Consider the following 142,168-nt stretch of genomic DNA (forward strand, 5'->3'; position numbering starts at 1 on the left):
ACAGGCTCCATGGTTTACGAATGTCATCATTTTCTGGGTAGTAAGTATGCAAGCGTTTGTTCTGATCCATGAACACATTTGCATTATTAAAGGTTTCTTATTATTATCGTTTTTTCTTTTTAATCCAGTAAGTCTTAGTGAGCTGAAGGAAAAGAAATTGACACTTTCACGCGACAAAAAAATCTCATCTGCCATTAATCTTAGAAAGCTGTTAAAATTGGATCCTTAGTGACCCTGCTAAATTCACCCGTGCCCAGATTTTTCTAACATGCTTTTCACATTCAGTATGTCAGTCTTCAATAAATCACCTTCAGCGCCTTCAAAGCTTTGCAGCCAGACAAGTCAAAATTTATCTTCACAGCACAGGGTCGTGGTGAGTTTTCAAATCAATTTTTTTTCATTATACTTGAAATACCCAGAAAGAATTACGTCTCAAATCAGGATGACTAATGACTACACCTTTAAAAAATATGCAGCTCACCAAAATCTTTCCACTATCAAAGATTTAAATATTTGATCCTCTTTTCAACTTGTAATTTTTCTATCAAACTTTTTTTTCTTTTGCTTTTTTATAAACCGAGCAAATTATTTGTATTATTTAAAAACTGTAGCATATACATTTGTGTAAGTACCAGATGTCCACTCTTCATTTACTAGTTGTACTCGCTTTTGGCTTCTGAACTGCCTCAATTCTACAAGGCGCAGATTCTGTAAAATGCTGGAAACATTCTTAAGAGGTTTTGGTCCACATCGATATGATAACGTCACACAGTTGCAGCAGATTTGTCAGCTGCACATCCATGATGCGAATCTCCCATTCCACAACATCCAAAAGACAGTCTGTTAGACTGAGATCTGGTGACTGTGGAGGTCATTTGAGTAGAAGAATGAGAATTGCCAGCTAATTGTGACATTGGATAAATAATTAAATGAAAAATTTAAACCCCAAAAACCTTCTGATGATGAAAAACACATTTCATGTTCCTTCAGTTTGAAATGCCCAGAAAAAAATCTTGCATGGTGATTTTGTGGCTGAGGGGAACTTAACAGCAGTGCAAACATGTGAGATATATAAGCTCTCTCTTTGTCTGTACGCGGCCTCTTCTCCACGACATGTCAAAGTCGAGGTTAACGCAGTGTCGTTCAGCTCAGCCCTACGTGCCTTTTAGTTATTCTCCAGTAAATTGTAGGTTTTCCAAAAAGCCCAGTGTCTCAGCCCTCAGTTACACCCTTGGGGGGGTCGGGAGGAAAGAGACAAGAGTGCAGATAAAAGAAAAACTGCAAATGTATGTCTACTGACACAGTTCACTGGACTGCACTCAGTAAAACAAAGTTGAGGACACCTCCTGAGGCTAATCTTAAACAAACCAGAGCGCAGGGTCAGGTTTGTATCTCAGTGATTTTGCTGTAGCTCTATCAATATGCAGCAATTCCAGTAAAGAGATGGATTTATCCAGAATAGATGTAAAGTCTAAGTAAGAGACACACTGTGCTTCGTTCTTTCACTGGAAGGTCTGTCCAGATACTCTCTGTTTGGAAGATTAGCTTTCTGATGTTCTTTTTAAGCGGAGCGATACGCAGGCACCAAATGGGTGCGCTTTGACAAAACACTGCCAACATTAGACAAGGTCAGAACAGTCATCATCCCCGAGCTGCATTACATGAAAAGGACATTCCATTAATTTGGATGATGTTTAGAAATGCGAGGGAGGACGATGAGGGGGAGGAAAGCGCGAGTGAGTGAATGTGAGAGGAATGAGGGAGGGGAGGAGAGGAGAGGTGTAACAGGTTTCCAGGAAGCAAAAAGGGAGGGTTGCCATGAGTGCAAAGATAATAAGGCAAGTGAAGCTGAGAAGAACCTGAAGGAAATGATGGATGGTGCAAAGAGGAGAAAATGGACCATAATGAGAAACACAGCGAGATCAGAAACTGCTCAGCAGTAATGGGTGTTAATAAAAGTAAACTTAACATCTAAATATGGCCTCAGCTCATTACTGCCACCGACAGCCCTTTGAGCAAGGCCCTTGATCTTTTAATTACATGGCCAGCCGCAGACTGTGTGGTTGCTCTTAGAAGCGTACAGGTGAAAGAATAAAGAGCACAAGGGAGCTGATTTTTTCTGTGCATGTGAAAATACTGCAGAAATCGGCGTTAAAGCAGCTTTATTTAAATTTTTGCCCACTAGGAGGCAGCAAAACAAGCTGTGAACGTAATATGGCTCAAGAGTTGGGAGTTCGCCTTGTAATTGGAAGGTTGCCGGTTCGAGCCCCGGCTTGGACAGTCTCGGTCATCGTGTCCCTGGGCAAGACACTTCACCTGTTGCCTACTGGTGGTGGTCAGAGGGCCCAGTGGCGCCAGTGTCCGGCAGCCTCGCCTCTGTCAGTGCGCCCCAGGGTGGCTGTGGCTACAATGTAGCTTGCCATCACCAGTGTGTGAATGGGTGGATGACTGAATGTGTAAAGCGCTTTGGGGTCCTTAGGGACTAGTAAAGCGCTATACAAATACAGGCCATTTACCATTATTGGCATGTAAAGACATGATGTGGTGAATTATTTTTTTGTTCTTTCATTCTTTTTTGTTTTTTGTGTTTCACAGCTGTTCTGACATTTATTTGGAGAAAGAAATCGAGAAGTCATTAATCAATTATTAGGGGCTCAGTTATTTTTTACTAGCTAGTTTGTAAATATGCCAGTTCAATTCAATTTGAAAAAAAAAAATCATCAAATCACAACAACAGTCACCTCAATGTGCTTTATATTTAAAAGTAAAGATCCAACAATAATACAGCAAAACCCCCAAGAATCAAATGAATCACTTTAAGCAAGCATGTAGTGACAGTGGGAAGAAAAAAACTCCCGTTTAACAGGAAGAACCAGACAGAAAAAGGCTCAGGGAGGGACAGCCATCTGCTGAGTGGCCAGGAGTGATGAGAGGAAACTATGCCAACTATGTGGTGTTTGATAGATAACTTGCAGTAATGAAAGAGATAATAAGAATGATCCAAAGAGCATCAGCCAAGTGTAGTAAATGAGCTAGTTATTTTACCATTCCTGAGAATAAAGATTAGACAAATAGATCAGCTTTAGAAAAAAAAAGAAAGACTAATCCTCAAGACAAAGACGAGAATCTTCATTTCATCAGAAACTTATTTCCACCTCGCCATGGCTGCGTGCTATTTATTCTCCCTCTTTTTGTTTACCTCTCAGAATAACGTATGAATAAAAGAACTGGCTTGGAATAATGTGTTTACTTTCTGTCTGAATCACCTGGCAGCGCTGAACACTAAATACACCACAGAGTAAGAGTGATAAGATCAGAACAGACTCACTGTTAAACCCCTGTAGGACTGTTGCAGCATTTAATTGGAGAGGCTCTGTTTGAAACTAGACCACGGTTTATTGTGTCCTTTGTGAGGTTATTTCTTTGCGCTATCGTGCATTCGGTGACCCTCGGTGCTCCTCAACACCGCTCATTTGCTCTGTTTTTGAAACCTGACATTTTCCCTGCCTGCCCCTGCAGCCACCACTCCCTCTGTGTCCATCTGTTTCTCTGTTTGTCCGCGTGTCGCCCAGAATACAGAGGGAGAAGACAGTCAGTGAGGCCTTCAAAGACATCTGAGTAATTTCACCTCCAGAAAACCCACCTAAAGTGTTCTTTCCTCCCTCCCCTTTCAGTATTTCTCTCTCTCTCTCTCTGTGGCACTCTCTACTCTCTGTCTCTCTTCATCTCCCCTGCCTTTGTATTTCTGCTGTCTTTCATGGCCCCTCTTTCTTTATATATTTCTATCTCACTCCCTTTTCTCTCGTTGCTCCCTTTCCTCACTCGCCCCCTCTCTTTTCTGTACCTTAGGTATACCTGGCTGGCTGCTGAGGGCTGACACTTTAAAGACATGGGCTTCAGCTTCTGCTGCTGCTGGAATATCAATATCTGCTGCACACACACACACACACGCACGCACACACACGCACGCGAACACACACACACACACACACACCCTTCTCTCCCACACATACTGCAACATATAGCACACATGAAGGCACACGCAAATCCACCAACACCCCTGCGTTGTCCACACACCCAACCCACACAGTTTAGCTGACTCTATCAGAGCAGACAACAAAAAAACGAGGCTGTGTTTGCCTTGCTGCACAGTGGCAGCGACTGAATGACCGCCATACCAACAAGAGAGGAACCTTGGGAGAGCTACAGCAGAGGGCACAACCAGTAAACACTAAGTGCTTGCCCCTTGCGCCTTCACATTTTTTTCCCCCTTTACCAAATAACATGTCCTGCATTCGTTGGATACATCAGAAGAATTTTAAGCAGCTAACTGTAAGCCCTTTAAGACCTCATCCCTGCTTGAGCCTGTGTGTAGGTACTGAAACACAGACTTACTTTCACAGCCTCCCCCCCTCCCTCTTTGTCTCTGTAGGCTACTCCTCACACCTCCCTCTCCACCCCTGGAGCCGTTGATTTACATGTAGACGTCTCTCCATCAAAACCCAGATTACTGATCTCAGAGTTGCTTGGTATGTATCTCTTTGCGCCTGGGAATAATGCTCCATGGCAGACTGATTCGAAGGTTATCACACTCTGATTAAATGGGTGTTTTAAAGTTTGCACCATAAACGTGTGTGTACGGCTGAGAAAATAACGTTTCATGATAACCCAAAGCATTCAAGTCTCACGCCTCTATTTGGTTTCTTTTCGTAGAAAATGTTCTGTCACGCCAGCCAATTCTCATCTCAGCAGTTTATGCGTCTGTTTTGTTGACACACTGACTGTGAGCGTAGCCTTTAAAGCCCACTAACCACTCTGAAATTTGCATAACGTTGGCCTGACACCTGCTGGATACTCTGCTGGTCTGAACGTGGTATTGGAGAGAGAAAGAAAGCGATAGAGAGAGCACCATCTGTGTGCTTAAAATAAAACAGTCCAATAGTAAAGTGATGTGAATAACGGAGGTAGTCTCCACTCCGTAATATTCATAATACTCCCATCTACATTTTTCAGCCTTTAACTTGGACTCATGCTTAAATCGAGTGAGAAAAAATGTTACCACTGTAAGAACGTCTGAGGCTGGAAAAGCAACATTTTCTCACCAACAGTTTGATAGCATTCATAGTAACCTTCATCCTCGTTCTGTTGTGGCCTCTGCTTGCTGTCACAGGCAGCCCACCATTCTCAAACTAGATTACATTTAAAATGTTTAAGGGATTTACATACTGAACACACACATCTACATCAACACACCAGTCACATTTTCTCCTGTTGCACAGTAAATCTCACGGAGTCATTTCTCCCCTTATCAGTAAGTCATGAAGTCATTATCGATAACCCCTCTAACCCTGAGAATCTGAGATTTTTTTAATAATTACTATTTCTTGGCTTTTGAATACTGTTCTCTGAGTGTTTCTACCAGTGTCCTCTCAGAAAGTCCATATTTTATTCTCCAAAGCACATGGTGAGGGTGGCAGTGGTGCTTAAACCTCTCAAGGTTAAAGCATGTTCCAGGTGATCAGCAGGTGAGTGAACCCTGGCGTTATTAGAAAGTTCTTGGAAGATGTTGCGCCTCATATGACAAGTATTTTTTTTCCCACAGAGCTTTAGAAGGTGCTCTAATAATTCACGTTTTTAATGTGAGTCATGAATCATGTCACAAAATAATGAGTGGCATAAATCACAGGTATACCCAGCTATCTTTGTCTGCGCTGTGGAAGCAGAGCTCGTTTTGGGCTGAACATTTCAGTGAGCTTAGTCAAGCGCAAAAATCGCTGCTCCGGCGCCAAAGGCCAGATATCTAAACAGACATGACAGAGTGACAATCCAGTTTACTTTGGGCCCAAGTCTGAAATTCATTACAAAACAACAAGAGAATGTTTTTTTGGGAGGTCTGGGTGCAACTGAGGAACATTGATTCAAACTGAGCAGGCAGTTGGCTTTGTGTGGTGTGTGATAAACTAGCTGCGAGCACAGTAATCTCAGATAATATGATTTGTCCTGTACTGCGTTGTCTTTTTGGTACCCTTCTGCAGAATAGTGCAAATAGCACTGATGCAAATGATCTTATTCACTTTCACTCTGATTTAATAAAAAGGGCATTAAATGAGCAAACACAAATGAAGGGGACTCATTGCGTGAGTTTGTACAAGGATGAGCACTCCTTCCCACCTTTACCTTTTCTTTATAGCCAGTGGTCTGTTTTCTTTAGCCCTTGTGTCTCCCACAGAACCTGAATTTCAGCTCCTCATATTTGTGGATTAAGAATGAAAACGTGTAATAAGTAGGGGGGCTTTCTTTGTGGAAAACAAACTATTACCTGCAGCACCGAGTGCCGCAGAGTACAGCGAAATTAGGTGAAGGACAGAGCTGCACATGTCGCTTCTGTTTGACCAAGGAGAGCTGTCTGACACACACTCACACCTACACAAACACAAGAGTAATCGGTGAGATCTAAATCCCCCTGGGTGTATAAGCTCTATTAGAGTGTGTGCTTATGAGAAGATAATCATTTGGTGATATGAAGACACAGCACGGGGCAGTGGGTGGCAACAGTTAAGCTGCTGTATGAAAACGCTGCGCAATGAAAAGTGTGTGCCGAAGCTTTAACTTTTAATATAACTTGTTGCCTACAGGCAGATATTAATGAGTCCTTTTTGTCAAGGTGACGGAACAGAGATAGAAGACAATGTGCTTAACTTTTAAAAGATGCAATCGCGGCGCTGAATATGAGAGTGTGGGTGATAAAATGACACTGCGGTCTCCCGGGTAAACGAGTTAAGCGTTTGCCTTTGACAGGAGCACGTAGTGGCAGATATTAATTTTTTGACATTTTGTTTCATGATACAATTAGCAGGCAAAAAAAAAAACCCAACACTTTAGTTTATTGGAATATAAATGATGTCTTTGTTGTGTACTGTCACTGAGGACCCCGTAAGCACAAACAACAAAGGTTTAAGCGTTAATTAGAAAGGAAATTGTTTTTCTTTTTCATAATGAATTGTGTATTTACCCAACGCTCGGCCACTAGATGGCGCTGTTTAGTTGTGTCTGCTTATAATGCAAAGAAGTACTATCCTGTGGTATCACACGTGTGATTATTGTGACCTCAGTTCTTGATGTTTACAGCCTGCCTTCATTTTCACTTTATTTAGTTGTTGTTATTGTTGCTATACTGTGCAAGCAGTGATATGCTCGCATTTGCCCACAAGCAACAGGACAAGATGTCAACATAAGTTGGCCAGTAAGTGCAAGTGCTCTATGATGTGAACTGCTGGTGCTGTTGTACAATAACCTACAATCTACACTGCCATGGCAACCCAGGCAGCTATTTATCTTGAATTTGCCAAGCTCTGTACAAAATCCCACAAACACGAGAAAACATGGCACATTTGTAACTGCGATTACTGAAAATGCCTTTTCATTTTTTAAAAAAAATTATATTTAAGTGCCCACATTTAAGAAAGACCCAGCAAGCTTTGATTCTTCTCCAGCTTTAATGAATATCCTGTTGCCACTTTGAATGACGCATTCCATGAAAGCTGCTGTATAGGCTCTATCTGTTTCAGAGAGCATAAAAATGAGATGGAAATGAGCTTAAAAAACACACAAAGATAGGGAATGCAAGCAACTGTTGCTGATATACAGTTAAATTAGGATATTTCTTTATGCATGAAGGATCAACACACAAAGCACCTCTCATGTTCCTCCATTAAACCCAAGCCTCTGGCTGAGGTTACATAAATCGGAAACATTTTCACTGAACTTGTGGCGAACTGTTTGTAATGTTGTGGCCAAAGTGTTTTCCATGTTCTTTTTTCTGGAATCCTGCTGAAACCTCCTTGTATCGCTCTGTTTATGTCGCTTCTGCTGCAACATAATCCTGTTTTTATGTCTCTGTGTGTTCCACGAGCCAGCCGGCAGAATGAGCAGCCAGCAAAAATGAGTGTTATCAAGTATCAGTGCCGTTTTTACTGCTGCAATCATGTGCCAGACAGAGATAGAGCTGATGGAGTGAGTAGGAATGCGAGCTATAAAGAAGAAAAGAGAGGTCTCATGTGGGTTTGATAAACAGAGGAAGAACATAATATCAGAAGAAGAGGGAGAGAGAAAGAATAATAAATAAAGGAACAATACAGATTTGGTGGTAAATCCAGACAGACTCTGAGACAGCTCTCTAGCATGTCACATGTGTCTGCAGCAGTGCTGCCAAAGACAAGCTCTATTTTTAGGGGAGGAATGTACACACAGGCCTCGTGGAAAGAGACCATAACAACAAACAGTGCGCAACACACCTCTACAAAGAGAGAGGAGCGTACAGTCACATCGATTTAATGCTAGAAGAAAGAGGAAGACAGGGAAGGAGAATGTTCAGACATCATATTTGATGCTGAGAATTTACTTTGAACACAGTGGGACCCCCAAGAAACCCTGAAAGAACCACAACAGGTAAGAGCCGTATTCATGTAAGGCTGCAAGGAGGACTGAATCTGCTCGGTGTGATGTCTAACCTTAGCAGTACCTTACAAACTTATTTCATATGCTGAAATAAATGTTCATTTATAATGGTAAATGGACTGGTTCTTATATAGTGCTTTTCTACTCTGAGCATTCAAAGCACTTTATACAACTTGCCTCATTTCTCCTATTCCCTATGCATAAGTTCTTTCTATCTAACATTCACACGAGCAGCTATGGGTGAGTATTTTGCCCAAGGATATTTTGGCATTCAGACTGTAGCAGCCAGTGATCGAACCACCAATCTTCAGATTAGTATATGACCTGCACTACCTCTTGAGCCACAGCTGTACAGCATTTAATACTTAGTTTTGACAGTATGTGACATTTGGTATTAACCATGTGCATTAGGTTGCACAATTTGTACTAATATCTAATGCACGAACTTGGAAAGATGGAGCTACATTCACTGACTTTAAAGACCTTAAAAAAAACGTTTGAAGCTCATAAACATAAACACTGCCACACATAAACACAAAACACAAAATCGTCATCTGTCCCATGACACCTGACCAAGAAAAATAATTTCGTGGGTGTTTCATCAGAATTTTTAACTTAGTTTCCAAAATGATCAGACAGCCATGCTGCAGACCTCATTGAGTATCTGTGTGTGGTTAAAAAGGCTAAATATGGTCCAACTATTGCCTGAACAAAGATTATGTTTCTGTTATGAGTTGAAAGGGTTGCAAACTTTAAAACTAGACATTTGGAGCAGAATTTTAGGAAAAGCTAATCATGTGTATTTGCAGGAAAATAGTTTCCTTGATTGATTCATACATTCGGATATTCGTTCATCAAGTCACTGAAAAAAGCAGAAAGGACTTAGCTCATCTAAGAATCCCAATATGTTAACCGAACTACACAATAAAAAGCTGGTATTCTGACAGCATTAAGCCAATAAACATAACTTCACAGCGAGCACAGTGAGTATGTGATCACATTGCTCATAGGCTTGAATAACAAGCTGCACGTGATAATCTGAGCCTGCTTTCTTTTCTCAGCATGGATCAACCAGCACGTGAGGTCTACCATTTCAAAGACAAAGAGCAGTCCTCCAACCTGCTCCTGCAGCTCAACAGACTGAGACAGGAGAACATCCTGACTGATGTGCTGCTGTGTTCAGATAATACAGAGATCCCCTGTCACCGAAATGTCCTGGTGTCCAGCAGCCCTTACTTCAGAGCCATGTTCTGCAACAACTTTGTGGAGAGACAGCAGACCAAAATAGACCTAAAGGGAATCACGTCCACCATTCTGAGCAGCATTATCGACTATGTTTACACAGGACTCATCAGCATCAGCATGGATGACGTGCTTGCTCTGATGCAGGCAGCATCCATGTTGCAATATGGCCGCCTTTTTGAGGCCTGCTCGAGTTTTCTGCAGGAGCAGCTTAGCCCAGACAACTGCTTGAGCATGATAAGACTTTCTGATATCATGAGCTGTAAAAGTTTAAGAGACAAAGCAAAAGAGATGGCCATGAAGAGCTTCTGTGACGTGTCAATATCTGAGGACCTGTGTGAGCTGTCTTTGCCGGAGCTCATGGGATACCTGGAGGATGATTCCCTTTGTGCAGAGGAGGAGCAGGTTTTTGAGACACTTGTTGCTTGGATCCATCACGATCCTTTGTCCAGGCGAGGTGCTATCAGTGACCTTTTCAAGAAGGTTCGCCTTCGATATATCCACCCCACCTACCTCTTCCAGTTCATAGCCAATGATCCTCTGATCCAGTCCTCCACCCTCTGCACTGAACTCATAGAATCTGTTAGACGCCTCATGTTCTCTGTTAGCACAAAATGCATCGCAGCGGACTTTAAACATCCCTGGGTTGCGCCAAGGCGCTACAGCTATCATGACATGTTGGTGGTGGTAGGAGGGAGGAAGAATAACGAGCAAACCTCAAGGGAGGCCATAGTGTTCGATGAGAGGAGCCAGATGTGGCAGTGGCTTGCTAAGCTGCCTGTTCGTCTCTACAAAGCCTCCTACGTTGCCCTACACAGTATCCTCTATGTCATCGGAGGTCTGACCACAAATCCGAAGAACAGTGAAGTCAGTAGAACTGTCTACACCCTTTCCCTTAAGACCAACCACTGGCGGACAGCAGAGCCTATGTTAGAGCCACGTTTTGCCCACCAGAGCATCTCCTACCTCCACTTCATCTTTGCCCTGGGCGGCCTTGGACCTGACAGGCGATTGACAGGCAGCGTGGAGAGGTGAGATGGTCCGTCCTTAGTCAAGAAACTCTGCATACACAGAATGACACACATGAGCAAACACATCTCTCAATGCTCTCATCAGGTACAACAGTATGTTCAATCTGTGGGAGTCGATGGCACCCATGCCTGAGGCTGTACTGCACCCCGCGGTGGCCGCTACTAACCAGAGGATCTACATGTTTGGAGGAGAGGATGCCATGCACAACCCTGTCAGAATGATACAGGTATTACTACACCTGTTACCTTTGCAGTCATTTGTTTCATCCACTCACATTTATTCATTCACCCTTTTTATTTCTCCTCTCCCCTGCGTAGGTGTATCACATCGCCAGGAACATGTGGTCTAAGATGGAGAACAGAACAGTGAAGAATGTTTCTGCTCCTGCTGTGGTCATGGATGAGAAAATCTACATCATTGGAGGTAAAAGGGCTAAGAAGGATAGAATAAACATGAACTGCACATGTGATAATGATAACTGTGTCATTTCACCGGGGGCTTGGACTGAACTTTCATACACAGTCCATTAGGAAAATGGAATTTTTACAGTATTCTTCACCAAAACAAAGGGATTCTTGCAAAATTCTTGATGGATCACTTTACAATTTCATCACCACTACATACCAAACTACTGCATATGAATATATATATCATAATATCTTTTCTGTCACAGGATACACCAGGAGGATGATTGCATACGACACCAAGGCCAACCGATTCATCAAGTGTGCCAACCTAAAGGAGAGGAGGATGCACCATTCAGCCACCGTTCTCAGTAACAAGCTGTATGTAACAGGCGGACGTTACATCAATGGCCACGACGTTATTGAAGACTCGGACGCTTTTGAGTGTTACGACCCGAAAACAGACACATGGACAAGTAAAGGGAGTCTGCCTTATAAACTGTTCGATCACGGCTCCGTGACTCTCACATGTGTCTCACAGACATGGTCGAAATCATAAATTAGGCAGGCAGTAGTGTTTTGTTTTGTTTTGACTTCAATATTTTATAGAACAAATGTCATTTTCATTTTTTAATGTTTTCAATTTAAAACTAAAGTGTTTAAATGTTAAGCACTATTTATTCCACGACTTTTCCGTGTTGTTGTTTAACGCCTGACTCTGACTCGCATAAAAGAAGACGACTCTTGTTGCATAGCCTGCTCTTAACCTGTCTGGCTTCACAATGGGTGAGAGTGCTATTTTCAGCCTGCTCTAAATCCAGAGATTTCACCTGTCATGTTTAAATCAAGAGGGTTGTGTACCGATTGGTGCAACTCAAAGCTGTGTGCGCAGCTCGTAGGTTTGAGCCTGCTGATGTGAGCAGCAAAGCCTTGGATCAATTTCTGTCACTTTAATGAAAATGGTGGTGAAATTCACGTGATAAAGAGCAAGAGATTGTTAATGCAGTGCTGAAATCAAAATAAAAGCATACCAGAAGGTCCACTGTTTTGGGACTTTGGGTGCCGAGCATACTTTTGCATCAAATGCTGAAATTATTTGTTCTAAATGTTCAGGTTTAATGTTTTTGTACTGTTGTTTACTGGTTTTAGCCCCTGTTTTTGTACAGCTTGAAAATAAAATCACAGTCTATATATGTGGTCTTTCTTCATCCCCACAGTACGACTCAGCAGTTCTTGGTCTGTTGACAGTGAATCGCAATCTGAGCCGGTGCCCTGTATGTCTCATCGTATGTCTGTTTGAACCCTCTCACATGTTGAGATGTTGGATCTCAACATGTCCAGACAGGTTCCTGTTCTCCACACACATGGAGATACAGAATGTAACCACGAAACGTTACCCTTTTATAAAGAACATGCTGAACTTTTACCCAGTGAGAACATCATTGCTGGCCCTGTGACAGTGGGAATTGAGTCCACGAATCCCATCTGACTCACTGATTTGTTATGGTTCACAAATTAGATGTATGCTAAAAATCTGAAGATATGCGGGACAAACAGCTTCCTATAGAATAATTGCAGAGTGCAAGTTTAAGCAGCAGTTAAAGAGATTACATCATTTTATTCATCAGTGGCATCTGCAATGTAATGTCAGCCTTTCGTATGGCGTAAACACAATGTGACCAGAGGGGACATTTTTTTGAAACCATAAGTCACTGGGTCAGATGTTTCAGTCGTTTTGCTGCCAGCAAACGGAGCCCAGGGGACAGTGGGTGGAGTGGCCGAGACAAGGTGGTGTGGATGGGTGACTGGAAAAACTATAGGTGATCTGATGTTATTTTGAGCAACAAACAAGAAGGGCAAATGTTACACCACGTGAGGCATGTGGCCCGGCCGGTTTCCGTGCAAGCTGGCAGATGTGAGCGAAGACTCGAGAGAAACTCATGAGCGGGGGTTTCACAACAGAGAACCTGACCGAGTGATGAAACCCATCCAAGAGGAGCAGCAACAGGTGTATGTGTTTGTGTAACTGTGTGCATATATATGTGTGTGTGTGTTTGTGATTAAAGTGTTTGGCGTTTCAAGTGAGGCTGACCGGCTGCCGTGTCTGGTCACAACATCACAACAAAAACAGACAGAGGTGAGAGTGGAAAAGATCATTCACTGACGACCTTTCCTAGGTTCTAAGTTGACAAACATATCAGAGAAAGATATATTTCAGCATATTTAAACATTTATCTAGATATAAATATAGAAAATGTATAAAGTTAAAAAAATACATTTATGCATCACATACACACATGCTGGCTCTGTAGGGCTACATTATTGGTCATTCCATGAGTAAACTAAACCCAGACTCTTTAGGTCATAGCTGCCTTCTTGGTCAGTCACTAACTGACTGCACTTGCTGGGACTTTCCAGCCTGCCATTCAGCCTAGTCTACAAATAGACTTAATCAGACTTCAGGGACTCACAGCATATTACTGCATTACCCTGAAGTTCACACAGTAATACATTTGAGGTTTTTCAGTTCCACTTCTCACACACTCTCTATGGTCACCCATATGGGGAACTACTTCTGCACAAACAGCTCTGCAGCTGCTGAGATTATATGCCCCGTATGGCTCTATTGTATCTAGCAGAGAGTGTTTGCAGGCCTTCTACATATATCAAGATGTTAGATTAAAGCCACAAACATCTGTTTCAAAAGCTTGAGCCATGAAGTTGTAATACGCAGTCTGAGGTGGATTTTTTTTCTACACGGTAAAAAAAAGGCAAAGAAATAAATAGAGGAAGAAGAAGCGGAAATACATTTGTAGCACTGCAGGGTAGTTTGTGACCATCAGCAGCACAAAAACCACACGAGCCACATCTGCACGGCCTAATGTGTCAAAGCACAAGTGCTTCTTGGAGGGAAACCATGTGCCAGTGATAACATGTTTTTCCTGATCATATAACGTGTCGTGATATACGACAGCATTGTAAGCGCTCACTCACATGGATTGAGATACACACATGCGTGCACAGCTGCCATTGCAGCAGTTTACTGAGAAGTGTTTGCTATGTTGGAGCAATTTTTAGAAAGTTGACATTTATATCCGCAGCTAAAAGACAGGTTGACCAGACCAGGGTGTGTGTTGCAAGATCTTAAAGGCACTTCTTCATCAATCGCTTTTATCTTTGTTTTTTCAATGAACCGCTTGGTCATTGCACTGAAAGCTCAAGGCTGGCATGAGAAAAGCGATTAAAGCTGTAAACACACAGACATAAACTTTTAATGTGTATTCCGAAAAGCCACACACAGGTTAATGTGTAAACATGTCACATGTTTAATGAAGCTGATAAGATCCGACCCAGTGACCTGTAAACGCTATCTTTTGTAACGCGGACCAAAGTCAACAAAACACCCTCATCCTGTCTTCACGGATCAATCTGGGCCATTTTGGGAAAACTGAAACACACTGGTAAGCCCCCTGAATTACACACACACATACAGACACAAACACACTCCTTCACAATCCACAGTGTGGCCAAACACCCTGGAAAAATCTAGAGGACAAATCAGTCTATTTATAATACAGAGTGAGACCGAGAATCAGGGCACTTAGCTGTGATATTGCAGTGTAATTTTCCCCCTTATAGATTTACAGTGTCATAAAGCGAGCGCTGATAAGGCTGAGCAGACCGCTTCCTGAACAACAACTGTGTTTTCTCAACATAAATCCATCAGGCATTAAAAAAATGTATTGTTTGAACAGGCAGGTTTTCAGTGTGCCTTCCTCAAAGTCAGAGGTTTGCTGCAGGATGGCTTACAAAGCATAGTTGGAAATTATGCTTGATTTGTAAACTATTGAATAGTGATTAAGGAAGATGGGATCAAATCAGTATGAATTTAACCCAGCTCTCGTTTGAGCATGCAAATTTGTGTGGTATATCATTTTTCTGTTTACCAAGTGTTATTTTCTTTATATTTAACCCAGTCATCAAAAACAGCAGTGGTGATAGTAGATTTATGAGTGTAACAATGATTATTCCTTGTACCTGAACTCCGACCACAGCCAGGGAAGTAGCAGTGTCTCAATGTAAAAAAAAAAAACAGAAGAAAAAAATGAATCAAGCACAAAGAGTACACACAAGTCAATCAAACGACTGCAAAGAGACACAAAACATCTCTAAGTCCAAGCAGCTACTTTAAAATGAAGTTGAAATTGACTTTCTCAAAGTTACATAATAGTCTGTACGCATTAAAAAACGCCTTCCTCCAATGTGTTAAAATATTTGTTGGTGTCCCCTGTCATTATTTTCCATGACATGAGGAGTGTTGATTCCTCCGCTCGCTTCTCCGAGAGGTTGTGCAACGCTGGAGTTGATAAACAAAGCCACGTGTTGCGGGGAAGTTTCCAAAGTGGGCGGAGCTCGCGTGTTTCCGGGTTCTCACTTGGAGGATATAAAGAAGAGCTGCGCAATGTCAACAGTAGGCTAGAAACACAGGGGGCAAAACAAAGCACTTAGAAGCGGGGGTGGTTACATGATAAGCTAAATCAGAGGGCTTTCCAAAGATTTCTCACACATTTATTGACTTTGTCTAAGTTAGCGTCATCGAGTGAGGATGCCTTTTCTCGGACAGGACTGGAGGTCGCCGGGTCAGAGCTGGGTGAAAACCGAAGAGGGATGGAAAAAGACAACAACCGACGACAAAAACAACAATGTCTCCGTGCAGAGGTTGGTCATTAACCGAGAGCTAAGAAATGGCGCTGTCTCTGAGGAGCTTTGGAAATTGAAATGCGCCATCACTTTTGTTTGGTTAGAGAGAGATGGAGGAAGGAGGGACTTTCTTCAAAAGTCCAAACAGCATTATGAACAGAAGCAGGCTGACACACATACAAAACCAAAACCAAAAACAACTATAGGCCTCCACCTCGGTGTCGTTTCCTTCTCACTCACCTCAGTGTCTTTGTGTGTTTCTGGTTGCTATGTTACTTTCCTAGGCTAATCACCGAGCTATTAATAACCCCCCTAAACAAGTGAGTGGATTAACAAAGATCTGTAAACTTTCCAGATGAGCTACAGTCATTTCAACAAGGCCCAAGTTACACTTTTTTCTTTGGTATTGATGCTGGAGTTGCTCTTTGTGTAGAAGGAAAAAGGTTAAAGTGGTTTGCAGTTCAAAATAAATTAATAAATAAATGTGTCCTTGTGTTTTTGCAGCTTCTGCAAAGAGGCCGAGGAGGAGGAGAGTTTTAACAAGGAGAACCTGCTGCTTTCTTTCAGCTATGACATGGCTGCCAAGAAGAGGAAAAAAGACTTAATGAACAACAACACAAAAGTCCCATGTGAGTCCTTATTAAAAACAAAAAAGGAAGCAAAATATTTAGTTTTAATGCGTGGGAGTCATAAATCACATAGCAATGCATCAAACTTAAGTTCGAGTAGGTAATACAAGCAGGAGAAAGCTGGAAGGGAAGGCATTGGTGGAGCACCTCCTTATGACACTGATGTTCAGTCATTTTCCTGCATTTCATAAACTCCCTTTCCAAAGGCAGCTCTGAAAACTTATTTGTGCTGAATACATTTGTCACAGTGCTTATAAGCCGCTTAATGAGGGCAGGCCACTAACGTAAACACTTTGCTTTCTCATAGATTTCCACAGGGAAAAATGGATTTATGTTCATAAAGGAAGCACCAAGGAGGTAACAAACCGACTCATTCCGCTTCACATCAACTTTTCATATCGTCATTGCTAATGTAAACATGCTGAGAAAACTATACTCCTGCTGAGGAATGCAATCTAATACCCTGATAATTAAATTCTCCCAGCGCCACGGATATTGTACACTGGGAGAGGCCTTCAACCGCTTAGATTTCTGCAGCGCCATCAAGGACACGAGGAGATTTAATTACGTTGTCAGAGTGAGTTCTCGTTTCTTTCCTTTCTTCTTAGTTTGTGCTGTCTCTTTCTGTTTGTCTTTCTCCGTGGTTGTTAATGGGAGATCTGTTTGTCAGTGGCACAGAAAGGCTTAAGGTTAAGAGGGTGTGTAGGCCTCTGCCAGCTTCTTATCAATGCTCTGCAGACAAGAGTCTCTCAGTGCTGATGATAGGGACCCAGGGAGTGTGTGTTTGAAGTAGGGACACAGTGTGGCTCTTTTTGTTTTGGAATATGATTGCCAAAGCATGTTGGTATCCCATAGGATTAAGCGAGGAACAGATGGATCATGTAGTGAGCTTAAATGACCAATTGGGAGATATTAGTGTCAGTAGCATTGTGGGATACGAACAGAAAACCTGGAAGGCCATGCACGGGAAACTCTTTAATGAAAGTCATCCACACGTGCACGGAGTTTAAACAGATTCAGCTTGGTGGGTATTCCTGACAGAGACGAACGAAAAAGTGATGCTCGCTTGCCATCGTCTAGTTGAATTTGGAGCTTCTTCCTCACTGAACTGAACACCAGCTCTCCCACATGTGCTCACATGTGAGGCGAAGGTGGGGGAGTGTGTATGCACGAGGAGGGTGACAGCTGTGCAGTGAGGTGCGACCACCTGACAGTTGCTTTACGAAACCAAACCCGGTGGTAGTCAGATGATTCAGACCCCTCTGCAAACACAAACACAGATACGTTGGCCTCTGCCAGGTTAAACACCCTCCTTATGTGTTCTCCTCACTCATCCAGTGGTCCAGTGTCACATTTCTGTCTTTCTTTTTCCCTCTCTATGTTGAGTATCTGTGTGTCGTTCTTATATAAGGAAGCATTTAAATGAGTTGTAGCCTTCTTCAGGAGGACACAAGAAAACTTTCTCTTGGCAGAACAGTGAGGTTTCAGGGGATCGTATTTTATACAGTGTCAAACCCATAAATGGAGATTGGGCTCTAATCTTATCGGAATACAAAATAATCTGGTAGTCCAGATAAGTGTTAGGAGTTAGCCAAATATCTGCAGTAAATCTATTTGTTAACATCTCTGTTGGAGTTTGGGATTGACCTTTTAGTTCAGGTTCCAGTTAACGAGTTCAGTGTAGTGTGGTAAGCCCAAAGAACAATATGGCTGTGAAACACTAGCGCCTGGTCTGGACACAGTGTCCTAGGTCACTGCTCTTCACTGGTTGTGTCTGATGGCATTTGCGGGTTCATTTAACTCTCAGTTACACAGATCAGATTCTTCCATGACAAGGCAAGTGGTCCTCCATTTGTTTTTGTTTTTTTCTTTGTTCTTTTTTTTCATCTCACAGCCAGTGAACGTAGGTTATTTCAAGGACGAGCCATGTGTAACTTTAAAATGACCATTAATGCAGAGATGGCACATAATAACAAAAGGATGCGGCGTGTCTAATTCTGTCGGTGTGTTTGTGGAAAAAGTGTGAGCCGCACGCCAAAGTATAAAGCGCAGTTTAGTGAACTGCAGGAGCTAAAAGTAGATACGGAAACGCACATTGTTCTGCCCGGCTGCTCTACAAAGAGAGGAGCACTTGATGAGCTGCTAAAAGAAGAAGGGCACGGGATTAGGTTTTAGGAATGGAGCTGGGAAGAGGGGGGGGGGAAAGACAGTGAGGAAGGAGTGAAGAAGCTTAAAAATGGCAAAGCTGACAGGGAGCGTGAGGATGAAAAGGGTCAAAAAAGGTCATTTTGGTTAAAAATGACGCATTATTAAGATGGCTGATTGGCTGGTTCTTATTTTTCAGTATCCCAGTACCCCAGAAAGTACCCCGCAGTTTACCAGTATGCTCATATACAAACAAAGGTCATGACGTGGTCAAAATGAGCCAGAGTTTCTCCATGATGTCACAGCATCTGCTGCATGCCAGACATGCCACCCTGTTGGAACCCGCTGTTTGTCCGCTAGCCAACGGCAACAGACAGACATACATACACACACACGCTTACACAGTCACGCACACTCTGTCAAATGATTCGGCTAATTCACATGACAGGAAAACCAGGACTCAAACGATTAAAAGCTTGTTTGTGCCGGCATGGGGTGGCTGACCTTGTTGACAGCCTGGGCTCTTATCCAACACCTTTCCGAGTAGCTTCTTCCCCTAATAAAAGCCCTAGAATGCTGTTAGACGTCCACAGCTTCACTTGAGAGAAATGACCACATGGAACGTCTCCAAAGTTGTTCTAGGCAGCAATTATTGTTAGAACCAAGTGCTTCGTAAGAATGCAGCATAACAATCTTTAAGAAACACGGCAGTGGAACAGAGCGTCTCACTTGCAGACAGGATGAAATTTATGTTTCTTTTTTTCCCCCCCACCTCCCCATTCCTCCAGCTCCTGGAGCTTATTGCCAAGTCCCAGCTCCCCTCACTCAGTGGAGTGGCGCAGAAGAACTACATGAACATTCTGGAAAGAGTGGTACAGAAAGGTGAGCTCTGATCTCCTGCCTCTTCATTTCAGTCTTTTTGTGTGTCAGATGATTTTCTTTTCATGTCGTTTTGTTTCCCTGTGCTGTTCTTAAATATTTGCCCCTCACTCTACTTAGTTTTTGCTAAGCTCGTGTATACAGCGTAGTGGACTCTTCTCATCTTACTTTCTCAAAAGTGTAAACAGAAATAATGCAGGTATAGCAAAGCTGAAGCTTTCGATATATGATGAAATGAACCTTTGTGATGTCTGAAGAAGGCTGGGGATGGAGTTCAGTGCTTTAGTGGCACGCTGAAAAACACTGACAGTCACCAGACCCGAGTGCAAGTCACAGTGTAAACTAAATGTTCCTTCTGCTAAACAGATTCAGGTTGTTTAGGTAGCGTTATGAAACTGTTTTGCCAAATATTTGAAGTTCTGCGGGGCCGTTCCATCACACCCAAATATTTAGTTTAATAGAGATTTTTTTTTAAAATAATTTTTATTTAACTTATTTTTTTGTTTTGAGGAGTCGCTGTCTACTTGGCTTGAAACTTGATTGTATCATTGTGGTCATTAATCTTGGCTATTGACCAACTCTCCACAGTCCTCGATGACCAGCAGAACGTCCGCCCCATCAAAGAGCTGCTGCAGACCCTATATGTCTCGCTGTGTGGGCTCGTTCAGGACATGGGCAAGTCTGTGCTGGTGGGGAACATCAACATCTGGGTACACCGAATGGAGAACATCCTGCAGTGGCAGCAACAGCTGGACAACATCCAGATCAATAGGGTAAGCATCTGCCTACAATGCAGAACTCCAGAGGGGCTCTGAAGTGCAAATCTTTATTATATCATAGATTTTTTTTTTTCTTTTCTCTCATCTCTTTTTTTTTTTTTTTTTTTTTTTTTTTTTTTTAGCCAACAAATACAGGCATGACTCTGACTGACCTGCCTGCCAGTCTGCAGCTGAACATCATGCACAGTCTCTCTGACGGCAGAGACCTGGTCAGCCTGGGCCAAGTGTGTCCGGAGCTGGGGACCCTCACAGAGGACCGGCTGTTGTGGAAGAAACTCTGCCAGTACCACTTCACAGACAGACAGGCATGTAGAAATTTAAGGGAATGCAAACACTTGCGTACGTGGAATGTTCAGATGGCCTTTATGGCATCTGTGATAAAGCTAGCCTGGAAAATGGGAGGCAGTAACCCAGCGCCATGCTCAAAAGGCATGCATTTGATAAGTGAGTGAGGGATTCTCACCTATAGGCTAAAGTGGGTTACAGAGAAGCTTTACAGGATAGACACCCCCCGCCCCCAAATGACAAAACTATCTATTAAAATTTCTAAAATCTCACTCTGTGTGACTAGTAGTATATGAATAAAATAAAAGCCTGAAGTATTTTTTTTTTCTTTCTTTTTTGAGTAACATTTTTTAAAAGCCTGTCTTATATTTTAGATCCGGAAGCGGCTGATGGTGTCAGATAAAGGTCACCTGGAGTGGAAAAAAATGTACTTTAAGCTGAGCCGCTGCTATCCTCACAGAGAGCAATACAGCGACACCCTGCACTTCTGCACACACTGCCACATCCTTTTCTGGAAGGTACTCTTCTTCATTCTCTTTCATTTTGCACTTGATCAATGTAGATGTGAAACTAAATGTTCTTGTTTTTAAAGCAGAGGGGGGAAAAGGCATTATAAATTCATGCAATGTTTCTTTTTCTTGTTTTATTTCAGGATATAAACCACCCCTGCACAGCCAACAACCCAGAAAGCTGCACCATGTCCCTCTCCCCTCAAGACTTTATCAATCTTTTCAAATTCTGATCCCTTCCACACACAGACGCCCCGAATCCCGATGATCGGACTGTAAATACTGCTGTACATATTGTTTTCTTTAATATCACGATTCTTGGATGTATTTTAGAAGAGACTGGAGAGTGCTGAGGCAGCGGGACAGTTATGCAATCAGGTTTCTTTTGAGCGAGCACCGAGGACCCATCAGAGTGGGTTAACTGTGGAAAGCTAGTGGACGTGACGAAGAGCAGCAGTGATGTCGAGGAAATCGGGCTACATGCGAAGGAAATGAAGGGAATACTTAACTGCTGGAGTTCAATCTTAGTTTAATGTGTTTTCTGAAATTACACTTGCAAAGTAAAAGCACCTTTTCAACTTTAGATTTGAGCACCTTTTTTTTTGGATTTTGTTTTTTATTTTAATCTTGTATTTCAGTGGTTCCAGTAATTGTTCTATTCAAAGGAAGAAGAGCGATTTCTTTAAAGTTGTATTTGTTATTGCTCATATGGGGAGGTGCAGTGTGCTTGGTGTTTAGATGGAGTCTGTACTAATATTCATTTTTGTAACTGGGATGAAGAAAAGTAAATGTTAGGTTGCAGCGGTACCTAAGAGAAAATGAATGTAAGCACGAGTTGTAAATAACCGTTTAGACTGGGTGATGATTGCTTTGACACGTTGACTCACTGTCATAGTCTTTTCTATTTTGATTTCTTTTTTCACTTTTATATGGATTTGATTTTCTTTTTTCCTGTTGCAGGCGATACAGCCGCAGCACATGAGTGCAGTATTACCAAAGATTGTTATCAAAGTCAGTGTAACAGTGGTGTGTGCCTTTATCATGAAACTTGAAGCCGTATAGGTACAGCTTGTGCCTTGTTTGCAATGCTTTCAGATCCTAATGCTGTTATTTTTTTTATTTTTATTTTTTTATTATCATTTTAAACATCAAGTGTCTCATTTACAGAAGGGTTAAGCTCTGAGGCTCTCACACCAAAGTTAACTGTTTGAGATATCCCGCATGACATCGAGCTGATTGTGTTTACTTAATGAGATTTTTGGCAAGCGGCTCAGCTTGTGCACTTGGGTTTGAAGGAAAAGTGCAGTCTGACCCAGACTCACTTTTTTTTTTTTTTTTTCACTGATCAGACAGTGAAAAATGATGTACATGCTATGCAATGCATTCTCTTTATGTTCTGTTCAATTAATAAAAGGGGGGCAAAAAAGCCCTTAAAGCTGGTGTCATTTCTGAGTAGTCGCTACACCTTTCTATGGGGGGAAAAAAAATGCATAGAGCACTTGATCATCATGGTATAACACACAGTTAAACTTCAAGGAATCAATCTGTCCAGTTAGGAAGCAGAATCCATTGTATACCAGTTCACTTTCCTTGGTGCAAATGAAAGTGACAAGTGCTCTGGAGTGGAAACAACTGCAAAATAAGGGAGCTTCTTGCTAGTTTCCCCATCACTTCTGGTAGCAGGAGGTTAGACAGGTAGTCCAGCTCCTCCAGGGTGGTACTGTGTGTGTGTGTGTCTGAGAACAGTTTCCAGTGTGTGAAGATCTGAGGAGAGCTAGGCAGGACTTATTTTGTGCAAGCATGAGTGCTGCTAGAGTCCTCCAAAAATACCTCCAGCTGGCTCCTTGTCTGCATGTTTCTGACCAAAATGGGAAGTAACAGACTTGGCATGATGTCCTGACATCATTTAGTGGGACTGGAGTTCTCAGACCAGTACCATGCAGCTTAGTGTGCATTCTCTTAGTAACACCAGAATTGCCAGGCCCAACACTGGCACCCCATTCTCTTGCACAAAGGAGCAGATACTGGTGCTGCTGGGTTATCTCCCTCTCTTCCTGTGTAATGGCCCCTCTCGTGGGATCTCTGCAACACTTTTGAGACAGTAAACATTCCTGCAACAGCATACATCGATGTGCCATTTTGGAGGACCTGGTCTACCTGTGCAGCCTGAATGGGCTGCAGGTACTGTCTCATGTTACCAGTAGTGATAAGGATGCAAGAAAAAAGCAGGCTTAGAGAGAAATCAGGCAGCAGGGAAAAGGAGAGAGCAATGGTTCTGTGGGCACCACCTGTAAAACCATTCCCTCTTAGGGGGGTTGTCTTGTAATTTTTCCCCTAATCGGTGAACCTCATAACTTTCATGTTTACCAAAGCAAGCATAATGAATTCACAAAACTCCATAGACTGATATCCCTTAAGTTTAACTGACTTTGTGTAATACCGTGATCATTAAGTGCGCCGTTAATTTAAAAAAAAAAAGTTTCCTTTACTTATTGAACGGCGTATACAATGAGCTTACATGAGGACAATTTTTAAACATTTTCTAGGTTTCTTGCTGGAGGTGAACAGAGGCCGCACCATAGGTATCTGTGTGCCCCCAATTGGACAAATGATGAACTACACTGCAGTTTAAAAAACTCTTGGTATGTTCACTGTGGTCATGGTGCAACAGTTACTGAGAAGTTTGCCTCAGATTTATGCTTCTTTTCAAATGTGAGTGTTAAAGACACAAACCAAAGAATTCAGGCAGTGTCAGCCTTGTATAGAGAGATTCATGCTATAAAATGACACTGCGGCTGTGAAGTGAAAATCTAAATGACTTCAGCAATTTTTCAAACACTTTTTTAATCATTGCAGAAAGACAACTGTTTCAAGTTACAAATAAAAAAAAGAAAAAGAAAATGTAACGTTTTTCTCCCATGAAATGAACACACACACACATGAAATAATTTACGTTTTATCACACATTGTTAAATAAATAATATTTATACAAATATGTAATTTTTGAAATTTTACTCAGAAAGCTGATTCAGCACGCTGTGCTTCTCCCAATGCAGAATTGCACATACAGTACTGCCCTGCTCCTCAGGGTATACAGGTTATGGAGTAGTTCAGCATGTGGAAGCATGACAGGTGTGACTGGCAAAGGCATTGCACTGCCCTCAAAGCAACAATACACAGGCATCATCTTAAGGCCATTATAAATGGTTTAGCCTGTGTGTGTTTGTATAACCTGCACGATCCTCCTCTTCCTCAGTAACCTGCTTGCAAACCTGCTGCCCATGCTACATCAAAAAGAAGCCGATGTATTGATGCTTTGAGAGTACAGAAAGAAGGCGATGTTAATGATACATTCCCATCTTGTTTTTGTGATAGTAAGTCAAAGAACTGATATTGTCTATCTAAATATTTTTCTTCCCACTCCCACATTCTTGCTGTTTTTTTTTTTTACTACTATCATGCGGACATGATCTACAGTCTGTGCCCCGTTGTAACAAGTAATAAGCACCAATAAAAACTTTCCAATTTAAACTCCTACTATAGTCTCTGTTGTGTGACACTACACAAAATCTACATTAGTTCAAATAAAATCATGAAGTTGGTTGCATATTAGTAACATTGTACCACGTCATCGCCTTTTGCATCCTTCCTCCCTAGAGTTTTAAAAATAATATGGCATGGTGTGAAAGTCATCTGTAATATAATATTTCAAACAGTGTTTTCAGGTGGTCCTTCAGTGAAGCTGATGCAGCTCTCTGTTTAGCTAACACTTCTTTAAACAGCTAATGAGTTAATGAGTAGTCAGTGAGCAATGAGTTATGCCTACCACAGTTGGCCCCTTATCTCTTAAAATCTACTCTAATATTTTTTAATAATCATTCAGCTTTGGCAAAAATGTTACTTTTTGTTTGTTCTTCCAGTGCTGTTTCAGACAGAAATCCAGAAAAAAAACCTCTCAGACCACCACCGGCCAGAGAAATGCTGGAAATGCTGAGGATCGCCAGTTGTTTATGAGGTGTAGCTGGGGAAAATAGTTGCCACTGTACACTTCAACATCTGTAAATTCAAACAAAGAAGCTCTAAGAATTTTATGGCTTCTGTGCACTTACAACTTTGGGGATTTTCAGAGGAAAGAATGAAGAAGAAAGTTGCGAAGAAAGGCAAAAAGAAGAGTTACCAGCGTTAGTAAATGTCACAGAGAGGAACATTTTCTCTTTCAGAGTTCTGAATAATCCACTCAATAGCATCCCAACCCTACAGATTCACAGAGAGAAAGAAAGAAAGGTTAAAAACAAGACCAAGGCCCAGAGACTGGCCAGTGAACATCATGGTGGGGTTGTAAACCACTAGGGATGGGTATCGTTTAGGTTTTATCCGATACCGGTGCCAAACCGGTACTTTTGAAACGGTGCCGGTGCTTAAACGGTGCTCAAACCGGTGCTTAAAGAATGGAGAACACAAAATTGGTCCAAAAACCTCTCATGTTCAGCTGTTTTTTTTGTAAAAAGATAACAATGTTAGCCTTTTCTGCAGCTATGGGGCATATATGGTAACATTCTTGGCTGGAAGCAGTGCTTAAACAATGGAAAAAACACAAACTTTGTCCAAAAACCTCTCATGTTTAACTGTTTTCCACTTTTTCTTTGGTCATTTTAGCCTTTTTGGCCAGGGAGGGAGTATCTGCCATCAAACAAGAAGACAGCCGCATGTAACTACGATGGTGTTTGCTAGTTCACCTTACATGCATTAATTTAATAACGTGGTTAGCCTACTCAACGTAAATTACACACGAACAACATTAAGCTACTCACGCAGAGAAGAACGGCTGCTGCTGCCATCATCATCCGTCATCATTTCTGCTACACTGGCAGGGCTAGGGGCCAGGACTCTCCTCTTCGTGTTTTTGGGGGATGTTGCTAACTCCGGGTCCGATAACAGGCAACCCACCCGCAGTAGATGTGCTCGGTGTGAGGTCTCGCAGCAAGCTATCAAATACGGCGCATTTCTCGGCTTTTAAAAAAAAACCCGCTATGCGTCGCCAGGTGTTTCATCAGATTTGAGGTGTTACCTCCTTTGACAGTATCACAGTATCACCTTAAAGCACTTGTTGCAGGCTGCTGAGTTTGCATATTTTGCTGTGAAGTACAGCCAGACTTTGACCGCTTCGCCTTGGGCATTTTTAATCTGTAGCTCTGCTCTAAAAGAACGTACGTACCTGGCCCCGCCTACTATCCTCGGAAACATAAAATGATTGGCTAGAATCTAAAGTGTATCACAGCTCAGGAAAAAAAGCACCGAAACAAAGCACCGAAATGTGCGCTGCTTTTCGGTCTGGTTACTACTGTTTATGTCAGAACCGGTGCCATGATGGCACCGGATACCGGTACCCATCCCTATAAACCACTGACTGTGTTTCTGCCAGAGTGGTAAAGAAACTAGCAGAGAAAGCAGAGGCCCACTTAGAAGACATGCAAAGACTGTATTATTTGAATCAGCATTCATCATCAAATCAGGGTGCAAAAGACAAATAAAAAGACAAACATATTATGTGTTACCTTCCTGGCGTTAGCTGACATACTCCTGGCCATCATGGCTTCCAGGTAGCTGCCCAGACTGACTCCCTTCACTGTAATGATGGCTTCCTGGGTCAGGACAGTCCTGAGCAGAGAGAGCACAGGCGATGGCAGAGACATCATTAAACAGAAAAACATTACCGTAACATCTTGTTTCTGCAAAAAAAAAAATAGTGTCACATTGATTCTGGCTCCTATCTCTTAGCCCTTTAAAAATGGACTGATGGTATTCATTCTAAACACACGCAAACAAAATAAAAGTTAGACTACTTACACCTCAGGATTTTCTGGGTGTGGTCTGTAAAGAAGCCTCTCATCCACAGATATGAGGTTAGTTAGAGTGATCTGGAAAATAAAAGGGTAGATGGTGACAAAGTCTGTGCCACACTTTGTTTAAAAGCATTTATCAAGCTGCAAGCCTCCGTATTAACTTACATTTGTTGAGCACAACTCCATCTTTTTCTCCTCTGGATCAACTATGGAATGTTCCTTCACATAGGTCTGTGTCTGGTTGGTTCCCAGTATCTACAGACAGAAATATACAGCACAGACACACTAAATCACACCAGCAATCAAACCTGTACTGGCAACAGCCTAATTACTGTTTGTAGTCACTTCAGGTGAATGAATTGTTGTGCTGTCATTCCTTTGAAACACTTCAACAGAACCCCTGCAAGACATTGAGAACCATTTCATATATCTGTATCTGCTGATGACTGACCGCTCTGACGATAGCCGGTAGGCCCCACTCTGTGCTGAGGAGTCTGTGGCTGTGAAGCCGGCCCTCTGTGTCCAGACTGCGGTCCAACACGTCCACCCCGATCACATTAGGGTTCATGGGGTTGGGGTACTTCCTCATAGCAGCCTTGATCACCGTCTCCCAAGGGTAACTGCACACAGACCAGTACAAGATAACGTTTAAATGTGGTTACAACAGCAGCCATCAAAAATCTTCCATTGTTGGTTTCTGAAAGACACACTCTGGCTTGGACAGGTGTGGTTAGTGATCATCCTTGAAACATCATCAGTGGCATGCCTCCTGGTGTCAAACCCATTTAAGACTTACCATCATGACTTAACATAGAGCAGACTGACTGGAGATATGGAGCCATGAGCTTCACCGTTTAAAGCACCGGGTTACATTCAGTTAAAGACAAGGACATGCCGGCTCAGTGTGCTGACCAACCTGAAAACATGCTCCGTGCTCCAAATCTTCATTTTATATGCCAGTCTGTTGACCTTATCGTGGAACAAAACGCCCTTTTCACCGCACCATTATAATGAGGAACTAGCTCCAGTAATGGGAGAATGAGGCCTGTGATGACAGAAGCTCGCGAACATCAATGCAGTGAGTCCAGGGAACACATCCCAGCTTTTCTCCGCATATCAGCTTCGCGTAATGACTGCGCAAAACACCCTGCGATCCCCGCGTCACGGCGACGACAGGCAGATGGCCTATAATGGATGAATTCAAGTAAATCGTCCCGCTAGGACACAAAAGAAGCCGGTGCAGCTGCGGAGGCAAGTAGCGTCAAGTCACATAGTGAGATACAGGAGTCAGGTCGCACATTTCAGAATAAAATCCAAGCGCGAGTGTCCCGATGAGTCGACGACACTGGTTTTAAAGACATCACGTAGAGTATGTGGACGATCTCATGGAGATATACAGTTCATAAACGTTAATTAGCATTAATCTTTTTATTAGTGTCAGAATCTTTCTATATGAATGTACTCGTAATGAACAGCGCCCTAAACTGCAATCGTATCTCTTAATTTGTATCATTAATGGCGTTTATACAACTCTTTAATGCACTATGATGCAACACTTTCAATGAGTGTATTCCAATGAGATTTATGCGAAGGGTACCGCTCTTCCTGTCTGACTCTGCTTGTGTCCGGCTGACTTGACTAAAGCTGGTGAAGCGCTTGTTGCTGCATCCGTCTCAATTTGTGCGCATGTGCAAAGCATCCTTCCCTCATCCACCGACAAGTGGCAGCAAAGGAGCGGGGTTGAGTCAAGCTGCACGAAGGAGACCGTAAACCTAACCGGAAATAAAGGGAAAGTCCTTTCCAATAAAAGCCCAAAGTGTGCTATTAAAAAGGAGAAAAAAAAGAAAAGAAAAAGAGAAAAACAACAAACCAAATCATATAGATGATAATAATAATAATAATAATAATAATAATAATAATAATAATTATTATTATTATTATTATTATTCTCCAAAAGTTGATTCTGTTCATCTGGACGTAGCGTTTTCAGTGGGAGAAAGGTTTCGTCACTCATCCAAGTTACTTCTTCAGTCCCAGCTGACTGTAGGTTTTCCCAATCTTATAAACAGTACACTTGCATAATGACTGAAACCAGCCCACCGTAGGAACAGTGGGCTGGGGGGGTCAGTTCCTTAATCTTAATGGGAACTTAATGGGAACGCTACGTCGAGATGAACAGAATCAACTTTTGGAGATTTACTTACCTGAATGATTGAGAATGCATCAAGACGAAACTATTATTACTATTATTATTATTATTAGTAGTAGTAGTAGTAGTAGTAGTATCATTATTATCATATAATATTATTATAATAATATAAGATCATTGGGGGTGGGGGTGGGGGGGCAATCAGTTGGGAACAAAATCTTATTATTTTTGAAATATAACCGGAAGTACAACATAATAACTGTTTGGATTTACGCTCGTGTTGTTGGTATTCATAGAAGCAGACGCGCAGTGGAGGCTAGTATGGTCCCTTAACGAGAATTTCGTGCCATTGCCGTTCATTCAGCGGCCCGTCTGTTTCACTCCAAATAACGAAACAATTCATCAGGCCACATAAAAGTCTATCAGGAGATTGGAGGTCGGATTAACGCGCATCGCGTGACCTTGCACTGAATGTAAAAATAGAGGGATTTTCTTTTAAAGCACCGACACGGTAAGGAAACGAGCATCCTCATCCGCGCGGAGGTGAAGGCGAGACAAATGTCGCTATTGTGGCCTACTGTGCGATGCATGCAGACGTTGAGTGTCAGATCATGTGTTTTGTGGAAAGCGTTATTTTAATGGCGCATAGATACAATCAGCTGTGAGTTTTTGAGAGATCAGGCTGACAATAAGACTGCTCGTGCAGCCCGTGGTTGAAGGCCGGGATTGCATGCCGCAGAAAGCAAACCCGTGACACAGAGTGGGCTTTTTAAAACGCATGCAATAAAGCTTTTATCGCAATAAAAGCTTTTAGAGATATGCGTATTAAATACGAATCTTAATTTCCACATAAATTGCAATTATTGTCTTATTCTCTGATCGGTTTTTGTGTAGAGCGCGTGCAGGAATATGGCAGATGCTGCAGCATCGCTTGATCCGCTCCGGGCCGGAGAGAGAAAGGGGAGGAGAGGGAGGTGGGGGGTGGTGCACCTTTTTAGGAGCGTTAAATCACACCCTGCGTCTGAATGTGCAATCCATAGTCAGAGTAATTCATCCTGGCTCTCTTTACAGGAGGCATTTCATTGTAAAAGTATGTAAGGCATCTTCTCGTTCGAAGAGTCACCAGGTTGGCTGTTGGTCGTGTTCAAACCAAAAATCTGCTGACACATGCGCTCTACCAGCCTGTGTTCCCAGCTTTTGTGCGCAATGAAGCCTATTGCCCAACTATCAAGGCCTCATGGAGCACCAAACTCCTATCATATAACTGACCTCCCGTTGGCCTATTGATCTATTTATTTGATTACTTTTCTGAGGAGTGGTGTTAAAATAATATTATTGCCATTATTAAGATGTATTTTCCCTGTTATTGCTCTTCTACACAATGACACCACTCAACCTCAGTGAATTTAGCTCTGTTTATTAAATGGTTGTCTGTTTTATTTCAGGTTAACTACCCCAGCCATGGAGATCGTCACACATTTAATCAACGACACCATAGAGTTCTACAAATGGACCCTCACTATTGCAGGTAATACCTTCAAAACATCCGGCATGCCTGAGAGCATCTGTGTGAGATATTTTAAGATCAGAGAAGTTGTATTTATCAGTGAGTAAATGCACATTCACTTGCCCGTGTGTCCAGCCTTAGATATTATGTATCACTCTGCAGGGTTCTTGCTGCTGTGAGTCATTATAGAGGGAGTTAGTATAAGAATAGTGCATCACTGGCAATTTGTTAACAAATTACTCAATACTTTAGGACATATAGTAGCTATATATGAACTGCAATATACCGCAGTATGTATTTATGTTGCTACACCCAGTAGCAGGCCCTGTACCCTTTATCAACCCAGGATATACTTGGATGCTCTCTCAAAGTATCACCATCAAGCTGACCACTGGGCATCCACCTGCAGGATATTATCTGTTATCTGCACTACTACTCAGCATGTGCACTCCTCTTAAAATAAACTGAACCCACGCTGCGTCAGTGCAATGCAAATATTACGAATATTTATGTAACTCTATGAAAACATCTTTCTGTCAGACAAGCGTGTGGAGAAATGGCCCCTGATGGACAACCCCCTACCCACGCTCGCCATCAGCACCTCCTACCTCCTCTTTCTCTGGCTTGGGCCCAAATACATGAAGAACAGAGAGCCCTTCCAGCTCCGCAAAACCCTTATTGTCTACAACTTCAGCATGGTCTTCCTCAACTTCTTCATCTTTAAAGAGGTAGATTGTCACATTGTTTTGATGGTTACTTGCACGCGTCCAATAACTGCAGTCAGTGAATTAAATCTGATGTCCTCTTATTCCAGCGTTAACTGTGCTCCCGAGTTGATACGTTACAACAGCCGTTTTGTCCTCTGGGTTTAGACTAACCTAATTACAGTGTACTCATGCTCTTGTCTGCACTCCATCTCTTCTTTTCTCTGCCATTATCACTGTATGCTTGATAGCAGTGACTCAATGGACACTCTTGTTTTTTCAGCTGTTTATGGCAACACGAGCAGCCAGATACAGTTACATTTGTCAATCGGTGGATTATTCAGATGATCCCAATGAAGTCAGGGTGAGTGTTCAGAGCGTGCACACACACACACTTGCATAGATAAACTCTGAATATAGTAGTGGGACTTCAGCTGTTTATGTAACTTACTATCTTAAGACTCTTGTGTCTACAATAATTAGTTTCCTTGGAACCAGATCCCTACCTGTTAATAATTCTCCACTGTACCCATGGTTCAGAAAATTACAGTCAGCCTGCCAGGGACACGTCACTCAGAGAGCTTTTAGAAACATGAGCAGCGTCCATACATTTAGAGCATGGGCCTGTTATCAGAAAAAAGTACAAGCCGGAGTTGAATGGTGTTCAGTTTCACCTTCCTTCCTGTTGCTCCATGACGTAGTTTGAAACAGAAACCACAAGTGAGTCAGTCTCGGGTCGAGGTTAAGATTTCCAAAATCAGAGTTCACGCACATGTAGCTCTTGATCATATATGTTCATATGTTAACAGTCTTTTTCTTCTCCTTCTTTATTTCTGTGGGAGTCAGGTGGCAGGAGCTCTGTGGTGGTATTTCATCTCCAAGGGCATTGAGTATCTGGACACTGTGTTTTTCATCCTGAGGAAAAAGTTCAACCAGGTCACCTTCCTGCACGTCTACCATCATTGCTCCATGTTCACGCTCTGGTGGATTGGCATCAAGTGGGTGGCAGGAGGACAGTGTGAGTAGCTCATAACACAGCAGACATCAGCTATATGCTGAATTTATCAGCATTGCTGTTGATAAAGCCTTCACCGGCTCTGTATTTTTGTGGTTTATACTGGGTGAGGGCTGGGAAGAGACACAAATCCATTGGTCGATGCTTCAGGAAGCTAAACCAAACATGTGGAGCTACTTGTCTATAAACCTTTTATTCACTACTGGTAAATGTTCACAGTATGTATTTAGCATGATAACACGCTATCACTTGCTAATTAGTAAACACAGGTGCAGCTGTATGCATATTTGCAAGTAGATGATTGTGACTGAGAGTAAACTGAGTCTGAACACTGATGAGGAAGCTAGATGACAAATTTCACTGAAACCCACAAGCATAGTGTCGTCATATGTAGCTTGGATAGTTTAATCTGGATTCATGGGGCCCCTGGACCTACACTTGTTTGTATCTCCCACCCCCTCAACTATTGTCTTTTTATTGGATACAGACAGCAGGAGTTCAGAGCAACTCAGTTTGAGATTTTTTTTAACTATAGTAAGCAGAACAAAATTAAAAACTTATTGTTTCTTCTACTGCAGCATTCTTTGGTGCACATATGAATGCGATGATCCATGTCCTGATGTACCTGTATTACGGTCTTGCCTCCTGTGGACCTAAGATCCAAAAGTACCTGTGGTGGAAGAAGTATCTGACAATTATCCAGATGGTAGGTTGATTTCCAGGGTGGTTGATTTCCAATGAAATATATTGACTGTAGGGATCATTTGACTGAAAATCATTCTTCTTGCTATGAAAGAACAGTGAAAACATAATATGGTGCAAAAGCATAACTCTTATTCTCTCTTTGGGGCTCAGATTCAGTTCCATGTCACCATCGGTCACACGGCCTTGTCTCTCTATGTCAACTGCGATTTCCCCCACTGGATGCACTACTCCCTCATCTGCTACGCCATCACCTTCATCGTCCTGTTTGGCAACTTCTACTATCAAACCTACCGCCGCCAGCAACCTGCACGTCGCGACGTGTCCTCTTCCTCCAAAGCCGGCAAGGCTGTTTCTAATGGCACCCTCAACGGCCTCAGCAAAGCTGCCAACGGAGCAATGCTGATGGGGAGCAAAGAGGAGAAACCCCAGGAGAACTCTGGGAGGAGAAAGAGGAAAGGACGAGCTAAAAGAGATTAAAGGAGGGTGAGTCAAAGAGGTTCAGGTGAGGTAGGGCCTTGCTTGATTTCTAGGCTGATCGTGCTAAAACATGAAAGACTTACTTTGAGGAAGATTTAGATAAGTGGATGATCAGGTGGGATGAGTTTATTTAAGCCATGATCTGAGTTGTATATAAAATATGAGGCAGGCATTTTTTGTTAAGAGAGGACCATTCTGTTACTAAAAGGTGATCACTGGTCATACACCGGATGACCATTATCACAACACCAAATACAACAGTTTCTGGTGTCAGACAGAGCTTTGTATTCCTTCTCTTTATTGTGGAGCTGAGTAGACCTGCTTCCATGAGTGACTTTTAGCTAGTTAAAATCGAATCCTGAAAAGTGAGAAAGTTGCATTTAATGCATCTGAGCTGGTAAAAAGCAATTAGAAACTGCTATACTGAGACAGGAATACACATGATAACAGAAATGTCTATTTATATTTGAGTGTATTCTTATTTTTTGTTGCTTACCTGTACAGATACAAAGCTGACGATAACGTACACTATCATGTCAGTTTTGTCCTCATATTATTTACACGTTGTTGACGTTGCACAGGTGAGACTTTGAGTTTACAGCACCTGTGTGCTGCAAACTGACACTCCTACAGTTAGCCACTTAGTTGTGCAGATGAAACTGTCTTATTTACACTAATTTATTTATGGAATATAAATGCTCACTTTTGAGCTGTCATCCATTAACGCACAAGTATATATATATATATATATATATATATATATATATATATATATATATATATATATATATATATATATGTGTGTGTGTGTGTGTGTGTGTGTGTGTGTGTGTGTAAAGGAGAAGAAGAAATCCATATGCAGAGATACAAAGGGGTACATAGAAATAGGAATAAATGAATTGTCAACCCTGGTTGGATGATGCTGTTCCACTGCTGCTTTTAAGATGAAAAGATTAGCTTCAGCTCACATGGGGGTGACAAATTATTATTTCTATTTACAACCATAACCAATTTTGCATATCCTTACCTGTATGTAATGTGATGAAATGTAATAAATGTTATTCAGATAAATGATGAATCTGATGACTATCTCAGTGTTCCCCCACCACCACCCCTCCCCCGTCAGCGAAGCTGGCTGCGTTGTGTCTTTGCAGATGTTTACTTGTCTTTTTATATTCTGTCCTCTCAGAAGTTGTCGTTCGTCTTAGACCCTGGTGAAGATGTAATGTGCTGACGACATGGTGGCATTCTGGCTTCCCTTTTGTACTTATAGAGAATTCAGAGCTAGCTTACAGCTGCTACCTTTTTTTAAAAAAACAAAACATCACGTTAACTAAACCTTTTCTTTGAGAAAAACTCCTTTACGTATTCAGTCAACTTTTCAGATTGAATTCATGCCTGGAGCAGGCTTGAATGTAAATTTATCAGAAACAAGATTTGGATTAGAAAAGATAAAAGATTATGATTTCTACATAAAAAGACTTGGTGTGCATCTATTAGAACTATGTATGCATTACCACTGTCTGTAGTATATGGAGCATAAATGATCAGCCTGATATATATGAACAACTCCTGGCTTATTTCATCTATCAGCTAATGTGTTTCAATGTCATTTTATTTATTGGTTATTTATTGTTATGTAAATACTGTTTTCCACCTTGCTAAGAGTAATTGTCTATGTATTTGTCTTCTTTTTGTGTTGTACATATTATATTGTGATATTTTGGACACTGCTCATTTGGGAATGTTCCTGCCTTTTCTGCTTGGGCGTTTTATAAGTCAACATTGCTTCTGTTTTTAATTTCTTCCTTTTTTCTTTTTAATATCTTATCTTTGAACTCTCTTCAGATTAAACTAAACTGAATGCCTGTACAAATGCTGACTTGGTTTAATTGTCTCCTTCATGGTGCAGTTTGTCTTTAACAAAGATATTTTCATTCAGCACTCACCAGAATCTTCATTAGGTACACCTGTACAACTGCTTGTTAATGCAAATATCTAATCAACCAATCACGTGGCAGCAAATCAATGCATATAGGCATGTATACATGGGAAAGGTCAAATTAAGCATCATAATGTGGAAAAAAGGTGATTTAAATGACCTTGAATGTGGTGTGGTTGCTGGGGCCAGACATATTAGTATTTAATATTTGCTGATCTGCTGGGATTTTCCTCACACAACCATGTGGTTTCCAAAGAATGGTCTTAAAAAGAAAAGATATTTTGTGAGCTGCATTTCTTTGGGTGAAAATGCCTTGTTGACAGTAATTTATGAGATACAGAAGTGCATTTACCCAGCAGATCGAACCTTAAATTCCTTAATTTTAAATTCTTCTTAACATTTTTAACACTTTCTATGTGTTCATGTAAAGTTGGGTAACACGAGTCTAAGACTTTCATTAAGGGTAAATGTTGCTACAATGTTTTCTGAATATGACAATAAACTTGAACTGAACCTTGACGCAGATGGGCTTCAACAGCAGTAGACTATACTGGATGCCACTCCTTTCAGCTAAAAAGCAGGAAATTGAAGCTACAATTCACACTGGCGCCAAAATTAGTCAACAGAATTCTGGAGAAAGGTTGCCTCGTATGATGAGTCTTGATTTCTGCTGCATTCAGATTGTAGGGTCAGAATTTGGCATGAACAACATAAAAGTATGGATCCATCCTAACTTGTATCAGCGGTCTAGGCTGGTGGGGGTGATGTAAAGGTGTGGGTTGTTTTGCACCCTGTATTGCCAACTGAGTGCCCATTGAATTCCACAGCTTAATTACATATTGGTGCTGACTGTGTCCATCTCTTTGTGACTGCAGATTATCGATCTAATAATGGCTGTTTCCAGCAGGATAACGCACCATGTCACAAAGCTCATGTCATCTCAGACTGGTTTCCTGATCATGAAGGTGTGTTTGCGGCTTCCACAGTCACCATATAACAGGGCACCTCTGGGAAATAGTGAAACAGGAAACAGAGATCATGGATCTGCAGCAAAATCTCAGATGAATGTTTCTCTGTTGAATCTGTACCATGGAGATTAAAGCAGTTCTGAAGGCAAAGGCTGGTCGAACCTAATACTGACAAGGCCTGAAAAATGTGTTTGAATCAAGTTTGTGTTTTTAACCTTAATGTGGATTTCCAGGTTTAAAAAACAATGGGGGAGATTGGTCACATTAAAATGAGCATCAAATATTAAATTGTGTGCTCACTACGCTGACCACATTTTAAATGGAAATAACTTGTCATAAAGATAATGTACTGCCTGGTTTCATGATATGAAGAATAGACCTAAGTTTTCAATAGATATGTGAATCAAATGATCCCAGTTCTCAGCATACTGTTTAGGTTCTTCATCAAAAACCATCAGGTGGTGGGAGCATGGAAGGAGGGCATAATGGACTGGAGGGAACAGGTTTGATTTGTGATCCATGGCAGACATTGTGACCCTCGGAGTATTTGCTCGTGCTAGTCCGAGGGTTCAGCTCACAGTGTTAGTCTGCTGAGTCCATTTCTTGGCTGGATTATTCTGTCAAGGCCAATAGACTGGTAGACTCAGGTGCAGACTTGGAAGATCTCAGATCAGTGCGGGTTGTTTTGTTGTTGTTGTTTTTTTAACAGTGAAGAAACTATCTACAACAATCACAAATATGCAAACAGCAAATTATGTTTTTTTTTTTTTTGGGGGGGGGGGGGGGGGGGGGGGGTGTCGCTAAACATCCACCATGCACAATTTTCTCACGCTCAATTCAGGCTCACCACACCAGGGGAGGAAATCCAGGAACCTGTGCAAGAGGAACAGAGGAACAAAATTTAGTGATGGCTGTCTGATACCGATGCGCTGATATTTCACCACTAGATGTCGCTGAAACGAAGCTTTGAATGAACGATCCTATTTTCAATACAGTTGATGAAGTGGTTCGGTACTGGTTCATTGCTTTGAGGGACCAAATGACAATTTGGAAAGTGAAGTTTATTTTTATTACCTTAATCTGTAAAACAGCCTTTAGCTCAGAGTTGGAAAGTAAGTATATTTACAAAAGTGCTGAACTTAAGTATTTTTCTGTCTCCATTCTGCTTTATATTTTCATTCCACCACAATGAGATAGAAAGGTTGCACCTTACTAACAATGATTTGAACCAAACATGTCAAATTTGGATTTGTCACTTGATAAGACTGATTGACACTGATTTTTAGTCCATTTCTTGTATAATTTGCCATGCATTAGCCTTTTATCCCTGTTCCCCTTACTTTAAAAAAAAAAACAAAAAACGTTTTTTTATTATTAGTTTTTCTGTTTTCACAAATAGTACATAACTACATAACATAATAAAGTGTACAATTCAGAACCAAAAAAACCCAAAAAAAACAAAACAAAAACAAACAAAAAACAAATAAACAAAACAAAAACAAACAAACAAACAGACTGATAACTAAGCACAAAACATCAGCTCAGGTCCATCTAAAAAAATAAATAAAGAGAGAATGCAATACAGTACAATACCTGTGGTCCCAGTAGTACGTTGCAGTTTGAACACTCAAGAGAATCCTTGTAACATAATATTAGAGGTTCCACATAATTTAAGTATGGTTCCCACACCTTAAAGAATAGGTCTGTTTTTGAGTGCAGTACACATGTAAGATATTCCAATGGCACTAGATCCAACACTACTCTTTGCCAACCTTTGTTAGGATGCCTGGGTCGTTGACACAGAGGTTTGAGTTTTTTATATTTATCATTTCTAGTCTTTGGTTTCTTTGTCTGTGTTCTGTCTTATGGTTTACGTCTCGGTTCCCTCTGTTGCAGTGCCTGCATGTGAGTCTGTGTCTTTAGTTCAGTCTGTGTTGTTTCCTGTTTTATTTTGAAGGTCCATGTCTGATGTTAATGTATCTGGTTTTGCTTCCCCTGTTTCGTTAGGCCTGATTTGCCCCAACTGTGTTTCCCTCCTGTTACCCATTCCCTGATTGCTCCCTCTGTGTATTTAAGCCCTGTGTTTCTCTGTGTCCGTGTCGTGACTCGTGATCTACCCTTATCTTGCTGTGTGTTCTGTCTACGTAAGGTTATTTTGTATTCTCAGTTTTGTTACCCTTTTGAGTTCAGCGTTAAAGCTGTATTTGAGTTCACGTTTCGTTTCCGTGAGTCTGCATTTTGGGTCCTTCGTATCACCACTCCTGCCCGCACACAGCCGTTCCATAACAACCTTTAATAGTTGGTGCTTTTTTATTAATCCATTGGAGTAGTATATTCTTCCTTGCCGCATAGGTGAGAACACAATACAATCTCCTATTATTCTTGGATATTAACCGCTGGCTGGGGAGGCCCAGTATGAGAGACAGAGGGTCCATCTCCAATTCACAACCGAAAATCTTCTCCATTTCAGATAACACATTAGACCAATATTTTTGCAATTTCAAACATGACCAGAAGCTGTGAGTTAGGGTACCAATTTCTGTCTTGCATTTGAGGCACATGGGTGAAAGGGTAGGATTATACTGATGTCTGCAAAATATGGATATATGCACTCTGTGTATGATTTTTAACTGTTTTGCTTTGGTAAGATTACAAACTGAGATTAATTTGGCATAACTCCAGACATCTTTCCACTCTTCATCATCAATTGCTATACCTAACTTCCTTTCCCATGTGCCTTTAAGCCTCTGTGACATCACTGAAGGTACAGAATATAAAGCCTTATAAAATATCTTCACAGGTACCTCTTTTTCGGTTAAAAATAATAATATTTCAACAGGAGAGACTTCATGACTCTCACTAAAGTTAGTACTATGCAAGATATAATGCCTTATCTGTAAGTAACAGAAATAGTCATGTTTGGGGAGAGAATATTTCTCAAGCATTTGGTCAAACGGCATAACTACATTGTCGGAGAATAAGTCCCTCAGTTTGTGAATTCCTTTGTTCTTCCATTCCTTAAAACCTATATCGAACATCCCCGGTTGAAAGTCAAGATTATTCACAATAGGTGTAAACACAGATGTTAACTTCAACCTTCCCTCAATTCGACATACTGACCGCCAGGCCTTAAGTGTATTAAGTGTGACAGCTCAATCTAATATCTTTAAAGTTCTTAAAGAACAGTAAGTCCCTTAATGGATACTTTGAAAGAGAGGTTTCAATCCCCAACCAGATAGAGTGTAAATTATTTGTGACCCAGTCATGAATATAGCACATGTGAGTACTCAATTGATATGTTCTAATATTTGGTAAATCTAAACCCCCTACTGAACCTGGGAGCTGCAGTGTAGCCATTTTAAGTTTTGGTCTGCAGAGAGCTTAGCCATCCTTCATCACCCTATTTGAAAATATAACTGGAATCGTTTGAACAGGATATAACAGTCGAGGCAAAATATTCATCTTAATCAAAGCTATACGTCCTAGCCAGGAAACGGGTAGGGAATTCCATCTCTCCAAATCCCGCTTTACCTTCTCGAACAGAGGAACAAAATTTGCTTTATACATTTGTTTAAATTTTGGAGTTATAAATATCCCTAAGTATACAAAACCTGTGGGGGACCATTTGAAGGGGAAAGAAAACAGTCCAGTTGGCACTGAATTAAGGCTCCCAATTGGCATAGCCTCTGACTTAGTCAAATTTACTTTATAACCAGAAAATTGGCTAAATGTATCAATAATGTTAAGTAAAGCCGGTATTGATGTCTCTGGATCAGAAATAAATATTAAAACATCATCTGCATATAAACTGATCTTATGCTCATAATCGATTTGCAAGCCCCGTACATCAGGTGCCGTCCTTATAGCCTCGGCTAACGGTTCGATGGCAATAGCAAACAAAAGAGGTGACAGTGGGCAGCCTTGCCTCGTTCCTCTATACAATGGGAAACTATCTGATTTCAGTCCATTAGACAAGATGGATGCCTGAGGATTATCATACAAAATTTTTACCCACTTAATGAAATTATCACCAAGACTGAATTTATTTAAAGTGTAAAATAAGTAAGTCCATTCTATCCGGTCAAAAGCTTTTTCAGCATCCAGAGAAAGCACCAAACTGCCCATGTTCCTTTGCTGAGCAGCCTGAATTAGATTGAGAAGGCGCCTGACATTATTATGAGAATTACGGCCTTTTATAAAGCCTGTTTGATCTTCTTTAATAATTACAGGCAGGAGAATTTCGAGTCGAGTAGCTAATATTTTAGAAAGAATCTTCCGGTCCACATTTAGAAGAGCTATCGGTCTATAAGAGGAACAAGACTCTGCACACTTCCCCTTCTTCAAAATAAGAGAAATATTAGCTTCCCTTGGAGTCTGAGGTAATCTATTATGCAAGAACGAATAATTAAACATATTAAGTAATGGGTCTATTAACAGCTCACTAAATTCTTTATAAAATTCACTACAAAAACCATCAGGTCCTGGGGCTTTTCCGTTCTTTAAAGTTTTTATAGCGTTTAGTAAGTTCCCCTTCCTTAAGAATTGCTTCTGGACAACCATCCTTCCACTGATACCATTTCAGATGAGGCTTCAGCGGACAAAGTCAGATTCATCGCTCATGTCCTGCATCAGGTCTACTGACATGACTTTCGGATATCATTCACTTGCTCTAAATATTTTATTTTTTAATTAATTTTTAGGTCTGCAACTTATTTGCTCTCCATTTGCTTCTTCTGGTTTATTACACTACACACGCTTTCAGATAATAGCTTTTTGGGAATCACTTTAGTACTGAAAAAGCACAATTTTATGTCTATCATCTGGCATTTTTTTTGTAGTTTCAACTACAGAGTTGTGACCAAATTACATGGTCTTGTGACAGCCTGCTAGTAAAAAAAGTACCTCAAAATACAAATTAAAACTGGTTGAATGAACCTGAATAATTAGGTCAGCGTTAAATGGCTTCAGAAACAAACAAAAACTATTCCTCTGAAAATGGTCAGGTACAAAGACTGCAGTCAAAACCTATGGGCTCAAAATGTGGTCATAAATATTTTGTACTTGTAAAAAAGATTTGTACTTGTAAAAAAGATTTGTATGTGTAAAAAAGATTTGTGTGTGCGTAAAAAAGATTTGTATGTGTAAAAAGAATTTGTGTGTGCGTAAAAAAGATTTGTATGTATAAAAAAGATTTGTGTGTGCGTAAAAAAGATTTGTATGTGTAAAAAAGATTTGTGTGTGCGTAAAAAAGATTTGTATGTGTAAAAAGAATTTATGTGTGTGTAAAAAAGATTTGTATGTGTAAAAAGAATTTGTGTGTGTGTAAAAAAGATTTGTATGTGTAAAAAGAATTTGTGTGTGTGTAAAAAAGATTTGTATGTGTAAAAAAGATTTGTGTGTGCGTAAAAAAGATTTGTGTGTGGACTTAGCCCAAAAACCCCCCTGCAAGTTACAAGTACGAATTTTGACCCTATTTTTCTTCCTTTCATCTGATTGGTCAATGTCATGTCAATCACAAATGTAACAATCCAATCAGAGAACAGATGGGTTTGGCTGTCGGAGGGGCGCTTTTTTTGAACTGCAGGTCTTTGAAGGGAATAAATGCCCTTTTACATGCCAACCCAGCGTTTTCCTTCATCACCACGAAGGAAAACAGTCTGTGGTCGTCCGAGTTTGGTGATTTTTGTGTCACAGGTTTACGTGTTTAATATAGGGACTTCCACAGCCTTTTCAACAGCGCTGCGGACCGCGGGGTGGGGGCGGTCAGTGTTTTGGAAATGACAGTCTTCATTACAAAGCTTTCTTCGTTATGAATTAGCATACATGTTTTTATTGAACATTTGAAGAACCAGCAAAAAAAACAAACTCTTGTAGAGGACATAAAGTCAGAGATAGAAAAGACAAGGAGCAGGTGCATCTAGTACAGGTAGAGCTGCTGCAAAAACCCACAGAGCCCAGCAGCCAGCGTAACAAATTCTGGATCCTTTGCTTTTAGTTAGCAGTTAGCAATTAGCAGCACATCCTGCGTCTGATGTGAAAGGACTTTTATGCTGCCCACTGTGACTCACAGCAATGGTCCTGGGTCAGCCCTGACTTTGTGTTAAACTAATCCTAAAGTAATAATGGTATTTCTAACCACTGATATAGCACAACTTTATCCTTTCAACAGCTGCTGAAAGTTAGGGGACCTAGCTGCTATCGGATATTTATATAGAGATCCTCCAGCTTCAAACTGTATTACCCTTCAAGGACCTGCAGTTCAAAAAAGCGCCCCTCCGACAGCCAAACCCATCTGTTCTCTGATTGGATTGTTACATTTGTGATTGACATGACATTGACCAATCAGATGAAAGGAAGAAAAATAGGGTCAAAATTCGTACTTGTAACTTGCAGGGGGTTTTTTGGGCTAAGTCCACACACAAATCTTTTTTACGCACTCACAAATCTTTTTTACACATACAAATCTTTTTTACACACACACAAATTCTTTTTACACATACAAATCTTTTTTACGCACACACAAATCTTTTTTACACACACACAAATTCTTTTTACACATACAAATCTTTTTTACGCACACACAAATCTTTTTTACACATACAAATCTTTTTTACGCACACACAAATCTTTTTTACACATACAAATCTTTTTTACGCACACACAAATCTTTTTTACACATACAAATCTTTTTTACGCACACACAAATTCTTTTTACACATACAAATCTTTTTTACGCACACACAAATCTTTTTTACAAGTACAAAATATTTATGACCACATTTTGAGCCCATACAAAACGAGTGAAAAAGCAACCAATGTCCAAAGAAAAATTCCTTCAAAAAGCCTGGAGAACTATTGCTCAAGACCACTTCTTGGAAGCAAAATGTAAAGAAATGAGAGGTGGCTCAAGACTTTTGCACAGTGCTTAGCATGGTCTAATTAATACCATATTAAATAGTGTATACTGTCATAGTGTTAGCTTCCCACCACATATCATTTAAATAAACTATTTCCAGACATAAATCTCAGCTTTCAGTATTAATCAAGCAGTATTGATATTACCTTCACCAACAGGACATTGTGTATATGCAGCTAAGCAGTAGCCTATAGCTGGGCGGTTTCATTAGATGAAATCACATCTGCTATGTTTTAGATATTGCAAATCTAAAATGCATCAAACTAAGTATAATTCAGACAACTATTAAGATAATAAAAGAAAAAAAAGAAAACCTTTAACTCATGCCAAATTTTCCTTCCATTTAATGAGTTCAGACAATGGTTTCCATAACAACTGTATACAGCAGCTGTCAGACACCCCCTACCCATTCATCTTCTCAAAGCCCTCCCAGCCCCTTCCCCATTAATCCCCCATTCCCCTCCTCTTGCTTTAATTTCTCCATGAATCAGCTGGGGTCTATGTGAGAAAGAGCACTGATGCAATAAACAGTTAAAGTGGGTTTTCATGCTTATATGTGTATGTGGGTGGTTGGCTTAGTGAGTGAAAGTTTTGTGTGTATGTGCATGTTGTTGTGTAAGAGGCTTAGAAACGTGTTTCTATGAGTATGCAATCCCCCTGCAGAGTTTATGAGTGGGAGGCCTCCACTAGCAGAGGGGTAGGCCTATCACATGGACTACGTTTGTATTATTCCTCAACCCAGCACAATAATTTCACAACTCAGTAACATAACACCATAACCTCATCAGCAGCCTTTTCCTTGGATGATGACAGAATGTCGTTATAACACTTTCAGTTCTGTCTTAACAATCTGTTCTGGTGGACAAATGCATCTCCATAGCATAAAGCACTAAGAAATCTCTGAGTTCAACTTTTCAATAATAGGCTGTGAAATTTAATTACAAGTAGATAAATACTGTTTATTTATTCAGAAATATTCATTATTATCTGAATATTTATTATAATTAAATTATAAGGAGCATTATACTGAGGCTTTTTAATGGATTCTTAAACGTCTTATATGCCAGATTTCTAGACTATTCATGTCGGTTAAGATTTTATGTCTTTATTTTAACTTTAATCAGTGTAATTTTATTCATGTGCAATTTTTTTAGGATGTCAATCCTGAAACGTTGCACAAGTAACGGCCCGATATACATTACAGCAACTTTAGCATGTGACTGGATTTACACAGAGGTGCCTACTTCACTAAATTCCCCTGTGGATTTCACAGCAAAGTAACAATTTTCCTCGCTGTCACAAGCTCAGCTGATATCTGGAGCACAACAACTGAGGCTGGAGACAGGCATTTTTGTTCCTCACAGGGGAAACTCATTACACACACTGACTTCAATAAGCACTCAACTGCTTACCTTTCAGGAAAAAAAAGGAGTTTTCTTTTTGTCTAAAAAAAATTTTTTTCGTGTGACATGTGACTATTTTAAGAATGGCTATTAATAAATAATAAAGCAATTCAACAATCAATTTAAGGCAAAATAAAATCCAGCAAGTTTAAAGCTTGTGTGCATGCCAATACTTTCATATGCTATCAGCATTTTACTATGGTGTTTAGGCTAATGTAGCAATACTACAGTATAATACTTGGAAAGGATGATTAGAAATGACAACTTCATGCTGCAGATAATTTCTGATAATATCGAACAGTGACATTGGCCCGGTTTTCTGTCTATGCTGATGTTACTGTGATGATTCGGGATAAAGGGTTTTGGTATTAATAGAGGAAGTGAGAATTAAAGAGAGGCTTGAGTGTGTGAGTTCAATGAGGGTGTTATTTTTAGATGGATGCTCATTGGGCCCACTCTCTCTCCTCTTACCACCTGTGCATATAGTTCCTCTGCTGGTGCTCATACCAGTGAATGTGATGGGAATGAGATTTGGTACCCAAGAATATAGACTTGTAAGTTGGCATTTCTTCTGACAGGACTTTGAGACTTTCAGCTCACAAAGCATTTCTTTCCCATCCACAGCTGCATTTCAGTGTAGTTTAGTCTTCCTTTGGGAGTTAATCTGTGAGTCAATGAGTAAGCATTGTGTAACTATTGTAGAGATCATATTGTATTGTATAATGTTTGTACTGTACAGTACTGTGCAAAAGTCTTGAGAGGCCCATCTCTCTTTATATTTTGCTTCCAAACAGCCAGACTGTCTTGTAATCTTTTAAGCTGATCGTGAGCAGTAGTTTTACAGGCTTTCTGAAAGTCTTTCAAAGTTTTTCTTTGGATTCAGTGTAGTTCTTGTTTGTGGTCGTTTTCAGAGGAATGTTTTTTGTTCGTTGTTAAGCCACTTAGCAATTATTTACTTGGATGAAAATAAATAATTGTTATATATACACAGTATGCTGAATATAAACTACTTAAACAGAGATATGCTACCAAACTGCAAATCTGCATGTAACCAGGAGACAGGACACACTTTTACGCCAGTTATCACCTTCCTTTGTTTCACAAGGCACAGTTAGAAACCTTGACTGTCACATAAGTGCCTTGATGATGCAGACATCTGCCACTTTAATTCAAGTAAATAATTGAATATACCAGAGGAAAGAAAGAGGGTAGAAGTGGGGGAAGGGTGTGACTGTGTGACAATGCAAAAGGGACTGCAAGCCCCCAAACATCTGTCATCCTATCCTGTCCCAAAGTGGTGGATTTGCCCTGCTAGACAGCATTTTGTCTGGTGATTAAACTGTGATTACAACACAGAACCTTCTCTGTCTGTCTTTTTAAACAGATATACTGTTGCAAAAGCCTGAAGTGACAGAGGCAAATGGATTGTTCAGACGTAGGAGGCCAAGATCTGTGGTTTATGAAGCCTAGAAAACCCATGCCATAAAACCTTCAGAGCATAGCAAATCCCCACTTTTCAATCCAAGTCAATCCCTGGCTCTTCCTGCATACTTGTTATTTCACTCACTGTGGGGTGATGCAAACAACTATTCACCACTTTAGCTGTGTATCTTGGCACCATCATGCAACACTTCAGATATATATGTGCTTTCTCTTATCATCTATAAGAGAACTACTGATGCGTGGCCAAGAAGGAAAACTTCAAATAACTGGTCAGATGAGTCTGGCCTTCATGGTCTGAGCCACTAATAACATAATCAAATTGAAGTTGCCTTGAGTTCAGCCTGTTCCCAAACAGAATAAATTACCCTCAGTATATATTTTCCCTGGGACTAACACACTAACCTGCTTTCAACCCATTTCCATTTTCTCACAACAAACATCCAGAGAAATTTGCTGGGAGAAATGGACAGCACACAGATTTCACTGTGCAATTTCTCATTTACTCCCCCGAAAGCAGTACATGAAGGCTGCCTCTATTCTCTCCAAGCACTAACTAGTCTGACTCCTGGGAGTGGAAGAATTTTGTGCATCAACTTCGGTTTGGGAAAAAGAATGCAGCTGCCAAGAAGACGTCATATGGGAACTACCAGTGTAATTAATGTTTTAAACACCACAGAGCTAAGAGCTCATATGTATTCCGCTTAAAAGCCACAGAGGGAAGTGTGACTTCTAATGTATAACCAAAAGTCTAATAAGCAAACAATGTTACACATTTGAATTAGAATATTTGCTTATTTTATGGAATGTTACTTTTAAGTATCTGTACAGTATCTTACTGTATATGCAAATATACATCATGCTGCATAACAAAATATATATATAAATGATGGGTAAATGATGCTTATATGCTTTTAAAATAGAAGACAATCATACGCCCTGCATGTGCAGACAGTCTAAAAAAAATTAATGATTCAATACCAGGTTAATATAATGCTGCGAGAACCTGTGTCCAATCACAATTCAGAGCGAGGCATCGAAAGCAGGACAGACTGAGGCTCCTGCCTTCTTCCAATGAGAGGAGCCCAGCTTCGTTTCCGTGCAGTTCGGCCCCTCCCTGCGATGATGTAATGTGATGAATATTGAAACAGGTTGCTCGGTGGTCGGGAGGCGCTCGAGTCAGCATCTCTTCTGCCTCCCCATCATCACTACCCTTTAGCATCCGACAAAAAGAAGAAGAAGAAGAAAAAAATTCCCAGAAAAGGTAAGAGATGGATTTGAAAGTGCATAATTTCCACGTGGCGATACCTTTTTTCTTTGAGTACTCAGGCGTGTTTTAGATGAATGTGGGCAACAATAACCTGTATGAAGGGCAAATGTCTGACTGTATTCCACATTATGTTCTCAGGCAGGCCTCCAAGGTGGGATGATTTACACTTGCTGCTGCTGTTTGTTTGTAGAAGACACATCAGGCAATACATGAGTCCGTATGAGCTGTTTTTTCCCTCAGTTTGGACTGATTTAGTATTCTTTAGTTTTTCGGCACTAAATAGGAGACTGTGAGGCAGCCAGTCGATTCCTGGTCCATTTAAAACTGAAGCAACAAAGAGAGAAAAAAGCATGAACAATGCCAGCTGTGTAATAGCTTAAAAAGGGCGTTTTTCTTTTATTGCCTCTGACACTTTTGTCGCTCATCTTCCATTCAAGTAATGAGTCAGCGGGCATGTTGGAAACGAAGAGTAAGATGATGGCTGACAGGAAACAGCTATCTCCGGATGAGTGTGAGAGTGGTTCTTAGTGATCCATCACGAGGCTGGATCGCCCTTTGTTTCTTTCAGGGCGCCCGGGGATCAGATCAGGGGCCACTCTGAACCGGCTGTCTGTCAACTGAGCAAGTAGCGCTGCTTAATTGGCTGGCTGCTGTCTAAGGTTTAATAGCCAATGACATTAGGTTACATTAACCTCGCAATCTCTCTCTTTTTCTCTCTCGCCCACTTCCCACCCGTTGGGTGCGTGTGATGTAAATGTGGATTGTCTAATTACCCGGCCGAGCTGCAGCTGATCTCAAACACATCTCATCTAACAGGGTCTGTATGACTGACTGCTTAATCAGTGGTGCTCACAACACAACTACTGGCAGCTTTCCTCTGGCAATGGTGTAACCTAATTAGCCTTGCCTATATACGGTGATCCGTGGTGCCTCCCGGTGAATCTCTGCCAGTTTTTTGTTTTCTCCAAATTTTATATATTTTTTTCCCGCAGGCTTTACTCCAAGAGGCAAATTATTTGATCGACCTGTAGAGCATCGTTCTTCAGCCTACATCCTCTCTATTTTTTATGTCTAAAAAGTCAATTGTCCCCCAGGTACAAGGATACTGGTAAAGGGGATGGATGTTGTTGATGATGAGCTGATCCTCTGACACCATGATGAACCCATCATCTGCCGAGTCGCCGCGGCAGCCAGACAATAGCAGCCGGAAGCAGCAGCAGCAGCGATCGTCGTCTCCGGCTGGGCTAAAAGACGCTGCTTCTAAAACTACGCAGAAGGGCAGCAACCCATCAAAGCCCATCACATCAAAACAGGGTGGAGGAGGAGGAGGGGGAGGAAGAAGTAGCCGAGGTCATTCTCCAGTCTCCACGGGCAGGGAGCGGCAGGCCGGAAGCGCTCCTGCCACCAGAGGCGCGGCTGCTGTCCAGCCTGCTGGTGCTGAAAATCCGACGCAGAGCAGGCCCGCGGCGGCGGCAGACAGAGGAGCCGTCCAACCAGCAGAAGACGCTTCCTTGCCCTCCAGAGCTGATCAGAACCGCGTTGTCTCCGACCAACCCTGCGCATCCAAATCCCCCAAACTGAGGAGCAAAAATCCGAGGGGAGGGGAGGCAACTAGCAGCAAAAAGAGCTCGAAAGGCACAGTGGGCTGCGGACCCGGCTTCTGGAAGGAGGGATGCTTGCAGTCCGAGCTAATACAGTTTCACTTGAATAAGAGTTTAGGAAAGAAAGGGACAAAGATGCAGGCGAAATCAGCATCTCCGCCGGGCTCTGAGCCCGAGCTGTCCCCCGAGCGCGACAGTTCGCAGGTGGCTGCACAGCCAGACCAGAAACTACACGAAGAGCTGGAGAGACTGGAGGATGAAAACGAGGATTTGAAGGTAATGCAATTCTATGCCAGGGTTTAAATTTTCTTAAATAATAGGCCATGTTTTTCTATTCTTCTTCTTCTTTTTTCTTTTGGCGTGTTCAACAGTCGCACTTGTTGTATTTGCACGCTTACTGCATGATCACTGATGCTGTAGTGCTGCTGAAAACTACATATTTATGGAAGTGTCAAATTTACCGAACAGATGCTGGATTCGATTATTTCATCACGCATTTCATTTCCACGTTTTATTAGAATGAAATCGAGGAGATGCGGGCAGAGATGGATGAGATGCGGGACACCTTCTATGAAGAAGACGCATGCCAGCTGCAGGACATGCGCAGAGAGCTGGAGAGAGCCAACAAGAACTGTCGGATTCTCCAGTACAGACTAAAGAAGGCTGAGAGAAAGAGGCTCAGGATCACAGAAAGTGGCCAAGTGGATGGAGAGCTGCTTAGAAGTCTGGAGCAAGACCTGAAAGTGAGTCTTTGGATGTCCCATCATCATCATCATCATCTAAATTAATGATCAAAACAATGACTGAACCTCCCTCCTCTTTTTATTTTCCTATATGCTTTTTTTCTTTATTCTGTCTTCATTCTCCCAGGTGGCAAAGGATGTGTCTGTGCGCTTGCACCATGAGCTGGAAAATGTGGAGGAGAAGAGGACAAAGACAGAGGAGGAGAATGAGAAGCTTAGGCAGCAGCTGATAGAGGTGGAGGTCACCAAACAGGCCCTGCAAAATGAAATGGAGAAGGCCAAAGAGGTGAGAGGCTGAAGCCAGTGTGTCTTCATTTGTTTGACTATCTGTGACAGTTACACAATGCAAATTGTTACCTGAACCAAAAGTTAGACTATAAGATGCCATTTGAATATCACTGGAGAAAATGTGAAGGTGAGGTTGAAGAACAGGGTTCAAGAGCAGATCAGGCAGTAATTCTTAATATACTTTCAGAGTTTTTCCACAGTTTTCCAATGAATGTATGAGCTCCAGATTAAAATGAGCTAAAATGTAAGTAAAATAATCCAAAACAAAAACAGAAAAACCTGCTTTGGGTACTCTGGGTTTATAGCAATATAACAGCCAGGTTCGTTGTCAGTGCAGCAGCTCTACTACCCTGCAGTAATATTACATATTTAGGATAAAATGTCTTTCTTATGATGTGATGTGTAAGAAATATTTATAATCACAAACCAGTTGTTTTTGGGTGTTTTTCTTCAAGACTCTAAAATAACAACTGCACAGAGAGCAGCGTGCTTTGAATTTGAATATCTTACCAGAAACATTCTGGAGGGCGAGTTTAAGCAGTCCTCTTTTTCCATTAGTGAGTGTTCAGTGTTCCATAAATCTGGATGATATCACTGCCCTCAGTAAGAAAATGCCAAGCTGCCGCTGACGGTGATGTAACCACTGTTTCCCCGCAGCTCTCACTCAAAAGAAAAGGCAGTAAGGACGGGCAGAAAGCAGACAGAAAGACTCCACAGACCCCAACAGAGGTGAGTCAGCAATTTATAAGATTATAAAGGTATAACCTTTGGCTGATATGTTTAATAAAGAGGTTATTTTTCCTGTGTAAATCTCCAAATGAAAAATAAATGTAATAGACTGGCTGGATACTCATATTTCATAGTGAGTAAAAGTAACATGGAGTAACATCAAACCTGGATCTTGGGTGTAAATTTTTAAGCAGGCTACCAAAGTCATTAGAACACCAGAGAAGCTATATTGCTACTGTATTGTCTCTGGTATGTCTATGAGACTTAAAGAATGGGCAAAAGACTTAAGACGTACTTTATTTATCTCAAAAGTTGGGAAGTTACTGAATGAAATAAATGTTCCATCTGTTCACAGGAAGAAAATGAAGATCTGAAATGCCAGCTAGCTTTCATCAAAGAGGAAGCCATCTTGATGAGGAAAAAGATGGCAAAGATCGACAAAGAGAAGGACCGACTTGAGCAGGAGCTCCAGAAGTACCGGTCCTTTTATGGGGATGTGGACAGCCCTCTGCCTAAAGGTGAGGCTGGAGGGCCTCCCACCACTCGTGAATCTGAGCTGAAGCTCCGCTTACGCCTTGTGGAGGAGGAAGCAAACATCTTGGGGCGAAAGATTGTGGAGCTCGAGGTGGAGAACAGAGGGCTGAAGGCTGAGCTCGATGACATGAGGGAGGACAGGTACTTGGCACTCATTCATCAGAATCCTGATGAGTCAACCGGCAGCTTAGTGGAATGAGATGATAGCTGTTATGAAAAGGAAAACTGGGGACCGGGGAACATTAAATATCTAAATTCTGACAAAGATAGTTATTGAAATTATTTCAAGCTTGAATATGCAGAAGCTGGAAGAGTAAAAGCACCCGATGTCCTCATTAACACTGCTCGTCTGCTCTTTACCTCCTAGTCTGGCAGCAGCTGGAGTGGATGGCTCTAGCAGTGGAGGTCAACAGAGCAGAGAGCAGGGTGAGGCTCTCTCAGAACTCAGGCAGCAGCTTCAGCTGGTGGAAGATGAGGCCGAACTTCTCCGCAGGAATCTAGCAGATGTGGAAGAAGAGAACAAAAAGGTAATATATATATATATATATATATATTGTAAAAAAAAATCTACCAAAAAATTGAAACATTTCTGCAACATCAAAAACAAACAAACATTTTTTTGCAGTAACTGCGAAAAATGTAGATATTAAAAAAATAAAAATGCTGACAGCTTTCTACCAATTTTCATGAAAGTTGCAACAGACTAGGTCTAGTACTTGACATTTTTAATTTTAGCAACATAAGATGGCAAGTGTTTCCTTGTTTTTCTTTTGGGTAAATGACTCTGATTGATGCTAAACACACATCAGGATAACACTGAGTTTCCTCTTCAGGTGACAAGTGAGCTCAATAAACTTAAATACAAGGCTGGGTCCCACGAACCTGGATCAAGACACGGAGGAGGTTTGTATGTTTTTTAATATTCTAAATGCCTGTCATTGATGTTGTAGCAGGAGTCAAGCAACTGCACTGCAAGTAAAGAGGCATCTCTTCTTTTTAAGCTTATTAAATCTGAAGCAGGTGAAAAAAAATGTGAAAAAAACCCTCCAGGAGCTGCACTTTCAACCCTAATTTGAACTAATGCTCCATTTTCCATTGTTGCATTATTTCAACCCCAGGAGGAGCTGACCCTGCTAAAGTGGAGGCTCTCCAGGAGGAGCTGAAAGCAGCACGTCTGCAGATCAACGAACTGAGTGGCAAAGTTATGCAGCTCCAGTACGAGAACCGCGTGTTGCTCTCCAACATGCAGCGCTACGACCTGGCCTCTCACCTGGGCATCCGTGGCAGCCCTCGCGACAGCGATGCAGAGAGTGACGGAGGGCGGGACGATGACACACCTTCAGCCTCGGCTTCCTCCCCTCGCCTCCTCCCGCCACATCGCAAACGCGAGGGCCCAATTGGAGGAGAGAGTGACTCAGACGAGGTGAGAAACATCCGCTGCCTCACCCCGACGCGCTCTCTTTACTCACCTGTAGATAGTCGTTTTTTATCCAGAAGCCTGAAGGACCGGCAGCAGATGATAGACATCCGCATCGAGGCGGAGAGGCTGGGTCGGACCATTGACAGGCTCATCACTGACACCAGCACTATCATTTCTGAGGCCCGAGTATATGTCACCAATGGGGAGCTGTTTGCTAGGTTGGATGAGGATGAGGAAGGTGGCAGGTAATTGTTACATGAAAAAAACTATCACAGTTTTGTGTGATCACTACACTGTCGTAGTCTCCTCCAAATTTACCTGATTTTGAAAGTCCAAACTTATTCTTCCTCAGGATCAGAGAGCACGAGCTGCTGTATCGTATCAACGCACAGATGAAAGCCTTCAGGAAAGAGCTGCAGAGCTTCATAGACCGCCTGGATGTCCCCAAGCAGGACGACAAACAGGCAGAGGAGCCACTTTCTGTAAGCTGATAAAAACAAGAGTGACTGTCACATTTCCCCCCCACACTTTTCTTCTTCTAATGCTCATCATTCTTCTCTTCACTCCCATTTTTCCTTCAACTGCCATCGCTCCAGATGTTTCAGCCCATCATTTTGCTGATCCTCATTCTTGTTCTGTTTTCCTCACTGTCTTATGCCACCATTTTTAAACTGGTATTTCTTTTCACCCTGTTCTTTGTACTGTAGAGCACACTTTCTGCATCACATTATGTTTATTTTTTATTGCTTCTTTTTTTTAACATATTCATTTATTTCACTTTTTGTTATGTTGAACACATTACATAAGGTCACACAAGGTACAGTTTTTTTCATTTTCCAAGTATGACCCACTCATCTGTTCAGCTGCTTTCAACATTCCCTGGAGACCACACACCTAGAAGCAACAGTGGAGTTTTAGGTGAGTATGTCATTCAATTTTCCTACTGTGAAAACCTGTGATAGAATTCCCTTCACAGGTCAATCTAGGTTTAAGATGAGCATATCTGATTCTTTGAATCAGAAAGAAAAGCTGTCTGAAAATACCTGTGAGGGGAAAAGTTTACCCCGAGCTGTGCACGTGCCTTATTTATGTGACTACAGGAATAAACACACATCTTTTATGAATACACTGTCAGGTCTGTGAAAATGCACATAGGCCTACACACACTCAAGCACCCTCCCACAATATCACTGACACTCATACTGTAGGACTACATCTCCTGCAAGTTCTTCTTCTTAGGCAGCTGTGCTGAGTCACCACCAAATGTCAGCCTAATGTACAACAGATCATCCACACAGTCACGGGAAGCATAACAGGAGCACTGTCATTTTACCTGCATTAGTGTTGCACTGAGAATCTTACAAAATGCCTCTGGGTGAGTCTGCAAAAGCATACCGTTGGTGGATCTGTTTATCCAGCGGACCTGACCACCAGGACGGGGGCGGAACCGGTCTACTGCTTTCATCCCACCGGTGGGATGTTTTACGTCACATATTAGGGCCAGCTGTGGAGGGAGAGAGGAGGAGAGACGTTGAGGGAAAGGGAGAGAGAGAAAAGGGGGATTTTATTCCAGTTAATGAAAGCATAAATTCAGTGGTAGCCTCTCGCTCTCCGATCTTTTTTTAACTGAACCGCCGCATTCCAGTTACTTCAGCCAATTTTGCTGGCTGAAATGAAATGTGTATGTGTGGGGGGATGAGGACGTTCACTGCAACACTCGGGATTATCAGAGGAAAAACAGGTAAGAGCGCAGTGTTTGGTTAAGGTGCACGTGCTTCGTATTTGTGCGCGTGAACATAGCATACTAACACAAACGCTATGTAGTGCATGTAAATGTAAGCCGTTACTGTTATTTCGCCTGCTAATTACAACGTTAATAATAAAAGCAGCACGAGTTAGCCCACGTTTTACAGGCCTGAAGTTACAGACAAGGCTAGAGTCACAGTGGTAGCTCTGAGGATGAATACAAACACACCCTCCGTCGCTTTCCTCGTGATAGTCACCCCCTCTCATGCTAAGACAGCGGATGAGAAATGGCTAAGAGAGAAGAGATGGGCAGGCTTTGTTTACTGGGGAGGTAAGTTTCTTTTGCAGGAGTTTAAGATATCGTGTGTTAGTATTACGCTAACAAAAAAAAGTTTCAAAAAAAAGAAAGAAAGAAAGAAAGAAAAAATGTGCGCCGTTTCTAAAGAGTGAAGATTAGCTGTTTTTAGCTAACAGTGAGGTGATTTGTTGCCATGGGTACAACACAAGGTGGCACCTCTTGCGACGTAATTAGAGGAGCCCGGTGTAGATTAGAGCATCTCTTTTACTCCTTAATACCCCTGCAGGCGCCGTTCAGCTATTTGGCTTTAAGGGTATAAACTCATGGTTACAGGGGGTAAAAATACTCCGCAGCTCTTACATCAGTGCACTCCACGATATATTTTTGGGAGCTTCTCCCATTCGCCTCAGAGTGGTTACTGGGTGTCTTGTCATTGCTTGCTCTGGATTGTCGCCTACAACGTCTCTGTGTGTGGGGCAGAGACGCGGCACGGAGCTGAGCGTCCCGGGATGTATTTTTTTATTTTTATTTTTTTAAACATGTGAAATTAAAAACAGCGCAGGTTTAGGACACAGCAGAAAACCTGCAATTTATTTAAAAGAGAGAGCGAGAGAAAATACCGTAGGGATTTGCTGCAGAATGAGGGCTTAACTTCACCCCAGTGAAGATATGGAAGGGACTCGAACGTCCTGCGTGAGCGCTGCTGTGACTGCTCACCCGAGCGCTGCTGTTTGGCCGACGTGGGATTTGATCGGGTTTGGATAACTTTTTCTGCCACTGGTCACCACTTGAAAAGCAGCTGGAGTTTACGAGAAAGCATGCCGAACTATTTGAAAAATGTTTCCTACTTATCCCATACGGAGAATCGATGGATCTACTTAAAGATTTGCTTTGTGATCGTACTCTAACAATCGATCCAGTCAGGTTATTGTTTTAATGTGTTCTTTTAATGCACTTGAGAAATGTGGAGCGCTTTTGTGAACGGCGCGGGGCTGCACAGTGGGGGCGGTGCTGGCGGGGGATACGTCCCTTCTCAGGGATGGGAGTTTGTCCCGTGCTCCAGGATGGAGAAGACAGACAGAGGCAAGGGAAAAAATCGCAACCCGCTGAGGAGGATCTCTTCCCCACCCACGGTCTTCAGTCAGATCTACGACACGCAGCTCGGTGCTTCCCCCGCAGGTGCAGAGGGTGAAGCGGGGTCCCAGCTTGAGATTCACAGGGGGCAAATGTGGCCAGGCCCAGAACCCCAGCAGCAGCAGCGGGAAGCCCAGCATACACGGCTAAAAAAGAAATTTGAGGATCTAAAAAAGCGACACGTACATGACAAAGAAGAATGGATGCGCCAGAAGGAGTCATTGTTGAGAGAAGTGGCTGACATACAAGTAATTGAGAACATTACCACTGGTCTGTCAGCTATACTAAAATACGAATATTTTGTCAGTAGCACACAACTATAAATTGGTGTATTTAATGTTTAATGTTCTTAGATTATTCTTTGGAGTGAAATTGAATGTTCAATCTTTTGTTTGTGTAACCAGCTGTCTATTATCAAACATCCGTTCTCTTCTGAGTTCTTCTGTGATTGTAAAGAAAAAAAATTGGTTTCCTGCAGGGAGGAGAGAACAGGAGGATTCTGTTGGACCTGAAGACGGTTTTAGAAGAAGTGCAGGTGGAGGTGAAGAGAGAAGAAGAGAAGAGAACAGAGCTCCAGTTGCAGTATACCAGAGACAGATGTGCATGGGAGCTGGAGAAAGCTGAACTTAAATGCAGGATTGCACAGGTAAGTGAGGGATGATGGTGACTTTATTTTTAGTATATATGTACACACACAGACACATCTTATTTTAATAATTGCATATTTTCTTGTGTTTGCGCATGGCTGGCATTCATTGTGGTGTAAATTGGACTTGCTGCCAATATGGCAGGGTGATAAGTCACAGTGGCTTCTATCCAACTCAAGCCTCAGCTCAGACAAAAGATTTGCACGGAGGAGACAAACTTAGTTTTCCCACCGAGCCAGAAACCAACACCAAACTTGGCTTTCAACTGCTGGCTCTGGGAAAATGAAACATTAGCCTGTTTTGGCAATGGATAGCTATTGTTAAACGTGGTGAAAAAGGACAGAAACTACTTGAGGTTAAGTTTGCATACCAGTGCCATGCTGTGTTGGGCACTGTATGGATCACTTGAATGACCATTCACGGCTATTCTTCAAAGCAGTGTGGCTTTAGGGATTTAGCATTTTTTCCTAGTTATATCAGAAGATGGATTTATTTGGCTGCTTTAATGCCTAAATCTTATGAGACTTGTTCTTCCTTTGTAGATCAAAAGAAAGGATGAAAACTTTTCATGCTGTGAACTCTGTTAATATTAAGACTTAACTGCACGCTGACTGCTTTGCATGTCTCTTTGCTCGTTGGAGCTGTAGTTTCTCTGTGATGTTGTGATGGCAGCAGCTTTATCTGCTAGATGAGCCCCATATCATTCCTATCACAGACTTTAAACTGATTGATCTCCTTCTGAGTGAAGTCATGAATCTCCTAAATTCTATAACATGGTGATAGAAATTAAGGGGTTGCTGCAATGATACTGCTGAGAAGTAATAACACTAGAATTAAACTAAGTTCCAGGGATTTGTCAGATCACACACATTGGTTTAACTATCATAATGTAGCTTCTCTGTATGTGAGTAGAGAGCAGACTGTGACTTCTCAGCTCTTCTCTTTGTCCCCCAGGGCCTTTTCACAGTGTGGTTGAAAAATAGCCAAATAAAAACGGACATTTACTGTTCTGCTTTGTGTCGGTAAAGCTCAGTGAACCAGTGTGAGAAAGACAATTCAGTTTCTGCAGAGCATACCATGATACCAGAGAAACACACACACACACACACTGATGTTTTCACCAAGATGCTGTAAATGTACTTATCTGTATTAGAGACAGTTACCTGCCACCTGAGAGCTTTTTTTTGGCACAGGTGTCTGTCAGTGTCTGTCCTTGCTTTATGTTTGCAAAGGCCTCATAGTAGTTTGTGTCATAGTGTTTTGTGTTTGTGTCAAATGAGAGTATTTAGAATGTTGCCTCTCATGCACACTCACAGTTTTCTGTATGGATTGCACAAACAGACAAAAGTGAAATGTGACATGCTGAGTAAGATTTACTCCATTGTAGCTGTTTGTCTTGATGCCACATCCTGCCACAGTTTATGCTTTTGGGCACGTGTTTACCAAGAGTAAAAATAAGGCCGCTCTTAAAGATCCAAATCCAAACTATTTACAGCAGAGAACTCTACTAACTGACTTGCAGACTTCTAATTACCTTGCATATCAAATAGGGGTGGGGGTCTATTGTTTGTTTCACTCTTTTCACTTCTGTGTGAACTACTGAACTAAACAAATCTTAGTTGTCTGTGAAACACCTCACAAAGGTTGACAAGAATGAATGCAAATCAATGAGTGGAAGTCAGTCGCGCAAACTCGGTGTAGCTTCATTTCACTTTGAAGTGATATGTGAACAATTTCAGCATGGGTGACAAACTCCTCTGTCATTTTCAACATGTTGGTTTCACTGTGCCAGAAGCAGAAGTATCAGTTTTTTAGTGAGACAAAGCAAACACATGGTGTACTAACGGGCAATAAATCGCTAGGGCGCTTTGAATGTGACCTTTGATCACGTTGATGACAAACTATAATAGTAATGAAATGAAGAATATTTATACATGTCACTCTGTGCATGTATGTTTTAAAAACGGCCGTTAAATGCATTCGACTGAGTCATAAAGTTAAAGTGGTATCAACTGAGCTCTTTAGTACAGTATCCTGCTAGCTGAACAGCTAGATGCTGTTTATTTATTAGTGCAGTTTAAGGAGACATTTTGAAAGCAGTATCAGACTTTAATTTATTCTCTTTTGGTCGTTTTGTAGGTGGTGAATCATAAAGAAGCTGCGAGATTTAGCCATATGAGTAGTTTTTTTAAAGTTTGGCTTCACTGATATGTTTTGTAGATTAATTGCTGTACCAGAGATTATGGGCTCCAAGCCAAAGTGAGTCAAATAAAGGGCTGCAGTATTTTATCAGCAGTTGTATGTTTGTGCTCATATATTCATATATTAAAGGCACATAATTTACTTTGGTGGGCTTTTGTATTTTGTAACTGCTATATGTTGTTTCCAGATACCAAAGAAGCATCCAGGGTCCCAGGCAGAGGTCTTAGACCCGATATTTCCAGGCATATTTCCCTGCATGCCACTGATTTATGAATGCTGCTGGCAGCTAGGAGACATCTCATTCTGCTTTAGCAGCCAACGCTCCCTTCTCCCTTTACCCCAGCTCCCCGCCTCCCCTTGGAATGTAACATTGTACAAGCTGTGTGTTCGCTATTTATAGTGGGTCACCCTGGTGACACAGTTACCTTTATATACCCTGTGTGCCATACAGTGACTATCAGGGTGGCCAAGAGTAGTTGGAGGTTGTGTATCAAAACTGAATTTAAGGATGTGAATGAGTATGTTTCCTTGTGCTGGAAGAAATGCTGGTAATCTGCGTCTCTGTTTACATGTTTCTACAGTATTTCCTTTATAAGACAGTTTGACTTCCTTTGTCAATCATTGAAAACTTTGCTTGGCTCTTTATTGTGACTCCAAGCATGTTATTTCTGTATTTTCACAACTTGTTTACATGTAGATGTTTAAATAGAGTGTGGACAGTACCCATCATCATCCATCTCTAATTGTGGAGAATTTTGAAAAGAGCTACAGGCACATTGTGTTGACTTGTTTTCCTACTCCATAATTTGTTGATCCCAGGCCACAGGCAAAAATAACACCATGACTGAGGTTTTTGGTTTGTGTCTGCGGATGGACACTGAAATAACGCATTTGTGCAAGCTTATGCATTATCTCCCTCTTTCTAACAAACACTACATACAAACTCACACACGCACATGCACACACACCCAGGCACACTAATATACTGTATGCACAGGCGTTGTCCTGGGCTCTTTCCAGCACCAAAGCCATTTTTTTTTTTTTACTAGCAACAAAAATGCACATTTGCCACGGAATGCACAGATCTGTGTACTGAAACACCCCCCTGTCCTTAGTTCTGTAAAAAAGCACATTCTCTACATCAGATGGGTTTTCCCCAACACTGCTATATTAAACTGAGGCCACCAGTGCTCTAGTGTTTGTTATTTTCAGGCTAAGTCAGTTTTCTCTTTCTATCCTTTTCTCTTACAGTTCATAGTTTTGCGAGATTTCTTTTCATACTCAGTAATTCGATAACATACTTTCAGTGTCCACATTTGGCTTTTCAACAGGGAAAATCCCAGGGGAAATGCCCATCCTATCTTATTTAAAAAGAACCTTTATTTAATTAAAACAGAAAATTCAAATTGAATCCAATAAGATTGGCATATTAGTAATGTTTTCAATGCTATTTGCATTGAAAGGAATCATGGTTGTATCCTTATTTGTGTTAAAAAACCATCTTAACACAAATAACTGGATTACCAGACTGTCATTTGACTGAGGTCACATCTGCAGACATATTTTCCTGTGTGTGAAAATGCCATATCCTGCACTGTATCCTGTGTTCGTTAAGTACCATAGAAAAGAAAGTTGAACCCTGAGCCTATGAACCTGTGTGTGGGTTCTTACAGGATATTTTCAGTATTCAGTTTTTTGTCTTTCTCTCTCTTCCTACTTGTGAACCCACTCACACTTATCCCCATGGTGTATTATTCCCCCACTTCCTCCACCTTCTCTTCCTGCCCCTCCTTCATTCTCTTAATTCCACATTTAACATTTTCTCCTACTCCTGCCTTCATGTCTTGTCATCTGGCTTTCATCCTCTGGTTCTCCAATTGCAATTTATCCTTTATCACGACTGTTTTCTACAATGTCTCTCCCACTCTTTTTCTTTCTATCTCCCTGCTAACTTTTTTTCTCCTCCTCTGCAAACTGTGCACTCCCTGTCTGGTTCTTTCAGTTGGAGGGTAGAGAGGCTGCTGGATTGGTACGTGGAGGGGTCCAGTCAGCAGCAGGACCTTGCTCTTCAGCTTCACGGTGCACTCGAGAACAGCACGGTGAGACATTGACGACCTGCAGGGAGAGGGAAGAGCAGCAGAGGATCCTGGCAGATACATATTCTACGGCCATGGACCTGCGCAGCCGCATGGAGCACAGCGAGAAGGACTGGTTGAGAGAGAAAGCTGAGCTGCTGGAAAGGTTTGACGTGGAGAGAAGGGAATGGGAGAGCCAGCTGAAGGATATGCAGAAGAAAATAGAAGAGGTAAGATGCTCTGAGTGTGAAGGTATGTCTACATTTCATTGGATTCATGGTTAAAGGTGAAAGTTGTTTTTACAGTCACAGTCAGGGCAATTTTGTTTTGCAGCAAGTTTATATAACAGTAAACACAACAACAACAAAAGCTTATCACAGAAAAAGTGAAACATCACACCAAGTATGCAAAAATTACAAACGTTGTACAGTAGTTGTTGAGTAGTAGTTAACTTAGCCACTTTTAATTGTCCATCCATAACAGGAAATTATATGATGTATGGCTTCATATAGCTGCTACAGTGTGTAACACTTCCCTCCTTCACATCCTGTTCACCATCAACTGTGTGAAAACATCCTCCCCGATCATTACAACGGAGTTTGAGGAAAGAAAGGCATTGGAAGAATTAGAGCGCTCTGTTAGTCCTCTGGACTCTGAGACAGGCGAGAGGCAGTGATTAGGACTGTCAGTGACCTGGAGTGCTGCAGTAATGAACTCCTCCATATGTAAACATCTATGTTAGACAAGTCTGCAGCAGTCAGATAAATTACTGGTTTCTTATTTCTATTTGGATAATAGAATGTGCTGATATGGTGCAACTGGTCCCACCTTGGTGTGAAGTTATTCACACTTTTTTAAAGTGCAAATTGACTAATTGAACACAAGTTTAGGAAATCCTTGATCTTTAATGTTTAGAAGTATACCTGTTTATGTGAGAACAGCAGAAAAGGTCATTGGTGCCTCACTTCTAACACTATTGGACATCTACAACAAGCACTGCATCTGCAGAAGTCTGGGCATTGCAAATGATCCCACTCATCTTTTGTGCAGTCTGTTTTCACTTATGCAGTCAGGGAAAAAGGTACAGGACCATTCACTCAAGGGTCACGCTCCTGTTAAACAGTTTTTGCCCCTACATCAATCAGGCTGCTGAATTAGAACAATAGACTAGACATTACTAGCTGTTTACCATCCTGCTATTTTGCACTATACACATTTTTATTTTTGTTTAAATGTTGTTTTGTTTTTATGTAGTTTCATAAAGTTGAGAAATTAAACAAGTGGATTGAAATCTGACATGCCGAGAAAAGCAGATTAGTGTTTTTATACCCAAGTAGTTGGACAGAGAGCAAAAGCACTGGAACAATTTGCTATGAAAAGAACATGTGGCTCTAATTTGCCCCCTTGAGACCAGAAAATTAGAGAGGAAAACAACAGAGGAATAAAGAAGGCTAAAGCGCAGTAGTCCCATCTAGACATTGCATGATGGGAAGGGAGCCTAGTCGGCATGAATTGCTTACTATTTTAAGATTTCCATGGTAGGAGGCCAAAGGTTATCCAATGTTATTTAAGAGAAGTCTTTGAATGTTATTTTCTTTAGTCTGCTGTGGTCTAAAAATGTTCATTAGCCCTCTTGCCTGACTTCTCATCATTTAACGTGAAGTTATCATTATGCATAAGCAGTGGATCCAGAATTTTACTGTATAATCATATGGTGCCATTTATAGTCTTCGCACTGCTTGAGCCTTTCATGAACTGTTTTATCTGTTATATTTAATCTCATCCAAAGGTTGAGGTTGGAGTATGCTGTAGCACACTAGTCTGTTAAAAGATGCATTCTTGTCACTAAATTAATAATATCACTGGATAAAAAAAAAAAAAAAAAATCTTATTACAGATATTGTTTTTCAAAAATATTTTCATTCCAAATGAAATATTTGCCTAGATTAATAACAATATTGCATTTCCTTCACTATTAGAAACCTGAAAGTCTGTCAACATAGCTGTGTAAATTCTGACCTCTATTTCCTCTTCTCATCTCTAGCTGTACTGTGAGGTGAGAACCAAGCGAGCAGGGCCTGGACTGGACAGTGGCAGACCGGATGTTCACAGTGATGCTGTGCATAGACTCAGCATCCGCTCCACCAGCACAGGGTCGAGTCTTCTCAGCGATAACTCCCACTCGGAGCCACTCAGCAGCAGCAGTCAGTCAGAACCAAACAGACATCCATCTTTACCTGGACTTTATCACAACAGAAGCATCAGTGTTGATGGTGGTTGCGGTAACAAAAACAGTCACCACTCCACCTGCTTCCAGAAAGACAGTCTGTGTGATTTTATTGTTGGTAATGAGTTCGCTCGGAGCCAGTATTCACAACCTAAGCTTGTGGATGTATTGAAATCTGCAGGGACTTGGCAGCAAAGCTCAGTCACTGATAATAAGGAAGATGTGGATACAGCAGAGCTTGATGCTGATTATCACGGAGCCCCAGAATGTGGAGTTAAAAAGGAAAATGTTTGTAAAGGCAATGAGGAAAGAGGCCTGAGCGACGGCAGTGACAAGAAGACAAATACGATTGCTCTTAATGCTGTGAGGGTTTTATCTATTTTTTAATTTGCTATTAACTCTAACACTAGATATATTACATTATATTTGTCACTGGTGATGTTAAACAGTATACCCTTACTCTGCCCTGTACCTGTATTTTAGTCATCACTTGGTGACCTTTTGCAGATAATCCTCTTTATGTGACATACCACCAGCTCTAGGTTTTAGTGATAAAATACTCTGGCATTACACAATATTCATCTTGTCTCATTGTCTTTCTGCAATGTTTGTCTGTTTCAGGCTCTCAAAGAGATTGCCCGTGTAAGTGAGGAGCTTTGTAGTTACCAGGATGAGATCAGAAAGAAGAACGGAGATAAGAGGTAAATCCCTGTTTTTATGTTAACCCTCTGGCACCAGCATAGGAGTAGGATAATCTTTGTCTGCTGAAGCTCACCATGTACATAGTGTCAATGCCATGTTTGTTTTATTGCAAAGTGTAAATACATGACATTTCTCTTCAAACTTCAGATGTAAATTGTCTAGATTGATTTTGTAGAAAGATACTGGACTCAGTTTACACTTTATTTGCTTTCAGGAATCGATCTGAATCTCTGTGCCTATCTCAGGAAAGTGACATACTCTTTGGCCATAACGAAACGCGCCTAGATGTGGATGAAGCTCCTTGTGACCTCAGCCAGATCTACGATGATCTCCTGGCCTTGGAGAGGGAAAATTGGATCACTTTGTCTCCAGGTAACACCTGGCAAGTAAAAAAAGGGCTGAGTGAATCCTGGACAACAAATAACACTGATCCAGATGGCTACACAAACACACAGACAAGCCATGGAGTGCACTCTGAAATGGATACAGCAGCCCCACCCATCCCTCCTCGGACCTCCTCCTGGAATCTGAGCACTCCCACCCATCCGGACACAGAACTGCACATCCCAGAATCTCCAATATCAACTGTGAAGAAGTGCCATAGTCCCTGCGCTTTAGTGGACAGAAAGTGTAGCAGCCCATCCATTGTCAGGAAGTTTGGGGCTATGCTACAAGAAAATGAAGGAAAAGTTTTTGTAGATGGTGTGGTAGCATCGTGCTCGGTGCCTGCTAACTCTAACTGTAATATGGCCTGTTGCCATAACCGCTGGTCCTGTGATACAAGCAAGTTCACTAACAGTAAGTTGTCCACATATGGATCTGTGCAGAAAAGCTTCTCTGAAGTCAACATACGGACTGCCAGGAAAGATCTGTGTTCAGATTACTGTCCAGGTGTTGGAAATTTAAAAGGTGCTGAGGCACAAACACCTCCAACTGTCAGAGAATTACCTGTAGAGTTGCTCCTGTCCTCACCTGTCAGCCCCAACCTTCAGGGATCCAGAAGAAACATAATGCTGGAACAAAAAACAGCTGAGTTCAACCGAACTTTATTCCAGGCAGAGATGGGCCATGGGGTAGATGGAGAAGACAGTCTTAATGCAACGAATACCAGCTCAGTGGATTTCCAACCGGTCCATACAGAATCTGAGGTTTTACCTTTCAAAGAGACTACGTTTGAGCCACATTTTACTGATGCAACCACTAGCATCATGGGTGTGCATCCTGAAGCAACTGTCTCAGAGTCTGCAATACAGAACCCTGAGGTCCAACCAAGGTCAGTAAGATGCACCACTAAACCAGAGGAGGCTATTATAAAGCAAGAACGTCTTTCTGTATTTTCAACTGTTCCACCACAGGCTGTTCTTAGGGAAGCATCAGTACCCTCTCATAATCCTGCACACCATTGTGAGGTCAAGCACAAAGTTCGAACAGCAAGCAGTCCTTCGAAGAAAACACAACACAAAGGAGCAACAGAGGGTCTTTTCTCTGAACCGGTCTTGCCTGCAAGTACTCAGCCAGCTCAGCCTGTGGATGATTCCAGCTCTAAGAAAGAGAATCCCCATGGAGCAAAGGCTCAGCCAGTCAGAGCTGCTGTTTCACTCCAGCAGCTGTCTGCTGAGAACAAACAAAGACAGATGGCACAGCCAAGACATGTTTCAGGGTCTTCCTGCCAGTCTGACTCCTCCAGACCTGGGCCTCGAATAATGAATGACCATCCGTGGAAACCCCTCACTCTTGCTGCATACCCGAGGCCTGAGGGATCCAGGTCCAACTATGGAGCAGTTGAAAGAATTCTAAAAAATTATGAAAGTGCAGCTCGGGCACAACAGAACCAACAGAACGAGATGCATTCTAACTCTAACCCATTCTTCAGTGCTGCACATGAGAAGAACGCCACAGAACTGGACATGCTGAATGTGAACCCTCTGCCTTTACCTCTTACATTGAGACACACACAGAGTGCCCCAGTCATGCACCCCAGTCATGCACAGCTAAGCAGCCACAGTGCCAGTGGTGTGAAAGAGATACAGCTTGTAGTGCAGGTGGGTGGAGCTTGACAGACTTATGCTTGTATTAATGGAAATGCTTTTTTCATTCAGCAGATCTTCACAATGAAGATGTTAATATAAAGAAAGTTCACTTGAAGAAAGTCTGCAACTGTGTATTTAAGTTTGAACAAAATCTATTTAAGTAACACTATATTTTTGGGGCCAGTTATACCAATGGACCAGGAAGTTGTACATTTTGTTCTGTTCCATTATGAAACACTAGGCAATTACCCTTGACTGAGGACAGCTCCAGTGGGAATGTTGTTTATTTCTGGTATGTGCTAAGAGACAGAGGCAGGCCAAAGCCTCCATTATAATCTGGGCATCTGGGCCATTCCATTGCTTAAAGGCTCTTAACAAAAGGAACTGGCGGTGTGGTATATAAAGTTTAAAAAAGGGAGGTCTGCTCACCCTCACTGGCTTGTCTTTCATCTTTCAATGGTTCTATAGTGGAAGTGTTTTTCTGGCCTTTGTGTTGAAATTACAGAAGTATCTGCAAGAAACCAGCTGACTAAATGCCCTTGGCAGATTGCAGAGTGGAGTGAGCTGAAGTGATTATACTTCTTTCAAGTCATGCAAATGTTTAAGAAATTGTGCAAGTAATTATCAGCCAGTTTTATTTGACCTCGTGAAAAGAACGTAATTGGAGGCACAACTGAGGAGCACTACCCAAAATGATTCTGAAGTGCTTTTAAATCGGTTCAACTGCAGCATATGTAAGATATTCAGTTTCACTTTCCCCTCGACCACCATGTGTGACTTTTTCACATAAGAATGCTTTATTTTAGTGTTCCTGTTTGAAATGTGCCTGTTGTTTTCCCTAGGGTCAAGAAGACAACTAATGGAACACATGACAGAATGTAAAGTATCTAAGTGTGTGAATTTGATTGAAGACAGGACGGTGTGATGATCCTAAATGTTAATTCATTTTTTTCCTCTCAGGAAAATGAAGAGCCTTCCTCCACCCACAAGAGCTTTTCAAGACCTGCCCGCCCAGCCAACCGTCGTCTCCCCTCGCGATGGGCCAGCCGCTCCCCCACTTCGTCCTCCTCCACCTCGTCCTCTCCCTCTACCACTCCTGTTGTGCCTCCATCCATTCCCCTTCAGAAGCTCTCCTCTTCTTTTACATACTCGCATGCCTTTCACATTGAGACTATCATCATTTGATCTTCACTGTGTGACCGAACCAACCAGAAGCCTTGAATAATAACCTCTGAATTTTGAACCTTTGCTTTTTACTGTTGTATATAAAAATACAGACTGCCTCTTAGCTACTACAGACTAAGAAGTGCTTTAGTTGTGAGTTCATCAGCGAACTCTTAGAATGTATGGTATCCAGTGGAGCCTAATTGACCAAGAAAGGTAAGAAAGTGTCTGAAGCAGCTTCAGTAATTCAGCAGTACGCTCTGATTAATCTGCTAGGAATCATACCTTACATCCGACGTTGAATACATCACCTTCCAAGGAATAACACAGCCGGCGTGTTATTTATTTATATTAACCATCTGAAAGGATAATCTCTGCTCAGGTCTGGATTCTAGCTTTGACTAGTGTAGCCTTGCTAATCCATCAACAACAGACACTTCACTTCTCACTCTGATATATAAACTGTATTTACACATTGAAAGTGATGTTGATTCAAGATAAAGTGGTTAAACCAAGTAAAATCCAAAAGAATGTGTTTACAATGTACTTTATTTTGTATTTTGCGTGCATCGTGTTTATGTGCTTTTTTAGCACAAAGTGTGATATTACATATACAACATGTAGCATCATGTTGACTTCAGAGATAAAGATAGTGGATTTTCTTTTAGCATTACTTTCTCCCAAACAAAGCAGTGTCAGTTTTCTGCCTTCTTGATCACTATCTTCAGTACATGCCTGGATTGTACCTTGCCTGTGACTAAAACACATTGCTTTACACTTACTTGTGGTTTTAATTTTTCTTTACTAAGCAAAAATAACATTTACTTGATATCAACAGGTTAAATGTGAGTTTTTTTTATAACTTGGTACCAAAGGCTGATTTATTCAACATTTCCTTCTTTTTTTTTTTTTTTCAATTAAATGCATTGTTTGTAATTACATTTCTTTTCTACATCCACTTCTGATGTTTTCTAGAGTTTCTGTCAAAACTAATTCTTGAGCTCCTGCTTAATTGCATAACATGGCAAACAATGCATATGAAAGACGTAGAACAGCCTTTTTCTCTACTTTTCCTAATTCTGAATGGTCACATATCAGGACATTACTCAGCTGGGTAGTACAGTATTTTTGAGTCATAGTGGTAAATCATGAAAGTGATGCCTTTGCTGTTCATTTTGTGTAATAAACATAAGGATTTTGCTTCTCTTTTCACATGACATGTCAGAGTGTCTTTGTAATATACCTGTAATATATCTAGGATATGCTATATGTGCTTTTGTCATGCTCTGTTTGTTAGCGACGTTTCTCAAAATTGTTGACAGCTTAAATCGTGTTGTGAAAGCAACAGACCAACATAACACAATATGAGAGGCGTGTTATTATACAGTAGAATAGAAAAAATAATAAATTGACTAGTCCCATAAACAAACCCTTTCATTTGACCTATTTAATATGTTAAATATGTATAAGCACGGCGGCACGGTGGTTAGCACTGTTGCCGCACAGCAAGAAGGTCCTGAGTTCAGTTCCACCATCAGGCCGGGGTCTTTCTGTGTGGAGTTTGCATGTTCTCCCCGTGTTTGCGTGGGTTCTCCCCGGGTACTCCGGCTTCCTCCCACAGTCCAAAGACATGCAGCTTGTGGGGATAGGTTAATTGGTTAATCCAAATTGCCCATAGGTGTGAATGTGTGAGTGAATGTGAGTGCCAATGGTTGTCTGTCCCTGTGTGTTAGCCCTGTGACAGACTGGCGACCTGTCCAGGGTGTACCCTGCCTCTCGCCCTATGACAGCTGGGATAGGCTCCAGCGCCCCCCGCGACCCTGAAAAGGATAAGCGGAAGCGAATGGATGGAAATATGTATAAGCAATAACTTATAACAACAGTTGCCTTGTGGCACTATATGTTGCAAATTAAAGACTCCACAATATTAAAGAGCAAAACCCAAGAATCACAAAATCCCCTGTGAGTAAACTCATGACGATGGCGGGGAGGAACAACCCCCTTTTAACAGAGGGTTCTTCTTCATCCTCCCCTGAGTCTGACACAACCAGAGGCAGTAAAGGTTGGGCATTTGTGACTGGCAGGTGGTGAGGGTAAGAAGAAGAGAAAAAAGAAGATCATAGGTAGATAAGGTCAAAACACAAACTACAGGAGAGGGCAGACATTGAGTAATTTATTTCTCAGCAATCAACCCATGCCTGATTCCCAGGCTGCATGTGTCTTCAAACCTTATCCTTTCACTATGAACAATAATTTAGTACATTTTGGACATTGGTCAGACTTTGCGCATAAATATTTATGTGAGAGAAATCAAGTCACAGTGCATGACGTTTCAGCTCACAGAAATGAAGCACCAGAATCAAACAACTGTCTGGCTCCAGTTGCTTCAATCTTGCCGGCCAAGATCTTTGGTAACACTGTGATCTCTTCCTGTGAGTGCAGAGCAACGTGACATCAGGAACTGTCTGTCTGACACTAGACACTATAGTGTCAATGTGTAAGCACTTCTGTTCCCACCTTTTCTTTTTGCAGTTTTTTCCCCACATTCCTTTCTGTAAATATGTTTCCATCACATGGAGTAAATATGCATTTTTGTGTTTATTTTTTACTTGCCTAAACACAAAAACATGAAAAGTACCATGCTATTTATGAATGTCAAGGCTCTGTTTGGTAAATGCATTAGTTATGCAACTTCACACACACTCACACACCCTGAAACCTTGCACTCTAGGCTGACTGAAATAACAGGTGCAACAATGTTGTGGTGCCAGAAATCCTACCAGGGGCTGATATAAATATAAATATTGTCATTCTCTTCTGACCTGCCCAGTCTAGGACCATATTGGCTGTCCGACCTGTTTTACTATGTCAAGGTTGGGCAAGAGCGCACACTTGTGCTATCCTGTAGTCAGATCTGGAGGTTTCCAGATGCTAAAACCATTATATAACCAGTGCTCTTTATCCTGTTGCTGATTAAAATAACACTGAGGGAAAGAATTTAGAGAACAATCTGTATTTCATCAAAGAGGCAAAGAATGGTAACACTTAAAATTACCGTCACCAAGTGTTGACACATGAGCTATAAGAGACTACTGGTTATTCTTGTAATAGTTAATGGAAAATTGTCTTTAGCAAGCCTTTATTTATAATGTCATTAGTGAAAGATCAGAAAGATAAATATCAGAATTTTAATACTGACCAGCAGTTTCACGGCCAGGTGAGGCCTGCTTCCTTGTTTGTTTGTTTTTTACTGACAAATGAAGTAGACATAATATCTGAGGTTAAGTCACATGAGTGTAGTTTATACCTTTTAACTTAATTTTAAATATGAGACCTAAAGAGATCTACCTGCGAGTGAGAGGTTTATAATTAGGCTGAAAACGCCAAATAAACCTATGAGAGAGATAGCAGAAACTCAACAATTTGGTGCATCGTTAAAAAGAAGGAATGCAATGACCAGCTCAGCAAGAGGCCTGGAAGACCAAAGAAGAATACTAAAGTGCATAAAGAAAGTGTTATTTCAGTGGATAAGAAAAACAACTTTACAGCATCTAACCAAGTCTTGAGGAGGCAGGTGCATCACTGCCAAAGTCTACAAGAAAGAGACATCCTCTTGTAAATTGTTGACAACAAGGTGCAAACCAGTGATTTCACTCAATTAGACTTAGCCTGCTGGAGGCAACATTATTCTGTATGGGTATAGCAGCCAGTGGAACCAGGTCACAAGCGTTTATTGATGATTGATGAAAGTCAGAATTCTGAGAGTAAAGTCAGAATTCCAACTTTTTTCTCAGAATTCTGACTTTAATCACAGAATTCTGATTTTTTTCCTCACAATTCTTTTTCTCAGAATTCTGACTTTAATATCAGAATTCCGACTTTGATCACAGAATTCAGATTTTTTTTCTCAGAATTCTTTTTTTCCCTCAGAATTCTGACTTTTCTTTTCTCAGAATTCTGTGATTAAAGTCAGAATTCTGAGATTACGGTTCTGACCTTAAAGTCAGAATTCTGAGAAAAAAGAATTCTGACTTTTTTTCCTCAGAATTCTGACTTTAATCTCAGAATTCTGAGATTACGGTTCTGAGAGTAAAGTCAGCTCTTTTTTTTTGGTGGTCCTAATCCTCTTCCGTACCATTCTCATTGAACCCCCTTCTCTGGTAAAAGAGAAAATATACACACAAATAAACAAGGCACATGATCATTCAATACACATCATCAAAAGAAGAAACCAAATAAGTATCTATCAGCAAATGACCCACTTAACTTAAACCATAATAGACTTCTTTCCACTAAATCCAAAGGTTGCTTTTATCTATTTAAAAGCAAAATACAGTTGTTTCTTATAGTACAAATATAAATCAATTACATCGTGTAAAACGATTAATTGTAGAGTAATCCACCCTAAAACCAGCGTGCTTATCTCCCAGAAAACCCACTGCAGTTAAATAAGACAGCAAGGTTAAACTACTTCTGACTGCTGATAGAAGTAGCAAGATGAATTGTGAAGTGTACATGGTAATACGCTGTGCTCAGATTCAGCCCAATGCTGCAAAAATCAGATAGAGCTTCAGTTAGTAAATGGAAAATCAAAGCATACTTTAAAGCAACCCAAGGTTTTCTCAAGGCAAAGAAATTGGATATTCTTCAGTGGCCAAGTCAATCTGATATCAACCCAACAGCACATGCTTTTCCATTATTAATTACAAAACTGAATGCAGACAGATGCACCACAAACAAGCAGAAACTGAAGGTGGCTGCAGTAAAGAGCTAGCAGAGCAACTCGAGAGAGAAAATGCAGCATTTGTTCTAGACGTCAGGCACACCTTGCCTGCAAAGTTTTTTCATCCAAGTAGTAAAAAGGTTGTTTGTCCAAAATTTTACAAGATTTTTGTAAAACTCATTGAAATAAAGATGAAAGCCTACACTTCAGCCACATATTGAACACTGTGAACATTAAGCATGTCCGAAAAAAATAACTTAGGATTTCTTAATTGAGAAATTTGTGAGTTGTAAAGAATGTAGTCTGCATAAAAATTGGTTCATAATGTGTTGTTTCAAATGCATGGTACACATTACAATAGGTGTCTTTTTGTCTGCCAGTGTTTCAGTTGCATCTTGAATGGTCACGTCCCTGTTGCTGCCTCCACTGAAATGTATCCACAGCCTTACCAGAGTCTCCTGGCGCTCTGCCGTCCACCCCCACAGACCTCTAAGCACTCCTCACAGGAAACCTCTGGGCCCCAGAGAACCTCTGGCACCTGCAAACCTGCCATTCTTTGTGCTCTGAAATAGACCCTTACAGGCTCTTATCTCATCTCTGAGTGTAGCTGAGATGTTGCTCAGCCTATTGGACCCCCTATTAAAGGGGATTGTGCTCTATATGTGGACAAAAAACAAACACATATTTTAAGGATATTGTCGGTCAGATTTCCAGGAATTGTACTTAAATCAAGGTAATGTCCTCTGAGTGTGTATGTGTGTGTGAATGTGTGCCTGTGTGTGTGTTTCCTTATCTTGATGTGTTGGTATAGAGCCATGCTGACTGCGGCACATTCCCCGACTTCCTGTGGAGCCCCAGACAGCTGCATATTGATCAGTACACTGATGCATCAGTTTGAAGGCCACATACAGTAAACACACGGCCACACACTGAAACACACACAGACATACAGGGCATGCAACAGCATTTGTGCATGCATATAGGCAGATGTGAGAAATGTATCCCTGCCTTTCTCCCATTAGCGAGGCTGTAATTTCAGACAGCCTTCCATTATCAGTCCGTGGCTGCATCACTGATATCCAGATGGATAATAAAACAGGCTAAAAGGGCTGAGCAGACAGTGACTGAAAGAAGATGAGCACAATTTGAAAGATGGAAGATACCACACCAGGCTGCTTGTTTATCACACACTACAGAGAGACCAATGCATATGCAAACTGCACAAAGCCACGATGTCCTTTAGGTTCTGCACTTCACACAGTGATATTTATGGACAGGTTGCAGGTTAGCTGACCAAGCTTAATGCACTATGCAGAGCAAGAAAGGGAGTCAACGTGTCTGGAATGCCTTCCTGGGAAGAGTCCCACCAACATTTGAATTCCTTCCCCACTTTTAAATAGACTGGAGAGGGGTGGACTTTTAAACAGAGTTGACTCTATTGCTGCCTTGGTTACAGTGCAGTGTATCCTTGTTGATGACCTTTTTACGTTTGCACTATGACTGTGTCTGGCTACAATAAACCATTTAGGGAAAATTACACTTTGATCCAGACAGCTGGCGCTTGTATGTGCAAAATATTTTCCTTTGAACGGTCCTGTAAAACAGTATGCGATGACAGTTTTAAATAAGGCCACTGCTATCTGATCAGCTGTGGTTCTAGGCATGTGAACGCAACAATATTTTGACAAGTTCTTCTCAGATAACCGTTTTGTGTCAAGTGAAAAGGAATCCTCAGTAATCCGAACGAAATGAGGGGGGTATTTTTGGTTCCTCTGCTCTTTCCACAGAGATGCTATGGGCTGTGAATAGCGGTAGAGGATGTGTGGATTGAAGGGAAGGATTTATGTGTCCACTAACCACATGCCAGACCACAGGGCAGGAAGTGTCTCAGCCTCCTTCTGTTATTGGCACATATTTTCCACCTTTTCCTTCACCAACTCTTGCTATTTACAATAAATTATCCTCTCATTCTTATTTATTTATGATTATTCACTCTCTGCAAGCCCATGATTTCTAACTCTTACTCAACCTTCTCTCCTTTCTCCTTCAAATGATGATAAGACTGTGCAAATCTTTACAAACCTCAGTTTTTTCATTGTTGCTGTGACTGTTGCTGTGAAAATAAATGTAATGAATTGTCTTAAAGATGTATTTAAAGGTAATCCTTGGACAGTACTGTGATCTCAGACACATTTTTGTCTATCACTCACAAAGGTTTTATGTTTTTTGTGAAGCAAATAGTTCCTTAGACAAAGCACATATCATAAATTCACTGGGAACCAAAATACATTCAAAACCAAATAAATATGTAAATATATGCGAATAAATCGACCCCTTTGCCATTATAGTATTGCTGCTCAGGAGAAACTGAGCGGAATCTTAACCCTCATCTTGATCTTATTCCAGCCACCTATTTCATATGTTTTGCAATGCCTACTTTGTGTATACAGTTTTGGTTGTTTGACAAAATGTTGACATAGTGCTAGATTAGAAAGAATCCACTGCCATGACCTGCTCACTGGTGTCAAGTAAAGATGTTTTATACTATAAATCATCACAGGTTATAATAGGGTTTTACCATGAAAACCCACTGTACAATAGTGACAACTTTACAATAGGTCATGTTATTATGAATGCCAAATGCCTGTGCCGACATGGAAATATGAGTCCTGGGTGCTTTTTGAAGGGCTGGTGTCAGTGCTACTGAATAAGGGCATGTCTGCAAAAGCCAGAGTCTCAGTGTGCAGTGTTTACAGACATGTGATAAAGAGCAGGTCTCTCTGTGCAGTCCATAGGCCTATGATGGATAACATTATAGTTCAACAATAAATTATAATTTTTTTAAATATTGTTCAGTCTATGCACCAGCATTATATATATATTGTTTCTTTAAAAAAATATAAAATCTGTTTATATATTTATTTTATTTAAAAATGAACAAAAGTGCAGGAAAGGAACATGAGTATTACTCCGCCCCCTGGTGGAGGACTTAAACACCTACAGTCACACGTTGGCTATCATACTTGTTTCCTGAGTTCTAGTTTCTAGGGGGGCAGATTTCAAAGTGACACCACCGGACTGTCATAAAGCAAGGTTGGTTTCGCGTTAAGTGTTTTATAATGGAAATAGCGACATGTTAAAATTTTATAAACGAATTTTACGAAACATATTTCATTCGTTATTAAAGCTAGAAAAGGACTCCTAACCCAGTGTATTTCATTTGCCAGCTGTGAAATGCTTCACCTCTAAACAGAACCGTATAAAATGATTTCAAAGTTTGATTCTTCGTCTGGGAATTTTATTGATAAGTTGTTTACTAACTCTTTGTGTTGATACTCTTGTATCGTACTGCAGTAGTTTCAGAGGTGTTTTCCTAAATGTAATGTATGCCGGGCTGGGTAATACTACAGACATATGTTACAGATGTCAAAAGCTCCGGTTGTTTTTGCCCATTTCATCTTAATGCTAAAAAAATAATAATGCTACAATACATTTTAATGTTCCTGTTTTATTCACAATATGTTGTGGAAAGACAGTTTATGTGGGTTTGTCTCTGTACACAAACACAGTGGGTTTTAAATCAAGCAATCAACATGTTATTAAAAAGCAGATTTTTAGCTTTAATTCAAAGACTTTTGCAAATATTTTGAATAAACTCTTTAAGAATGACAGCAATTTATACACATACACATTTACCTATTTTCAGTTTATGAAAAATATTTGTGAAATGCATTAACTGAAAGCTCAAAGTCTGAATTTCAGTCACAGTGATTGTTTACATTAAACCTGACAGAGGCAAAACTGCAAAAACTGTGTCCTTGTCCAACAAGTTGAGGACTTGTGAAAGAATACATCAAAGCCCTTGTCTTCTATCATTTTTGACACAGTCCTGCTTTGAAGAGCCAGAAAGTCAATTTGTGTGAAGGGAATGAACATGCACAGTATGGTTAAAAAGATTGCTATTGTTTTAATCAGTCAGCAGATTATCTTAGCAAAGGTTACCTCAAAGTGTCCATTACATATTCCCACTATGATTCTATATAAAGTGATCTGTCTAAGTTAGGGGAGAGGCAAGGTATTGATAATAAAATATGGCACTCTATCCAGTTTAATTAACAGAGGTCTCTACTTCATGATCCTTCATGGTGGCATTAAAGTGAACTACAGTTAACCAGCCGCAAGTGAAGAAGACACATTATTAAAGCATATCATTAAATCAAGCATATTATCATATTAAATACTGATAATATGCATTGATGCCATAATAAGGTGAATAAATATATAACTCCTATTATGTGAATCCTTAGGGCTCTTTTTAGTCACTTTCACTCACACAGATAATGTGATGTGTTGCTTATTATCATCTTGCAAAGTATCCTAGTATCATTTTATCATGATACCATCAGTATTGTACCTAACGGTGTGTCGTATTGTTTGGCCACAAGTCTGAGGCAATTTCACTGAATCTAGCTAAATGCAAATATTTTCTCTCTGTGTTTCTCTGCCATCACGCAGCAGCAGGATGGTCCTCTGTGCACTGAGGCAACAGGTCCTGAGGTGCAGCAGTCACTGCAGAACCTGGGCCAGGTGATGGAGACTAGACATCATTGCTCATCGCCATAATGGCAACAGCAAATAAAGAATGTCAACCATGCCAAGTTAAATCCATTTTACGTGTTCACGTATTAAAAATGATGAATTTCATGTTGATCCTAACATCACAATTTCAGCTAAACTGGATTATATATTTACCATTTATTTGCATCACTTAGTAACATAGATCCTCCATGCTGATTTAAACAGAGGTTGTAGTTGTTGTTGTTGTTTTTTTAAACCATTCCTTCTTCCTCTGTTTGTGAGTGTAAGCATGCAGCTTACACTAGCCTTGCACCTTACACTTACTAGGATGTGATTTAAAAAAGCACTGATAGTATGCAGACATTCTGTAACTGTGTTTAAAATTATTAGAAAGTCTGAGATCTTTCATGTGTAGACACTTGAATGACTCTGATGCCATTGGTTTGTACATTTAACATGACTAACATGTCATTTAACTTTAACGCACATATAAATAAGAATGGAGTTTAAAGACAAAAAGGCATTTATTCATCCATGAGTGTTTCTCCAAGGCTGCCGCAGAGACAGAGGAGTGGCTGTGTTTACTCCAGCATCCACGGCTTCAACCAGGATGAGATCAAAGAGAAGCTTCAGGCCTTTCATGGAGGCTCCATTGATCTGCTGAAACAGGACTCTGGCATTGCGGTGCTGACCATCAACAACCCATCTCGCATGAATGCTTTCTCTGGTAAGGTTACTTTACATTTGACGCAGACTGACAGATAAAAATTAGCCTCCCATAAATATTTGTAAGTGAAATTGCACTTTGGTTTATTGCTTTGATTATTTTTTGCCCTGCTGGCAGGCAGTATGATGATAGATCTGGAGGAAAGGGTGAGCCAGCTGGAGAACTGGCCAGAGGGCAAAGGCCTCATAGTTCAGGGTGCGGCTGAAACGTTCTGCTCTGGGTCTGACCTTAACGCTGTCCGAGCAATATCTAACCAACAGGTAACAAAGGGGACAAATTCTTTACTGCATTCATGTCTATCTTGGTGTGACTGCCTGCATCCCTCTTACTGAAGATTCCTAAATGATGCTTTTCTTGTCTCATAGGATGGGATGAAGATGTGTATGTTCATGCAGAATGCTCTTACGAGGCTGCTCAGGTAAGGACTCTAGTTTTCCTCTCTAGTGCTTTTTTGCAAACTACAACCGTAACCTTTATGCGCTTAAAGGGGTCTTCGTTTAGTTTTTATATAATGTGCACCACAGTATGCTTACAGGAGCATTTTCTTAGTGTAGGCTCCCCCTGATCTCTGTTGCTCTGGTGGAAGGGAGAGCATTGGGAGGCGGCGCAGAACTCACGACTGCCTGCGATTTCAGGTAACGCTCCTGAGAAGTTTCTGTTACATAACAGCATTTTATCCAAAAGCTAATAATCTAGCATGCGTATGTTATTCCTTTCTTGCAGATTAATGGCAGCAGGCAGCGTGATCCAGTTTGTCCATAAACACATGGGTCTGGTCCCAGGCTGGGGCGGTGCTGCCCGACTTGTCCACTTGGTTGGAAGCCAGAACGCACTGAAGTTGCTTGGCGGGTCTGTAAAAGTGGATCCCGAGCTTGGCGTAAACATTGGACTGGTGGATGGAGTCCTGGAAGGCCATCAGAAAGCAGAAGGTGCTGCCCCTCTCCTGCAGCAGGCTGAAAACTGGCTCAGTCGCTACACAAAGGGACCTGCCCCAGTGATCCAAGCTGTGAAGAAGGTGGTGCTGTCAGGCAGAGAGCTTCCTTTGTCTGAAGCTCTGAGGACTGAGAAGGACATATTTGGGACGGTGTGGGGCGCTCCGGCTAACCTGGAGGCCCTGGCGAGCAAGTCCAAACACAAATGACTTTTGTGGAAACTAATTTTAGGGGACTGAAGTTATATATTTGTTTTGATTGAGGACTTTTACTAGGTGCATCTGTTCAAATGCAGTGATAGTGAGAGATGAGTCATTGCACAGTGCTGTGGTTGATTCTTGTTGCATCTCTGTGACTTTATGCCTACAAGTTTAGATGTTAAGAAGCAAAAACACCCACTGAAGCTTCCTTTTTTAATGTTGTATACAGAACTTCCAGGTAAAGTAAAGAAATACAAATATGGATTATGCATCTGCCCCTTTGCTAAAAATACAGCATCTGTTGTGCACTGTCAAGTCATAAGAAATGTAGTATCATTCCCACTGTGGAGACTGAAATTATTGTGATTTGTTTACACTGATGTCCTTGATAGTAACAGCGAACATGCTGTATGATCCTGTTGTGTTAGGGATTTAGTTTTCTAAACCCTTTCAGTGCCAATTCAGCAGATAAACAGTCTGTATCCTCCAGCTCCTCTGACTATGCAATTATGGAAATGATTAGATCACTCCAGGCTGATTAACACTGAAGCAGACAAGACATTGAGGCATAATCAGCATGAGAAAGACTCATCTTTCTGTAGGACAGAGAAACACTGCAGTCATCTACCCTCTTGTGTAGTTTATATCAGCTGATCCTTTAGATTTCCTCAGTGTCCATGTTGCTGTGGCCTATTAGGAAAACCTTGGCTGTAGGAATGTTTTCCGAGTGGGTATCGCTGCTTTGCTCAGTAGCTCTCATCTTCTGCATTAGGAACATTCAAAATTCTGAAACGCTGGGCCAATTAAGCATTTCAGCCATACATAGTAAATATCATAAGTTATAGCTGCCCCCCTCCCCTCCCCCTCAGTGTGTTGTTCATTTTTCAGTAACCTGCAGAGCAAATAAGGTTCTGTAAAATGTACAAATGTTCAAGGACTGCAATGGAAAAGGACAGGTCCCTGGAGCTTGCTGAGCTTGTATCCCCTGTTCCCCTTCCAAAGGTCATGTTTCCTGGCAAGACAACCAGCTGGAGTGTTACTGTCTGCTGTGGTCAGAATACCAAACACCACGGATGCGAGTGAAGGGAAGCCAAATACTTGGTGTAGAGAAAAGGTGGATGAAATGTTACTTAAAGTGTCCCAATTGATTGCGCTACTTTTAAAATTAGGATGGAAATATTTTCCCAGACTATGCACTGTCACAGAGATGCCAAAACAACAAAATACAGTCTCCAAACAGAGAGAAATAACTTCTGGATGTTGAAATGACACTTTATTCTTAAATTACGAACCATAAAACAAACAAAAAGGTTACTAAGCAAAAAAAAAAAAGGTTACACAATGATTTATTCTTCCAAATGGAAAGTTTAAAACTGAGCCGATGACCGAGGCATGTAAGAAATAGAAAACCAATGCAACTTGAAACTTCTGCAGGATGACCAATAGCAATGGTATAGATTTGTTCTCTTACTCCCCCAGACATAATATATAAGAGGGTTTACAACCATAAGAAATGCACAAACACAAAATTAAAACATTTACTCAAACTGAAAACATCAATTCTCCACATCCTGCCAACCAGTAGTGTTTAAGTAACTCTCTCTTCAAACACGCACAGATTAGAATACACTTTATTGAGAATACTTTAATCTGGGACACTAACATGGAAGCTTCAGAGGCATCAGCAGCTTTAAAGGCACAATGCTGCTACTCCACAGTAAAATGCCAATTCTTCAAAGCTGGGAAAAGTTCTACACATTCATTAAAACATCTTAGTTGTCATAAAACTGCAGGCGAAATCAAACACGAAATCTTGGCATATAGCCAGATAACCTCAGGTTTCCAGATATTCTAGGTTGCTAATCATTAAGTGTCAAATTTACAATCCCATACAGCTTAAGAGCATCGTGTTGAAAATGTTTCCGTTCTTCATCATGAACAAACTAAATTCTTTCTTTTCAAACCACAATTAGCTCTGAAATGAAACACACTTTGAAAAAGTTCAGTTGAATTTAAAACTTTAAGAAAATGCTTCATAATTAGTTAAATGTGAAGGAGACTGTTGAAGTAAGGTGGAGGCTAGGAATAAGGTATTAAGGGTTAAATTCTCTGCACGAGTAGGCAGATGACTTGAGCTCTAATGAGCTCATTTCTGCGTGCTATGTTAGCTGAGAGAGTTAAGTGCAGATGACCAGAATGCAGCCGTTCATAATGGCTGCGTTCCAAAATCCCATTATGCCTTCTTTCACTGGAAGTCACAAATCTGACTGGGGCTAACACTCTGTCCCCCCTCTGGGTGTTAGCTAATAAATGTAAACAATAGGTAGGTTTGGCCGAAGTCACTTTTAACTTCCACTTGCCTGCAATTTGAAAAAAGCAAACTTTATACACCTGCAGCCAGTAGTGCACAGACTGATTACAGCCAAGTCTGTTGCACCTCCCTCAAATGATGTGCTGAACAGAAAACGCTGTGTATTCATCTGACTGTTTACCAAGCTGTACCTTCTCTCTCTCAGAATGAGAACACTCAGTTCCAGAACATGAAAACAAACTTCTGCTGACTCTGTATTTTTGTGATGAGACTGTTAGAATCACGCAGATACCTCCAGATCATTGTGATCCCAGAATGGGGCACACAAATAGAGGAAAACGTGGTTCTGTTTATTACTGGATGTGTAGTGCATCATTTCTCCTGCAGAAAGTATTCCACCCCCATTTGATCTGTGACCAAGTGAACGACAGCATAAAGCGAGGAACAAATTAATGAGGAACACAGCCATTTGGTGATAATATATTAATGATCGCTTCACACTTCAGTCACTGTACACTGGCCATCAGGCATTCTGGACCTTCCACTGCTACTGGATGAGGGAGACGGGGAGGCAGACTCTGAACGAGGAGGGGCTCTGTTCTCTGGATTCAGTCTTTGTCTCCTTGGCCTACCCTCCCACGGCTCCACACGCTCTCCATCTCCCCCGTTCTCTTCTTCATCCTCCTCATCCTCATCATCACTCCAATCTCCAGAGCCAGACTCATCTACAGAGGTGTGAGGGTCAGAGGACCTGGAAGGTGAGGCCTCCTCCTCCTCATCTTCCTCTCCTTCCCCAGCCTCAGACCGCTCATGAGAAGGTGTGGGCCTGGGGCTGATTTGCAGCTGGGAGAGAGCATCCTCCAGAGGGGGGCTAGTACTGGGGCCTGGCTGACCACCGAGGGAAGTGGGAGGTCTGGCAGGAGCTGAAGGGGCTGATACAGTAGAAGAGATACCTGTAACCTGTTGCTGTATATTTGTTAGTGTGGTATCAGCCCCATCAGCAGAGTTCTCTCTACTTGTAGCCCCCACGGCCCCACTAACACCCTCAGTGTCCAATCGCAGTCCTGCCACCCCCTTCTTGGGAATGTCTAAAACGTCTCTTTTCATCTTACGTCTGCGACCGTGCTCATTGCGCCTATACTGCACCATGTTCTCCAGGTCAGCTACATACAAAAAACCAGCAATGAGCATTTCGGCTGTCTTCTTACCCTTGGAGAAAGCGTCCTCCAGCTCACGGCTGGTTCGCTCATCATACTGCCACCAACCATTACGCCCCTCATAATACCAAGCGTGATCACTCGCTGCCCCACCTCGACCTCCTGCTGATGCTTTCAGCTCCTCTGGAGAGAGAAGTGTAGGCCTTTCCAGGAAGTCATCAGGTACTTCTTGTCTACAGAGAGCGCATCGTTTGCTCTGCCAAGATGCTCCCTTTACACACAGGAAACAGAAGACGTGATGGCATGGCAGTTGGACTGGGTGGACGCAGCTCTGCAGACAGATGGCACACTCAGGAACTGATAGGGCTGGGGATGAGTTGCTGGAGCCAGAGCATGATGATTCTGCACTGTTCCCACTTCCACCACCACTGTTGCTGCCTTTCTTGCTGGATGGGAGTGAGCTAACAGAGTGGTCTACCTCTCCACAACTAGCCATCATGAGGAAGTACTGAAAAAAAAGACAAGAAATATCATAAAGGAAAATGTTACAATGAATGTGTTCTACCCATTTGTTTATCAGTAGTGTTAATTTCAAAACAGATGTATATTGTGTGAAATTATTAATATTACTGGAGATATTATTCTGTGGCTATCATGTCTAGGTAAACTAATATATCTTTCAATGAAATGGACACTATGCAGCTGATTACTATCATTTTTTTTATTGCTGTCATGACTACACTTAACACAACGTTACTGTCACAAATTAACAAAGAAATAAAAGGCTAAATAAAACCAGCTTTTTATGTTGTCTAAAGGTACACTGGTACCATCACAAAATTCAAATACACTATCCAGTTTTGGACTTACTGGAATGAGCTTAGTGCTGATGTATCATCAGGAGAGCTGTTCGACCTTGAAACTTGCCACTGTCAAAACGAAAAGAGAAGTGAGCGAAAATGTGTTTCATCTTAAAATACATACAACTGTTCGGTACAATAACAAGCCATTTCTTATATGCACACATTTCCTCCCAATCAAACCCTTCAGCTCTGGCGTTAAAACCGATTACTTACAGCTTGGGATTAATTCACTAGTTATAAGTGAAACCTAAGAGGTTACTGTGTGTGATACAAAAGGCTGCTTAGTTACCTCACAACAATCAGTGAACTGTGCTTTGTGACTTAAACCTTCTATCGTTAAAGCAGGGCTAGTTACAAGCACATTATTTAATTAAATTTAACAGCTAACGATGTGATGGCAATAATACTCACAATAACTATTAATAGTATATAGAAAAACTTGTCTGGCTGATTACCCAGCAGCTGGTCAAACAGTACCGTTTTACTTGTAAAACGAGTCGAACAATAACGACACAGAGGCTTTTCTCGACTGACAAAGCTTCCATAACAATGAAACCTGTTGTAGTTAGCTAGCCCTGGCTAATCTGACGGCAGCATTGTGACTCCAGCAAATAGACGGCGTTCATTTGATGGCGCTAGCTTATTTTAGCAGGGGCGACATAAAGAGTCAGAAGACGTGTTTTTCTCACGACACAAACACCGCAACGACCGTACACGTACCGTACCGCTGTGTTGAGCTGGTTTTCGTTACAATTCTTTTGATGGTACTAATGTCCAATTCTAATTTGCCCACTTCTGCTGTTCATTGGCTTTGTTTTCCTACGAAAAAGAAGCTGAGACAAAGACGACGACGCAGCCGTACGAACTGACGCAAATCAGACGTAAAACCGCGCGACCATTATCTTCGACGCATGACAACTCAGTAGTCTTCCGGTTTGCTCGTGGCTAGAGGACGTTGGTGTCACGGGAGAGAGGGGCTCCGAAGGCATTTCAATTTTCACTCATTTCAGTAGCCGAATCAACATTCAAGAAGATGTTTTCCCGTGCTGTGAGACCTACCGTTAGCCTCGTGCGGGGCTTGGCCACCTCGTCACAGAACAACGCCAAGGTGGCGGTGCTCGGGGCTTCGGGCGGCATAGGCCAGCCACTATCGCTGCTACTCAAGAATAGCCCCCTGGTGAGCCACCTCTCCCTGTATGATATCGCTCATACACCCGGAGTGGCTGCAGACCTCAGCCACATCGAGACGAGGGCCAAGGTGACCGGCCACATAGGCCCCGACCAGCTCGGCGCTGCGCTGCAGGGTTGCGACGTTGTGGTAATTCCAGCCGGCGTGCCCAGAAAACCAGGCATGACCCGCGATGACCTTTTCAACACCAACGCCAGCATTGTGGCCACCTTGGCCGATGCCTGCGCCCGCACTTGCCCTGAGGCTCTGATCTGCATTATCGCCAATCCTGTCAACTCCACCATCCCGATTACATCAGAGATCATGAAGAAGCATGGAGTGTACAACCCAAACAAAGTGTTTGGTGTCACAACCTTGGACATTGTAAGAGCTAACACCTTTGTTGCAGAGCTCAAGGGCCTGGATCCTGCTCGTGTTAATGTGCCGGTGATTGGAGGCCATGCTGGGAAGACCATCATTCCCCTCATTTCCCAGTGCACACCTAAAGTGGAGTTCCCTGCTGACCAGCTCTCCGCCCTGACTGAAAGGATCCAGGAGGCTGGCACAGAGGTGGTCAAGGCCAAGGCTGGAGCTGGATCTGCAACCCTCTCGATGGCCTATGCTGGCGCCCGCTTCACCTTCTCCGTCCTGGACGCCATGAATGGAAAAGAGGGAGTGGTGGAGTGTTCCTTTGTCAGGTCTGAGGAGACAGAGTGCAAGTACTTCTCCACACCTATCCTTCTGGGGAAGAACGGCATCGAGAAGAACCTTGGCCTCGGCAAGTTGTCCGCCTTTGAGGAGAAGCTGGTTGCTGACGCCATCGGTGAGCTGAAGGCCTCTATCAAGAAGGGCGAGGATTTTGTCGCCAACCTGAAGTGAACAGTTGACCCCCTTAAAAAACAGCTGTGATTGAGAATTTGTTCAGTCTATTTAAAGGCATCTGGCTAAATTTCCATCTGTCAGTGTCTCCTCTGTCGTTTTTGATTTAGACTCATCTTGATTCAGATACCATCCTTTTGAACTTGGTTGTATTTGTCATGTATAATTAATGTTCTCTTCTCAAACATTGCTTTATCTTGCACTTAAGATTTGTGTACATACTGTAATGTTGTCTATATTTTGCAAAAGTACATTTAAATCAGAATTTCATATATTTTCATGTGCAACCCCACATTAGTGGAGACTTCTCTGCTAAATGAATGAGGAGGAAATACTGTCATGCCTGATGCAAAATGCAGTAGATGCTGCTGTTGAGTAAAAAATAATCACTCCACCAATAAACAGTTTAGCTTTAAAATGTTTCTTTATTTATTTTTGCACAAAATGGCTTGAATGGGTACACCCAGATGTGACTATCCTACATTTCATATCTCATATTCGCTTACTTGTTTAAACTGACCAAATTGGGTTATGGATTATTCAAAAATGCACACAAATTTAATAACGCACTTTAATAAATTCAAGTATATTTTGCCAGAGTAGCTTCAGCTACAGAAAGATGGGCTCCCAGTATCTTTTTTTTTTTTTTTTTTTTTTAAGTAAGTTTTTAAGGCCATAGCTTCTTACTACTGCAATCAGATCTAAGCCAAATGGAGAGCGTGGCATCTGTGTACTGAGTTTCACTTCCTATTTGAGATCAGCTAATACTTGTTTGGATTGCACAAGATGAAGGTGAAGGGGCAAAAAAGAGAGATTAAAGCAGTCACAGGTACAAACCCATTATAGTTTTATTTGACATACAAGTGTTTTGGTTTCTAGTCGGAGCTGTATTGAGAGCTTCTATTTACACAAGAAAAACCAGTGGTAGATTAGATTTATCACTTATCTGGATAAAATTAACATTTCCACCAGACATGCATACACTTGAAACTTTATGACCATAATCCTTTTATTCATACCAAGCGGGTTCCCCTTTAGCTGGACACACCAGATAGTTTGCTTACAGTGAATATTCTAATGATCTTGCAAAGATGCAGTTGCCTACAAGGTAGGTCGCCCTCAGCTGTAGTGATTATGAAGATGTCATGAGATGGAAAGAGCAAAAAAAAAAAAAAAAACCCTCACTTTTTATTTTTATTTTTTTCTTTACAAAATCTGCACCAAATAAAGAGATCTAAAGAACAAGAACAACAATAATGAGAATTCTTCTACATAATGCTGGAAAATCTACATTCAAAATCCAAGATGCACAATGTTGTACCAGAGCCCTATTAAATAACCATTTCAACAAACGTGTAATGTCTTTGTCTCTCATTACATTTCTCTGACAGTCCTCCACACTGTCACAGACAATTCTCAGTGTTCTGCAGTCCCAACAGCAGTCTCAGCAGTGTCTCCTGGACCTTTCATAAGAGACGCTCTCAGCGGTTGAAGAAGAGCTGAAAACAATAGTGGCTCCAGCCTTTTGGCTGAATGTGCCCCGTCCTGCTTGTGCATAAACAGTATATTCAAATCATACAGGTAGCAGCAACACCCCTGCAGAGAGAGGTTGTGAGTGGGGCAAACAGAGGTGAGGGCGGGGAAGTTTTGGAGCACGAAGGATGGGAAGATGACAGAAGTAAGGTGGTGAGGCATTGGATGTTATCTCCCCCGAGCACTACTGGATAGGGCCGTCTACAGGTGAGACTAGCTCTGTCTCGTGGCCTCTGCGGTGCCTGTGCTCTGTTTTGTTCCTGTTAACAGAATCTTCACGTTCACCCGTGTCTCTCTCCTTCTCTCGTTCCCTTTCTCTCTTCCTCTCCCGCCTCCCCTCCTGATTCTCCTTATCTTTCCGGTTGTTGCGATTCCTTCCTTCTCTCCGCTCATTCTTCTTCCGTCCTGAAAATTAAGAAGGTCAAAAAAATTAAGATTTGCAACGTCAGTGGATTGTGGGAGGTGTCAGTAGAAATGACTGCACAAGTATTTTCACAAAGGAATTTGGAATAAAAATATTGTTAAAAACTGCAGTAAATATAGTAAGATGTCAATAATATTTCAAAAGATTGTCCAGCTGGGAAACCTCTGTGAAGTAAGAAATGCCAATTCCAGAAAGTATGCACTTGAAAGTAAAGCATTGTGCACAACTTTCATTTACAGTGCAACATGCTAAGGTTCTCACTAGATGTCAGTGTTTAATCAGCGGAAGCAGCTACACTGTCGGGTCTATCAGCTGTTGCAGCCCTCTCCGTGTGTGATGAGTAGACCTTTGTCCAAAATAGAAAGCCTTTAAATAAACCCCCAATTTATCTGTTCTTGCAACACCATCTCATAAACAAAACAGAGAATTTTGGAATGTTGAAGGTTTATCTCTGCTCGAGCCATAGTTAATAATGATAATAACAAGATCCAGCCGCAGGGAGTTTTGGAGACAGGACCTGCAAGTGAAAGCAGAGGAGGCCCTTTCCTGTTGTTGTACTGCTGCCACTCATGTGTGAGTGGAACGGAGCAGCACGGCCTGCTCGGCTGTTGGCTGGCCGGTCGGGGATTGTGAAACTGCTGAAGTCGGCAGTAGGCAGAGACACAGGGAGAGGGGAAAGAGAGATAAAGTGGGAGAGAAAACGAGATCCCTGTCTCTCTCCTGTCCGCTTCACGTTCACCCCCCAGCCTTCCTATGCTCATCATCTCCCACTCCGTTCATTAATCAAGGCAGGTGTCTGCTTGGACCAGGGATCAAGTCTGACCCACACATTTTGAGCTTGTGATATGAAGCTCTCTCTGCCAGCTGTGTTTAACCTTCTAGAAATAATGAAAGAACAAGAGGACAGGAGACAGACACCACAGTGAGCGAAAAGTAAGTTAAAAAAAAAGAATAAATTATTGCGAAGACAGGTGATTTTAGTGATGGATGGTTGGATAGATGGACGGATGTAGTAATCTGACTCACTGACTCATTCGGGGTATGCCCCCTGTCCTCTGTAAACACAGGAAGTCCCCTTTGCTCTCATTGTTTTCTCTGCCCTGACACCATAACTATTTACAAGTTCAGTGGATTAGTCATACTGTAGCCCCTGCGCTTTTGTTGAGCCAGAAGAGAAACCTAATCCATGCCAGTGTTGAGATGATTACGAAAGTGTTTATCAAACCAACCTGCGTTTGGTTAGTTGGAACAGTTTCTGATGGGCCTTTTGTAAACTGTGTGTTGACATGTGTATAATTGTCCACAAATGGGACACCTTAAGAGGTTTTGGAACATTTTCAACCGACATTTAGCACATTCCCAAAAGTCAAGTTTTGATGAAAAATATCGCAGAGTCTTAAAAGACTTTCAGTGAAGGATTTTTTGGCTGTGGGGAAAACACATGAAACACTTCCAGTAGCGTCATAATGTGGAACTTGAGCACATGGACCATCAGCTTTCTAAACCACCGTGAATTTAGCTTTTCTTTGCACAAAGACTGGAAGCGATTGGAAACGGTAATTTCTGAACAATGCAAAGGTTGCTACTTTTTTGGAAATAAACGGAACGTAATATGTAATTATTTTTTTTCTGTTTGTTTCAGGATTTAAATTGGTTGCATGCATTATTTGGTGAGGTTCAGAGGCACTGACCGGCAGATTTTTAAACCTTATGTCAAGTCCTAGGGGCCAGAATTGGTCCAGCAAAGACTCCAATCTGCCCCACTGAAAGGCTCTAAGGAGTACATAGGTTTTGAACTTTTAGCTGTATTTTAATACATTTTACAGCTTTTCCTGTTAATAAAGACCTCCCCCATTACCAGTCAAACTGTGCCAAGGTAGATAAGAAAAGATTTTCTGTAAATTAACCACAAAAAAAGAAAATAAAAATAGGTCTTTTATAAATATAGACAGTCTGGATGATTAGTTAAGTATCTTTATGCTGACAGAAATGAGTTTCCTTTGATCCAGCCTACTAAAGATCAAAGTGGTGATAAAAAATGAGTCTGACATCCCTGCGCTAGATGATCAAATTAGCAAGTTTTTGCACCAAGCGAGCAGTGTCCTGGCATCTCAGCACATAGCTGGCATGCTTGACAGTCATATACATTTTGATATAGTGTTAAACCATTAGTAGTATCTACTCTTTAAGGCTGAGCCAGTTGTGGTAACTGCCACACCTGGGAAGCAATGGAAACATTTATGATTATATGACATATGACATTTCTGGCAAATCTGGATCCAGTAAAAATCTTGCCTGTAACTACTCTCAAATTCAACATAAGACGCCACAGATGACAAACATTTGTCTTTTGTTGTAAGTTTCCTGTAATCTATCATTAAGGATCATCTGGAATATATGCAAAAAATATGTGAGTTGGCATTTACAGGAGCTTTCTAAGATTAATGCTGCTCTAGTCCAGTAACATGGGATATATAGGTTATAGCTTAGGGAAAGCTGGGCACTGAGGCAATCATATTTTAGGGGAGGGCTGTGCAATCCTATGTGCCCCTCTGGAGACACCTCTGTTATCAGGCCATGTTATTCCCTTTGAAATGCCTGCCTGTACATTATAAGTTAGTGTAGATCTGCTGAACTGGCTATGATATAACTGCAAGAAATCTGTTACAACATTGTCACAAAGGACAGGATTCAAGAGGGCTTTACTGACTGCATACACAATACTCTGTGTGTGTGTGTGTGTGTGTGTGCGTGTGTGTGTGTGTGTGTGTGTGTGTATGCTGGAGCAATAAGTGAGCAAGCATGCTACACTAAAAATATCAAAATAAAAAAAACAAACAGAAGTATAGAGTGGTGAAGGAGGAATAAAAATCACAGACCGTATTAGATGACTCTATAACTGTGGTGAGAACAGCAGACAGACAGAGATCAAATGAGAAAGTTAAGGGGCAGTGAGGGTAAGGGGAGGTTTGTGTCTATGTATGTGAATGTTTAGTGGGGGCACTGTAGGTTTTATGGTGGCACATCCCCTGTGGCAGGCGTTCTGTCGTCCGGGGAGATTTTGGCGAGAGCCAGGCGGGGATTATAGGCTATGGGCTGTCCCACAAGTGGAATGTTGGCTGCATGGTTGGCAGAATGTCATGGGGGGCTGTGGGTGTGTAAACCTCCGCCCTCGCTGACTGCTTGCTGTTAGTTAGCTCAACTGTCTCTAATATGCATGAGTGTCACTGAGGGTGTATATGCTGGAGTAAAAGGGGGGCTAAGGTCCATCCAGCTACAGCGATAGTGAGGTGAACTGCAGGCTAATTGAAGGACAAATCAGACATTACAACTATTGAGAGAGAAGGCAGCAAATGAGGTTGTGTATGTCAACATCAATAATTTAGCTCTGAGACTTAACATGTCTGCTTCCCCACAGTTTTACACCTCTTCCGATTTTATATCACTAATTTAAAAACAGTGCTTAATCAGACCCAGGTGGCATTTTGGATTTTGAAATCGTTCTGCAGCTTTGCGAATGTAGGCGCTACAATAGCTGACACCTTTGGAGATCAAAAGCTTTTTTCCCCTAATATCAGTCATTTTGAAACAATGCATATGAACTGTGCTGTGATTGGACACATACAATCTATCATGCATACACATATTTTGTATATATTTAAATTTATTTGATTATTTATATTGAAACAGGTTTTAAACAAGTTGCTAAAGTTGTCGTTGGGTTAGTTCTTTGTTGCACTGCAGCATGTGACAATTCAAAGATATACTTAGGCTAAAAAAGTCGCTCGTGGTCAAGGTAGCCATTCGTGTTACCTGAATCCTTGTTGCTTGCACGAGTGGCAAAAGTACAGACATTCTATACTTAAGTAGAAGTGTAGATACTTGTGTTAAAAAGTACTCCAGTTGAAGTACTGATTCAACTTCTTTACTCAAGTAAAAGTGAAAAAGTAAAGTCTCTGAAATGTACTCAAAGAAAGAAAGTAAAAAGTAGCTGCTTAAAGGACAATTTTGCCATCCATTTATATGCACAGGTAATAGGACCACAGGTAAATGCCTGGAATGCCACATTACCAGTCCATTCCTGGGGGCACGTGAGAATGCAAATGTTAGCACGGTTAGATGGGACAGTAAGCAGTCTTTAACCTGCCCAATCTTGATCTAGTACACCTGAGTGTTTACATACTACCTCCTGCCATGTGCTACATGTGAGAAAGGGTTATTTTTGACAGATTCCTGGGATGAGTCGCGCAACGTCATCTGAAGATTACATGCAAAATTATGAACACTTACCCTGCAAAGTACAGCACAGCCCCTACCTTCTAACTGGTTTAAACAAAAAAAAAGAAGAAGGAGAATTATCTTGCCAACATGTCACAACATTTACTGATTATGCATGCCCGTAGCCTTTTATGAACTGATTAAAGGTTCTGTCGCATATTTCCTAGATTTAATACACAGACATTTGGACACAAAGTATCACAAGAGTTTAGGTTTGCGGTACAGATGAGTGAAAATAAAAGCAAGAAGAATAAGGAGAAAGAAGAGCAATGGTAAAGAAAAAAACACAACAGGGTCAGGCCAGATTGGATGAAATGAGTGAAGGACTTAGTGTTCTAATGTGGAAGAGTAAAACAATGTACTGAGAGAAGCAGGAACAGAAGATGATAGAAGGGGGCGGAGGGGCAAAAGGAGAAAGTGCAAAAGAGGAGAAAAGGATGAGGACAAGAGGAAGGATGTATCAGTGTCAGAGAGCTGTTGGAGGATTACTGGAGGCTCTCTGAAGTCAGACCACTGACCCTCTAGCGTGTGCAGAACGTAAACAGCGGGTAGAGGATACACCGAGGCAGATAATTAGCTCCCAAGCACCAGGGTTTCTCTTGGAGCTGGGGCAACCGGGTTATCCCACAAAGGAGCAAAGTCGATAAGAAGGGTCTGTACTGTGTCTGTGATCAGATCTTTCTTTCTTTTTCGTTCTCTCTGTCTCTCTGTGTCTCTGTACCCCTTTCGTCAGTCTCTGGCTACATCAACAGATCCGTCGACTCTGCGCTAGACTCTCGGCACCGACCCCAAATGACTGGGTGCGCTAGCTGGGAGCTTATATGGGGGTCTATGTTTTCTTTGGTTTGTTGGGGAGTGTGTGTGTGTTGGGGATGATGATGAGGGGATAGATCAGTGAAAAGATACAGATAGGAAATGTGTGAGAGAGAGACAGAGGGCATATTTCACAGTCTGCCTTACAAATCACGGCAACTCAGTATACTGTCTTCACAAATTACCACTCTGAGTAATGGCTGTGTAGTTATTTCAGTGAGACAATGCTGGTATGTGTGTGTGTGCCTGCATGGAAATGTGAGTATGTGCATCTATCGCTCTTGCTTGAAATGGAGAATGGCATATCTATATCTGGAATTGTTTGTGCCTGTGTTGGTTTGCATATGTGTGTGTGGGAGAGAGTTATTGCATGTGTGTGTGTGTGTGTGTGTATTGGCAGCTGTGGGGATAAACCAATACTGATCCCCTGGTCGCCGCGTGCCTCCCAGGGGGAGGATGTTGATGTTGAGCTGGCTGTTTCTGCTCCAGAGTCAACTGCTTTTTTGCTGCATCACACACACACACACACACACACACACACACACACACACACACACACACACACACACACACACACACACACACACACACACACACACACACACACAGTGTTTGTTCTGTAAGTGTGAGGCCCCAGGGGGCTGGATCTCAGCCTCCTACCCTGTCTGCAATCTGTCATTTAACACTACAGAGCCCAGGCGAAAAAACAACCAGCCGTAGCCACCAACCACCTCAGCAACCACACACGCTCAGTACGCACAACACAAGATGATTGTAAATTCACTACAGCTTCGGGTTTAAAAGGGGACGAGCCCGTCTGAAAGCAGTTTGCACTCTATTCATTAGAAATAATCACGCTATCCCCTGTTTACTAGGAGCACAGAAAGCAGTTTTACTGTTTAAAATCCAAAGAGCTCTCGTGGGAAAACACGCAGCATAGCCATTGCAACATCACACATGTGTTCTCCCCACTGTCCTCACTCTAGCCACAATGACAGTCCTCTGAGTAAACAGTCGTAGTCCTGAGCGGAAGAACGGCTAGCTCTGGTTGTTCAAGCTTAAGCAGTGTGGTCTGGAATTCATAGAGAATTGAAACCGTGCCATGTAGCTCAAATACAATGTTGGCAGTAAGTGTGATGGGTCAGCAGCAATTACCAAAGACAGTGTAATATATAGTAAGCATCTTCTTTGATAATTCCTTCTGGGGGGGAGGGTTGTGTGTTTTTATGTCGCATCACGTGGGATTTAAGTTGGGCACATAAGCAGTGCTACTCTGTCACAGCATCTTCTCAGAAATTATGTTTTTGTTTTTTTTTCTTTACCTGGACATTTCCTCCTCCTGACCATGCACTCTCTGATCTCAGAGACCTCAGGGCAGGGTTTGCCAAAGGACGATGGGTACTGCATGACCTGCCTTGTGCGGGTCTCCTGGCCCCGCTTGAAGCCACAGGTTCTACCAGATTTAGAGCAGGGGCTCCACTCGCTCCATTCACCCACCTCACAGTGCACTGACAGGAGGAAATTGGCAGGAGGGGAAATATAAGGATAATAAATATTTTGCAAAATTTTGACATGGGGTTACTCGCTTTTTCAAAATGGGTATTTACTAGACATTTTTCTTTAACATATCCACACTCACACTGGACTGACCTTGCGGTATGCACTCCATGAGTTTGTCATTGGGCTCATAGTCCTCTGGACAGACATGGTGACACATACCACTGAGCTGGTATAGGCCCGGCCGGCACTGCTTACACATGTCGCTGCTCACACATGACTCACAGTCTGCAGGACACTCTGCACAGACAAAATGTAATCTGGCATGTAATATGTTTAATGTAGTTCTATATAAACTAGTTCTGCAACCCAAATAAATGAAATAAAAGGCAAACTTAAAAAAAAATCCCCATGCCTGATTAATGTAAACTCTGAGTACTCACTGAGAATACACTCCCTCTGTGCGTCGCTGCGGACCATGCCCTCGGGGCAGTTCTCCTGGCACTTGCCCAGGTGAAGGTAGAATCCTGCTCGGCAGTGCGTGCAGAAGTTCTTGTTGAAGCAGGAGTCGCACTCCGACCTGCACTCTGACAGAGAAACACAGACCCACCGCCAGCGTTTATTTAAACCATACAAGTTATCGTGTGTGTCTTGCGCGTTAAATATACAGGGTGTCACTGTGTCTCTCTCTCTCTCTCTCTCTCTCTCTCTCTCTCTGTGTGTGTGTGTGTGTCAGGCTGGAAAAACAATATAGGACACTGCGGGGAAATTAATGTTTTACAGGCTGGATCATGATAAATGATTTTAAACAAAGCAACTCTTGATTTCATATAATGTCACCAAAAGGAAACATGCTAACAGGGTCAGTCTCATGTTTTTCACTTGTTCAAGAACATGTAGGCCTCTACTTAATGCCATACTACACTTCACTAGGCAGGGCATATGATTTAATGATACACACAAAGTCAAGTTACGCTTTTAAAGACACCATATTTAGCCTGAATATTTGAGTGCTTGTGCTCGTTTAAATTTGGATGTTATTTTTTTCATTGGAATCATGCAGTCAGTTAATATATCCATAAAAATTCTTTTTAAATTTTTATATTTGCAGTTTATTTGACTCACTTGTACAGGTGTTTCTTTCAGGAGAGCGTGTGCCATAAAAGCCTGGCGGACAGGAAGTCATGCACACCCCGATCTGCTTCATCCCAATCCTCTCCAAATGCATGAAGAAGCGCGGCTTGCAGGAGAGACAGCCATTGTAGTCAGAGCAGGTCAGACAGCCACCCTGCTGGCACCCTGAGCTCACACCAGAGATCGCTGTCGAGAGGAGCGGGTGGATGGGTTTCACATTAGATATAGATCTCACACACAAAAATATTAGGATTCTTATAAAAAAGGAATATTTATGAATATGACATATTTTTCCAGATATTTTAGGGCAACCTTTTGTTTCATCACTCGCAGCTCAAAGTTCTGAGTGCATGTATAACTCATTCCTTCAATGTTCCACCTTATTGTACTGTATAAAAAGGCAAAAAGAGAGAGAATACCAGTGCTTTTCAAAACTACAAGAGTGGTGCTTTTCTTACAGAACCTTTTATATCTTTTTATAATTGAGGCAAAACTCACAACAAGCACTTGATATCTGAGTTTTGCATTCTCAAGTTCCTGTCTACGATAGCTTTAAAATCTTGCAGTGATGGTAATAAAACAGGGAATGAAATGAAAATGGAGAAAAGGTTAAAATCCACATCTTTAAGTGTGAGGCCAAAGGTAAATTTAGCTCCACCAGGAATGAAATATATTTACAAGGGTTGCATTACAGAAGACAAACCACTTAATGTCACATTAACTTAAAGCCCAGTGCCAATGACAGCAATTTATTCCATATTTGCAACTCTGTTTATGTGCATAAGTACTGAAGTGTTTAGTTTATGTTGATATATATTTAAGAGTAGAGTTGTCCTCCCCGACTATATACCAGTTTGAGATGATTCACCACACTTTGTCTGCCATGGATGAAAGTACAGGTTGTAGATTTTAATCATTTTAACTGTATGTTGCAACTTTGTCACCGGCATGTTTAATGTCTCTCAAATTCCAACATGTTTGCATCAGTGTGATAGTATTTTAAGTAAACGAATCATAACAAAGGCTAATAGTGACAAATTGTAGAAATATGACTTCTTTGAAAAAACATAACAGTCTTGTATAATATTTGCTCTTTGGTGTCTGATTTAAATTGGAGCACAATGAACAGCGATAAAGTGGACAACCACAGAGGTGATTTACTGAATACAACCTGACATGCACGCCAGGTCCCAGGCACCTACAGTGTTGCTGTCTCCATGAAGACATTGGTTAACACACTTCTTTAAATAATAGCATGTGTAAGTTAATGGCGGGTTTTGAGAAACCCTCTCATGGACAGCTATGTGACAGAAACATATTCATCCATACAAAGAGTGACTCCTGTGTGAGTATATAGGCAATAAGAGTCTTTGAGAGATTTCCCATGTTTTATATACTATTATATTCACCTATGCTGCGCTGCTGCTCCTGTTTGAGAGGTGTTGCCATAAACACATATGTCAGGTAAATTAAAAGCAACCCCTGCAAGAACGTCAGGAATTGGTTTTCCTCCCCAGTCTTGGCATTGCATGCCACTGGCTTTCATTGGCCAGCATTTTCAACTCAGGGTTTAGCTGTCAGTTTACCATAGATCATGGATACTTTGTTTGAAATATCCTGACTATCTTTACAACTGCTGTCCATTTGCCCACATGTGTTCCTGCCAAGTTGCCCTGATTCACAGAAGCCTTAAAACACAGGAATTTGGCCTTCCCCTTGCTTTTGCACCAACGAAACCTCAGTTGGACAGTGGTAACTTGCATAACAGCAAGTGTTACACATATAATAAACACATTTGCACACATACACGTTTGTTTTTCTTTTTTTCTTTGCAACCCCCCCCCCCCATTTCATTTCATCCAGTGTGTTGCATGCTTACCTTCATGCCTCTCAATTCACCCAGGCTTTACTGTGCACAAACTCTGTTGTTAGCCATAAATCAAAGCATCCTCCATGAAGCTGAAACGTATTCATTAACTATAACTAATATTAATGTAATTCCCACTATTAACCCGCCCCCTTTGTTTCTGGGTGAATCATCACAGACAGGAAGCTCACAGCTTGGGTTCTGTCTCTGTGTGGTGATTTGGACCTGCTAACTGAATGGTCATTGACCCACCCCCACTCACTCTTACCCCCTGCTTTCCCTCTAATGTCTGTACTCATTCACCCTTTCACCAACTAATCCCTCCATCCTCCCTAATATCTGCTTTCTTAGAGGAAGTTGGGATTCATAGAAGGGCCTATCAATTGATGGTTACTGAGTCAGTCTGTAAGAAAGAAGATTAACCTACTCCTTAACACAAAAACCAATTAACATTGGGTCAGTATGTCAATATATGCTGAGGTTACAATTTTTTTAATCTTTTTGAGTAAAACAACATATTTTAGTGTATCGTCCTGCACAGAAGTTGTTGACGTTCTCATTTCATCTCTTTCACACTCTGCTGAGAGGCTCTTTAATATTGTTTAGAGGGAAATAAACACAGAAAGTGAAAATATGCGGGGGGTCTAAAGCAAACACTGATGTCTACATTTGTGTGGTACAAACACACGTTTAAGGGAAAATAATCAACTCATTACATGCCCTATAGATTTGACATCTATCTGGTCCTGTGTGCAGGTCTGAGCTCTGCAATCTAATGTAAAGAGAAACAGGTGTAGTGAGATCTTTTAGCCCCAGGTGGCAGGGATAAAAACATCACTCCGAAGGTCCATTGTTGTAGATCACAAACAGTTTTGACCATACTGGCAAGCGATACATGGAATATTCCAGTTATCACCGCTCATCTCAAACGGAGTTAGTCACAGAGCACATCTGGAGACCCTCAATGATAAAGTGTGCGTAGGAAGAACAGAAAAAATACTTTATTGATAATTATTTCATAGTGTCATGGAAAAAAGCTGCTCATTGCCCAAGAGAGGAGACATATTGTTGGACCCCAGAGAGATATATGAGAGACGAAATACCTTCACAGTCAGTGTGGAACTTCTCTGCTGTTTGCTGGAGTCAGTTTTGCATTGACTAACATTTTGCACAATTACAAGAGTTACATTTTGGATTCATATTCACCAGAACACGAATCCATCGGAATGTACCCTGCGTGATGTGCACCAACAGATTAAAAAAAATCTCCAAAAAATGTTTTTTAATGCTTTATAGTATAAGGCAGCAAATTCACGTAAATCTCACTAAGTATATGAGCTAAAGCTTTATTATTCACCAACCCTGAAACCAAACAAACAACAAACTCCGCGCATGAAGTCTGCTCCGCTGACCGCTAGAGAGCGACGGGAACCATGAGACCGAGCGCACAGGGAGGCTGCTGCAGCCTTCAGGTGAATGAATCCAATTAAGGAAAAGGGGTTTTAATAGAGAGCTTGAGCCGCTCACCCAGTCTAGGCATGGGCAAAATATATACATTTAATTAAAAAAAACAAAAACGGAAATACCAGTTTTCCAAATTAAGCAAACATACATAACATTAAACTCCATTGCAGAAATTAGAGTTGGGAGTATGGATGATGGTAATGTGTTGTTGTTGTTTTAAGTATTTTGTTTTTATCTATTTATTTATTTGTTAATTATTGCTTTTAATCCTGTTTCATATGCAGAAAAATTAAATGTCACCTGAACTTTTATTTGATGATGTTTTGATTTGGTGATCACTTTAAAAGCGCATCAGGAGGATTGTTTGATAACTTTCATATCTGCCAATTTATTACACGGCGCAAAATTAATGTCACCGATTAAGAAATCTGACCAAAGACTAAATATTGGAAGATTTGTTTTAATGGCAACAGAATGTACGATGCAGATCTTGGTAACTTCTACTGAAATCGGTCAATAAATATTGTTGAGCATAAACTGAAATTAAGTGAATATCAATTGAAAACAAGAAGAAACAATATACAAGCCTAATAATAGGACTTTGTGGCGCGGAACAGCAAACAGGACTTTACTCACGTTTATGTTGCCGGTGCCTGGAGCTGCTGTGCTGCTGACAACCAATGTAATCCATGCAGTGCAAGATGATCAAAACAAAGGAGAGTTGTAATTGCATAGTAGCCCAGAGGTGAGACTCGTAAAGCCAATGTCAATGTTCGCCAAAACACTTATTAATAAGATTCCGTTTTCTGTCCTCAGACGAAGACAGAGGCGGGATTGCAGGTAATTCCTAGACACAGCGGGACCCCCAGCAATGTGGTGATATGTGGTGATGGTAATGTACAGTGGCCCAATGATGCCTGGGCCGCTTAGACTGTAACATCCTGGATAAGGTCCACATATGTGCCAAGAAAGCCAGACTGAGTTAGGGATCCGTTATCCTTGTACTAATAAAGAACATCCCCCCCAACAAAAAAACCCCAAACAAAAACCAAACAACCACGCCAAAAAGATGGATTTTCATCCGTTGCGAGGAGGAGAAAAGTAGAATCAAACATCAGTGAAGGTCGCAAAGAAAAAATAGAATGATTAATGAAGCATTATCGTGACTCTCGAGAAGTTTGAGGGATTAAATCCATTTGTAGAACTCCAAATGAACCTTTCCCTCCCTCTCCAAGTCTTTCTCAGAAGAGATGCGCCGTGCGTCCCGGTGTACAGACTGCGCTAATATGCCGAGGGTCTCGGCTTCATCTGACCATCAGCTGACGTAAAAGCCACTACAGGACCAACAACAGAAAAGACAAATTAAGTTTTTACGTTAAACAGCTCGCGTTGCTCTAGCCACCAAGCGCACACCTCCTCCTTCTCGCTGAGCTACAACTGAACCAAAGTAAATCTCCACAGTTTCAGCGCTTTTCTGCTTTGCGTGCAGGACCCATTCACTTCCCTCAGCCCGCTGATGACTTCAGCTCTCTCTCTCTCTCTCTCTCTCCGAAGCTTGGGGTATGCCCTCTAAATAAACTTTGGAGTTCACAGAGAGAGAGAGAGAGAGAGAGAGAGAGAGAGAGAGACTTGTTTTTCAGCGAGGGTTTAGTAATGTGAGCTGTTGCTTCTCTGTGATTCCTATTTGGTTTTGCTGTGAAGCTTTGGATGATCATTACTCAATTGTTAAAAGATCTAATCAGATGTATACTTGAGTTTTGCTAAATCTTTAGTGCAAATTAATTTCTGTTTGATAAGCAGAAGAAAATGATAGATGGATGAATGAATCGATGGGTAATTTCTACATCTCATAAAGGAGGTATTTCCCATCCTAAATAATATAATAAAACATTAGTGCCGATGTTTTTGAAGATGTTTTGCTTTGGCTGACATTCTTTGGACAAATTCATATCAAAACAGTTTTTCTTCCACTGAAGTGACATTTTAAAGTCCCTCCAGTCGTACTGAAGTCTGCTGAGTACGTATCTGTGAGATTGTTTAAATGAGGCAAGTGGTGCAAAATGGTCTCATAACGTTCTTGATAAATGCAACCTTTTTCTTTTCTTTTCCTTTTTTTTTTGCGACAGGGAGGGATAGTTCAGCAGGGAGGTAGAAAATCCCAAAAGCAGTAGCATCTCACTGTATTGCCTCTAGAGGGAGTTCCATAAAAGCTTGTGGCACAGATTCTGCACAGAAAAGCACGGGGATCAGTAGGTTATGGGGAACTTTACACTTGACCTTTGTTTGATGAGTCACCGTGTTTTTTCTATTTATACAATGTAGAAGATCATTCAAGAGAATAACAACAAAGTTTAAAATAGACATGTAACCCAAGAATAATATTCAAATCTTGTTTTGGCCTCAAATTATTTAACATCAAGGAAATATAAATACACTATCAGCCAGTGATACATATGTCGGGACGACCTAAGCACGCAGACGCAAACAATGCAGGTTTAGACATTTTGGTGATAAATTCTGTTAAATGGATGGACTTTGTGTTTTACCTCTACGTTTAGTGAACTACAGCCTCTGGAGACCAGAGCAGAGCAGTGGAAAGGGCAGCTGAAGCTTCATTTGTCTAACTAGTGTGTTGATGTTTAGGGGAACAGTATCCATGAGTCCAGTGCTTTTCCTCCCTGTGGCTTCTGGTCTTTCATCAGTCACTGTGCTGAGGAAAGCAATACAAACACAGTGTGGACTAGTTCTTTATAGCAATACTTCCCTGTTTGCCTGTCTGTACTAACTCAGAACCAGGACGGTGAGACATAACAGAGATTGATGCATTGTTTTAAACCCTTTCACCTCCACCGAGGCGGACTCCTGGATCCAAACTTTGCCACAGATGCGTTAATGTGGAACATGTGACTCTAATACACACATTTGGGTCTTCTTGCCTTCTTTTTTGTAAACTGGTGTGTCTTTGAGCAGCGGCATAGTAACGCCTTTGTTAAACTTTGTCAGACTATGAAATGTAATCTCATGTGTCTGTCTTCCATGATTTTGCAAAAAAAAAAAAAAAAAGGGGGGGGGGAGTGTTGCAAAAACATTCAGATACAATGTTATGAAAAATTATGAAATTTGCCACCTTGCTTCCTTTAGTCCCATCAGTTTGGTATAGGGGATATAGAAGAATAATGCTGGTCTTTGTGTGCCAGTCTGAGCAAGCCCATGGGAAAAGGCACGTGTGTGTATGTGTGTGTGTGCGGGTGTCTATGTGGCACTGGGGTGTGGAAGGTTAAGGTCACTTGGTCAGTCCCTGAGACCGTCCAGTGAGAGAATCACTCGACACCTGTAAATGAAGTCGGGCAGGTGCACAAACCCTCTCGACCAGCGATGGATGTACGCGACAAGTTTTTTTTTTCTTTTTAATACCACATCCAGTCCTATTTTAGCCTTAATCCATTTTAGGCATTGTACGAGACTTTGTACCATTATACATGATGACACAAAGTCTGGCACAAATTAATGTTAACATAAAGAACATTTAAATTCCCAGCTGTTGCTTCTGGTGTTTTGTTTAATAATATGGGCCTAATCCTGACTAGAATATATTGAGACTGGGTTGATCTGTGGAGCATTCAATTCTGATCTTATAGTCTCTTAAAATATTTGCTTCCAGTATATGTTTACTGCAAAAAATGCATTTGCTACATAATGGATGGGATCAGTTGTTGAACCTGCTGCCTGTCATCCAGCCTTCCCTAAACAGTTAAGCCACAGCCATCAAACGTTCTTTTTGTTGATCTTATTTCTTTCAAAATGAAAAGACATTTTGAAAGAAACACACACAGACACTTATAAACTTAAAATTAGCATCAATTTGGATTTATGTAACCACCAAAAATGAAACAATAAAACTTGCTCTCCTTTTAGCTCTGTTTTGGTTTCTATTACCACCTGAGTGAGATATCTGGTTCTTCTCTGCATTCAATGGCTAGTTGTTAATTTTATCTGTTTTCATGTTGGGCAACCCACAAGTTTTGAATATAATCTGCCTGTTATCGGCCATGCACGGCCTACCAGCAAGCTGTATCACATCATTCAATGCTGAAAAAGTGTAAAAGGGTAAAAGTCTTCAGTCTTGGCGACTAGGATAGTGGTGTAGTGATTAGCTCTGTCGTCTTACAGCAAGAAGGTGCAGGATTTGTGTCCGCTTGCCAAGATTGCCTGTCTTTTTCTAATAACATATAATGCGTGTTGCTCTCTATTTGTTAGATATTACAACAGATGATAACCCAAGCAAGATTGGGATACCTACTGGTAATGTGTGTGGGGCTATAACAACTAATCATGGCAATTTGATGGGCTTATAACACATCAATCAGCTGAGGTGATGTGTGCCATATATAGCTGATTTATCATTTTTTTAAGCACTCTTCTGTTGTTCGGTTGTTCCTAACAATGTTCACATCAATATTCAGGTGATTTTCAGAACATGAGAGACTGAACTTTAATGCATGTGTGGGAATGTCAAGAGCTAATTACTTTTGCCATTTTCGAGTTTAGGCTATAAATAAGCCAATCTTTAATATAAACAGATATGTGCTTTGTTGTAACCAATGACATTGCACAGCCCTCATTAAGAAGCCATACTCCTAATCTTTAACTGCATCAAAGGATTGAACATACCACAACATCACAAAGCCATTACCCATGATCTCCAAAATGTTCATTCCCAGGCCTATGACTCATAAAATTCCCATTTGACAGTGACAATACTGATCAAGTGTCCTGTCATCAGCTTAGGAATTAGGCCAGTGTGGACTTTTCTGACATTGCATCTAATAAAGCTGCAGATATCCCAGCAGCTATCCCGCACATTCTCCCTGCATGAAGCAAGCAGAGAGGGAGACAGTGACATGGGGCAGCAGAGGGTGTACAATGTTATGAAAATAGACATGCAGGAGCGCACGCACACACACACACACACACACACACACACACACACACACACACACACACACACACACACACACACACACACACACACACACACATAAATAAAGGCTCTAGAAGTTCCAATAAATACATAGTGATTCTTGAAATTCTGTTAGACACAAAGACAAAGAGGATTAGATTCGTATAAACAAGGTTAAGACAGGTGTGTGTGTGACTGTGTGTGTGTGTCTGTGTGTGTGTGCTGGGGTGATTGAGAGGATCATTTCATACTAAGAGGGATTGAGAAGGTAGTCAAGGACAGATAATCACTGCGAGCAAGAGCTGTCAGCTGTACACACAGAGGGAAAGCAAGTTAGAGTTTTGCATAGAGAAGGTCAAAAGAGAAGGGCACCATAGCTGTGTGTGTGGGTGTTCATGTGGGTATGTTTGTGTTTGTGAAAAGGAGACAAATTACCACTGATTCTCAATATTTAAGCGTGTTTCCCTCAGATAAGCAAAAAATGCAAAAAAATACACACAGATCCGTGTTGAGGATTGTGACTTTTTGGTAAATGTGCTTTGCTTTCATGCCAAGAGTTTGATGAGAAGTGTGATACCATTTGCATATCTGCCAGGAGATGATTAGCTTAACTTAGCATAATGAATGGAAACTGGAGGAAATGGCTATCCTGCATCTGTCAAAGCAGCAAAGCCTACCTACCACGTTGCATTTTGCGCAAACCCCCCCCAAACGATGTACTATAAAATATCCGAAGTGCGGAAACAATCTAAGACTTAAAAACTGGAGTTAAAGGGGATAATGTACTGGAATATTTCTTGGCTGGTAAATGTGAATTCCCAGCAAGTCATGTAAAACACCAAATTGCTGTTTTTAGACCTGTGTTTTGTTACCTTTCTGACACAGCCAGGCCTGTTGTTTTTTCATGTTTTCCACTTGTGCAAAACTAAGCCAACGCTATGCTTAAAGTTTCTCGTAGACATATGAGGGGTATGTTAATCATCTCATGTTTTAATCAGACTATTTAACACAATCCTGGAGACTGGTGACCCCTAAAGAGACCAGCTGACAGAAGAAGAAGAAGAAGATCAGTCATTTCATTCACCTCTGTAGGACAGTCTCATTTCTCAAAATGTTGAAGTTTTTTCCTTAAGTTTGCTTAGTAAAACATATTTTTCTTAGTTTTTAATATGTGCATGTTTAAGTTCAAAATGTGCCTGTTTAGCACGAGGGTAATCAGGAGTGGCTTTTTAGGTGTTTTCTTTTTTTTTTTAGCCTCTAGAAATTAGAGGAAAGAAAGCAACCCCTTTTTGACAAGAGTGAGAAAGTTTCAATATTCTCCCCGTTCTTGCTGCCTCGGTTTTGGGTTTGTTATGAAGCCATGCGAGACAATGACAGCGTACAGGGGATCAAACACTGCTTCCTAGGAAATTTTAATCACTGGAGCACCACCAGCTTTTTTTCCCCCCATCACTTGTTGCCAGGCAACAGGTGTGGCAAACCCAAGGTATTCTGTATGTGTGTGCGTGTGGTATATCTGTTGAGAGGAATAGGAGGGTACGCAGATCAGGGTGTGTATAGAAAAACCTTGGGGCTATTTTATTAATCTGCATGGGGAGCCCTTTCTTTCACTGCTCATGCTTTCTAGCAGGCGGCCTGTCTGCCCTCGACTTTTGTCCTGTGATCTTTCAGCTCTGCAGGGACCCATGTCGCCCTCAAAGACAGCCTGTGTGAGAGTAGCTGTGTGTGTGTGTTTGTGTGTGTGTGAGTGTGTGTGTGTGAGAGAGAGAGAGACTTTCAAAACCCTCCAATCGTTATGGAAAGTTTGTAAAGCCACATCTCTCTGGAAAAATCTAGTTTAACGTGCAAATACTGTTAATCACTTTTGTTGACTTTTTACAGAACACATGGTTCAAGAACAGCCCTCGAGAAATGTCAAGATTACTCACTATAGAAAGTTGAAAGAAGGCAGATGGCCTGAGCTTTATTTTTCTAGTGAACAATTTCCTCTCAATATAAGGGGCTCTAATGGAAAGAGCTTGAATTAAAACATGTGTGAAAGTACAATTTCCCCCTTCGCTTCTCACCCAGGCAGAACAACCCTGGCGAACCGCACTGCAAAAAGAATTTGTCTTTTTATTAAGTAAATTAATTCAGACATTTCTCTGTCCAAAGAAAAAAAAAATTAGGACTCTTTCCCCTTTTCCAGCATTGCTCAGTGTTGGCCACATCTGTTCGGCCCCAATTACCAGTGGCTAATGTTGGGTTGTTGATTTCAGGAACTGTTGAGACAGTGCGGTTTTAACGGTCAACAAATAACTCCTCAGATGTTCCAAACATTAGGTCAGTGGAGTGATGCTTCTCTGAAATGCACTGGGCAAAACATAAATCCTGTTGCCCTTTTGCCAGTGTTTTTTGACTTGGTTCAGTTGGTTGTTTTTGCAAGGGAAGTATAATTCTATATAACTGGATGCACAAAAACTATAGTCAGCCAAGCGCAGTTTTCCAAAGAGCTTGTTTGGGTGCTACAAACAAGAACACTGAAGACTTATGAGCAAAACTAACTGCAGACGTGCAATTGGTCCTGTTATTTTGTGCTTACTAGTGCCAAACAAAACATGCTAACAATGAAAATTGTATCATGCTAATAAAATTTTGAGCGCATGTAAGGCTGAACTTGTTCAACTTCTTAGTTCATAGAGTTTGCCCTGGCAACATTTATGAGCACTAAACAAAGAAAAAGGTTAGAAGTCAGGGGAATGTCGTTAACTTTGGAGGGATTTGGCCTCCAGATTATTGGAAAAGATCAGAGGTTCTTCTTGTAGTTGGCAAGAATCTATATAATCTCCCAGTTTCAATTACAGTTAGTCACTGTAAAACTTTAAAAGTTGATCCTCGTAGAAAAGTTAAGGAGTCACCAAGCCCTTTTCCTGGTAACCATGACTGCTTGTAGAACATTGCATGGAAATCCATGGCTGGGATATTTTGTCTGGGTAAGAGCCACAAGATTAATGTGGGAAAAAAATCCATATAGTGTTTTTCTTGTTTTGCTATGTCCCCAAATAAATGAAGAGATGAAAGTTTGTTTTTCATTTTGCCCAAGAAGTGGCCCGCCTTTTATTATATAATATCTTTGCAATAGTCAGAAACCCAAATACAAGGAGACAGCAATGTTTACAAAAAAGAACAGGAAAAAAAAGCTTCACTTATCTGTCAAAGCTCTTTTCTGGTTGAAGTTGGTCACACATTATTATAGCAACCAACAAAAAAGAAAGAATCTCTCCACCCAGAGGCCAGAGGCTCTAAAAAATTAACAAGTGTTGATTATTTGCACACAAGAAATCCATCTCATGTTTGAAAACCAGTCATATAAAAATACCCAGGACCCATAAAACAGCTGGATTCATGGGCTGGTGTTTTTATAATTAAAGCCAAAGCTTATTTCTACTAATGACCAGAGTGGGAGTGTTTAGCGGGGACAGTACATGTGTGCCGCACACAGGGAAAATCCAAATGATCTGCAGCAGTTATAGGAAATGAAGTAAAATAAGGAAAAGAACAGCAAAAATGATTTAGGGGTTGAAATGTGAGCATGAGGGAGGTCTTTAAATGTTCCTGCAGTGCTAAACTGATCACAATTTGATGATGACTTGACTTCACTAACAAACTAAGGCAGAGGTTATTAGTGCCAATGCAGTAATCAAACAAAATCTGATTTATATTGAAAATATTACTGTTGTTAATAATAATTATTTTCAGTTCTGAAACAGAATATAAAACCTGTAATCACAAGAAATTTGAAAAGGAAAGCACAAAGTTTTCAACACTGGAACTATGAACCACTACAATTATAATAAGGTCAGATAAAAACTGTGACTGTTCCCAGAATTTTGTTTAAAGTCATCATTACTGTGGAGTCTAATTAGGGATGTTTCTAAATGTGCTCTCAATGTACATGTGAAGCATGCCTACAGTATTTACCCAGAGTGAACCTAAATGCAGCTGGACAGCACACATGTGAAGCACATGAAGCCAGTAAAACAAGACTGATTCTGCATCCAACCAAAAGAGCTGGGCAATTGAATACAGTGGCTGTTTATAGCCAGTGATAATGGCCTACATATAAAAGCAACAGTAGGCTAATTATGCTTGTGAGCTTGTGACATACGGTAATTCTGTCCTTTAAGAAGTCACATGACGCAAAATGTCAAGTACACCCTTTATCTGATATTTTGTGTTAAAATATGAATTTTTGCTTGATGATAAGTGCAGTTTAAGCAAATAAATTCCAGTGTGGTTAGCCAATAGAAAGTTAGGTAGATAAAAGATCTGGAACTGATTACAAGTGCTCCAGTTGCATTTGGTAGCTACTCACTGCAACACCCAATGAAGTCCAGTGACATGTGAATGCAAGTGAAGGAGGCCATCATTAATCTGAAAAAATAAATAGGGCTATTAAGATTCTAAGACCTTTAGAATTGGCTTAATCAACAATGTGGTTCAATGTTAAAAAGAAAGAATTCACTGACCAGCTCAGTAAAATCAAAAGTTCTGAAAGACCACAGAAGGCAACTAAAGTGCATTTAGAAAAACAACTTTACAACATCTAACCAAGTCAAGAACACTATTGAATAGGCACGAGTATTATTGTTAAGGATGTCTATGATTAAGAGAAACATTTATGAATGGAATCACAAAGGGGTTACACCAAGGTGCAAACCACTGCTTACTCTCAATACCTAACCAGATTGCACATTGTCAGAAAATATCTAAAAAAAGCTCGGTTCTGCAGAGTACTGAAAAAAATCTTTGGACAACAAAATCTCAGAAACCAAGACTAACTCGTAGCAGAAACAAATGTGGACAGAGACAAACAGTTCATGATCCAAAGCATACCACATTATCTGTCAAACATGATGGAGGCAATGTTATGGCATGGGCATGTATGGCTGCCAGTGGAATTGGGTCATTAGTGTTTACTGATGAAGTGACTGTTCATAGAAGCAGCAGGATGAATTGTAAAGTGTAAAGGGACGTACTCTCTGCTCAAATTCAAACAAATGCTGTATAAATCGGACAGAACTTCACAGTGTGAATGGATAATGACCCAAAGCATGCTGCAAAAAGCAAACAAAGAGTTTTCTCAAGGGAAAGAAATGCAGTATTCTTCAAAAAACAGAAATCAAACGGCATCTGAGGGTGGCAGCAGTCGGTGCGTGGCAGAGCATCTCAAGGGAGCAAACATTCCAGGGATCTCACCAAACAAGCATTTTGTGAGATCCCTGGAATCTACACGTCAGGCAAATATTGGCTACAAAGATGTTTCATTTAATTATTAAACAAAGTGAGAAAAAATGGTGGCAAGGTGATTAGCACTTCTGTCTCACAGCAAGAAGGTCATGAGTTCAATTACACCATCAGGCCGGGGTCTTTCTGTGTGGAGTTTGCATGTTCTCCCCGTGTTTGCGTGCGTTCTCCCCGGTTACTCCGGCTTCCTCCCACAGTCCAAAGACACGCTGTTATTGGGAAATGGATAATTGGAAACACTAAATTGCCCATAGGTGTGAATGGGGGAGCAAATATGAGAGTGAATGTTTGTCTTTGTCTATGTGTTAGCCCTGCGATAGACTGGTGAGCTGTCCAGGGTGTACCCTGCCTCTCGCCCTAAGACAGCTGGGATAGGCTCCAGCGCCCCCTGCGACCCTGAAAAGGATCAGCGGAAGCAAATGGATGGACAAAAAACAAAAATAAAATAAAATAAAAGCCAAAAGTCTGACCTCCAATCAGATCTTGCTTGATTTAAAATCCACTCTGATGGTATATGAAGAAAAAAAACTTCAAAAGTTACTTAACTGACTAAAAACCTTTGGACCTTACTATAAGATGATGTTTTATTTATTCTTTCCTTAAAAAAGTGAAGATTACAATAATGATTTCTGCACCGATCAGCAATCCCGCTACAACGCCAGGTCGTTTTGGAAGTGTGGACAGCAGGCTGGATTCCAAAATGGGTTTTGGATAATCCCCAAATGACATGAGTTCTAGTGTGTCAACCTGAGAGCCAGGGCAATTATTTCTTTGACTGAATCTTGAGCATTTACTGTTTATTATATGAAGTTTTGGCATATACCATTTTTTTTAATCAGTGGACCTTTATGTTCTCAGAAGAACTCTTATCCAGGTCGAGGGGCAATCTTCCCTAGACATACACTGACATGCAATGAGGGACTGGCTGTTGAGAGGGGCTAATGCAGCACAGATCTGGGGGCTCGGAGGGACTATGGTTGGATGTGAGTGATATGGGCAGGTTTGTTGTACTTGGACGATTTGTTTGGCAGAAGATATTCCCATCCTTTATCGTTACTGAAACGAGCTGGCTCTGATGGTTCACACCAGGAAATACCACTTACCTTACTTTACAATAATAAGTGTTTTATAATCAGGCATGCTTTAGTTTACCTTGGGCTATGCAACTGAACAAAAAGAGAAAGGGATCTGGCTGCAAGTGCAGACACACAAAAACACACAGAGAGAGAGAGAGAGAGCGAGAGAATTTGATGGATATCATCGATCTAAGAGATGACTCATTGTCACTTCAACTTGAACTTACTGGAATATCCAAATTATCAACAGGTGGTAAACATGCTGTGGAAGTGTTTGCCTGTGTGTGTGTCTGCTGTGTGACCTTGTGAACCAAATGTGGGGATTCAGGGAACAGATGGAAACACACGGCTAGGCCTCGAGCACTTTTGAAAACATTTTAGCATGAACATTTTACAGTGCACAGATATATATTATGTCATCAAAAAGAACTAGTGCAGTAGCAGTGGTTAACAGCAGCTTCTTCAGTCTCAGAGTGATTATAAGCAGTGACCTCAAACAGAACTTTTTGCTTGCCTTATCGACAGCCTTGCCCCTTTATTTTCCAGCCGTTAATTTGTCTTGGACTTGTAGTGATTAGTGTCTTCGACAAGTGAAGAAAAACAAAAAGCTCAACAAATTGTTGCCAGCAGCTGTGGCCTAGACTGAATTAGTTGATTCATGTGTTTGTTATAAGGTGTTAAATCAAAGTTATTAGGCTATAATCATATTTTACAAGACAAGACTAGCAGCTCAGTTCCTGGCCGCTGTCGTGTCGTGCATGCTTGGTTGTGGGAGATAAAAACATTTTTTTCTTCTATGCTTTTTTCTTCTTCTTCTATGCTCTGTGCCAAAAGGAATTTATGATTTCCTTGATTGTTTTTCTTTCTTTCACTCTGGTTTCACAACATCTTCACAGCCAGTGGTTGTTGAATTATTTACATCACGTACCACGTTTCATTTAATGCATTTTTTTTTACTATAGCACAAAATTAAGACAACAGTCACCTTAAAGCTGGGTAGGGTAAAGCATGAGAGTAAAAACACCAACAATCAGATAACCCCTTATGACTAAGCACTTGGTGACAGCGGGAAGGGAAAACCAGGCTCAGGTAGAGGTAACCATGACCAGCTAGGGAGTGGAGGGAAAGAGAAGAGAGCAGAGCGAGACAGAACAAGAGATAAACTTAATTAAAAAACTATTATTTAATTGCAGTAGTAGTATATAAAGACATGGGCAGTTAAAAAAGGTGAGTGAAGTGGTACTCATATAGTTCTTTTCTACTTTAACTGAGCACTCAAAGTGCTTTACACAACTTGCCTCATTCGCACAAGCACTTTTTTCTATGCTCTTTCTGCATTACACTCTGATGGATGCATCAGAGAGCATTTTGGGGTTAATATCTTGTCCAAGGATATTTGGCATGCAAACTGGAGCAGATGGGGCTCAAACCACCAGCCTTCTGATTAGTAATTGACCTTCTCTACCACCTGAGCTACAGCCACCCCAGCGAGAGAAAGAGGGAAACCCAAGCAGTCTAAGCCTATTGTATAACTAAGAGATGATTCAGAATCATCAGTGTCAGCCTTAACCATAAGCATTATCTTAAAGAAAAGGTTAAGTCTAATCTTAAAAACAGTAATTGCATCTGTCTCCCAAATCCAAACAGGGAGCTGGTTCCACAGAAGAAGTTGAAGAGTCTGACTTTTAGAAACACTGGGAACAACAGGTAGTCAGTGAAGAGAAGTTAATATATCAGTACTCTCACTGCCATGCTTTGGATTAACTGATGCTTTTTCAAGGAGCATTTGACTCCTCCTTGAAACAGCTGACAACTGACAATAATAAATTGCAGGTGTCTGACCTAGAAGACATGAATGCATGAACTAGTTTTCAGGATCATTCTGAAACAGGATGTTTCTATTTTTAAATAGAATAAAACAGTCTTACATATTTGTTTAATATACACATTGAAGGACATATCTTGGGTATAAATGTCTCCAAGATTCCTCACGGTGTTGCGATCAGTGGTATCGACTGCTCCTCTAAGGTCTGGCAGGACATGCACACAAATGAGTCCAGTGTCAGAGGCCATGATCATCATTCAGAACCGTCAATAGCGCTCTTTCTTGTTTTATTATGCACTGAAATGCTTCAGATACATCACTTCTCTGCAGATGATCACCCAGCTGCTTAGAACTAGACTTTTAAGAAATTAGAAAATGCCCTGTACTTAAGATAGACTCATCATGTTCATAACTGTAGTATCAATTAATGGTAAGACTTTGTTGAGAAGTCTTGTAGAAAATGAACTGTAATGGTTTAGTTTAAGTAATTGCTGATGTTGGAGCGAAAGGGTCTAAATAAATACCAGCAATTTTAAAAGTTGCTGTACTTGATGATACATCAGCAGGACAGCTGTGAATCATTATTTCTAGAATGGTTACATTTTTTGTGTTAAGAATTTCACAAAGTCATGACTAGTTAAAGCTAGAGGAACGCTTTAACTTTACTTCTGGACTTCAAATATTTACAAGCAGACATTGCAACCAAGTTACTTGGATGTTTTTAGGAAAAGTGGAACATTTTAAAATTGCTGGATTTTTTATGTCAGCTGTGAAATACCTGCATTAGATTGTTGTAACTTTAAACACTAAATCACGTGGAACACATAAATGTCATAAGTCTTTTCGTGGTGTTAATATCCATGTTGTTTGCATTACTCGACTATTTCTTTTGAATTCAGCTATGATAGCTTAACAACTCTTAATCAAAGACATAACCAGAAAGCGGAAGACAAAGCAGAAAGCTGAGAAAGAGAGGAAGAATGCAAGAAGAGACACAGAGGGTGGGGGAAAGATGAAAAAGCCTCTGTCTGCAAATAAATCACACACCAATAGCATCCTTGTGTGCCAAAGTGAGTGATGACAATGTAATGTAAGACACAGAGAAACTGAATTAAGCAGAGTAACCGTGAGCCAGACATTTTTGACGTTTTACTGTAGATTAAAAGCCATGAGGTGCATCTCCCCTGGATTAAAATCCACAGTGTGACACTCTCCCAGGCTGCAGTATGAAGTAGTTGGCGTTCAGGTAATCAATGAGTAATTTTTTAGTGTCAGTACTTAATTACTAAAGATTTATGGGTGTGCACAGGGGTGTTGCATGAGAACAGAAAAACAGGAACATGAAAAACAGTCTTGCTTGCCCAATCATAAAGCAGAGCAGTGTGAAGAAGATTGACAGGTTTGGGTGGAACTTTACCTTTATGTCCAACTGGTCTCACCAAATCATATCTGCATGTTTACGTGTTTATCATCTTACCCCTCATTTACAACTGCATTATAATGAGCTTAACAGGAATAGCCTATAAATTTAATCTTGAACAGCTAACAGCTACGCTGACAAGTCTGTGTGCGCGCATGAGAACACACACTGAGAATGTACGCAGTCTTGGAAGAACACCCGTTGTCGTAAATATGTCTGCAGTTCGTAATGCAGGGACACATTCCAGTGTTTTCATCAGCAACTGAGTAAACAAATACACTGAACCAAGTGGAGCTGGTGGAGAACAGGTGGAGGGTTCACTGGCAAAACAATGTAAGGTATTTATTTAGCATGAATACTTCCATCATCATTTCATGCATAGCATTTCTATCACAGTTGGACAGCTGCGATAAAGAGAGAACACCCGCTTTCAATTCTGAAGTTTTACATACCAATACAAAACAATGTGGTCCTCAGTAGGTTTTAATACATTCTTGTTTAAATAAATCCTCAAATACAATACAACTTTATTTATAAAGCACATTTAAAACCAAAGGATACACCAAAGTGCTTCACAATAATACAATAGATCAAAATAAATTAATATAAAAGGCATTAACAAAATACAAAACAAGCACTAGCATTAACACTAACAGATGGGAAGCACTAATCAGGTCAGAAGTGTGGGCTAAATAAACTAGGTATCATACCTCAATTCGGAGATAGGGTCAATTCATACATACAAATGATCAATAATACACAATATATTACAATGTCATTATTAACATAATGCTGAACCATGTTTATTGACAAATTTAAAAAAAGGAAATTCAATATTAATTTGCATATATTCATTTTAATTAGTATCAGTTGCTACATTCAGCATTTTTGTGCAATTTATTGCTTAAACATTTATTGTGCTTTTTCAAGAAAAAGAAATCAGACTGATGATGATGAAGTCTCAACACCTCACAAATATGATATAATGCTGATATACTTGGCGATACAGGGTAAAGCCTCCATGTAGAAGTAGTTTCTGAATAAATTAGTAAGTATGCCCGCATTCCTTCCATAGGAATTGGGAGGGTAAGTGGCAGCCAGGTGCTGCAAATCAAATAGACGTGTTTAACCGATCACTCTATAAAACCAGAGGTTTTGGCAGTTTGCTGGTCTGGAATGTTCAGGTGTGTTAATTCACCCCAAGGTCAGCATAATCCTCAACTACAAAACACACCCAGGAGCTACAACTTAGACTCTAAAGGCCTTAGTTTGCTCAGTTCATAATATCACAATTAGAAAAAGACTGAACAAGTATGGCTTGTTTGTAAGGATAGCCAGGAGAAAGCCTCCTCTCTCTAAAACAAACATGGCAGCACAGCTTAGGTTTGTAAAGTGGCATCTGAACAAACCACAAGATTTCTGGAGGAATGTCCTTTGGACAAATAAAACCAAAGTGGAGATGTTTGGTCATAATGCACAGTGCCATATTTGGCAAAAACCAAACACAGCATATCAGTACAAAGACTTCATGCCAGCTGCCAATCATGGTGGTGGAAGAGCACACTGTAGTCACTGTAGTCAGTGACTTGGCCACGATCACCTTTTTATGCCAAAGTATTCTAAAGTTACATGTGAGGCTAACAGCTAACACTGATTCCAAGCTCGGCAGCAAATCTACAACAGAATGACTGAAAAAGAAAAGATTAAATTGCAATGACCCAGTCAAAATCCAGACCTCAATAACATTGAAATGCTGTGGTCAAACATTACAAGGGCTGTGCAGAAATAAATGCCTGCAAACATCAATGAACTGCAGGAAAGAAGGAAAGAAGAGTCGGTCACAATTCTTGATGAAGTCAAACTCAAAATGATTCCTTCAAGCTGCAAAACGTGGTTCTACAAGCTACAGAATTGTGGGCTATATGTAGTTTTTCAGGTACTGCTTTTGCGTTTTAGCTTAGTTTTGGTTAAATAAACAATTTAGAGAAACATTTCATGTGTGGTTATTTATCTGCAGTTGTATTTAAATCATTTTAGAACTTGTTAGGGACCAGATTATGTTTTATGATACATAAAACCTCAGCAATGAAAGAGTTTGGACTCTTTGCATCTATGTGCTTAAATATGAATACACACACAAACATTCACACAAACAAGAAACAGTTTTATGAGACAACTGCAACTCATATTACTCTCTTACTATTACTCAATAAAATGCACAATGCGAATCAGTGACATGAAACAACATTGTACATGTTCAAAATTCAGATAAATAGTTAACCACACTTTACAGTTTATTACAGGGAACAACTGTCACATAAAAGTGGGACAAAAGTCACTTTATTCCCATAAAGTGTGCAGCATATTTCGGCTTCCCTGGTGCTTTGTTGCATTTGTTTTGTTCTTGTTGTTATAGTAAAGCTCCTGCATAAACTTAGTGCAGCAATCATTTTCACAACATTTGATTTAACATAGAAACGCAGCACTGATGCGCCAGATTTTACCCCTTTAACTAAAAACGAATACTTATATTTAATTATAAGTATATATAAGCATATGTGTTCTGGGTAGGTAGCTCAGTAGGTAAAGTGGTGGCCCCATGATTGGAAGGTCGGAGGTTCGTTTCTTCTTAACAGCTACCCTGAGGTACCCCTACCTCAGTACCACCCCTACACACTGCTCCCTGGGCACCCAATAGCTGGGTTATTGGGTTAAATGCAGAGATGAATTTCCCCACGGCGATCAATGAAGTATATATAAGTAAATATTTTAGTGAAAAGTACACCTTATTCACACAAAATGTTATAGTGAATCATATCATATTTAAATCTTTTGTACAACTAAAAATAATGTTCACAAATGTAGTATGACAGGTGCTCTCAGCAAGCACCTGCACAACTCAGACAATGAAAGCAGGAGTCTTGGGTTGTCCCACAGACTGTGGTCCTTGCCAAGATAAACTGTCTCCTGGAATGTGAAACATAACCTCTGGCGGGAGGATGAGGGCAAAGATTTGTTGTAATTGGTTGTACAATAAATTTGCTGTTTTCAGTAACACAGCTCTGAGCAGGTAAGGGAACTGCATCGCTTTCAGCTGGCAAATTGGCAGACAGTTTGAGAACAGCAACACATGTGTCAGAGGTTAGGGTGTCATGACAACAGCCTAACCGAGGGCTGCGCTTCGTTTTTAAAAAGAAGTGAAGCCCACCCAGTACTTGTCTCCCTTGTACAACATCCCACTGCTGTAGGGTGTCATGGACTTACAGTTCCCACAATTTGATTCATTTTCTTCAGTGAATTTCAGTAGGATTTATTTTGTCACTGGGTTCCTGTGCATTATGTGTGCTGTTTTCACACATGTGCACTTTTGTAAGCGTGTGTGTTTGCAGGGTTTTAGCAATATGTATTCAGTATCAGCTTTCAAGTTCAGCTTTAATTGCTGGGATTGATGCAAAGCAGCAAACATAATTTATTTGAGTTATTTTTCAGACTTTGGTATTCTTTACTATGAATTTTTCTTTGCTGTGGGAAGGATCACGCAATGATTCAGAAGGGTGGTCTTCTGCACATGTTTAAATCTTTTTTTACTAGTGCATTGTCCTTTTCTTGGATGGCTGGAGATGCCCAATTACATTGCACAATAAGGAACAACATATACACATTTCTTTCATTTCTTAAAGATTGCTGCTCCATTTTTGGTCAAATCTCAGAGATCTGAGGCCTAATATTCACTGTAGCCCTGTCACTTGCATATGAGTTGGTTCACAGCTAAAATAACAAAATTATGGATCTAAATGTAAGTTTGATTAGTTTGGGATGAAATTGTCCTCAGGGTGTAAAAGGGGATCTCCAGTCTCAGATGGTAACACATCAGCTGTGTGTCTGTGTGTCTCCATGCTTTGCGGTGTTTACACACTTATACCCCCCTCCCCATCGACCACCACCGCCCACATACACACATGCACACATTTTATGAGCTATCTACAAAAACAAATAAACAAATTCCACAATCCCACCAAGCAATAGCACACAATCAAGCATGTTCTCACTGCTGATTTGTCTCTCTGTCTCTCTTTCTCGCAGATTCTCTCTCTTTATTTTACAGGCATGCAAACTTTGCAGAAATGATGAGAAGGATGAATATAATTAGGTATTCATTTCATTATTTATTCAGGAATAATTCCAATTAATATAATACTTGCCAGTAACCCCCATCCCTTATCTCTTCTCACCCTGCACTCCTCTCTCAGCCCACTCTCTGCTCCTCTTTCTCTCAGAGTCATGGCTCATTGGAAGACAAACATCCTGACCCTCTGCAAACCGCCCCCCCCCCCCACCCCCCCACCCCTCCCCCACCGCCCACCGCCACCACTACCACCACTCCCCCAGGCCCATCTATAAACTATTCCTTCCCTCCCTCCTCCCAGCTTAGTTTGTAACCATATACTACCTGCAGCGTATCCTTTACACGCATTCATCAATGTCAGCTTTTTAGCCAAGCTCTTAGAGAGCAGGAAAAAGACAACACAACATTAAATTAGTTTGGGAGAGAGTAAGTTGTGCGATCGGAACAGGAGGTGTCCTGGAGAGAAGGCATGCATGGAATCAGTAGTATGGACCCCTTGCTGAGCTTCTAAGTTACTGATTCAAGGCATGTCAATATCTTGTCTCATATATATATATATGTATATATATCTGTGAAATTTCACAGAATTTCACTTCTAAAGCACAAACCACAGCTGATGACCAGTTGCACTTGAAATAACAACTTCATCACAGTCTGCCCATTTTATTTCTTTACTAGAGCTGCTTGTGCTAACTCTAAAATATCCTCAAACAAACAGTTAAATTAGTCTACCTTCTGATAAAAATCAAGTAAACATTTCAGAAGAAACAAACATGTGGGTTTCCACTTCTATGGACCACTTCACTCTGCTGTAGAGTAAAGTACACTCGATGGTTGACCAGGAGATCAGAGTTGTAGTCTCGTCTGGGAAGACTTTAAGTCCGATTTTTCACCAGCGTTTTCATTTTTCAGCTTCTTTTTTACTCAGATTGATTTAACTCTTTTGTATGTGCACGTGTGTGTCTGTTTCAGACTGTGTAGTGTTTTTTGGACCGCTCAACCACAACAGATAATTTGTGAACCTGACATTAACTGCAACATTCTGCCTCTCTTAGTGATTATAAAAGTAGGGGGGAATCCATTCAAAAATACATTTTCTAAAGTTATGATTCTGTGCAGGACTCCAAATCTCTAAATTGCCTGCTAAATGCAGTTCAACTATTTAACTTTTAAACAAAACCCTGACTCCAGTCTTTGAAGGTAAGGCAGCATACTTTAGAGAAATCACAGTTAATGTGAAATAAAATAAATAAATATATAAATAATATAAAATAATAATTTAAAAAATATTTTCAGCACTAGTTTTGGTTTAAAAATGTTGTGCTTGATTTGGGTTACTGTTGGCAGACATAAGACCCCTGGGCTATAGAGCCACCACAAGCCAGCCACCATGCCCTTCTCCTTCCTGAATCAATTCCACATTTAGGAAGCAGACCACACCACCTGAGGTAATCCTCCATGCTGGCTGATGGCTTCATTCTCGCCTTGTGGAGAAATGACAATCAAACTATGGGAGATAAAACAGAGGAAATGCTTACTCGAACTCTGTGTTTGGGTGCAATCTAAATCGGCTTTTAAGTATTATTTTCCAGTCCTGTAGGTTTTCTTGGTGCATATGTTGGTTGTTGAAATTATAGCTGAAAATATGGGCACAGCTAAGGGGATGGTAGGAATCAGAAGGATATTACATGGACTTTAGTAAAGAAGTAGGGAGTCTGCATGCTCTTGTCTGGAGGGAAGTTTGTCTAAGCGAAAGTAATCCTGTCTGAATTGTTTTCTCCTCTGTGGCTCAAAGCAGCTATTTCCTTACAAATAGCATAATTGCTTAGGAATTAAATCAAACAATATCTCCATTCATTCATGCTGGATTCTGGTTAAAGAGCGCTTAACGCTGTTTCCACTGGAGAAAAGAGGTAAGACCTGGCTGTCGCAACAGATAAAAATATAAAGAATGATGCCTCTCTTGCTGAAACAGTTTTTTAACCTGTTGCTTTTGCTGTCTGGACCCCCCTCACCACACTAAAAAAGTGTTATTTAACTCATTAGCGAGAACAGACACTGTTGTTTTTGTGCTCATATAGTATTGTGCATGATGGCAAATGTTTGGCACTGTTGCCTTCAGACAAAACTAAATGTCCTGATTGTTGAAAGAAAGCTCTTTTAAGTTGTTGCTGGATGAATTGGACACTGTGATGGGATCAAAAGTCCCTCAGTGGTGCAATATTGTCCTGTATGTCTTTCTCTGGCTTTAATGGGAGCGTTTGAAGTCAAACCCCTTCACTGGTGAGAAGAGTGCATCCAGAGGGTGATGTGTCACACTTTCATCTTTTACCATCTTTCTATTGTACATACGTAGGTTTGTCATGACGGGAGTACTTGAGATTGACTGAGTTGTGCGAACGACTTTGAGGTCACAGGGAACAAAGAGAGGCTGAGAGCAGGAATAACTGCTGTGAGAAGAGAGTGCATTACAGGCTCTTTAAAACTGCACCGCATCAATGCCGCAATAAGGCCTGGTCACACTCCATATGTGTATAGATTACATTACATTGAATATTTTGTTAATCTTCTATGCTGAACTGGAAATGTACACAGAAATTTGGACACTAGATTTTAATACCCTCTTGTCTTTTAATTATAATGTCCAGTTCATTATATAATAATCGTTTGATAAGTGGGTTGGGTTTCTACCGCCCACAGTTTGTTGCCTTTTTCCCTATAATGTGCGTTTTACTGTTGCAGCTGTGAACTTGGGGAAATTAACAGGCAAATAAAATGCCCTTCCAATTAGGATTCAGTTTCACTGCATTTATCTCAGTAATGAAATAAATATAATGGTGTAGTTCTCTCATTAGTCAGAAACAAAAAACATCAACTGTGCATCGTAGAGTTTTTGGCTGGAAAGTCTTTTTTTGGGATCATGACCTGCAACAGTGACTGGGGGGTTACTGCACCAGTAGGTTGGAGTGATTATATAAAGAAGTGGTGGGATTTCCATAAAAAATATGTCGAACCTCATGCCAGTGAAGCCTTTTTGAGGAGGTTTATGGCTTTATGTACTCACAGAGATGCATGAATATGCTTACCTTCAGGACCAAAGGAAAAAAAACAAAACAGAACTTAATCACATAAACTGACATCACTCCAAACTAACCGTAACCCAGAAAATCTTCCATGCATAATAAAGTGTTTCTTTAACCAAACTGGCCATTATTTTTTTCCATCTTGATGAGTAAGTCGAGTGAGTAAACACATGAGCATCTACTCTTGGCTTTAGTCTGCGTCCACTACTGTTGACAGCTAAAATTTCTGGAAAATTTTGATATTATCTGTATCTGTTTGTTCCAGTCCTGTCCCAGGAAAGTCCCAGAAATACTCGTTGTTTTTTTTTTAGGTCCTCCTATGATAAGTTTGTGTCACTATAGATGATTTTTCTCTGCTAATAGTGATATTTATATACAAGGAATGTCTTTGTAATTCTAAAACTTAAATGTGTACTAGCCACTGTTCCTGGGCATATCCATGCTTGTAAAAATCCAGATTTATTGTATTAATTGTAGAAACTTCATTTTAATTTTGTGATTTCTCAAAAGCCACACAAACAACACAAATTTGAAAACTTATCTTGAGCACCCACTAAAGTAACAACTGCAGCAACCCAGCACATGCTCGAAAGAGGATTTGAAAGACTCCCCTATGACTGATGGAAAGAGCACGTAGGAGAAGAGGGAGAGGTGGAGAGATGAGTATATGGAGGAGGGGATAAGAGGTACGCTTGGGCTCTGTGACCTGTTTGTTTCCGTTGAGTGTTGAAAGACTATCCTTTCATCTCTGCTCATATACTGGTGTCTGTCGTCACACAAAGGGAAGCCGCCTCGATTTTATGTTGTTGAGGTTTACAAAGAATTATGAGGTGTTCTTTGAGTGGTTTGACTGATAACACCTTCAGAGATCCTTGTCTGTAGCAAAGTGTGGTGATCTGAGTCAGTAATGTTAGAGGTGAAATTGTAGCAAGAATTCCACAATATGCAGAAGAGATTGCAGATATCACTGTGATTCATAACATTTTTAGGAATGGATAAATATGTTTTTAGATTCTGATTAACCATATTGTGACCTTTAAATACCAATGATAGAATTTAAATTAGTTATTAAATGAGAGAACCATTTTTTTAGTGTTATTGCACTGCAATAGCCCCTTTAAGTGTTGCCTTAATTCAAATTGAGTACTTTGAAACAAAAGCAAAAGCATATGAAGATTGTAATTGAAGGCTGGTCTTCTACAGATCTCCTAATAAGCGTTAAAGTTAAATTATAACGTCAATATTGAGACGGACGCTAGATGATCGGTATACATTTCTAGTGGATCAAGTTTTTTAACGTCTGAGATTTGTCAAAATGGTTTAACATACACGTTGGTGTAACAATTATTAATGCACGCCAAGTAAGTTTTCTGATTCTGTCGTGTGTTAATTACACATTCGCTGTCCAGGGTGCTGAATTATGTGCTGATAGCTCATACTGTATGTTTAACAAATGTTAAAGAGATGCAAAGGCCAACATTAAATGCCAGTGACGCTGTAACAGATGGAATCGTGTTCTAACAGCATGCAGTGTTTTTGGACACTTTGTGTTCCTTACAGATGCTCCGTGCAATTTGTGTGATGTTGGACTAAGAAAACAAACTTTTTCTAGGCTCAAACAAAACACTACTTCTTCCTTAACTTCAATCTGCAATATTTGGGTTAGGTGTGTTGTTATATACTGATAATTATCTTTATATTGAAAAAATAAAAAAAATGATATAATGTCAAGAACACACATAATGCATTGGGTCACTGTAATGTGGTGCACTTTAGTTTCAATATATTAACTAAGTGTCACTAACTAGTGTATGTATTGATGACCGTTGTTGTTGATGTATAAGCCTTGTCTTTCTTTTTCTTCTTATCTGTATTATTAATGGTGTTTATTCTCATTACATATGTCAGGTGTGACCATCAGCCTTCACCCAGCTCACTTTGCCCCCATGCCAAATTTCTTCATCCATTAAGCACTGCAATAAATAAAGCAAAGATAAATTCAAGCGATGGTATTTACGTTTTAAATTTTTCATATATTTTATAATTTTTTTGGCTACAATATTATGTCAGGTAAATGTGATGTTGTAACTGCCCTGGCTCGGATTATATCAGATAAAATATTTGAATGAATGTGTAGCTGTTTAGATAAACATATGCACATAGCTACAGGTTCCTAGAGAGGTTTGATTTGAGAAACACTTATACCAAACAAGAATGTGAACAAAAAAAAAGTTGCTTGTTTTCATAGCTTCTTACAGCTGGATATGTGCAGATCTGCACGGCTCCTTACTCACCCTGTAGACCCTTTTCCTTCACAATCAGATGCATTGTTCTGGAAGATTCTTCTTATCAGTTAAAGGTTAGGTTGCTCTGTTCAGCTGTGGCAGGCTGCAGCCCTGCTGCAGGTCGTGGTCTAGCTCCAGAGAAATGTACACTAAGTGCACTCACCATGAAAGCTTTGCAGATAGTTCACAGGTGGAGATGAGATCTCTGTGCATTTGTATCTGACAGCTGCTTAAGTGTTTGTCTGTTTGTGAACTGGGTAACAGTGGTGGCTGAGGAGCAGGGTTATTGGGTTGGATGACTTGGATAAACATGGTTACAAATAAACATGATCATCACTGTGTGTGAAAATTGTACTGATGCAGTGCCTGCATCAGTACAATTTTCAGACTCACTCATGCTTTGTAGTGATGCTAAATGCAGCAAGTATAGGAAAGTCTGGGATTTAGGGAAACACTGTATGCCTTGGTTCCTTCGGTCTTTCCCAGGAAGCAAGTACCCTCCAAATAAATAAATACTCTTTTTTCATTAGTCTTAAGGGCTGGCATCACTTGGGCAGCTAAGGCAGTCAGCTAACCGCGAGAGAAAAGAAAATATTCCGTTCTTCTTCCCTCTGCTCTTCTTCCCTTTTCTAGGAGGCAGTGGGGAGGTAGAGCGTACAGCCCGATTCGGCGGGGAAGTGTGGGAAGCCAGAGCCCCTTCCGGCTCTCCTCTCTGCTCTCTCCTATCTTGTCCCTTTTGTATTACTTTGAAGAAATGAGGCTCCATAAATGCTGAAGAGGTAAGTATTATTTCTCAGGTTGCAGTGAATAGAAGGAGAAAATAAAATGTAGAAAACTAAACAGAGGAAAGAAGAAGAGAAATAACAATTTAACATAAACCAGTGACACCCTCCGGGGCCTGATCAACCCTGGCAGGGCCTCCTTGGATGAGGGTGTCTAGTGATAATGGCCGAAACACCCGATGAATCCAAGGTCCACTACTGACGATGTGGCCCAAATCTTAATATGATAATCTAGATCAGATCTCTAATCCCTAAACCTAACCAAGGAAGAAAAAAATTGCAGATTAGCTTGGGTAAAAGACCGAAAGTTGAGTCACAACGATGTGTGCTGCTGGTAAAGTTTCTGGGCTGGCCTTTCTCATAACAGCATTCCCTCAAGATTCTCTCCATTTAAAGCAATGCATTATCAGGGACTATGACATCTAGTCTTTTTACTGAATCTTGCATTTGGCTAGGGTCACTGTCATTATTGGTAGCATGAGGACCCTACCGAGGTTGCATTGGTAAACCAACTCCCACTGCAGTTCCAGGAGCATGGAGGAGATTCCAGGGGAGGGCCAGGTGCTCTAGGAGAGCTGGGCAGGAGTAGAAAGTTCATAATCCCTCAGTCGGACTGGTGTCTGCTCCTTTGTGCAATGAGAAGCAGTTTTATACACACATACATACAGTTATAGAAGTTACAGAGCAGGATTGCTGAGGGACATTGTGAGTCACAAAAATTTCTAAAGAGAGTGAGAAACAGCATTTTATAGAACAAAGATTAAAGGACTTTTAATAGACCCAAATGTGTGAATACAGCCAGAGACAGGGAAACAGTACAGACACAAGCCTGCATCACTGTGGTTTGATGAAGGTGTTATCGCTCTAGTTCTTCTAATGAACTGCATGCTTTGAATGCTTGAATAAACAGATGCATGCACTCGGACCGGACAGTACATACACACATACATGCATAGGCAAGAAATCCACACGCAAACAGACTCATCCAAACCTTCACCACGTGCAGACAAAAAAAAGCCTTAGTTCAGAGGAAGAGCTAGTGAAATCAAAACTGGTTCTCAGATCATATCAAAAGGAAATGGGAGGTAACTGGCTAACTGGCTTCATTCTTTTAAACACCCCAACTGACCGCTGTTTTGACATAGTATACACAATCAGTAAATCTAATCACTGTTGCAAAGGATTATCTTTTTAAGACCTGTCCTTTTGAAAAATATAAAACAAAAAACAGTTGCATGATTACATAAATTGTCAATATGGTTCATGCAGAAAAGTGGTATATCCTTTAATATCTCAGTCAGGACAATTAATTAAACAACTCCCTTATTTTGAGAAGAAGAAAAGACACCTAACCTATTTTAAAGCAGATGAAAGAACTGAGTAGTGGGAGAGATTGATGTTTTATGACATAGGGCTTTAGCTGGAATGCACAAGGACAAGTGAAATTTCTGACAGCGCAGGCCTTGTAACAGACATTTATGTAGGCTTAATATCAGATTGATCTGAAAAACAACTTCGTGCTGCTTTGCCGGCCGGCCAGCCAGCCGTCCAACCCACGATTAAAGAATTTTTTCCTCTTTTCTTCAAAATTGCAAGCAGGTGTTCGTCCCCGATTTTCTCTCCTAGTGCATACCCCCATAACCTCCCTCCTCAGCCTCCGCACTTCATGCGTGTAAAAGTGTAACATTAGTTCCCAATCTACCAGAACCTGCCTGGTTTGAACAAATTTTCAAAACCAAAGTTATCGTTAAGATGTTGACCTGAGGCATGGACAATCAGGAAATAAGATTAGCATCACTCTCTCTCATTTCTTCACCGCATAAAAAAAAATCCCATTCATATCATAAGAGTTATATTATTTATTAGCTGTGCAAAAGCAGAAGAGGTGAGCTATGAGCAGAGAAATGTTGTTTGACGGTCAGCCAGACTGGGATGCAGTTCACTTTTGCTGAAAGTAAGGCAGTGTTTACTTTGAAAAATGAAGTGAGAAAGAAGGATAATGATGTTTTAGTTGTCCTGGATACAGGATTGCGTGACTGTGTTCCTTTATGATTAATATTTTTTATGAGTAAATGAGACACACCATTTGTTCTCTGAGTAAATATGCTGATCAGGAAAGGAAACAGACACTTGGTTTTTGGGTTAATTTTTAGAGCAATCCTAGATAACTTACAAGAACAACTGAGCCCATAAATGTGGCAAATTATTTTCTAATTAATGATAAATGCCAGTCTAACAGCAAGTGAAGAAGAGAAGCACAATAAAGATTACTTAAGTAATGTAGTGTTACGACAACTTAAGTAATGCCACCTATCTGCGGTGATTATTTCTAAAACATACTTAAAATGCAAAAAGATTTTGCATATGTGAAAAAATGTCTCTCACTTGAGTTCTACGTGCAGTGCAATACCTCTTACAGTATTTTAGACACGACCACAGATGAGAAAGAAACGCAGGAGGTTTTTAGCAAACATGTTCACTCTTTCTCTGAAACTTTTTTTCTCCTTCTTGTTCGTGCCTGTCCACAGTTTTTCCCTTTCCCTGTGACTGCACTGTGAACTGAGATAGCACAGCGAGGAAATGGATGAAATGTTTCATTTCAAAACTGCTGGACTCCATGCCTCTGCCCTGAAGGAACTCTCACTTTCCTAAATTCAAATCTTCACTCTCCACTTGACATTGCTCCCGCCCTCTCCAGTCCTTTTTCTCTTGTTCTCATTCGTTGTCCTTTGTGCCTTGGAATTTTGTTCCTGTTAAAAAAATTGTTAAGTTATCATGATGTATCTCAGCAATGCCCCCTAAAAAAAAGGTGCAGCCAGATCCTTCTGATATGAAGAAGATTCTTGTCTTGTTCTCCACCAATAGCAGGTTTAGATTTATGGGTCACATAAGTGGTCTTGCTCTCTCCAACTATTAAACACATCCATCGAGCATATTCTCAGTTAATAAGATGAGAAAAACAACTGGTGGTAGATTGCATAGTTACTGCCACTCCTTCAAGTGATTAAATAGCATTTAAGAGGCTTTGTGGTCTTTGCTCATCTCTTTGTTTTTAAATGTACTGATGGGGGATTTCACAGTAGAAGCCTTCGGGATATTTGTGTGTCTTAGCATCAAGGCTGAAAGTCATCCTTTGTATAAAAACTTTTACCGAGTTGAGCTGCAAACTTTAAACTCTTGATGAATTGCTGAGCAGACTGAGCTTTCAGGAGAAATAATGCTCTGCTCTGTCCGGCTCGTTTCCTTTGAATTAAATCATGGTGAGGTATTCCCCATGCTCCTTTGAGACGGTACGTTCTGCTTTAACAAGATGCTTGTTAAGTTAAGAGCTTTCCTTCAAAACGAGCATGTGAATTAATAGCACAAGTTTTAAAGTGGTATTAACATTCAGAAAATATTGAATTTACACTACAAATCAGGATATCAGCTGAAAAAATCTTTATATTTGGAGTATTACTCAATAACTACATCATGTCTTTAATAGTGCTTTGTTGTACATGCAAGAGATCAAACAGCAATGATATAAGGAAGAGGACATTTAGTTGCATTTGCGTTAATTGTTTGTTGTCATCACTCCTTGGGCCTGTACCCTTTAGCATCTCAATGACGCCTGATCTGATTTCCTTGTTGGGTTTTGAGCTACAGCCCAATGGCCAGTCGTTGTTTGTGTGGAAGACTCTGCAGTGCACCAGCCCGAGGGTGCAACATCAGGTCAGGAGCTTGGGAGTAAAATTTTTTATGCAACATTTATAATGTAATTAATAATGTAATGTTGTGAGGAAATGGCCTGAGTTGTGGTGTGTGCCATCACATACTGGCACACAGGAAGGTGAAGCAAAGTGGACACAAGTCTACAAGGTGAAGTTTTGGGCACATCAACTCCAAGACACCAAGACTGATCCAGAAATATCAGCAGTGCTGAGAGCAGGGAAATGCTGCCAAAGAATATTTGTAAGAGCCATGTATAAATCTAGTAGGGTTTTAGATTATTACGGGCAACACTGTGAAGATTCTTTTTGTTGTTGCCGCACTCATGTTTTCCCAGATTTCAAATATTTTGATTAATTTTATTATTGTTTGGTCTTATTTATTTATTTTATTTTATTAGCATTTGTTAAAGTAATCACAGGTCCTGAATTACAAAAATAAACTTTAAAAAATCTGCATAGAAAAAAAGTTATGCCATGTAAACTTTCTTGCATCCACAACACGCTTTCATTGCCACGCTTATAACCCAAATAAACACAGTTATAGTGTTGCTTTCACCTACAGATTTCATTTGGTACTAATTAGCTTCTTAAGTGGGCATGGTCTCATATATAGTGTATCCAGACAAACAACTACACACAAACACATGCACACACACACTTTACTAGGTGGTTTTCATTTGCTTCCTGTAGCATGCTCACCATATATTGCACCGCAGCATTCCACCAGAACAATTTATGGATTTTATTAGATTTCTACGGATGTACGCTTGTAGCATTGTTGGAAAAGTATGGCAATGTCCAGGCTGAGATTTCTTTGAGGCACACACACACTCACACAGACACACACACACATGCATATGCTTATATATGAGTCCCATCTGCTCTTGAGAGCTATCAAGGCCAGCAACAGCTCAGTCTAATTGGAGTGTAGTCCCTTTGACTTTCTGGAGTGTAACCATATCTACAGCTTCCAAAGTCTCAGCAGGAAATTCAGAAGGACAGGTCCCTTCCAAGCTCTGCCAACAGGAATATGTGCTTTTTAGCAATTTGCTTAAAAAAAAAAGAATGAAACACACAAACACACATATATTTTATTATTCCGATTTTGAAAATATGTGCTTCTAGGCACATGTGGACACTCAGCGCATGATTTGCCAGTGACAAAAGCAGCTGGAATCCCAGAAACTCCCCACGAAGACAGAGGGAGACAGGCACGTGTTGCTGTTTACCGTTTGGACAGCGGTAAGTAATTCATTTTTTTTTTTAAATCGTTTTTAAAAAGTCACAATAAAAGATGAAAGTTTGGCGGTTTGACAAAGGCCTAATTTTATACTCTAAATGTCCAGTGGACACAAACTGAAGACATGGAGTTAACCTGAGCATGACTGATACACCCAGAAATGCTCATATAGCATTAGTGCCGTCTCCCTGGCATGCTAAGAATCCCAACGTCATATCAATTAAGAGGGTGAGGCATGGCAACATTGTCGAGTGCTTGTTCAGAGCCAACTGGGCTGTCACCCTGTTAAACCACAATTGCTGGCACATGTAGAGATTTAAAAGCATTAAAGTCAGTATGTAGGCCTGAAAACCACTTCCTCTGCCAGAGTTATGCCCCTCAGCTGTGGACGTCCAAGATAGGTACATTCAGGACTGTATATGTCTGAAGTTTTGCAACACTGATAATCTGGAACTTGTTACAGTAAATGCTCTCAGTAATTCATCTGTTTCTTTCAAAGACTAAGTCCAAACGCTGCTTACAGAGAGATAAGATGCAGCTATTGCCCAGCAACATCAGTTTGCTGGTGACTGTAACAGAGCGTGCGAGAAAAGTAAGGTTTCTGATTGGAGGGTCTGCAGTATGCAGTCCTGACTATGCAGAACATATTGTAGTCAGACTACAACACTTCCTCAAAGAATAAACTTCTTCTCTTAGACATATCAGTTTGCGTTTGTTTGACATAGCAATCGCGGCTCACTGTATAGCTAACCTCAATGATTTATATACAATAGACTTGTATATGTAGAAACGAGGTGGGTTGGGTTTGCTTTTTAGAATATGAACCTTTTTGTGCACATCTTGCAGGGATCAGCTTCTACGAGAGCCAACAGTCACACTATGTCCTTCTTCTCCCTGTCTCGGTGCTCCAGTTGGTCACAAGATAATCACAGAAAGTCGCACTACCACAAAGCAGATTATGAAGAACAATGGATTCCAGCAAAGGACAAAAAACAACTAGACAACACAGAAAAGATGAGAAAAAGCCAAGGAGCATGGGAAGAACCACAAGTAACTAAATAAATAAAGTAACATCAGTTTGTTTTTACAGAACCATAGTGGAACATTTTTCCTGACTACAGTTTAAAATAAATCTCTGATGATCTATTATTATCATTTTTATTATTATCCGTGTATGGCATCAATAAAGACAACCTTTAAGTGTGAAATAAATGTTAGCAGGTTTCTTCTTAAATGGCTATATCAGCTCTGGAATCTGTTAAATTCCACATTATGGTGTTAGCGTCTCTAATCATTGTATCACATTCAATCATGATATGTATATAAAACCTTCTTCTCACGTGGGAGGGTACATCTGTGTCTCTCAATCAACGAGCCTGGGAGTTTGAGGGTCCTGTGCAGTATCTAAGCTCATGCGAGGACTTCACTCGTGCCGACAGAGACCTCAGACGTCCTGTTCTGACCACCTGCACTCATGTATAACACTTGTATATACTCCTCGCAAGTGCTTTTACTCAGCCAGTTCAAGTCTGAGCAGTCATAACCGTGCAATTGTGGTTTTCACTGCAATGTTCAAACCGTCTGCGCAATACTTCATTTTATGTACATACAATAGTGTCAAACTAAATCAATCAATCAAAAAAAATTAAAGCAGCACCATCAGTACTGCTGCCATTGAGTGAAAGTTTAGTTTAGGTCATTAGTGAAACATTTGGACAGACAGCACTGGCATGAATGATTACACTGAACTAACTGAGCCCCGGACGAAGAATGTGAGTGGTGGTTGGTGAGACAGTCTAATTGATGTTAAATGGAAAAGAAGAAAAAAAGTTCAAATATGTTGTAGACAGAGCTTCCATACATCACACCGGATTCCCTTACATCCCCTTCTTTGTTTAACTTTGGGGGAAATAAATCCCATTGCTTTCTCTGGCTTTCATAACTCAAGCAAAGCTGACTGATTTATTTATTTATGTAATTTTTTTTGTAATTTATGTAAGTTTCTTTCCCTAATCATCAGTCTTGTTACTGAGTATTCTTCATACACGCATGTATCAACTGTATGAAATGTCAACGTGGTATCTGATCTTACACATGTTCTAAAAACAAAGTTGCCTTTCACACACAAACACGTATTTTAATTTTACATGAAGAGATGCCTGGCAGACACATATACTCTAGGCCATCTCTTTTAATTCAATAAAAGCCTATTTTTGTCTATCAGCTTGGCCACTTAAAGGAAAACATCACAGTGATAAAAGCATTTGCAAATGATTTAATGAGCTTTGTTCTTTGTTTGCTTTGACAGGTATATTAAATTCAATTCAATTCAATTCAATTTTATTTATATAGCGCCAAATCACAACAAAAGTCGCCTCAAGGCGCTTCATAGATACAGAGAAAAACCCAACAATCATATGACCCCCTATGAGCAAGCACTTTGGCGACAGTGGGAAGGAAAAACTCCCTTTTAACAGGAAGAAACCTCCGGCAGAACCAGGCTCAGGGAGGGGCGGCCATCTGCTGCGACCGGTTGGGGTGAGAGAAGGAAGACAGGATAAAAGACATGCTGTGGAAGAGAGACAGAGGTTAATAACAGATATGATTCAATGCAGAGAGGTCTATTAATACATAGTGAGTGAGAAAGGTGACTGGAAAGGAAAAACTCAATGCATCATGGGAATCCCCCGGCAGCCTACGTCTATTGCAGCATAACTAAGGGAGGATTCAGGGTCACCTGGTCCAGCCCTAACTATATGCTTTAGCAAAAAGGAAAGTTTTAAGCCTAATCTTAAAAGTAGAGATAGTTTCTGTCTCCCGAATCCAAACTGGAAGCTGGTTCCACAGAAGAGGGGCCTGAAAACTGAAGGCTCTGCCTCCCATTCTACTTTTAAATACTCTAGGAACAACAAGTAGGCCTGCAGAGCGAGAGCGAAGTGCTCTAATAGGGTGATATGGTACTACAAGGTCATTAAGATAAGATGGGGCCTGATTATTTAAGACCTTGTATGTGAGGAGCAGGATTTTGAATTCAATTCTGGATTTAACAGGAAGCCAATGAAGGGAAGCCAAAACAGGAGAAATATGCTCTCTCTTTCTAGTCCCTGTCAGTACTCTTGCTGCAGCATTTTGGATTAGCTGAAGGCTTTTCAGTGAGTTTTTTGGACATCCTGATAATAATGAATTACAGTAGTCCAGCCTGGAAGTAATAAATGCATGAACTAGTTTTTCAGCGTCACTCTGAGACAGGATATTTCTAATTTTAGAGATGTTGCGCAAATGGAAGAAAGCAGTCTTACATATTTGTTTAATATGTGCGTTGAAGGACATGTCCTGGTCAAAAATGACTCCAAGGTTCCTCACAGCGTTACTGGAGGCCAAGGTAATGCCATCCAGAGTATGAATCTGGTTAGATACCATATTTCTAAGATTTTCAGGGCCGAGTACAATAACCTCAGTTTTATCTGAATTAAGAAGCAGAAAGTTAGCGGCCATCCAGGTCTTTATGTCTTTAAGACATTCCTGCAGTTTAACTAATTGGTGTGTGTTATCTGGCTTCATGGACAGATAGAGCTGGGTGTCATCTGCATAGCAGTGAAAATGTATGCTATGTCTTCTAATGATGCTGCCTAAGGGAAGCATGTATAATGTAAACAGAATTGGTCCTAGCACTGAACCCTGTGGAACTCCATAATTAACCTCAGTGTGTGAAGAGGACTCTCCATTTACATGCACAAATTGGAGTCTATTAGATAGATATGATACAAACCACTGCAGTGCAGTACCTGTAATACCTACAGCATGTTCTAATCGCTCTAATAGGATATTATGGTCAACAGTATCGAACGCTGCACTGAGGTCTAGCAGGACAAGCACAGAGATGAGTCCACTGTCAGAGGCCATAAGAAGATCATTTGTAACCTTCACTAAAGCTGTTTCTGTGCTGTGATGAGCTCTGAAACCTGACTGAAACTCTTCAAATAAACCATTCCTCTGCAGATGATCTGTTAGCTGTTTGACAACTACTCTTTCAAGGATTTTTGATATGAAAGGAAGGTTGGAGATTGGCCTATAATTAGCTAAGACTGCTGGGTCTAGAGATGGCTTTTTGAGTAAAGGTTTAACTACAGCCAGCTTGAAGGCCTGTGGTACATAGCCGATTATTAGAGATAGGTTGATCATATTTAAGATCGAAGAATTAATTAATGGCAGGACTTCTTTGAGCAGTTTTGTAGGAATGGGGTCTAAAAGACACGTTGATGGTTTGGAGGAAGTAATTATTGAAGTTAACTCAGAAAGATCAATTGGAGAAAAAGAGTCTAACTTAACATCAATGGTACTAAGAGTAGCTGTAGATAATATTACATCTGTGGGATGATTACTGGTAATTTTTTCTCTAATGATAAAAATTTTATTTGTGAAGAAGTTCATGAAGTCATTACTAGTTAACGTTAAAGGGATGGTTGGCTCAACAGAGCTCTGACTGTTTGTCAGCCTGGCTACAGTGCTGAAGAGAAACCTGGGGTTGTTCTTATTTTCTTCAATCAGTGATGAATAGTAAGATGTTCTGGCTTTGCGGAGGGCTTTCTTATAAAGCAGCAAACTATTTCTCCAGGCTAAATGATGATCCTCTAAATTTGTGACACGCCATTTCCTCTCCAGATTACGAGTCATCTGCTTTAGGGTACGTGTTTGAGAATTATACCACGGAGTCAGGTACTTCTGATTAGAGACCTTAGTTTTCACTGGAGCTACAGTATCCAGAGTCGTACGTAGTGAGGAGGTGAAATTATTAACAAGATAATCGACCTCTGTTGGGGTAGCGTTCAGATAGCTGCTCTGCTCTATGAGCATTGAAGATGATAACAGTGGGTGGATTATATTCTTAAACTTAGTTACAGCGCTTTCAGAAAGACATCTACTTTGATAAAATCTACTCTCCACTGCTGTGTAATCAATTATTGTAAATGTAAATGTTATCAGGAAATGATCAGACAGGAGAGGGTTTTCAGGAAACACTGTTAAATGTTCAGTTTCTATGCCATATGTTAAAACAAGATCTAGAGTGTGATTAAAGTGGTGGGTGGGTTCTTTTACATTTTGAGAGAAGCCGATTGAGTCTAATAACAGACTAAATGCCATGTTGAGGCTGTCATTTTTAGCATCTACATGGATGTTAAAATCACCCAAAATAATTATTTTATTTGAGCTCAGAACTAAATTAGATATAAAGTCTGAGAAATCAGACAGAAACTCTGTGTAAGGCCCAGGTGGACGATAGATGATAACAAGTAAGACTGGTTTCTGAGTTTCACAGCTGGGGTGGACAATGTTAAGCATCAGGCTTTCAAATGAATTAAAAGTCTGTCTTGGTCTTTCATTAATTAATAGGCTGGTGTGAAAAATTGCTGCCACACCGCCCCCTCGGCCTGTGCTTCGAGGTTTCTGGTAGTTAGAATGACTCGGGGGTGTTGATTCATTTAAACTAACATAATCATCCTGCTGCAACCAGGTTTCTGTAAGGCAGAGTAAATCAATTTGTTGATCAATTATTAAGTCATGTACTAACAGAGACTTGGAGGAGAGAGACCTAATATTTAATAATCCACATTTCACTGTTTTACTCTTTGGTTCAGATGTGGATACTGTACTGTTCTTTCTTTGTAATTGTTTATGTTTAAGTTGTTTGTTGCTGGTTTTAAGTTTGTTTTTTGTCTTTTTGGAAGCTGACACAGTCTCTATGGAGATGGGTTTTTGGGGGGGTAGCAGGAGGAGAGAAGCTGCAGAGAGGCGTGTAAGACTGCAACTCTGCTTCCTGGTCCCAACTCTGGATAGTCATATTTTGGGGGGTTTAATAAATTTGTCCATATTTCTAGAAATGAGAGCTGCTCCATCCAAAGTGGGATGGATGCCGTCTCTCCTAACAAGACCAGGTTTCCTCCAGAAGGTTTGCCAATTATCTCTTAAATAGCTCTTAGAGACTGTTATCTATAAACACAGAGGTAGGCAGGGAAAACAAAAGAACTTTATCTAATATGTTGTTTCATCTTGAATGAGAAACATTTTTCTAGCATCTAATTTGGTATATCTGGCTCCAATCAGGGATAATTCAGGCAAACGCAAATGGTTTCGTTTCCTAACATTTAAGATAAACAGCTCTTTGGCCTGTAGGGTCAGCCAAAATCTTTGAAAAAGAGGGGGAAAAAAATAAAAACAAGAAAAATTCCGTAAGTTTTTTTCTTCCGTTGCTCTGGTTGAAACCTTTATTGTTATTGTGTGACTTCCTTTTGAGTTTGAGCACTTGCTTTCCCATCAAAATCAATTAAGGCTCCGAGAAAACAGAGCTGGGCAGCTAAACACCATCCAGAGCTGATCTGTCAGAGTCTATGTCACTGGAGGCTTCTTTGGATTTATTTTAAATGATGCACATTTCTTTATTTTGCTTCCAAGAAGCCAGACTTTTGTGAAATCTTTAGAAGGCGTCTTGAACAATAGTTGGACTTTTGACCAATAAAGCAGTCCAGTGACCCATGACTCATCCAAATATAAAAAAGGCATCTAACTCAAGTGGTGAACCAGTGTTGGCACTACACATAATAGACAAATTAACAAAGGACCAATATTAAATTGCATCTTTAGGCACTTTGTTACTAGCACAAAAACACATCATTAGTTCCCATTTCTTTGGTTGAATCCATAAAAAAATGCCAAAGATACCACAGTTTGACAGGCATAAAATAGTACTTTGTAGCAACAAGTTCATTTCCAAAGAGCTATAAGCCAAAAACTTAGCACACCACGAAAAAAACAAGAGGGAAATTGGGAAGTGGAGGACAAAGGAAGAAATAGCAGGCTTAAAAAAGTATGTCTACAGCAGATGAACAGACTCTGAAAGTCGTGCCATTAAGAAACAGAAAAAAAGAACCAGCAAGGACCTGACAGATGCACCTAAGCCTTCAACTGCTTCATCTACTTTTCAATGAAATGGAAAAGTAGATTTCATCAGAAATGGTCTCAATAGAAGGGAAAGGAAAAGAAAGAAGAGCTTTGAATGTCCTTCAGGAGGCCTGGAGAACTATTCCTGAAGGCTGCTTAAAGAAATTATAGGAAAGCTGCCTAAGAGAACTTAGACTGTGTTGAAAAATAAAGGTGATCATACTAAATATTGACTTTCATGCTCATTGAAATGGTACGGCCTGTTTGTTTTTGTTTGGGTTTTTTTTTTTGCCTGTAAAGCAATTTAAAACATAACAGGAAGAGTAATTTGCCTGATTACAAAGAGCTTTATAAACAGGGGCTATTGAATAACTCATCCACTGCCATCCACATCTACTACAGCTCATAAATATATCCAGGAAAAGCAGTGACCGAGAATGCTGCAATGTAGACGGGCTGTGAGCTATGGAGATGAAATGTTTAAACCACAAATGATGTGTGTATGCCAGTTATACATTTGAATCACTTTTCATAACCTTTTCTTTTGCCCCAAAAGTTAGAGGGCTCATTTCTGTTACTGTAGCAGTCCACAAGCCAGGAGCTTAAAGCCAAGATGTTTTCATAACCCTACGTCCCCATCTTCCCTTAGTCAAGGTTATACAAGTTTATGACCCTTGGATGAGCTGTGGAGCATAGGTTGATGATGCCAGGCTGAGCTGTTGCTGTTATTCCTTCCACCAGACAGCACGGCTGTGCAAACACAGAGGCAAATGTTATTTCCTCAGAGACTAAAGCACAGGCCAATAATTGGTGCCAGAGAAATTAATCATAAATATTACTCAGATTTTGGAGATTTTGATTTAAAGGTGGCAGGGCTTTAACCTTTTAATAAGATTGTTTTTCCCCATCAGCTCTTACATGATGCTAAGTTGAACCAGCCTGATCTTTAGTGTTGCACTGGGACTCACACAGTGCAATGAGAGCATTTGAATTCTGTGGATATTGTTGGCACCACTTCAAGTTTTCTGTAAAGGACTGTCCTTCGTTTTCTCAATTTATTTGGCATTTTCATGATATTATTCTTAGGCGATAGGCAAAATAAAAGATGGACGTAGCCACCACGACATAACCCTCTGGTTAGCCTACTGCTACATCTTTAAGTACGAGAGAGCACCATTGGCTTTTTGACTGTTTCTAAGAGCATTTAACCACATTAACAACTTTACAGACATTGCTTAACTATACCTGAGCAGAAATGACCAAATGTTAGATTGTATATTTGAGAACAGATCACAAAGTCTTGTCTACCAAGCTTCATCTTCATCTCTGGCTGTTGGACCTTTATTGGCTACTATATATCCAATTTTCCACCCTCTGGATTCTGACAGACGCAATCCTGAGTATGTATAAACAGTTTAATGCAGTATCTTTAACAGTGCAGGGGATAAATAGACTGATATCAATGCTCGATCGATAAAAGGAGTAAAGAAGGAACAGTTATTATAATCAGCTAAGGCGCTATATGATGAAATACAGAGTTGATGTGATTGAAAAATTGGTGTTCCTAATTTCGATTAACTTTTACTGTGTAAACAAAACAAAAAATATTTACATTTACAAACATTTGCGTTTACTCATTAGCTTCTAAACCTGCAGCTTAGGTTAGATTCAATAAGTGGGGCAAATTAGTGTAAAGACAGAACGTTCAGAATGATTAAAAGAATGATCTGCTAATGCTTATTTTCAATAGGGGCTAATGCACTCCACCAAGAGAAGCACAAAAGAAAAACAATCAGATCAAATTTAACAAATAAAATAACACAGATCAGTTATTCCACCATATAAATCTGAAAACCATGCAAAAATGAAGCTTTAGGAATTGTAGCAGACAAAACATTACTATCTGTCAGAATCTGACCCAGCTGCGTGATAATGAAGTTACCAGTTCCAAGACGTAACTCTGCACATGACTTTTTTTAGCCCCAGCAGATTGATTAAGGCTGCAGGTTTTTATTAAAGTCAGTATCAGTATTGTGACATTCAGAGACTAATCGCACACACTTTGGATTCATCCGAGACTCATCCATTGATGCACGTTCATTGCTGCACTAAGTATGACCTTAAACCAGGAAATTGTCTGCTGGGAAAGAAAACTAAGGTCCATTTTCCCATTTACACTTCTATGCATCCTGAAATCTTTCACAACCAGAGGAGCTTCACCCTGCTGGTTGTGTCTCAGATCTGACTCTTGACTTGTAAAATAGGGTCAAAATGGGTGAACAGGTGCACAGCAGCTTGAGGTACTTTTAGCAGACTGGGATGATAAAAACAGAGCAGGCAGACAAACTTTCGGAGTGTTTTGTGTAAAGGCTGTGTCCACTTTTATCTGGTTTTTGGCCTTCTGGAGATATCTTGAGGGTGCAGAGTCTGATTGTGTCCCCAACCCAAGATATTCCTAGTCAACTTGTAGTTGATGGTTAAACATAACTGTAACGTTAACAATGTTTTATTTTGTAATAATTAGCTACCTTCTAATAAAAAAATGCCAAAGTCATTCTTCCAGACGACGCCATTTAAGGTAAAACATCAGTGCAGCGAGTGTGGAGCAGAGTTCACCAGATGAACGTTATCAGTCAGGAGGATAAACAAAGAGACAAGCTTAAGTCCGGTTAGATGGACTTCTCCATCTCTCAGCTGATAAGAAAGATGGGAGTGGAGGCGGCTGCGATCATTACACACATGAACTCCCCATCCCACCAGGGAAGTAAGGACGAACACTTGGAGTTTAGTGATTTCAATAGGAGGCATGCACTGTGTTTTGCAATTTTATTCAGAAGTACTCGTGACATGTCACAATTTGACCCTTACTTTGGACTTTATGAAGGCAAGAGGTGCCATGACGATAGAAATATGGCGTCTCAAAAGCTTTGTGTGGCTTTAAGAACACTGAGCAGGTAGAGAAATTTACTAAAATTAATGACAATTTAACAAAAGTAAAATCACACCTAACTGCAGACATTGCTGTGCTCTGTTTCTGAAAACTTTGTTCTGAGGCACTAATTTGAACATTTGCGTAGTCTGCTGTTTATTCAGAAGAAACGGTTGTCCATTCCTTGTTGTTTTACATCTTGCAGCCAAAGTGGGTTGCCTAAAGCTTAAAGTAAGCAAACTGCGTGTTGGGTAGCAATTAAATGCACATTAGCTGACAGATATTTGTTTACACCAGCTGTTAGCCTTGTGAAGACAGAATTTCAGCTTCCACATATAAACACAGATGAGCAGGTTGGTTATCTCACTTTCCATCAGGTTAGCCATCCATGGATCCAAATAAATCGCCTCTCCATCACACACTGAAGGAGGTCTCAGACATGTCTGGATTTGGGACTGTGCTAGTAGGACATACACTGAGCAAGTTTTATAAACAGACAAAGAATTGTGTATTTTGCTTATGCTGAGAAAATAGGCTTAGATGAAGAGCGATGGAAAGTATTCTTGCTGAAATGAGGGACAATGTGAAAAGAATTCTGGGTTACGTCCTCATAAACTGAGCTTAGGATGGCCCAAACCAGCCCAGTGTGTCTGACTGTATTCTCTAAATTGTTCCAGTAAAAATAAATCAGCTACAACTTCCTACTTCTCACAGTGGAAATGTGCGTGTGTTGTTTGCTTCTACTCTTTGCTGAGTTACCTCCTTGTTGTTTACCTTGAGATGAAGTACTGAGTGCCGGGTCATCAGTGTCCCACTTCTTCATCAATCATCCTATGCCTCCATCCGTGCATCCATCGGCTCTGGAAAAACACTCACACTCCTCAGATTCTGGGGTGCAGTCATATGTGCAACAACAACATGATGCTGCAGGAACGCACACATTCCTCAAATTCTTCTGAATTTGAGTGTTTATGTGAAAGTTTGTGTCGAGACAGAGGGGGAAAGAATAAAAGCAATTAAACGTGGTGAGTATGAACAGTTGTCAATGCAGAGGAGAGTAAAAGAAAAGAGGAAACTATTTTATAATCAGGTAAAGAGGTTGAGATAAGCTGCTTTTAAGGAGGCGAGGTGAGGAAAGCAGAGGAAGGGTAAAAACGAAAAAGGGGAGGAGGAGGAGGGGGAGAAATGTGAGAGGAGAGCTAGAGGGGAGTTAATGCTTATCAAACAAACAAATCTCACACTCTCACACCTGTGCCACGGGCCTGTGTGGGTTCTCTTTCCATTTATACCTGTTATGAAATTGAAATGAAGCTATATTGACATAATCGCCCATCCTATAGTGCTCATAGGTTATTTCACTGGTTAACTTTCACATTGCTATCATCTGGTTTTTAGCCTTAATTAGCTGTTTGTCTCAAAAACCCTTTTAGCCAAATACAGGCATGTCTCAGAAACTACTCGGGTCTTTTTTCCCCCTCCAGTGTTATATTAATATTTTGGTGTGAGGTAGTGTTGCTTTTATTAAGTCAGGCCAGGGCTTTCTGGGATTTTATGTGTGGTCATGACACAAATCACCTAGAAGCCTGTCAGTGAGCTGTAACGTCAAGTCCAAAATATATAAAAACACTGATCATTATGCAGATAGGCCGTGCAGACGGACAGATGATAAGCAGCCAAACATTTGTGGATAATTGTTTGAGAAGATTTGTGAAAATGAGCTGTCCAGCAGCAAGGTGTTAATTAACAGACAAAAATCTTCCGGGGAAAAAAGATTTTTATCTTTTTAAGCACTTGTCTGTCTTGCAGAAAATTTGACAAGTGTGTAAAGAAGGCTTCTTTGCAAGCATACATTAAAGTAACCACACATGGAGATAAGAAAGCAGTTCCTTATAAAGTAGATGATAGAAATTACTTTTACTTTGCATGAACAAAGACATCTGCAAAACCTGACAAGCTTCAGATGTGATGAAACATGGAGGCTCATTCCTTGAATTTATCACACTGTGTTCTTGTAGCTTTTTACATAGTCACAAAAAAGGGGGAGAAAAGAGGAAAGTAGTTCTCTACTTGAGTGTCCCGAGCTGATGTTTAAACCTCAATGTGTTCCAGCCGTGCGGCGCAAAGCAGAGACATCTTGATGTTTCCACTCAGAAATCCTATCCGCCTTTGTTTTAAGTACGTATGTGTGTGCACATGTGAACGAACATACATTCTGGTCATTTTTTTTCTCCTTCTCATGACCTTCTCTCTATAAGTCGGGTCTAATTCCAATTGCTCCACATCCTGTCCTCTCCTTTGTCGCGATCGACCAATCGCTCTCCCGTTTCAGGCCAGGAGAATCAGGAGAATGTATGCAATGCAATTATTTTTTACTGAAGCCCTTATTTTTTTCTGTTTTTTTTTTTCATTCCGCAAACAAAACAAGAACTAAAAACAGATGTAGTGGTTTGTTTTAGACATGCAAAGCAGCTGAAACCAACCCCAAGGAGTGGGTGTGATATCCCATGAGTCTCTGGGGCCATGCACATTCTTTTGGCCGAGCCCAGATACTAACACTCACCTTCAATTACGCTCTGTGAAGTGCAGTCCCATTGTAAACACATTGTTTCTTGTTTCCCAGATAAGACAAACATAAGGGATGCTATTATGTGGTCTTTTAATGCCACAGAGGATTGTGTGAATTGCTGTCTTTTTAGTGTACAGGACGGAGGAGAGACACATAAATGCAAAAGACGAAAAGATGAAAAATGATACTGATTTAAGATCAATCAGCAGCAATTCTTAAAGCTTTCATGAATATGCGACCCATGTTGTTGTACTTACCTGGTGCATGTTTCAAATGACTAAAACATGCAATTCAAAACATGTGGGCCTACTTTAAATCATTATTATTCACTTTTCCTCTTGATACCTAAGGACCACTTTAGCCTCTGTTCCAGAAACTCACTATTTAAGTAAATAAATCTTAATAATTAATGATAATTATAATACAAATGTTATTATTTCTACTAATAAAGTAGTAAATTTGGATTTTATGAGTGTTCAGTTTTCAAAGATCAGCCTTTTTATATGGCAATGGACATTAAATAGGACAATCATCTGCACTATAAGAAAAACTATAAGAAAAACTCAGTTGCACTTTCACCAAGTGAAGCTGAAACAGCTCCAATCGTAGGCCTGATCCAGTAATACCACATAGACAGAGGATTTTGATGTTCTCATGACAGCTCTGTTTGGTGCTGCTGTCACACACTGACTGAGTCATCAACCAAAGAAAAATAATTATTTACAATCGGTCGGTACTTCTGCAGATCCACTTTTACTTCGTAAGCACTCGAAGGGGAAAACTTGTCTTGGTGAATGCTCACTGAGACGCCTGAAATCCTTAAACAACCAAGGAAAGCATTTTTTTGAAACAATAACTGATATCTGGTCAATTTGCCTGTGGCTTCTGAATTACATTGTATATTTTAGTTTGTTTTTGCAAGAAAAGAAATTCATCATAAATGCAGACATGTCTTGTATTACAGCCAGTTTTTTTTTTATCCGTAAATAGGCTTTTCTTAACTTTTCCTTTCATGCAACATTTTACAGTACTGTAAAATCCAAAAATGGGAAAAGATCAAAACTGGATATTGACATATATAAAGAACGTTGTTACCCAAAGGATGAGTTTCTTTTAAATAGTAACTGACTTTCAAAAAAAGTTACACTGAAGATAAAAACTGCTGTGAGCTAATGTTTTTCAAAGTAGCAGTATCACATGTCCTGTATGAATTTCTGAATTGATCAGCTGATACAACATGTAAAGGAACAGTATCTGTAAATCTACATGTAAAGGAACAGTATCTGTAAATCTACATACACTGTTTCTCTGTTGCTGCATCACACGTTATGTGCATTAGGCTCTATTTCTCTAACAATGGCATAAAGATTCCAGGATCCCATGATGCATTAAGGCCACTAAAAAGTGAGAAACTATTTCCCTGACTGACTGAAATGCAGAAAACCAGATGGAAACTTTTCTGGACAACAAATTGAAAACACATACCCATATATTATCTCTGTGTCCTGTTGAGAGATGAGTGGTGCTCACTGCAAAATTTCAAATGACGAAACTTAGTATTTTTGTAATTGTAGGATATGTATTACCTATCCAGGACTCTTGCTAATAATACAAGCAAGTTTTTTCCCCCTCCCTTTCTCTCTTCAAGCATCATGTCACGTCGCTGTGTGCTGTGTATTTGCATCTCTCCATGCTCTCACACTGGACATCTTGTTTAAAGTTCATACAAATGATTGAATGCTAAATAAACTTTAAAAAACCGCATTCAGGCAGCAAGATATGTCTTGCGAACCCCCTTTCTATCACAACTCGGAGACAGAAATCAAGCAAAAAGCACGTGCATACAACTGAAATGTTTTGTAATCTGTCCACTTTCCACAGCTGTTTCCATACCGCTCTGACCACAAAGCCTCTTTGTGAAAAAATATAACAATTTGTCGATGCATCATACAATAAAACATGAAAAGGCACGCTCAAAATAATGACTGATTAAGGCTTTTCAGAAGCAGCACTTTCATGCTACGCGTGGGTCTTCTGGCTGATCAATACAACACTGAGCTGGACGGAGTGAAGAAGTCGTCATCTGGATCCAATGAGCTGCTTAGAGAAAGTCTGCTTGTTGAACTTGTTGAAGGGGCTTCCTGACAGAGTTACACAAACTCACTTCTCTGATTCTTCTGTTCTTTGTTCTGTCCCTCTTATTCATTTACCTTCCCGTGCCTTCTGCTCACAGGTTCTTTCTGATCTGTTGTACTCCATCTCCTTTCTCCTTTTTCTTCTTCAGTCAATCTCCCACTTTGAATGGGAAATGTGGTTCTAATCAGACACTTCGCTAAGCCAGTCTGTCTTGGCCAGACACTCTCAAAAGCACCTCACATTTGTCCTGAACTGGTTTTCAAACCCAGCTTGTAGTTTGGAAACACAGTATGAAGCTTTCTCTTTCAAAGCTGGTGGA

At 40.8% G+C, this 142,168-nt stretch overlaps 10 protein-coding genes across 12 annotated transcripts; 7 read left to right on the forward strand and 3 right to left on the reverse strand.

The window, feature by feature from the left end:
- The first annotated feature begins 8,061 nt into the window (after window positions 1-8,061).
- Window positions 8,062-12,333, forward strand: LOC146377335 (kelch-like protein 38). Its single transcript, XM_084945010.1, has 5 exons — window positions 8,062-8,448; window positions 9,519-10,730; window positions 10,816-10,957; window positions 11,049-11,154; window positions 11,405-12,333. Exons 2-5 carry the CDS (start codon window positions 9,520-9,522, stop codon window positions 11,692-11,694), a joined length of 1,749 nt encoding a protein of 582 aa, XP_084801136.1. The 5' UTR covers window positions 8,062-8,448; window position 9,519; the 3' UTR covers window positions 11,695-12,333.
- Window positions 12,334-15,565: 3,232 nt separating this feature from the next.
- On the forward strand, window positions 15,566-22,497 carry fbxo32 (F-box protein 32). The gene is made up of 9 exons (XM_084943833.1): window positions 15,566-15,854; window positions 16,341-16,465; window positions 16,773-16,822; window positions 16,950-17,042; window positions 19,399-19,492; window positions 20,078-20,262; window positions 20,391-20,573; window positions 20,928-21,071; window positions 21,206-22,497. Exons 1-9 carry the CDS (start codon window positions 15,742-15,744, stop codon window positions 21,293-21,295), a joined length of 1,077 nt encoding a protein of 358 aa, XP_084799959.1. The 5' UTR covers window positions 15,566-15,741; the 3' UTR covers window positions 21,296-22,497.
- A 1,390-nt stretch (window positions 22,498-23,887) lies between these two features.
- Window positions 23,888-28,200, reverse strand: prelid3a (PRELI domain containing 3A). Its single transcript, XM_084943835.1, has 7 exons — window positions 27,822-28,200; window positions 27,357-27,525; window positions 27,071-27,160; window positions 26,910-26,980; window positions 26,618-26,720; window positions 25,240-25,316; window positions 23,888-25,118 (listed from the first exon to the last, which is right to left on the reverse strand). Exons 1-6 carry the CDS (start codon window positions 27,851-27,853, stop codon window positions 25,245-25,247), a joined length of 537 nt encoding a protein of 178 aa, XP_084799961.1. The 5' UTR covers window positions 27,854-28,200; the 3' UTR covers window positions 23,888-25,118; window positions 25,240-25,244.
- Window positions 28,201-29,323: 1,123 nt separating this feature from the next.
- On the forward strand, window positions 29,324-35,344 carry elovl4a (ELOVL fatty acid elongase 4a). Its single transcript, XM_084945135.1, has 7 exons — window positions 29,324-29,565; window positions 30,500-30,582; window positions 31,102-31,289; window positions 31,549-31,629; window positions 32,112-32,283; window positions 32,859-32,986; window positions 33,136-35,344. Exons 2-7 carry the CDS (start codon window positions 30,516-30,518, stop codon window positions 33,460-33,462), a joined length of 963 nt encoding a protein of 320 aa, XP_084801261.1. The 5' UTR covers window positions 29,324-29,565; window positions 30,500-30,515; the 3' UTR covers window positions 33,463-35,344.
- Window positions 35,345-47,207: 11,863 nt separating this feature from the next.
- Window positions 47,208-53,634, forward strand: mtcl3 (MTCL family member 3). Of its 2 annotated transcripts, XM_084945136.1 has the most exons (11): window positions 47,211-47,395; window positions 48,496-49,278; window positions 49,521-49,745; window positions 49,873-50,031; window positions 50,691-50,762; window positions 51,118-51,437; window positions 51,664-51,823; window positions 52,130-52,199; window positions 52,415-52,961; window positions 53,069-53,198; window positions 53,313-53,634. In XM_084945136.1, the coding sequence occupies exons 2-11, from the start codon at window positions 48,556-48,558 to the stop codon at window positions 53,421-53,423; spliced, it is 2,517 nt and encodes an 838-aa protein (XP_084801262.1). In that variant the 5' UTR covers window positions 47,211-47,395; window positions 48,496-48,555; the 3' UTR covers window positions 53,424-53,634. The 2 variants fall into 2 exon arrangements, with proteins under 2 accessions (XP_084801263.1, XP_084801262.1); XM_084945137.1 differs by lacking the exons at window positions 53,069-53,198; window positions 53,313-53,634 and having other exon boundaries at window positions 47,208-47,395; window positions 52,415-52,719; window positions 52,791-52,956.
- An 833-nt stretch (window positions 53,635-54,467) lies between these two features.
- mtcl3a (MTCL family member 3a) lies at window positions 54,468-68,153 on the forward strand. Its single transcript, XM_084945138.1, has 7 exons — window positions 54,468-56,142; window positions 56,373-56,540; window positions 60,746-61,048; window positions 62,863-63,408; window positions 63,667-63,746; window positions 63,962-65,789; window positions 66,738-68,153. Exons 1-7 carry the CDS (start codon window positions 55,723-55,725, stop codon window positions 66,960-66,962), a joined length of 3,570 nt encoding a protein of 1,189 aa, XP_084801264.1. The 5' UTR covers window positions 54,468-55,722; the 3' UTR covers window positions 66,963-68,153.
- A 6,533-nt stretch (window positions 68,154-74,686) lies between these two features.
- On the forward strand, window positions 74,687-78,363 carry echdc1 (enoyl CoA hydratase domain containing 1). The gene is made up of 7 exons (XM_084943180.1): window positions 74,687-74,757; window positions 76,180-76,251; window positions 76,794-76,969; window positions 77,087-77,229; window positions 77,335-77,387; window positions 77,524-77,604; window positions 77,693-78,363. Exons 2-7 carry the CDS (start codon window positions 76,187-76,189, stop codon window positions 78,108-78,110), a joined length of 936 nt encoding a protein of 311 aa, XP_084799306.1. The 5' UTR covers window positions 74,687-74,757; window positions 76,180-76,186; the 3' UTR covers window positions 78,111-78,363.
- A 989-nt stretch (window positions 78,364-79,352) lies between these two features.
- LOC146377342 (E3 ubiquitin-protein ligase rnf146-like) lies at window positions 79,353-83,286 on the reverse strand. Of its 2 annotated transcripts, none has more exons than XM_084943175.1 (3): window positions 83,153-83,286; window positions 82,440-82,498; window positions 79,353-82,077 (listed from the first exon to the last, which is right to left on the reverse strand). In XM_084943175.1, exon 3 carries the CDS (start codon window positions 82,066-82,068, stop codon window positions 80,908-80,910), a length of 1,161 nt encoding a protein of 386 aa, XP_084799301.1. In that variant the 5' UTR covers window positions 82,069-82,077; window positions 82,440-82,498; window positions 83,153-83,286; the 3' UTR covers window positions 79,353-80,907. The 2 variants fall into 2 exon arrangements, with proteins under 2 accessions (XP_084799301.1, XP_084799302.1); XM_084943176.1 differs by having other exon boundaries at window positions 83,158-83,284.
- A 69-nt stretch (window positions 83,287-83,355) lies between these two features.
- On the forward strand, window positions 83,356-84,897 carry mdh2 (malate dehydrogenase 2, NAD (mitochondrial)). Its single transcript, XM_084943177.1, has one exon. It carries the CDS (start codon window positions 83,466-83,468, stop codon window positions 84,477-84,479), a length of 1,014 nt encoding a protein of 337 aa, XP_084799303.1. The 5' UTR covers window positions 83,356-83,465; the 3' UTR covers window positions 84,480-84,897.
- Window positions 84,885-99,003, reverse strand: rspo3 (R-spondin 3). Its single transcript, XM_084943178.1, has 6 exons — window positions 98,126-99,003; window positions 94,150-94,344; window positions 93,468-93,611; window positions 93,178-93,324; window positions 92,850-93,035; window positions 84,885-86,417 (listed from the first exon to the last, which is right to left on the reverse strand). The coding sequence occupies exons 1-6, from the start codon at window positions 98,220-98,222 to the stop codon at window positions 86,197-86,199; spliced, it is 990 nt and encodes a 329-aa protein (XP_084799304.1). The 5' UTR covers window positions 98,223-99,003; the 3' UTR covers window positions 84,885-86,196.
- Window positions 99,004-142,168: the final 43,165 nt, after the last annotated feature.

The sequence above is a fragment of the Perissodus microlepis genome, chromosome 11, assembly GCF_051167445.1.
Source record: "Perissodus microlepis isolate ML-2025 ecotype Zambia chromosome 11, ASM5116744v1, whole genome shotgun sequence".
NCBI classification, from domain to species: Eukaryota; Metazoa; Chordata; class Actinopteri; order Cichliformes; family Cichlidae; genus Perissodus; species Perissodus microlepis.

Excerpts from the sequence above, each read along its gene's own strand:
- mtcl3a (XM_084945138.1), top strand. The coding sequence starts at position 55,723 with ATGTGGAGCGCTTTTGTGAACGGCGCGGGGCTGCACAGTGGGGGCGGT. Across the intron at positions 63,409-63,666 it reads ATACGATTGCTCTTAATGCT|GCTCTCAAAGAGATTGCCCG; the intron begins GTGAGGGTTTTA and ends TGTCTGTTTCAG. Across the intron at positions 65,790-66,737 it reads AGATACAGCTTGTAGTGCAG|GAAAATGAAGAGCCTTCCTC; the intron begins GTGGGTGGAGCT and ends TTTTCCTCTCAG.
- fbxo32 (XM_084943833.1), top strand. The coding sequence starts at position 15,742 with ATGCCTTTTCTCGGACAGGACTGGAGGTCGCCGGGTCAGAGCTGGGTG. Across the intron at positions 17,043-19,398 it reads GATTTAATTACGTTGTCAGA|CTCCTGGAGCTTATTGCCAA; the intron begins GTGAGTTCTCGT and ends CCATTCCTCCAG. Across the intron at positions 19,493-20,077 it reads GGAAAGAGTGGTACAGAAAG|TCCTCGATGACCAGCAGAAC; the intron begins GTGAGCTCTGAT and ends AACTCTCCACAG.
- prelid3a (XM_084943835.1), bottom strand. The coding sequence starts at position 27,853 with ATGAAGATTTGGAGCACGGAGCATGTTTTCAG. Across the intron at positions 27,526-27,821 it reads AGCACGGAGCATGTTTTCAG|TTACCCTTGGGAGACGGTGA; the intron begins GTTGGTCAGCAC and ends GTCTGTGTGCAG. Across the intron at positions 26,721-26,909 it reads CACCCAGAAAATCCTGAGGT|GACTGTCCTGACCCAGGAAG; the intron begins GTAAGTAGTCTA and ends CTCTCTGCTCAG.
- LOC146377335 (XM_084945010.1), top strand. The coding sequence starts at position 9,520 with ATGGATCAACCAGCACGTGAGGTCTACCATTTCAAAGACAAAGAGCAG. Across the intron at positions 10,731-10,815 it reads TTGACAGGCAGCGTGGAGAG|GTACAACAGTATGTTCAATC; the intron begins GTGAGATGGTCC and ends TGCTCTCATCAG. Across the intron at positions 11,155-11,404 it reads GAAAATCTACATCATTGGAG|GATACACCAGGAGGATGATT; the intron begins GTAAAAGGGCTA and ends TTTCTGTCACAG.
- elovl4a (XM_084945135.1), top strand. The coding sequence starts at position 30,516 with ATGGAGATCGTCACACATTTAATCAACGACACCATAGAGTTCTACAAA. Across the intron at positions 30,583-31,101 it reads ATGGACCCTCACTATTGCAG|ACAAGCGTGTGGAGAAATGG; the intron begins GTAATACCTTCA and ends TCTTTCTGTCAG. Across the intron at positions 32,987-33,135 it reads ATCTGACAATTATCCAGATG|ATTCAGTTCCATGTCACCAT; the intron begins GTAGGTTGATTT and ends TTTGGGGCTCAG.
- mtcl3 (XM_084945136.1), top strand. The coding sequence starts at position 48,556 with ATGATGAACCCATCATCTGCCGAGTCGCCGCGGCAGCCAGACAATAGC. Across the intron at positions 51,824-52,129 it reads TGGAAGAAGAGAACAAAAAG|GTGACAAGTGAGCTCAATAA; the intron begins GTAATATATATA and ends TTTCCTCTTCAG. Across the intron at positions 52,200-52,414 it reads TGGATCAAGACACGGAGGAG|GAGGAGCTGACCCTGCTAAA; the intron begins GTTTGTATGTTT and ends TTTCAACCCCAG.
- mdh2 (XM_084943177.1), top strand. The coding sequence starts at position 83,466 with ATGTTTTCCCGTGCTGTGAGACCTACCGTTAGCCTCGTGCGGGGCTTG.
- echdc1 (XM_084943180.1), top strand. The coding sequence starts at position 76,187 with ATGGTCCTCTGTGCACTGAGGCAACAGGTCCTGAGGTGCAGCAGTCAC. Across the intron at positions 76,252-76,793 it reads CACTGCAGAACCTGGGCCAG|GCTGCCGCAGAGACAGAGGA; the intron begins GTGATGGAGACT and ends TGTTTCTCCAAG. Across the intron at positions 77,230-77,334 it reads GAGCAATATCTAACCAACAG|GATGGGATGAAGATGTGTAT; the intron begins GTAACAAAGGGG and ends CTTGTCTCATAG.
- LOC146377342 (XM_084943175.1), bottom strand. The coding sequence starts at position 82,068 with ATGATGGCTAGTTGTGGAGAGGTAGACCACTCTGTTAGCTCACTCCCA.
- rspo3 (XM_084943178.1), bottom strand. The coding sequence starts at position 98,222 with ATGCAATTACAACTCTCCTTTGTTTTGATCATCTTGCACTGCATGGAT. Across the intron at positions 94,345-98,125 it reads CAGGCACCGGCAACATAAAC|CGATCTCTGGTGTGAGCTCA; the intron begins GTGAGTAAAGTC and ends TCCTCTCGACAG. Across the intron at positions 86,418-92,849 it reads CAGGAGGAGGAAATGTCCAG|GACGGAAGAAGAATGAGCGG; the intron begins GTAAAGAAAAAA and ends CTTAATTTTCAG.